Source organism: Delphinapterus leucas, chromosome 5, assembly GCF_059928025.1.
Source record: "Delphinapterus leucas isolate spDelLeu-1000000601 "Yukka" chromosome 5, BTC_Dleu_Yukka2, whole genome shotgun sequence".
NCBI lineage: Eukaryota > Metazoa > Chordata > Mammalia > Artiodactyla > Monodontidae > Delphinapterus > Delphinapterus leucas.
Window position 1 is genome coordinate 43,280,457 of NC_143133.1, and position 144,179 is coordinate 43,424,635.

General features: G+C 44.6%; 1 protein-coding gene and 1 non-coding gene across 2 annotated transcripts; both read right to left on the reverse strand.

The window, feature by feature from the left end:
- Positions 1-6,281: 6,281 nt before the first annotated feature.
- On the reverse strand, positions 6,282-99,627 carry PROM1 (prominin 1). The gene is made up of 24 exons (XM_089911699.1): positions 99,192-99,627; positions 65,784-65,839; positions 60,140-60,375; positions 51,590-51,710; positions 48,062-48,125; positions 47,079-47,168; positions 40,884-41,101; positions 38,442-38,516; positions 36,146-36,209; positions 33,177-33,336; positions 30,670-30,822; positions 24,653-24,776; positions 22,975-23,078; positions 20,614-20,698; positions 18,933-19,079; positions 18,180-18,251; positions 17,071-17,163; positions 15,067-15,120; positions 14,376-14,456; positions 14,204-14,272; positions 11,386-11,478; positions 8,153-8,271; positions 7,208-7,232; positions 6,282-6,785 (listed from the first exon to the last, which is right to left on the reverse strand). The coding sequence occupies exons 1-24, from the start codon at positions 99,412-99,414 to the stop codon at positions 6,771-6,773; spliced, it is 2,541 nt and encodes an 846-aa protein (XP_089767825.1). The 5' UTR covers positions 99,415-99,627; the 3' UTR covers positions 6,282-6,770.
- On the reverse strand, positions 32,910-33,016 carry LOC115801980 (U6 spliceosomal RNA). Its single transcript, XR_004022355.1, has one exon. It is a non-coding gene; the product is annotated as a U6 spliceosomal RNA (small nuclear RNA).
- Positions 99,628-144,179: the final 44,552 nt, after the last annotated feature.

The window sequence follows — 144,179 nt, forward strand, 5'->3', positions numbered from 1 at the left end:
GGCAGATGGTGGCAGCTTCGGAATAGACTGGCTAATGTCGAAGGAGGGTGGAGGGGGCACTTAGCAGTCCTGAGGATATCAGGCATCAGCCACCAAGTCAATTCTTGGGAGTCCCGGGAACTGAGGCTTAAAGATTGATTCCTGAGACAGTGAAGAAAAAGTTACCCTAAAGACCTCACAACCCAAGTAGGGAGCCCTGACTCAGTGGGGCAGTTTGGGAACAGGAGTCAATGTGGGCTTCATCCAGATATTTTGTTGAGCCTTGTGTACAAAGTGACCAGAAAGTCTGCCAACTATTCCTGGGGACCTGGGTAGCAGGTGTGCTCGAGTTCCCACAAGCTACCTACGCTGGGGCCCCGTAAACCCCAAGGATTTGGTGAAAACTGGCTCTCTGATACTGCGAGTTTTGCTGCCGAAGGTAGTCTCTGCCCAGTCTGCCCCTGGGGTACTGGCTTCTTGGAGACACAGTTCCCAGCAATACCCCACTTAAAAAAAACGGCTCCTGCCCTGCTCCTGGGCACCTGTGGAGACCAAGAGCCTTAGAAAGGACAGCCAGATATCATTGTATCCAGGGATCCCCATTCGGCATTGGTCTCCTCAGATGTTAAAGGCAGAGTTGGAAAGGCAAAGAGATTTCTCATAAAAAATGAAAATGGAACATTCCAGAGCATCAAGCCTGGTCCCACAGATGAGTGCTCTTCACACAAAAAGGTTGAGGCCATATCCTTCAGGATCCATTGTATCCCCCTTGGTTACTCTCAGGGCCAAGTTTTGGCTACCTGGAGATGTCTCCCAGGAAGCCCTGACGATGCTTGGGTCTGGTTTATGGAAGGCTCATCCCAACTAAAAACTGATGGAGTCCACTGGGTGGAAGGTTTACATCTGTGTGCCAAGGGGACTGGAATGGCTATCAGGATGTGGTACTGTCAGTAGTTCATCTGTCTTTCTGAAGGTAAACGGGGACCCTTACAGCTCTAAGGGTGAGCCTTGCCCTTTTCTGGCAAATAGACAACATGTGTCCTCTGCTGCCATCTCATGGCTACTTACGGCCTCTTCTTCTTCCTTTTTTTTTTTTTTTTTTTTTAAATAAATTTATTTATTTATTTTTGTCTTCGTTGCTGTGCGCAGGCTTTCTCTAGTTGTGGAGAGCGGGGGCTACTCTTCATTGCGGTAAGCGGGCTTCTCATTGTGGTGGCTTCTCTTGTTGCGGAGCACGGGCTCTAGGCACGCAGGCTTCAGTAGTTGTGGCACACAGGCTCAGTAGTTGTGGCTCGTGGGCTTAGTTGCATCTCAGCATGTGGGATCTTCCTGGACCAGGGCTCAAACCCGTGTCCCCTGCATTGGCAGGCAGATTCTTAACCACTATGCCACCAGGGAAGTCCCTACTTATGGCTTCTAATGGCCTTTGACCCTTAACCCCCTAACTGGAATTGCCATTCTGTGCAAGTGGCAGATTTGGGCCACACCATAGCAGCACTTGAGACAAAGCTCTGCCATATTTTTGGATATCTGGTTCATTTACGGTCATAGATGCCATGCCCCTGGCAGCAAAGGGCCCCTGACAGTAGGCTAACGAACACGACATTCCACAGGCGTTTCCAATTCCTTCTCATGCTCAGCTGGTGGCATCATCCAGAGGTAGAAGGGACGTTGAAAGACGTGGCTGGAAAAGGTTGCTGGACAGACTGTGCTATCAGCACTGCGGACTACCATATAGCCAGACAAGGCGAGCGTTAATGCAGCTGGCCCTCAGCGGGAGTGAAACCAGGGCCGCTCACTTCTGCGTCTGCACCTCTGTGATTAGAAGCAACAACCAGGGGTCAGAACACAGACCTCCAATATCTGAAGGACAGGGTCCTTAATGCCCATTCTTGCCCTCAATGTCTGTGTGCAAGCTACTCCAGGAACTCATGCACCACTGACTGGCTGCCATCGGAGTGGGGTGGGGGAATAGGTAGTGGCTACAGAGCTCAGAGTTGAAATTGACCGAAATTAACCATAATTTACCATCCAAGACTTCCTCTGGAATTCGGCAGCCTTCAATAGACTCCAGGGTTCCATAATAGTTATAGCAGACAGATTCTGCCTGTGCAATTCATTTTCAAGTGGGGAGATAGATCCTGGTACTCCCTACTGTTCCACCTTCCCTTTCCTTTCCTCTTTGAACTGAATGGAGACACCTCTTCATGGCATCTCACAGGTAGGATAGCTTGACCAGCCTTCCTTGAACCCCCAGTGACAAGGAGTTCACTGCCTCAAAAAGAAACATGATCTGCTATATATTGAAAGCCTACCATGTCACTGGCAGGTGACATTAGCTCTCCTTTATTGAGCCTACTCAGTGCTAGCCATCATGAGGACCATCACATCCACCCAATGAGGTGGGCATAATCCCCCCCATTTAACAGAGGGGGGGGGATGAGGCTAAAGGAGCTTGAGTTGCTTCTCAAGGGAGAGCACATTTGAACTGAGGTCTCAGTCCAATCCAGTATCAGTCCATACTGCCTCTTGATGACATATTTAAGATCACTTAAATATCGAAATGGAGTAACTGCGGTTCGGACATCCAAAATGGAGCTGGGTGGACTTTGTGGTTGTGGTTTCAGACACGTTCCTGTGTCCCTGACAACTTGAATTTTCTCTGAATGGTATCAAACTCAAGGACACCACCAGCATTACATTTGAAAACATTATCTGCTAGCAGCTGCTAGTTGCCACCTTGTAGTTTCAGAATCCCCTCTGCCCCTCGCAACACTGTATTCATTCAAACCCCAACCAATCCTTCCGTAACAAGCACCTTTACTTCTTGCCGGCTCCAATTCTAATTCCTGACAAACAACTTTATGTCACCGTGCGGTTTTTTGTCTTTATAAGCTTCCCCCATTTTCTAGTCTGGTGGAACACAATTCAAGTGCTTCTTTCTTATCAAACAAACTTGGGTCTGCTCACCTGTGTGCAGTAAAGCCAAACTACTAACGCCAGCTGTGGTGAAGGAAAGTGCAGCATTTATTGCAAGGTGCCAAACAAGGAGTCCAGGCAGCTAGTGCTTAAAAGACCTGAACTCCCAAATGGCAGGAAATGTTTTCAAAGACAGGGTGAGGGAGAGGGCTGCAGGCTGTGTCATCAGCTCATGGACATTCTTCTGATTAGTTGGTGGTGAGGTCGTCAGGAGTCAACATCATCAACCTTCTGGTTCCAACTGGTCTGGGGTCTATGGGCTTGTGGGCAGCACACAGTTAACTTCTCCCACCTGGTGGGGGTTTCAGTCTCTGCAAAACAGCTCAAAGGACATGACTCAGAATATTATCTAGAGCCCCTGGGGAGGAACTAAAGGTCATACACTTTGTTTAATTGCTAAACAATTATTATTTTGTCTTGCTTGACTATTTTCCTTTGTTTCTGCATTTTCTCACTTATCTGATTGCAGTTATTATTTGCAACTTGGGGAAGGCCAAGGAGACTAAAGTTTTTCTACAAACAAGAGGCAGGCAGAGGACATGGTGGGGTAGGGGTGACTGTCCTGGCAAGGTCCCATAGGGTCCTGCTTGGTTACATCTTTAATCTGTGTCTCCTGGGATGTACTCCTAACAAACCCCAAATAAACACCTCTCTAATCAGGTGTCCGTTTCTGAAATTGTGGTTAACACTCTAAAGGGCTATGGGGACTCAAAGGAACTTAAGACCCGGGCTTTGTATGCAAGGGTTTGAGATCTTGTTGGGGAGAGACAGCAAGAGTAAATGCTCATTTAGAAGAGGGAGGAGAAGTGGTGGGTGTCACTGATCTGACTTGATGGCAGTGGCGTTTCAGGGAGGGAATGAAGGCATGCAGGAGCCCCTTCTTCAGGAAGATGGGAGTGGAAACAGGCATTTCAGATGGATGGATGGTGGGTTTGGGCCTGGTGGTTAGCCATGAACATGCTCTCAGGACTGGCTCCATCTTCTCCCTTTTCCCCTGCAGCCCTTACATAGGCACCAAAAATCTGTAGTTTGCACTGGGGCTTAGCCACATTTCTTGGATGAAAGCTAGTTTCTAAATGATCTTTTCCGTCAGGGTAACTTGAGGTATGCTTGGCCAACTTTATGTACTTTGGACTCATCTGGAAAGCTTGTTAAAATACACATCCCTGGGCCTCACCCTCAGAGACTCTGATTCAGGGTATCTGGGGTGGAGTCAGAATTAGCCTTTTTTGACCTCCCCAGGTGATTCTTCTGGTCCTCGGGCCACACTTTGAGTAGCACTGATTGATACTGCATTTCATCCTTAGAGAACACCAGACAGCTATCTGGTGGTTTTAGTTTGAAACGCTGTCAGTAAGCGGTCTGTGCCAAAACCCACCCTAGCTTGTGACGTTGTTACTGAGTCCAAGCTCGTACTGCTCGCTGTAGGACAGGCCAATAAATCGAGACATGAGGTGTTGAGGCAAGGAAAAGCGACTTTATTCGGAAAGCAGCAGACCCAGAAGATGGTGGACTAGTGTCTCAAAGAACCATTTTACCTGAGTTAGAATTCAGGCTTGTTTTATACTAAAAGGGGAAGAGGTGCACTGATTGTTGCAAACTTTTTGGTGCTGGAATCCTTTCTTCTTACAGGTCTGGTCACAATGTTCCTATAAACCTCACAACAGGACAGATATCATTCTCTGTTTATCTCTATATGAATGGCAAAGTGTTATAACTCTAAAGGTCAGAGCCTTGAGAATGGGCTATCCTGTATATTTCAGGCTGTAGGCAACATTCTTTTACAAAAGATGCAAAGCCAGCATGACTAAGCAGAGGCAACAGAGCACTAAGGTTAGCGCTGACAGAATAGATTCAACAAGAGAGCCAGGAGCTATGGAATCTGGGGGACCTGGATCATCTTCTGACCCAAACACGTATGAGCTGGGTGATATTGGACAACTCACTTCTGTAAGCTTCAGGCCACTTCGTTTATAATTAGAACTAAAACTTCTGACCTCATAGGGATGCAGTGAGGATTACAGGAGGGGACAAGTGAAAGGCACAGAACCTTCATAAGAAACAGATTTGTTAAATGTGTCATAGGTTTCTCATGCACATATTTTTCAGAAGTTCAACTGCAGGAACCCTCCCCTGACTTCCACCACCCCACAGCCTTCTGTGTCTCTCATATACTCATCAAATGGGTCGCCTTGGTTTCCACCACTGACACTGAGCTCCTAGGAGGCTGGATCTAGTCTGTTAGCTCACCTCTCCCCCATCCAGTGTCTTGCACAGTGCCTGGGACATTGTAGATGATCAATGAATATATATATATAAATCAGATGAAATGCATGTAGAAGCTGTATCAGTAATTCTCAACCCAGGTTACACATGAGAATTACCTGGGATACATCTCAGAAATTCTGATTTAATTAACCAGAGGCAGTGTTTCTCAACCCTGGCTGTACATCACAATCATCTGGGAAACATTTTAAATCCACATGCTCAAGCCACATCCCTAACCAGCTACATAAGAATCTCTTGGGATGGGACCCAAACATCAGTAATTTTAAAAAGATCCCCCCTCAGGTGAATCCATTGTGTAGCAGGGGCTGGCATCACTGGGTTAGATGCAGAGACAATTGATTGACACATGCAGTGGGTTATTAATGTGCTCTTAGATACAGACAAATCTTAAAGGTTAAAATTAAGAGGGGAATGAGTCACTATTTTGTGTATGTCTACTAACATTTTTTTTATTTTCTGCCATTTCTGATTTTGGTAATTTACCTTAATTTCTGTGTGTCCAGTGTCACTTTCTTTCGTGTCCACTTCTCTATCTCTTTGGCTATTTGCTATTGTTGTTGGGTGACTGTGTGTGTGGGGGGGGAGTAATCTCCCCCCCGCCGCCCACCCCGCCACCAAATTTATGTTCACCTAGAACCTGTGAATGTTTGAAAATAGGTTGTTTGCAGATACGATGAAATGAAGGTGAGCTCATTCTTGCTTAGGATGGGCCCTGACCCAGTGACTGGTCTCCTTAGGAGATAAGGGGAATTGGGACACACACACAAAGGGAAGCTCCATGTGAAGACAGAGGCAGAGACTGGAGTGATACATCTACAAGCCAAGGAAGGCCAAGGATTGGCAGCAATCATCGGAATCTCGGTGAAAGGCCCGGAACAGACTCTCCCTCAGGCTCTCTGAGAGGAACCAACTCTGCTGACGTGTTGATTTCAGACTTCTGGCCTCCATAAAAGTTCGACAACACATTGCTTTAAGCCGCTCAGTTTGTGTGATGTGTTACAGCCGCTCTAAGAAAATAATACAGAGACTTCATTGATATCTGTAGTTTAGATCTATTTTTCAATAAGAGGATTAGAGTCATAATTCTGAAATCATTCTTTTATTGTTTACACACAGATCTGCTATTTTCTGGACTTTGTCTAACTAGGAGTCGAAGTTCCCATTGGATGAAATGTGCCCAAATTCCTGTCTTGCTCCAAAGGCTAAACTGGGAATTCATGAATGTTTTACATATTTAAATTTTCATAGAAGGCTCAGATGATTAAAGCAAAACTTCTAAAAAATAGGCGTGTGCGCTTTCCACTCTTAGGCTGGTCAGTGCGTACTCCGTGTGACCTCACTGAACTCTGTAAGCTCCTGAACAGAAGGTTTCTTTCCCAATATTTGGAGATGCTGCAGGTCATGAACTCATGCAGTTGGAGCTGTTTAAAAACTTTGTTCAATTTGTCTGGGTGCCTCAATGTCTACGAGAACCAATATTGGCATTTTCCATTCTGGAGGCTTGATGTCTACGAGAACCAATATTAGCACTTTCCATACTGTAACGAAAATAAATGCACCAAAAACACCATGTTATTTCTAAGATGAAGCATTTACATCATGGATTACAAAGACAATGTAATGGTCGTAAAAAGTATATAACAATTTGTTAAATCTATAAAGAAAGTAAAAAAGTATATTTACATTTTCTTCCCTTTAAAAAACCAAAGATCCAAACAAACATTTTATATATTAATAAATTTAACATAGACGATTTTCATTCATTCAACAAGGATGTCTTTGGTATTCTCCATGTGCCAGCTCTCATTTTAAGAGGCGTCAGCATTTATTTTTATCCGGGCATATTTGTTGTTGTTATGTAATTTAATGTTATTATTTTAGTTTTAAAAGTTTGTCATCTAATAATAAAGCCCTCCCCAGTCCCACCTTAGAAATATGGCTTAAAAAAGAAAAGGCTTACTTTTTTCATGGGTATAGTTTCAACACTATAAAACACAAAAAAGGAGATAGAATGATTTTTCAATTACAATTACAGCTCAACAGTTGCATCCCCCACCTTTTTACTCTAATACAGATGCTGAAAAAGCAAATTCAGGAGAAACACATATTAAGAAGGAGGTAAATGAAGTCAGAATGAGCACATTTTGAATACAAGTTCACCAGGCACAGAGTGAAGGGTGGACCACGGAGCCAAAATGAAAACTAGTAAAAACAGTTATAAAGTAAAGTGCCAAGTCCCTGAGACAGAGGAACTGCAAACAAGAAATAAGAAGGCTGGGGCTTCCCTGGTGGCGCAGTGGTTGCGAGTCCGCCTGCCGATGCAGGGGACACGGGTTTGTGCCCCGGTCCGGGAAGATCCCACATGCCACGGAGCGGCTGGGCCTGTGAGCCATGGCCGCTGAGCCTGCGCGTCCGGAGCCTGTGCTCCGCAACTGGAGAGGCCACAACAGTGAGAGGCCCGCGTACCGCAAAAAAAAAAAAAGAAATAAGAAGGCTGATTAAGGAAGCTGAGACGATTAAGCAAGGGGAAAAAAAGTTAAAATAAGCATAAGAAAACCAGTATAAAAATTTCATCTGAATAGGGATGACCTATTACACTAATATGTATAAAATGGATAACTAATAAGAACCTGCTGTATAAAAAAAAAATTTAAAAAAAAGAATGTCATATAGTTGTAATCATAAAAAAAAATTGGGGTTGACATATATACACTAATATGTTTAAAATGGATAACTAATAAGAACCTGTTGTATAAAAAAATAAATTTTTAAAAAAAGAATGTCATATAGTTGTAATCATAAAAAAAAAAAAAATCAAGTTTAATCGCATCAGAGCCGTTCTTTAGCAAGTGCTCGGAAGGTAGCGCCACTTAGAAAATGATTCCCCAGCCTCTTGTCTACTTACTCATCGTCATATACATCTTCAGAATCCATTCGACGGTAGTACTTAGCCAGCTTTACGGCAAAAATGATAGCCGGAAGTAAAAATGCGGTAGCTTTTCCTATACCAAACCAAAACAAATTCTGCGGGGAAAAAGGAAAATCATGAGGATTAGATGCTTGAAGATGGGAAATGGAAAACAACACCGGCTTGGGGAAAATAACTTTATTTTGCAGTTTTTTTAATGGATTCTAATTTTGTGAACTTAAGATGAGCTGGCCACTGTGTGAAGTGCTACCTATTATTATAATTCATTCCATCTTTCTGAAAACCTTGAATAGATCCTATTGTCGTATTTATTTTATAAATGAGGAACAGAGGCAGCAAGTGCTGAAGCAAGGTTTAGCATCTAGGACACCCCCAAACAACAGCTAACCATCCCACTAGATGGCCCCCGGCTTTGAGGCCAGCCATAAGAGCATGGACAGCCTGCAGGCCTGAGCTCAGATCCTTCTCTGAGTTGTTTTGATGTGAGGGTGGTTCATTAAACTTCCTGGCTTTGCTCTGCCTCTGAACAGTGGGATTGGCAGCATCCTCATCCCATAACACTACTGTGTGAAGAAAACAGATGCAATGCTTGGTACATAACGATGCCCCCAACAAACGTTCCATGATGAATTGAACCAATCTTTAAGGATGGTCATGGGCTGAATTCAATCCTGTTCTGCCTAAAAAGCAATGTTAAAGTATTTTTTAAAAGACAGCTGCCTATATTCCTAAGTCAGATGTCACACAGAAACCTGGCTTTATGTCTTTTCTCTAAAAGTCTCAAGTCGGAACTCGTAATGCTGAGCCCTCGTTCCCACAAGGCAACATCAGCTGGAGCTGAGTGATGGTTCTTCCTTCAAGAGGGGTATCTGTCCTCAGTCTGTTGCAGGCCATACCACTAGCTCTTACAGGGGTGATACCCAACATTATTTAACCTGACCCACCAATCAGAACAGAGGTGGCTGTGCACAACCAGTATGGCTCTGTGGGTACCAGACACTAGCCAGCATCTGGTCTTGGCCTGTTTTGTAAATCTACAACCTTCCAGATCCTTGTAGAGGCTCAAGTCTGCGGCCCCTGCCTTAGGATAACCCTGTAACACTAGAGCAGCCCTCCCCAGCCCACTGGGAGGTAAAAGGTAGCTCGGACATAAAAACAACCGCCCAGACCCTCATGTTTCGGCCACTGCGCTTCTGCTCTGTTCCTGGTTGAGTTTAGTGTTGGACAGAGTGGCATCACTTGGCCCAGAATTTTCAGTAAATTTGTTCTCCTTTCCCACATATTCTTTTATTGGTAGATTTCTACACTTTCAACCTTGCTTTGAGAGGCTTAGAGCTTTATGACAACCATTCCTTTCCTTCTGGGTACAATCAAGATATAAAAGAAACATGTTTGCCAGCCAGGAGTCTATTTTCCTGGCTGAGCCAAAGGCCAGAACTCTTCCTTACTCTTTAAACCACCTGCTACAAAGCGCTAGCCTACAGTCTTCCTGAGCATCCTCCAGGCCTCCCCTCCAGTGGTCCCCGATGGTTTTGGAGAGGCACCTGCTGGTTGGGTGATCTGACTGGCTGCGGCAGGCAATGGAGACTGGGCGCAAGGAGAGCAGTTCAGAAGGAACCAGCCTAACTAACCTAGGGGTCCCCTAATGAGGGCTTTGATTAAGCAGGGGCTCCAAGCAGCAGACAAAAGGGTACAAAGTCAGGAGGGGGGGGAAGCAGCCAGGAGACCAAGGCGGGGGATCTGCATGGCTGGGAAAGTATGAGGATCATTTCCATCCAGGTACAAAAGTCCCTCCCAGAGAGACAAGTGATAATGGAACAGAGAGATGGACGGACAGAGCAATCTGAATGTACCGTGACAGGCAGCTATCTGATCATCCTTATGGCCTGTGCCAGACAACACTCCAGATGACAGGGTCACAGCAGTGAACACACAGCTCGCACTCACGGAGTTCAGAGTCTAGTGTGTGTTGCGGGGGACAGGTCTTACCAAAGAGCCACACCAAAGTACAATACAAACAGCAAAAACATCTCTACAGGAAAAGCAGAAAGTTCCATGGGAGTGTACAAAAGGGAGCCAAATGTAGTTGGGAAGATCAGAAAAACCTTCCCGGAAAAAAAGATATGTTTGAGCTAGGACCCGAAAACGGAACAACAGCTAATAACAGCGAACATTTGTGGAGTGTGTTAATGTACCAGGAAAGGTGTTAAGGGCTTTCCATGTAGTCTCTCTTTGAACCATCAAAACAACCCTATTAAGGTGAAGAAGCTCAGAAAAGATAAATAATTTTTCCACGTCACGGAGTTCAGAAAATGTAGAAGTGGAATTTGAATTCAGAGTCTGTGTTCTCAACCATTATATTATAAGACCTAGAGGAGTCAGCTAGGTGGGATATGGGTGTAGAGGGGAAGAATGAGAGAGAAACAGAGGGAGAAGGAGCTTGTGTCTAATTTCTAGGCAGCAGAACTGGCATATGCAAAGGCCCTGGGGTGGGGAAATCTAGATTTTTTTTTAAACATCTTTATTGGAGTATATAAAGAAATGAAAGAAAACACTGAAGCACAGTGAGAAAAGTGATCAAATAGTACAAAATGTGCCAATGGGCAGGTACCCAATCATGCAGGGCCTAGAGCATGACATTAAGGATCCTGATCCTTCCCGTGATATTAACAGTGAGCCACTGAGGTGCTTTAAGTGAAGGGAATGAGAGGATTGACTCATGGAGAGAGTCAGTGTATATCGAGGAGTGAACAGAGCTGAGGAATAAACTTGGTTAACTGGAACTTACCAGCCCAATGGTAACATCTTAAAGGGCTGTTAACTCAAAAATTAAGCTAAGTTTGCTATAGCTTTAGGGTTACATATATAGCTGCACTAAGAGTCCTTTGGAATATTGGCACTCTGCACACCAGTGCTGTTCCTTTCTAATTATTTCAGACACACAGTTTTTTTCATGAGGGTCTCTTGACTTCTGTAAATAAAATTCAAGTAAGGAATGAAGATATGCAGCGAGGACTTTGACTTTTCTAGCTTATTAGTGTCAGAACACATTCATCTACATTTTAGATCTTAGGTCTTGGATTCTACAACTGTAACAGACCCAAGCAGAAACCTATTTTATATTATAGTGTGACCTACCATCTGAAAAAAAAAAAATCAAAGATAATGAGTTTACTGTGTTTTCTTCTTTTGAAAGATGAAATTCTTACCAGGGGGTCAATAATGTAGCTGCACAGAAAGACATCAATAGCCGAATCTAGAGCGGTGGCCACTGGTTTGCAGGCTGCCATTTGCTCAGTGATCTATGGGAGTAAGAAAAACAGGCAAACTTAGATGGAGCCACACCCACAAAATTCCACAAGAATAAAATTAAACACCCTATTCACTTCTGGCCTGTTCACAAAAAGAATCCTTAGGCCCTCTGGATATGGAGCTAATGGCTGATTTCTATGGATGAGTTCTACGACATAAAAAAGTATGTACTTGAAAGGAAGACCCCGATTCTCTCTGAGCCTTGGTTTTTAGTTCCCCGGTTTGTTATTTGGAAAAGTATCTTGCTGGACTCTGCAGAGACTTAAAGAGTATATGTGGTCAGCACAGTGCCTCAGTCTGAGTTTCTTACCCGCCGCCTTTGTAGTCTGACAAAGGATGTGGGGAGAAAGTGGAAAGTTAGGTAATGAATAAGTCTACATTTTAGAACAGGGGTTGGCAGACTTTTTCTATAAAGGGCCAGAGAGTAAATATTTTAGACTTTGCAGGCTCGGCTGAGATGTATCTGTCGCAACTGCTCCACTCTGCCATGGTGGGGCGAAAACAGCCACAGACAATATATGAACAAATGGGTGTGGCTGTGTGCCAATAAAACTTTATTTACAAAAATGGCAGGACCTGCTGACCTCCGTTTTAGAAGACAGAAAGCAAAGTACTCATTACTGAGGTAAGACTAAACAAGTTTAATGAATCACAGACAGATGCTCCAATCCCATTAGCTTAAGAAAACTATATTCATTCATTCAAAAAACTCTGGAGTAAGTACAAGAAGCTAGATGCTAGTTCCTGGGGTGGGGAGTGTGTCTTATTTCTTTTCCTTTATTGGTTGGCTCACCTCCCCCTTTTCTTCCACCTCTACCTTACAAGGCAGCCCATATTAATAACATTATGTTTCTCCAAGCTCAAACAACCGTATACACTCTCTTTACAGGCTTTTTCACTGTTAGTTTTATAAAAAGTGGGGTAAGGGTACACATGGGTCAATGCAACAGGATAGAAAGCCCAGAAATAAACCCATGCACTAATGGTCAATTCATCTATGACAAAGGAGATAAGAATATACAATGGAAAAAAGACAGTCTCTTCAATTAGTGGTGCTGGGAAAACTAGACAGCTACATGTAAAAGAATAAAATTAGAACATTCTCTAAGACCATATACAAAAATAAACTCAAAAGGGATTAAAGACCTAAATGTAAGACTGGATACTATAAAACTCCTAGAGGAAACCATAGGCAGAACACTCTTTGACATAAGTTGCAGCAATAGTTTTTGGATCCCTCTCCTTAGAGTAATGGAAACAAAAGCAATAATAAACCAATGAGACCTAATTAAACTTAAAAGTTTTTGCACAGCAAAGGAAACCATAAATAAAACAAAAAGACAACCTACGGAATGGGAGAAAATATTTGCAAATGATGTGACCAACAAGAGCTTAATTTCCAAAATATACAAACAGCTTATACAGCTCAATAACAACAAAAAAACAAACAACCCAATCCAAAAAGACAGAAGACCTAAATAGACATTTCTCCAAAGAAGACATACAGATGGCCAACAGGCACATGAAAAGATGCTCAATATCGCTCATTATTAGAGAAATGCAAATCAAAACTACAGTGTGGTATTACTTCACACGAGTCAGAATGATTACCATCAAAAAGTCTACATATAGGGCTTCCCTGGTGGTGCAGTGGTTGAGAGTCCACCTGCCGATGCAGGGGACATGGGTTTGTGCCCCGGTCCAGGAAGATCCCACATGCCGCGGAGCGGCTGGGCCCGTGAACCATGCCCGCTGAGCCTGTGTGTCCGGAGCCTGTGCTCCGCAACGGGAGAGGCCACAACAGTGAGAGGCCGGTGTATCACAAAAAAAAAAAAAAAAAAAAAAAAAAAAAAGTCTACATATAATAAATGCTGGGGAGGGTGTGGAGAAAAGGTACTATAATTCTCCATCGGTTGCGTGCGCCACTGGAAACTTCACTCTGCTCCTCCACTTCTCTCTACTGATTTATTCATGGAGACTTAACTTTATGGACCGAATTTTGTCCCCCAAAGGTTCCCATGTCAAAGTCCTAACCTCCCGTACCTCAGAGTGTGACTGTATATGGAGATAGGGTCTTCAAAGAGGGAATTCAGGTAAAATTAGGTCACTAAGATGGCTCTAATCCAATAGGACTGGTGTCTTTATAAAAGAAATCTGGACACAGACACAGAAGGAAGACGACGTGGGGACACAAGGGGAAGACGGCCACCGACAAGTCAAGGAAAGAGACCTCAGAAGAAACCAACCTGCCGACACTTTGATCTTGGACTTCCAGCCTCCAGAACTGTGAGAAAATAAGCTCCTGTTGTTTAAGCCCCCTAGTCGACCAATACACCAATGACATAGCAGGTTCAGTGCTGCCCAGGGCGTGTACAAACCACGGCTGCAAATGGACTCTAACGTAAGGAGCTCACGGTTTGCCAGGGGAGACACAGTCGAGGAGACCAGAATCCCTCCAGCAATGAGCAAAGGGAGCCGGGGGAGAATGCAAGGGGCATGCTGTCCGTGGTGGGCAGGCCCGGGAAGCTGCCCGGCATGGACACACTTGTGCTGAGTCTTATGGTGCCTCCACTTGTGGCTCCTACGTTCAAGGTCCTTTTACTTACCTTCTGTCTAATTTCTGTGAATTTAATTTGATTTCCTCCTGATTTTATCCTAGAAAATGACTCTCCCAAGACACAGCCCCCTTATGTTCATCAACGATAAACCACTTACAGAGATTTTGACCCACTGCAGATAATGTTCGAAGTAGCTGATTATCGTATTCCCATACTTCTTACTTTCCTGGAAAGACATCAAAGAGTAATAAAGCCATTAAAATGACTCTACCATCCTCTGTGATCATGCAGTTATGGTCACACACCCACTTATTGGCATAACCACTTACTTCAGCAATAATTGTGGAGATTCGGTTTGTGATGAAGTCCTGAGCAGAATCCAAAAAGAGAATGATATTGGCCACTTTCACCTGGAAAACAAAGCAACGCTCGACACGGTATCAAGTGATAAAAGAATTTCATCAGACAGTTTGTATATTGATGCGAGTACTGTTAACTCAGCCCCACACCCCCATGACTTGCTAGTTAAGACTCTACTAGCTGTTCATGATTGGTGACACCTTCCCTGGCTTGGCTTCCCAGGAGACGGGTATACGTCCCCACCCCATGATGATGAGCTTGGCTCTGTGACTTGCTTTGGCCAATGGCACACAGATGGTGGGTGGCACTGTACTGGTTTTCTAGTGAGAGTGAAGGTTTGTGTGTGGAAGGCACTGAGATTTGGAGGCTGTTTGTCAAGCAGAATTATCTCTGTAAAAGTGACCGATGTACCACCTACACTTGCATCCTACACATCCAAAAACAGCTTTCTCCTGTGTACATAACATGCCAGGATGCGGTCTTCATTTACAGAAGTCCTTGCAGAAAGGAGAGGGTGGGAAAACCCAATTTGGTGTTTAAAATGGGTGGATAACTGAGACTTGATTTTACTTAAAGTACCTGCAAAACCCAACATCTCTGAAAGTCTGTGTGTGCTTTTGTAACAAGACCCCAAGATAGAGAAAGAAAACAAATCCTTACCCCCAATCCACTGCTTTTCTGTTGAAGCTCCTTCAATTTTTGGTGCACAGCACTCTGGTGAATAAACACAGATCATATTTCCTGAACCGTAACGTGAAGCTGCAAGATCACATGCTTTGTATCCCCCCAACCCATAAGTCAGCCATCAAATCCGACTTTACTCTGTAATAGTATCATTAGTAATAGTAATACTCTGTAATAGTTTCATTCGAGAACACGAGGAACAATATGCACCTCACATATTTGGGTAGAAGAAAACCTCACATATTTGGGTAGAAGAAAAGCTGAAGAAGAAAATTGGGATACACATTCTAGAGCTTCAACGGGCAGCACACCATGTGTAAGGTAGCCACAAAACTCTTTTGAATCAGGTTTGCTCAAAGTGGCAGGCATTGTTTACAGTAAAACCTGTTCAACAAGAGTGGCTTAATTTGCATGGTTTAGATGAAGAATTGGCAAACTTTATCGGTTAAGGACCAGATAGTAAATACTGTAGATTTTGTGGACCATACCCTGTCCTAATCTCTCAACTTTGCCCTTGTAGCCAAAAGCAGCCACAGATCATCTGTCAACTAGGTGGGCCTGGCTGTGTTTCAGTCAAACTTTATTTGTAAAAACAGGCAGCAGAGGAATTCCCTGGTGGTCCAGTGGTTAGGACTCTGAGCTTCCACTACTGGGGACCCAGGTTCGATCCCTGATCAGGGAACTAAGATCCCGCATGCCGCACGGCGTGGCCAAAATAAAAAAATAAAAAAATAAGTAAATAAATAAATAAATACAGGCAGCAGGCCGGAGGGGGCCCACGGGCTGCAGTTTTCAGGGCCACAGTTTGCTAACCTCTGGTTTAGATTGTAGGTCACATCCACAGAACAACTTGCCTAATTGTAGGTTGCCCCAACTCTGAAAAGGCCGAGGAGTCCTGTGTCTACTTGAAGGAAAGCATGTAAGGAACATGTCAACACCAGCTTAAAATGTTAACATATTTGTGCTAGGCATAAAGTATAGCAGAGAGAGAACTGTGGTGAGTGCAGCACACCATGTAAGAAAATTGTAGAGGAGGACTTTGTGAATACTCCACTGAATTAGAAAGGCAGGAGGAAAAATGAAGAGAGAGATGGTAAACACTAGTTCTAGAAGATTCTGAAGGTGGAGTCAAATGGACGAATAAGCGTCTTCAAACCTCAGCAGGCTGACTCTGTAACCTGGTTCCCACGCAGTCTTCCCCTTGACAACTGCAAACATGACCCTCCCATATGCAAGCATAGTAATAATGGCTCCTTTTTGCAGAGTCCCTCTGGGAGGTCAGATCCTTCATGTCCAAGAGCCAGCTAACAGTGAGGCAAGGACCCTTCCCACCATTTTTAGATGAGAAAACCGAAAGCCACAAGACTTCGGAGAGGCAGAAGCAGGATTTGAAATCAGGTCGGCCTGACTCCAGAGCCCATGTTCTTTCTGTTACAAACTGCCTTTCTGGCATTTAGGAAAGAAGCCGGAAGGCAGAGAGGAAAGAAAAGACAGGAAGAGTGAGAAAGCTGGACGGAAGAGAGGGGCAAAGGACATCGGAACAGGGAGTAGAGCTAAATGAACGTGGAAAGAAGGACATCGCCTGGCCTCACATATTTCATGGCAGGGTGTAAAGACAGAGAGTTTGATAAAAATAAACTAAGTAAGAGTGAGTCCAGCACTTCAGCTGCTGCATGGCTTAGGGGAGCCTGTTTAAGGCCATGGAAACGAGAGAAAAACAGAGGAGGCAAGCACAGATTTAAAATAACTGTGCACACTCAAATGGAAAAAGGCAACAAAGAGGCAGAAAATCTGTGGTGAAAATTGAAAATGTGTCCTCTTCAAAGCCCAGCTACTATCATCTATTTTAAAAATAGCTCAATTTCTTAGCCTGGCGTCAACCAAATTTGACCTACGCGCGACATATCGATATATCATTAGGCTAGGTGAAACAGAGTTTGCCCAGGTCACAGCGAAATATCAAAGGTTGTTGATTGTTACCATTAATTTTTGCAAAGGAATGATTTCGTCACGATGAATATTTCTTAAGATTCCTGCATTATTTTTCAGGGTCTGTTTCAAATTTCCTGGGGGCTACAAAGAGAATAAAGTAAATAAATATTAGTACCTGTTTCCAGACTCTGGAGCGCTCTCTCTAATCAGGACAGAAGTATGCAGCCCTTCTTATATGATGACGAAGTTGGAGGGACAGTGCCAAGACACCCTCCTTCAAACCATGAACTCTCAACAATAACCCACCCGCATCGGTTCTTGCTGAGTGCCTGAGGCTGCCTTCTCTCTCTCTCTCTCTCTCTCTCTCTCTCACTTCACCATAATAAAGCCACTGTAAAGCCGCTTTACAGTAGCTATAGCTCCATTTTACAGATGAGAAAACCAAGGCTCAATCAACTGAGAAATTTTATTTAACCCACACTTAAATCGTTTTTAGTATAGTAACGTCTAACAAGCGTTACTACTGCCTCCATTTAACAGATGAGGAAACTGAGGCACATGGGGTGAAATATTGTGCCTAAGTTCCCACAGTTAGGAAGAGGCTGACTCAGGATTTAAATCCTGGTCTTCCCCCAGAGTCCAGGTCTGCTGCTTTGTGAAAGGGACCAGTTACAGCCATTAGTCACCAACCAGCAGAGAAGCTGGTAATGGGGAAGCTTATGGGGCTTGGATGGTGTCTTTGCCCTCCCTTATCCGCTCATTATTGGCGATGCAAAGCACCAAACGGGATCTCCCTCCCATGTCCTCAGTTACCATTCCCTACATTGCAAGAAAATGTGTGCACAGGTGTTTGGCAGTGGAGGGGTGGATGGAGTGAAAGCAGGTCCGGTGCTCAAGCAGTGAGGGCAGCAGCACCACGAGCAGAGGCTGGGAAGAGCCTGCACCCTGAAGCTGCCCTGGGAACCTTCACACGCTCACGGACTGTGGCGCCATGTGGCAATGGCTGCTGATGGGAACTTTTAACATGCACAGAGCGGCGTGTTTAAACAAGGGTTACTTGTGGTACAAGGAACCTCTTCCCATAGCTTCTCTAAGAACGGTACTGACATTTCACATCTACAACAATGACAGCCTTGAACCGGACCGTTTGAACTCACCAAATGGTTGGCTTTTACTTCTAGATCATTTGCAAATGATAAAAGATTCACTTTTGTGGGATTTTTCCCAGTCTACAAAAGAGGTGTAAAAAGCTGTGTTATGGATATGGGATTTTTGAACCTTAACAGCATTTTAATAAGCAACAGAGTGAACATGAGTCCACAACCATAAACTAAGGCTAGAGACACATCTGCATCCTTGTTTATACACACAGTATTATTTGTATTCAACCATAAAGAGAAATAACATACTGATACATGCTGTAATGTACATGAATCTCAAAAAACCTGGGCTACATGAAACAGACCAGTTAAGGTTATCAGACACAAAAGGTCACATACTGTATGATTCCATTCATATGAAATATCCAACATAGGTAAATTCACAGAAACTGAACACAGAGCGATGGTTGCCAGGGGCTGGGAGTGGGAAATGGGGAGCAATTGCTTAATGGGATCGGGGCTTTCTTTTGGGGTGATGAAGGTTCTTTGGAACTAGATAGAGATGATAGTTATTTAACATTGTGATTATACTAAATTCTAGTGAACTGCTCACTTGGTAAAAGAGTTAATTTCATGTTGAGTGAATCTCATCTCAATAAAAAAACAAAAATAAAAACTAACAAACAAAAAAATATTTTATATATATATATATATATATATATATATATATATATATACATACATACACACACACACACACGATGCCCTAACTTTTCCCCAAAAGATCATGTGTGAACATATGGGTCATACCGCAGCCATGAAGGCACCATAGTCTATTTTGTCTATTCCTGAAGAACTGAAATCCATAAGGTTTCTTCTTCCTGCCTCATCCAGCAGAACTATATTGTCAATTCTTATATTCATATTTTCAAAATTATTATTTATGTTTCCGGTATGCTGCATAATAAAAAGGAAAGATATAAATAAATCCACTCTTCTCCAAAAACATCACCTACTTAATGCTTTAAAAGAGCAATAAAATTACACAGGCCAAAACAAATACACACGTACCTGACTGGCGTTTCTTCCCGGTTCTCTTCTCTCCCCTCCCATTCCTTCCCCGCCTCCCTGCCCTATGCCAAGCACTATGTGAGGAGGTGGAATGCAAAACAAAATCATATTGCATCTCCACCCTCAAAGATCTCAAAGGGAAGAGGCAGTGTCGTGATAAAGGCACATGAAATGCATTGGGACACCAGGGGCAGAGCCTTTCAAGGCAGGAGGCTGGGGAGGGCAACAGAGAGGAGGTGACTTCTGAGCAAGTCTTGACAAACAGAGATGCTGAAAGGGGCTGGGCAGGCTGCTTTCCAGGGGAAGGAGGCAGCATGCACTGGACTTGGGTAATAGAGAGACTTGAGATCAATGGGAACGTGGTTCATGACTTGGGGCCTCTCCCACCCTACTCATCATGGTGCACCAAGAAAATGGCACGTGGCATAATGAGTAAATGAGTAGAGGGCATCGATTAGGGCTTGCTTGCAAAATTATATTTTATTTATAAATACATGCAAGCTATATTTAGGGAAGAGAATCCGAAATTTGTATACAGCTTTCAAATAAACCTCTTCACACCTGAAAATCATCAGGCTGCTGTGGCCTCATGGCAACCCTGGAAGCCTTCTGTGATGCCTCAGTGGGTAAGCCATGGGGTTTGGGGAACAACTTCTCCCCTTGATTTTCCTCGGTAATTGCTTCTATATCGGAAGCCCAGAAGAAGCAAGGTTCCTTAGATTCTCTCCTGCACAGCTGAGAAGGCCAGAAGGCCTCCATGTATGAGGGAGTGGGCACAGCCTAGGCTAAGGGTGCCCTAGGCCTGGGCTGCTGAAGCCCCCTTGCCCCTTCCTCCAGCCAGCAGGCTCTACAGGGATCTCTCCTTGGAGTCTGAACACTCAAGGCTTGGGTGCCGGTCTGGGCAAAGGAGGAGGAGAGGTCATTCATTCCCTCTGTCCCTTCCATCCTTGTTGCCACTCTGTCTCTTGTTAAAGGCCTATCTGGGAGCCCTGGGGCCACAGCCATCATTCATAAGGAGTGAGGACTCTGTGGGCCACGGTTCTTGTCCCCACTCAGGGATGTGACAGAAAAGGATGGCTGGTCTGGGAGAGTCAGTATCCCTGGGAAACAAGTGGGGTTTGTGCCTCCAGGAACAGGGACACTCAAAGGATAAACTCTTTCCCTGTGAAGTGTCTGCAGGGACGCCCCTGGAGAGGATCTTCCGTCATCTGCTAGAGAAACTCATGCCTCAAGAAAGTCAACTGGTCGAGGGTGATGCAAATATTTTGGAATTAGGTAGAGGTGAGAGTTGCATAGCCTTGCAAATGTACTAAAGTCACTTTAAAATGGTTAATTTTTATCTTATGTGACTCATAAAAAAAAAAAGACAACTGAATTTAGTAAAGAAATGTTAATTTTCTGATTGGTTCTAATTACTCACCTCTTTAATGCTGAGATGTTCACTGATATTGTAGGTGTTCTCTAGCTTAAGTGTGGTATAAATGCCTTTATTTTCTTTGCAATCACTGAGGGAATAAACAGAGAAATCAGGATCCAGAAAGGCAGCTGTGGCTACCTCTGTCCACTGCTAAGGATGGAGAGAAAGGCGAACTGTTCGTCTTTGTTTAATCTGTGACCACAGACGTGGCATCTGGGTGTGGACACAGAAGGCCACCACCAGTGGCTGCACGAACCCCCGGGTGCCCGCCATTCCTCACTTCGTTCCCTGTTTTACTAAATGTCCCATGTTTGCAACAGACACACTAGGACTGGTAAATACTACATCCTTCCATCTGTGTCCTTTGTGTTCTTTCCAGTGCTGTGAGTAAATAACAAGTTTACAAATTGGGAAGAAATAAACCCTCATCTAAAAAAACAACAAATGTCAGAAAGAGGTAAGTTACAAAGCACTATCATTAAAAGATTTCATAAAAGATTAAAACTCTATCAAGCCCCTGACAGACCATCTCTCTCCATATTTCCAGGGTTGAGCTTCACCTACTAAACCTAAGGTTGGACTAAGGGTAGGATGGAGATAGGGAGGGGGCAACAAACATCCAAACGGTAGGTCCACTTCGGCTATAAACCTAACTTGGCCTCACTTCTCCGTGCTTCTTTAAAATGTGACAAACGCTTCCTCGGCTGAGCTAAGCAGGGTGGCCTCATCTGATGCATATCCTTGCCACCCAGATGGCCACTTCCTGGGGCGCCTCTTCCTTGTGCAGTAGCCAAGGCCCTCCAGTCCCGAGGGATGCCTGGGAGAAGCAGCTTTCCCACATCCCCAAGAGGTGGGATACTCCTCTCCAGGGAGCCCCAAGTAGGTTGGCATTGGAACAGAGAGTCTGATACACTAACCAACAGAGGTAAGACCAGAGAGTTCCACGGGAGCCAGAATCACAAAGAGCCGGCAGACCAGGCCAAGGAGCTCGGCCTCCTCTGAGCCTAGGGATGGATTAACTGTGCACAGAAACTCCAATGAATTGAAAATGTCTACCGAGAACGTGCTGTTGAGAAGGCTCCTGTGACCCTCTGGGCAAAGTAGAAGACCAAAGTTGATGACCATTGCCTGCCATGGAGGCAAGGTGTGAGTGATTGACACCTGTGCCGCTTGTTTGCTGTCTCATTCGCTAGAGGTGATGGGGAGCTGGTGATACTCAGATTACTATTGTCATCATCCCTATTGAAGCGACAGGAAGTGGAACTGCCCAAGATCACAAAGGCCCCGGTGGTAGAGCCAGGACTGGAGCCCAGGCAGCCTGACTGTACAGCCTGGATCTCCAGCTGCATTGCAATTAGCACGTCTGAGATTTGGACCTGACGAAAGAAATGTTCACATATTGAGGTCTCGGGAAGTCATTCTGGCTTCTACGTGATTTAACTCAAACTTTATGCTGACTAAAACAAGCTGTTTGTGGCCTGTCAAACACACACTGTGTATCGGCTTTAATTATGAAAGAAAAGGGTGCACTGACCAGAAGTCAAGAGTGTCCGTGTTCAAAATAAAGATTAAATATCTCGCTCCCTGGGACATCTATGTTGGTACTCCTTTGATGATAAGACTCCCTTCCCAGGTGCCAAGGCCACAGTGATTCACTGTGTATATCCTGATCTGTTTTTTTTTTTTTTTTTTGAAACCTTTAATGAATGTATCCCTGACTTGTTTAATGTTCTTTGTTCTGACAAGATATAAAACTATTCTGAAAGCCATGGTTCTCTGGAACAATTCCTCAGAGCTATATGTGAGGCTGTCTCTGGGGCTATAGTCATCAGTTTGGCTCAAATAAAACTCTTTTCTATTCCTATTACAGACTGCTTATTGATTTTCTTCTTCTTTCCTTTTTTTTTTTTTTTTTGCCACACCATGGCTTTCGGGATATTAGTTCCCTGACCAGGGATTAAACCTGGGCCCTGGCAGTGAAAGCGCTGAGTTGTAACCACTGAACCTCCAGGGAATTCCCATGTTTACTGACTGTTTCCATCAACAGACCCATCCAATGAATTCTTGTTATATGGCATTTACTTGGGGCAGGGTGATTCTTAAACAAGAATGCATTTTAGGGTCACTGTTACCAGCGAATTCCAGTAATTAAGACAGGGCGGCTTGGGACAGCACCATCCTAAGGCCTAGAAGGCTTTCAGGGAAAGGATTATCTTTTTGGTCCTACTGCTAAGACCAGAGAACAGCTTACTTCTAAAACTGGAAAGTTGACCGTTAAAATTAAAGACATGTTGAAAGCAAAATTCTCATTGTAAAAACACAACATTCTAAGTAGCAAAAAATGCATGATGCAATTATTTATACCTGTAAACTTGTTCAAAAGTGAGATGAATATCTGGTTTGTTAAATACCATGCCAGAGAGATAGTATTTCCAATCGGCATTTAGTAAATATGGCGTGTCCAAAACCTAGAACAAATTTAAAAACTTTTTTATAAAGACAGTTTTACACTAACATACATGCATATAATAAAATGAATATTCTGTTCAATATACGGCATCTGGGGGATTTTTATACCATGATTTTCCTCATTGACTTTCAACTTAAAACTAGAAAATAATAGTGTGATTGGAATAAAGATATCGACCACTGGATAGCATTAGTAGGAATTATTGAGACTACTTTTGGGGGGGAACATTTCATTTTAGTAAAATAAACACATTAGAAATGGGAGAAAAATAGATAATTTGATTCAGAATATCTAATAGAAAGCCATGAAGCAGTAGACCCAGATCTTCACTACTTCCCTCTAGACAAAAGGAATTAAATCTGGCACAATCTTTGACTTCACATTATGTATATTTAAGGTGGGCTAATTGGTACATGACTGTATATACACTTACGGAGTGTAAATGGTTTCAAAATATCCTCTATTTTTTAAGAATTCCTTTTTAACAATTTAACACAGTACAAAAGATGATGAAGTCTTGTTTGATATGTTATTATTATTTTTTATCAAGAGGCCAAATGGAGATAATTTGACAAACTGAGGCTCCCAATTTAATTTTCTTCAACCAACTGAGTAATTAAAATACCACCACCACAACTGGTTTATTTTAGCAAGCATTCACCTGATTTTATAACAGATTTGAGGTGAAAAAATATATACAATAAAATAGGAAAACATATTTTTAAAATCAGAATCTAGAGAAAAACACTGGAAAGCCAAAGTTAGAAGACAGACATGTAGATCAAAACTTCCTCATTAACTAATGAAGCTAAACTTGCACCTGGTGCCCTAGAGTGTGAAGTAGTTGGTCTTAGATGGAGAAAGTGAAGCTTGAATTCAATTCCCAACCACCTCGTCAGATTTCCACCAGGGACAACCCTCAGCTATGAGGTGTGTCATTTATCAGTCTCTTTCACTTCAAATTTACGACCCTCAAACCATCTGTGTGGGCAACTGTCATCTGGGAAGTTATGTGAAATGTCAGAAACCTCTTGAGGTATAGAAGGAACCCGGGAACTTATCCTCTGAGGTTCTGCATTTGGGAGCTACTGCTGAGGAGAACTGTATTCTCCCCAAATATTACAATCAACATTGACGAGCAAGCCTTAATTCCCGGTACTGATTTCACTTACATTAAAAAAAAAAAAATACAGTCGACCCTTCAACGACATGGGTTTAAACTGCGAGGGTCCACTTATAAGAGGATTTTTTTCAGTAGTAAATACTACAGTACTGCACGGTCCAAGGTTGGTTGAATCCAAGAAAGGAGATATGGAGGAACCATGCATACGAAAGGCTGAATATAAATTGTATGCAGATTTTGAGTGCGTGGAGGGTCAGCGCCCCTAACTCCCTGTGGTTCAAGGGTCAACTGTACTGCCATATTTTTTTGCTCTGACAAATAGATGGAATCTCAACCTACTGAATACAAACCACCTGCTCATCTTTTTGCTCTCGGAGAAACACACAAGAAAGGGGAAAATAAAAGTTTTGGCTCGAGCTCTTCATAATGGGCACAAAAACCATGTTTACCTGGAATAACATTTTGTTTTGGTAAGGTTCACAGACCAGTTTTTCCACATTTCCACCAACAACAAAAGTCAGAACCACGATGGTCATCAATAGCCAACAAAAGAAGAAACTGAATCCAGCCCCGCTGGAAAAAAATAGAAATAAAGTGAATAATTCTACAAGGAATTATTCTACAAGGAATCAATATTACCTACTAGTACTTACCCATTCTACCTATTCAATGTATAAAATGACCTGGAGTCTTCAGCTTTCTGCAGGTTAAACGGGTCGGCCTACAGAGGGGTGCAGACAGGAAGTACCAGGCGCTTGTTTAGGGAACACTTAGGACCGAGTCCCTCGCTTGCTTGCAAGCCCAGCACGGTGGTTCAGACATGGGCTCTGGAGTCATTTGAGTGAACCAAGGCTTTCCAGCGAGGGAGGAGGTTGTAAGGCAGTGTCAATGAAAAAATGTTGCCTGACATATCAGTAAACAAAGGATGTTGCAGCCATCAATCCATCACATTTTATCTGCTCCATCAGTGAGCACTGAGGGAACTCAGGATAAAAACAGGATGCCCACCATCAAGTCATCAGCTACTGCAGCCCCCTTCCAACGGGGGCACCTTGAGAGACTCAAGATGAAGTGCAGGATGCTGGCCCCAGAGAGCTGAGGTGCAGGGCAAAGGAATGATTTCAGTGAGCCCAGACTCTTGCATCTTCCATACATAGAAAAGTGCTAAATTCCTTAACTTGGGATGTCTGGTTTTCTTTAATGAACAGTCACCTTCTGATGTTCCTACCACCTGGTCCTTGTTGCAGAAACTCTTCTGTATCCGGGCTCCTCCCTTACCTCTATGGAGCAGTCCCTCAGAGAGATCTGAGAGGCTGCATCCTGGGCTTAAGTCCTCAGTTTTGTCTGCCGAATAAAACATAATTCTCAGCTTTCAGGTTGTACATTTTTTTCAGTTGACAGTAGGAAATGTACTCTTGGGAGTCTGAAAGGGACTGACGTAGCTCTGCATCCAGAGAGATGGCAGAGAACGAGCAGTGAACGGCAGCTTGAGAGGCAGGTAGGGGCGAGCTGGGTGGGGCATGGGGGATGCAGGGAGGGAAAGCTATTGAAGACCTTTAAGCACCGGAGGAACACACCCCCATTTCTCTCTGAAGAAAAGCCCTCTTGGCAGAGCGTGAAGGATGGAGGGACAGGTGCCCATGTGGAGGAGGATGCCACAAAGGAGGCTGCTTCTAGCCCCAGATGGTGGCCTGATGCAGCTGGCGGTAGTGGAGGGGAGCCAGCGGGTGAAAGAAGTGTGACCTGGGAGGCAGATGCAGCAGGACGTCCTGAAGACGTGCGCTGGAGGTGAAGGAAAGGGAGGGCAAGGGGCACCAGGGCTTGTCAGCAGCAGGGACAGGGAGGGCAGAGAAGATCGGCTTCTGGTCACGTTGCCTGGGAGACATCTCAGAGGACATGCTGTGGAGGAGTCCGCCAGGTGTTTGGAGCGCAGATGCCTGGGTTACAGACCTACTTTAGTGAGTCAGTGGCTTAGAAATGATGACTGATCCCTGGGGCTGGGGTTGGAGGGAGAAGCAGCCTAGGACTAGGCCTGGGGGACCTCACCATTTGGAGAACAGGTGGTGGAGAGAGAGACAGCAAACGAGACCAAGATGAAGGGTCAGGGAGGTGGGAAGGAGACCGTGAGGGTGTGAGGTCACTGATGGGGTATGAAGGAGTGTTTGCAGAAGGAGTGGCAGCTGTTCCAGTCACTGCTGTGAGGACACGGTCAAGAAGGACTCGAAGAAGTCCACTGTACTGGAGACACAGAAGTCACTGCTGACCTGAAAGTGGCCGGCAACGAAGCCACAGTGGTGTAGGCTGGGCAGGAGGTGGGAAAGCAGGAGACGGGCAGCAGGCACAGATCTTTATTTTGAGACGTCTGTGCAGAGAGTGGAGTTAGATGGAAGAAGGGGTGTTGGTAGGGGTTTTCTGTTTTGGTTTTTAAGGAGGGGAGAGAACAGAACATGTGTAAGTGTTGAGAAGAAAGTCTAGGAGAGGAGAAGAGAATGAAGACGCAGGAGAAAGAAGGGAGGCTTTGTTCCATCCTCGGGATGGTGGGTGGGGATGGGCTGAGAGCACAGCGGGGATGCTGGGGAGCGGGGGAGCCTAGATGGGAGAGACCCTTCTGCCTCTGTCTTCCCGTGCCTGTGAGCACAGGTGCCTTCAGAGGTTTGGGGGTGGCAAGTTTATGATGGCTTCTATTTTCTCCGTGAAGAGAAAGGTAAGCCCATCAGCGAAGAGAAAAGGAAATTAAGGAGGATGGATGCATCAGAGTGGAAAGACAATCGCAGAATAAAGGAAGGGAGGGAGGGAGGAAAGAAGGAACTTGAAGGGCTGTGGAGGGTCCATGTGAGGTGGGGAATCACAATTCTGTAGGGATCCTAATGTGCTCTGCTGTATGACTTTTCTCTAGCAGTGCCCAGCGGCCCCGCTGGAGACACAGAGGGAGCAAACTCTTAAATCAGTCTAGATGGAAGAGCCAAACCCTGTACCATCGCTGGTGCACACCAGGAAGGACCCTAGGAAGTGTGCAGGCTGATGCTCTCAATCACAACGTTCCCAAAGGGCATGGCTCCCCCCAGTGCAAATGCTCAAGGCATAATTAGAAACATCTGCACGGCTCCTCTGAAATAAATAGCAAGGAATGTTTGCTGGTGGAGCCCTAAGTCCCTTCGGACCTTCTCAAACCAACAGGGTTACTGCATTAGGGAAAGAGTGAAGAAGGGGAAGGTGTGTGAAGGCTCTGCCAGGCACCAGGCTTCTAACTGTGGGCATCAGAGGGTGTGTGTATGTGTGTGTGTGTGTGTGTGTGTGTGTGTTAGTTACAAACCTCTGAGAGAACACTTCACTTCAAAACAACCCCACTACTCTAAAGAGCATGCTGTTAACATTTCCAGCCTTTGTTTTCTAAATATGCATGTATTGGGCTTCCCTGGTGGCGCAGTGGTTGAGAGTCTGCCTGCCGATGCAGGAGACACGGGTTCGTGCCCCGGTCTGGGAAGATCCCACGTGCCGCGGAGCGGTTGGGCCCGTGAGCCATGGCCGCTGAGCCTGTGCGTCCGGAGCCTGTGCTCCGCAATGGGAGAGGCCACAACAGTGAGAGGCCTGCGTACCGCCAAAAAAAACAGAAAAAAAACCAAAAAACACGTGCATAATTTTGTGGGCCCTTGTCGAACATCTTAGAAACTTTCGTCAGCCACCCAGGACAGCCAACCTCTCTATCCTTTCAGCGGCCACATAATCTACTCCAGCCTCCGAAGTGGCTGCCTTGTTGCCACTTCGAATGCCTCACTGTCACAACTAACACCTAACTAACACCACAAAAACACGTCTCTGCTCAAAATGCTTGGTCTACTGCCTCAAAATAAATTCCCTAAAATGGGAATGACCTGCTATAGCCTGACAAACTGCTCTCTGAAATATCTATAACCACTGAAACTGCCACCAGCCGTATGTAATATGCCCATGGCAACACGTGATCTTAGTTTCTCTTCAGAGGTCTCGATAATCTGGGCATTGTTTTCAAGAGCTAAAATTGGAAGTTTTATAACGGTCTTTGGTACAAGAGATTGTTTTCTGGTTGCCTTAATTAGGTCTCCTTATCTCTGGGGAAACCATCCATATTCCCCCCGTAGATGTACGTTCACCACTGCATCCCATTCAGCCCCTAAAATGCTCCCTGGACCCTCAGAAGACAAGGGATAGGAGCCAGGACTCTCTGCTTCCCTCCTTCCAGGTCTTTCACTAGGATCCTCTTGGGAGGCAAGGATTCTTGCTTAGTTGTTAAAGAGACCATGCTCTTGATTGGATAACGTCACCGTTTTTAAAGAGCAGGTGGTGTTTTGGCTGAAGCTGAACTAAATATACTCTTTCTCATTTCTACGAGCAAGTAAACAATTATAAAGAAGAAACGGCATTCCTCTAGTTAGTCTGATTAGTCTATCCAGTTGTTTACCAGATGTCTCAAGAGAGAGATGGAGAATTCTGCTAAGCATAGCAAAGCAAGCCATGATGAGTGGTAGGCTTCGACAGTACAGAAATCTCAGTCTGCAGACCTCCCAAAATGCATCTGACAGCAGCTTAGTTACCAGCCTTTTCCCCACTGCTGAGATAAATCCTTCGGCTCCTAAGCCATAGATTTCCATGTGACTTTAACCCTTTAGAGAGATTCCTTAACCTGCAGAAGTGAGTATTACAGCCAAACTGAAGTTGCTCTTAGCCTCCACCAATTTACTCATGACTCTCTTATTTTTTATTCTTTGAAGCTAGATATCACATTTTTTGGTTTCATGCCTAAAAGTGGAATAGAATTTTATGAAACTTGTACCTTTTCAGAGCAAGTTACGCCCTCCTTTCAAATAATTAGATAGATGTAATACATAAATGTATGTAATATATAAATTCACCATCAAAACACTGACAAACAGCCAAGTGTCAGGATTATTAAATTCTGAACATTAAATTAATTTTCTGTCTGTAGCTGTGTACATTTAAACAAAAAGGCTGGGCACATATACTCTTCCTTGCTGGCTTAATTTCTTAAGTTTAAGTATGTAAGCAAATAGGCTTTTCCATGTGTGGAGCTCTGTCCAATTTTGTCCAGTTCTGGCAGACTCCCATGTCATTAGCTTTAAGGTTATTTTTAAAACTCACTTAAAAAAACACACACACAAATGAACTTATCTACGAAACAGAAAGACTCACAGACATAGAGAACAGGCTTGTGGTTGCCAAGGGGGAGTTGGGGAGGGAGAGGGAGGGACTGGGAGGTTTGGGGTTAGTAGATGCAAATTACTACATTTAGAATGGATAAACAACAAGGCCCTACTGTATACACAGGGAACTCTATTCAATATCCTGTGATAAACCATAATGGAAAAGAACATGAAAAAAGAATGTATATATGTGTATAACTGAGTCACGTTGCTGTACAGCAGAAATGAACACAAATTGTAAATTAACTATACTTCAATAAAAAAACGAAACTCATGTGCCTGTATTAATGTTAGTGAAGTGTACTAGAGTGGAGACTGAAGGTTTAAGGAAAAGGCCTTAGGATCACAGCTCATAAGCAGCATGATTATTATAGTGACCCAAAGTTTAAAAAAGCAAGGTAATGCATGTCACTAGTGACATAAGCAAAGAAATGGCTGTGGTTTTGATTCTCTATTGCCCAAAGGACTTCTTCCAAATCTTTACACTCCCCTCGAGCCCCATCACACCCCTCGCTGCTGGTTCTCCATGAAGCTTATCAGAAAAGAGAATATCGAGTTGGAACTCACACGGATTCCCCTCTAGGGAGCATTTGAAGCTTTTACCCCTGGTTACTGGTTTATATTACTGGCTCCAACTCCAGTTCCACCCAGCTCATGCCCCCTCTGCTTCGTTATACCCTATAAAGGTTGTTGTTTTTTTTTTCCAAAAATATGAACTTGGATGTGAATGTAATTGAAATGGGGATAACTGCTCCAGTCCACTGCAGGCTCACCACTTGCTGGTACTTCACACCTGATCGCATCACTAATGTAGGCTACTTGTTTAACTCCAAGGGTGCCAGGTAGGCAACCTCTGTTCTAAATCAAGTTTCAGAGTGAACAGTGTCTGTCTGTCAGGTCAATATTCAGCAAGTATGGTGAATGAATGGATGGATGGATGGATGGATGGATGGATGGATGGATGGATAGATAGGTAGATACATAGATATGGGGAAAAACAATGAGAATTGAGAAAGCAAACTGGAAATAATTTCCCTGATAGCTGCTTTAAAGAGCTATCAGCTTTTAAGCTTGTCAATCAAAGTGCAACCAATCTAGAGTTTCCTTTACTTTTCATGCTTAATGGAATTTCCCAGACCGATGAAAGTAGTCACACCAGCCCTACGTCACTGGAACCCAGACTGCTTACCAGAGGTCACCAGGTCCCTGTCACACCAGAGTTACCTCCCTGCATCCCCCACACACGGCAAGGAAGAGCCAACACTCACACCATGAGGAAGATGCCTCCAGTGTTTGAGACGCAGCCTCGTCTGGTTGGGGTGGCATTCTGGTCGTAGCCGTACGTGCCACACAACAAGCCCAGGAAATAAAAAATCACTATGAGGGTCAGTAAACAGCAGACAACCAAGGAACCCAGCCACCTGGTGGAGCAAACACAGTGTTAGCAAACGTAAGAGGTGACATCATCACAACACAAAAGCTGCTAGACCTGGGCTGGAGTGGTTGAAAAACTCTTGGCAATCAAATATCGGATTCCTCTGTTAATTCCTCAGAGGGTAAGAGTGCTGTGAAAAGACCCCTTTTCACCCCTAGTCCTCCAATCCAACCAAGACAGTGTTTATCTTGGTTTCAAAGAGCTCTCAGTGGTCATGGGATTGTCGTTTCTTTCCTTTGCCTTACCTCCACAGGGCCCAGAAGCAGGGTTGACTCAACCTCTCCAAGGCTACCGATAACCATGTCCCTTAAGGTTTGTTAAGTTCTTTCAAGGTTCCTGAGGCTGTAAGTGCTTATTATAACGATGATGAGATGTAGACAGATCATGATTAGACAACAGATAAGGAAATTGGGGTCTCCTTCCTCTGGTCTTTTATCTAAAATGTTTTGTGGTTGCAGGAATATTTGGGGGCGGTGGGGAGTGAATTGTGTTCCTTACTGAGCCAGGCACTCTCTATGTGATGAGTGCATTGAATATTTTAGAATTCTAGGAGCATCCTAAATCGAACGCCTGCAGAATGCAAGTCTCGATTTTGTAATGGTCCTGTGAGAAGTTTCAGGAGAATGGATCCTCAATCAGGTCTTACTGGCATTCCCGGAATGTACATCAAACTTTTTCAGCAACCCAGGAGCATTCAAGGGTAGAAATGCTTCCCAACCTTTAAAACACTATAAAACAAACTGTCACTACAGTTTTTCATTCAACTAAGAACAAACTCGTGTAAAATAGATAGCTAGTGGGACGCAGCCGCATAGCACAGGGAGATCAGCTAAGTGCTTTGTAATGACCTAGAGGGGTGGGATAGGGAGGGCGGGATCGAGGCTCAAGAAGGAAGGGATATGGGGATATACGCATGCATAAGGTTGATTCACTTTGTTGTCCAACAGAAATTAACACAGTGTTGTGAAGCAATTATACTCCAATAAAGATCTATAAAAAAAACCTCGATAATTATAATAACCACCTGCACACATTCTGTGACTTTTTGTTCCAGATACTGAGGACACAAAATTAAATAAGCCATGGAACCCGGCCCCAGAAATCCTTTACAGTTAATGCAAGCCTCGTCTGCTTCATTAAATTTCTTTTTAAAATAAACTTATAGTCTCAGGGCAGGGGAAGGTGGAAGGAAGGGGGAGCTGGTGTGTAGACAGATCATTGTACCATTCTTTTCGTCTGTGAAAGTCTGACCTCTGAGATTGTAAGTTCATTGGGAAAGGGTCTATCCTATCTTTGTTCCGACACCTGCTGGGGTGGCCAAGCCACACAGTAGGAAATGGCATATTGATAATTAAGGGCATAGTCAGGTGGGAGTTGAAAAATCACTTCACCTCCCTGAGCCTCTAAGAAACAGGATTATAAACGGAACACAACCCAGGAGATTTTTCTGAGTATTAAATGAGATGCCATGTGGACAGCACGTGGCAGGCACATTGTGACTCTTCCCTAAAGGCTAGCAATTATTGTTATTATTTTATTATTTATCTTGTGTTCTTGCATAATAAATAACCTGAACAGGAATGGGAGTGTCCAGAATCTCCGTGGGTTTGAGCAGTAGGAATAGTTCCAGTGGGCGGTCGTGGGGCTGAGCCTTTCAGAGCGGAGAGTACGTCTTACATCTCACATGAGCCTGGAAATGCCTTGAGTCTCTAAGTCCTGCCTTCTCCAGCGCTCTTGTCTGAGATCTATGTCCACCATCACCTCCCAAGGCCAAACCCTACCACTAGCATGTTTCTGAAGGGCAAAGAGCTGGGAACGACAGCAGCTTCACCCAATTCACTGGTTTCAAGGATGCTCTTTCTGTAAGAATCAACCTCTACATATTTCTTTTATAAACCAACAAAAAGAAAAAGATTATCCCAATGCCCTTTTAAATTCCTTTTAAGTTTTAAAATCCTGTTACATGCCTTAGATAATTATAATCAAGATTTCGGAAGCCACGGATGACATCAAGACTGCAAGTAATTGACTATTTGGCTCAAGAACTTTCAGTCCTTAATTTAAAAAATATATATATATATGGGATGCTTCATGAATTTGCATACCATCGTTTCTCAGCGGCCATGCCAGTCTTCTTGGTATAGTTACAATTTTAGTGTACATGCTGCCGAAGTGAACACTTCAATTTTTTTGAACATAAACTAGAGTGAATACATATCACATTATGGCCTCTTTGTACAATTTGCTCTCATAAGATTATCCTGGTTATATTGTCAAATTTTTCTCCCGTTCCATAGCAAGTTTCACTCTTTAGTGTACCAGCTCAAAGGAGGCACTCACCTGTATGAATCATATTCTTCCAAAGTGGGTAAATGGTGGTGGATGTAATTTTCAGTGTCATTAAGGTAACGAATGAAATTTGACAGCTTATCCTGAATAGGAATATTTTTGCTTATATTTTTGATATCAGAACCAATGGAATCCAACGTCATTTTGACATCTGAAAACAAAGATGCCTCAGTTATGCATTTTCAAACCTAGAGGAGACGAGAAACTTTGTCTCGGAACTCAAGTGAAAAGCTTGAACTGCTTTTAGTTTTTCCCATGTTATTTATGTATGTGTTTAAAATATGAAAAGGTTCTACAACAAGCATGAATGTAGCTAAGCCCATCAAAAAGCAATTACTTAACAAAAGAGCAAGCTATGAGAGCTAACTTAAATGACATGGTGCTGAAATCAAGCCAGAGTTTTCTTCTACTTATTTCACTAAAAAAAGAAAAAAATGGATCGGGTGATTAAAATGTACTGTGTGCCACTACAATGGACCAGGCACTTTTATAAATGTTAACCCATTTCTTATTCCCGTTTCACTAACAGTGATGCTGAGGCTCATAGGGGTTAGATCACTTGCCCATATGTCTCTTTTTCAGAAAGCACTAGAAATGGGATGAAAACTCGGGTTTATCTAACTGTAAAGCTTCTGTTAAATGATTTTCCAAAAATAATTTAATAATATAACAATTCCTCCATCTACGAAATGGTACTCAGGAAGACAGTAATTCTCCACGACCAATTTTTTGAACAAGTGACCCCAGGTGACACTTTTGTTAAAATTTTATTTGACTCATACAAATTGAGACTTGTTAAAGCACACCTGTGTCTCTTACATGCAAAAAGCAATAGTATTCCCAGCGGTCAAATAGTTTCTATTAATCTGTCAGAGAGGAGGTAAGTTCCAGTTTTCTGGACAGTGTCTGACCATCATGGCAGGTCCTGGGATCAAAGCCACCAGGGGTGGGAGCTGTCACGTGGTCCAACACTCACACCTGATCTGAAGGTGGCCTTATCCACTGTGATTCTTGACAGGGACATAGCAAAAACATACTAATCGGTTCAAGGTCCACTGATCCTGAAAGGCGGATAAATGTCTCTGCAGCAGCAGAAACAAGATTGGCAGGGCTCACAATTCGATCCCAGGGCTCCCTGCGAACTTAGGGGAGGTGGTAGCCTCGTCCAAAAGGAAATTACATAACAATGGTGGGAATTTTTTTTCAAAGCCTGTGGTTCACATGGAGAGCTCATAGGAGGAGAGCTCACAGTGGCTCGATGTCTCCTCCAAATGGCTCGTGTGCCACAAGACCCCAGGACCCTCCACAAGGTAACTCTGCAGGTCTCTTTTTTAACCTTGGGAATTCTGGGGGTTTGAGAGATGTGGTATGTAGACGTCCCCTCTCCTACGCACAGTTTCCTCAACTCAGAATCGAGCCCCTTCTGGTCCTCAGGCTGTACTGCCCTCCTACACTCCACAGCCTTGGTGGGTCTTTAAGGGGCTGGTGCCTTCTTCAGGCCTCCGTTTGGATGTCGCTTCCTCCAGGAAGCCTTCTGCTACCCTCTCCCCACCTCGGATCCCTTGCACACACCTCACCAGGTTCCCAGAGGGTGATAAAGGGCATCTGTATCCATGCCCAGCCGAAGGGTAGGCAGGGGTCGTGCCTTCTTTATCTACCATCCCCAGAGCCCAGCAGTGCCTGGCACATAGTAGGCACTCAAAATATGTGTGCAGGGTAGGACCTAATGCCCAAAACATGGAAGCTAAGGGTTATTGGTTTTGGAAAGACATAAAAACCAGCGCTTGGTCTTCAGTCTGATGGGGCGGCACTTGCTGAGATTCAGGAAAACTCTGGCTCGTGTTTACGTGATGACAGTGTGCACACCCGGCCTCGCTCACGTGAACTGCAGCCTCACTTGGCCAGACTTACAAGGGAGGGCTGCACGTATTGGCAGAAGAGGTCCAGAAGGGGGAAACAAAAAAGTAAACACAGAGATTAGTAAGCAGGTGGTTACCAGATGTACAGCGTGGGTTAGCCCTCAGATGCTAGCACAGGAAAGCGTGAACTCTGTTTTGAATATCTTAATATTTTAAATCAGAAGGGAACCCACAAAACTTCCAAAGCACTATGTAGTAGGATAAAATCCTTTTTACCCAGGTCTTAATGGGTTGAAAGAATAATATTAGGGAAAAAAAAAAATCAAATACCTCTAACACAACATTTTAAAACTACTTAGTCAACAGATAAAAAGAAGCCCTGAGATGATTTAAAAAAAAGAGACAGAGAGAAGATAGTCTTACATAGCTTCAGAGATGTCTTCCCTTAGCAAACAACCCAGGTTTCTTCCCATTCCTGCATAAAGAACTGTTTATACTGCATTCTTTCTCTGTACATTCACCCCAGATACCATAACCTGAATTCAACGTGATTCGGTCGTTTGAGACCAGTGGAACTCTCTCAACTGACAGACCTCAGTTCTGTCTCTCCAAAATTGTAAGCAAACTTAAGACCCTAAAGTAGCATTACATCAGCCTCCGAGGCATATGAACATTTTCCTAAAGAGACAAAGTAAGTCCCTAGACAGAGTATTCTTTTTAAAAAATCAATTTTAAGTTCATTTAGAAAATAAATTCACAGTGAAAACAATCAAAATGTGAGCTTCCAAGTCATAAACTATGGCTGTTGTCAGCTCTGAGAGCTCCTGATGAAGGCTGCTATCACAGTGTGGCCCTCGGCCCTGAAGCTTCCAGCCACAGAAGGATGGTAGTCAGCGTTTGATAGGATTATTATTTTTTTAAATCGACATCAGTTGGTGAAGGTAGCACAATTGAAATATTCATGTAGTTTTTAAGGTTTTAGTGAGAGAATGTTTTTTTTAAGAGGGAAAAAGAACAATTCTTAGCAATGCATTTCTTTGCACTAACCAGCCAATTCTTAACAAGAAGAGATACACAGTTACTTCCATTTGGGAATCTCACCTGATACGACGTTCACGGTTTCATTCTGCACTATCCCAGGTATAGCATTGAAAGATCTATAGCCCTAAAAAATAATTCAGAATCAACGGATATACAGTGTAAGTAGAAGAGCAGTTCACTAGTATTCATGGTAAGCTTAGAATGGAGCAGAGAAGCAACACTAAAATGTAACCTTCATCTTAAGGCCGAAAGGATCATGATACAGTCATTAAAAGTCTAGAAAAAAACTCCCTTTTAGTGAGGACTTACCTTAAATTGTATCTGTTGAAGATCATATTAAGAGTTTTTAACTTTTAACTCATGTTAAAAGCTTCCATGTATTTATACCAGTGTTTCTCAACTGGGGGCAATTTTGTCCCCCAGGAGATGTCTGGAGACGTTTTGGTTATCACAGTTGTGTGGGTGCTCTTGGCACTGTGTGGGCACGAGCCAGGGTGCTACTAAATATCCAGCAGTGCACAGGCCCCACCACAAGGAACTATCCAGCCCAAATTGTGCTGAGGTTAAGAAACCCTGATCTGTACCATGTACCATGTGCGGCTATAAAGTGAATTTCTAAAAATAGAATCTTACTTTCCAGCCCAATTACACAATAAAATTGGAGATCTAGTCTCATAGAAAATAGTAATGCCCTAAAACACAACTTAGAAAGAATACAAATTGTAGTGAGGCTAAAACGAAAACCCAAACAGCCATGCCAAGCTATATCACTTTGGAGCTAAATCCATGACAGGAAAATGTCATTATTTCCAAGCAACTCAACTAATCAGCACAGCCTTTCCTCTGGAAGGGGCTTAATTTGTGTTTCTCACTGTCTGCTGACATATTCAGACATCTGCTAGGGAACACTGAAGTGATTACAACCTCTTATGAGCCAAATGTCTATCTCCCCAAAATGCATATGTTGAAATCCTAATCCCCAGTGCGAAGTTAATGGGGCCTTTGGAAGGTTGTTAAGTCATGAGCGTGGAGCCCCCATGAACAGGATTAGTGCCCTCTTAAAAGGGACCCCAGAGAGCTCTCTTCACCCTGCGAGGATACAATGAGAAAATGGCTGTCTGCAACCTGGAAAGTGTCCTCATCAAAACCCAACCCTGCTGGCAAACTGATCTTGGACTTTGAGCCTCCAGAAGTGTGAGAGATAAATTTCTGTTGTTTATATACCACTTACTCTATGATATTCTTTTATAGCAGTCCAATCTAAGTTACAAAGTTTATAAGATTTATGGTGCCAACAAGTTTCCACTTTAGCCTAGCAACAGCAATGCCATAAAAAGAACATTCATGACTTCTGTTTCCTCAAAGGCAACTAAACCACCCAGCACACTGGTGCTTGTGTTGGTTTGGTACAACTGACCCCTCTACATTTATCTGTGTTTGGACTTGGAGAGGTGACCCATCATAAGAGGTTTAATGGCTGGAAAAGGATTTACAGATCTCCTCGTTCAATTCCCTCATTTGACAAATGAGGTGACATCAGACAGCAAAGACCAGGAGTTTTCAATGACTTGTTTAAGGGGACACTTCCTTTGTTAGTATATGTAGATGAGTGTTTAATAGATATCTGATGACTTTTTTATACCCATGCTAAAAGACAGAGTCAAGAATAAAGCTATTCTCTTCCTTTTAGGCTACTGGGGAAATCACAGTATTCTAGATCAATGTGACCCCTTCCTGTTTTAGGATTTACAGTCTTGTGGCACAATCAAGACATGAAAGCAATAATCAAAGTTGTGAGGAACTTAACAAAGAATATTTGCAATGCTGTAAGAATGTATTAAAAGAGGTTTTGATCTGGTCAAGATGCCCAGGGAAGGTCTCGTTAAGAAAGTGATATATAAAGCTTAAAGTAACTAGTCCCTAGTAGCCCAAGAAGCTGGGCAAAGGAGAGGGAGAAAGAAGAGAGTGCCAGGCAGAGCACACAGCCTGTACACATGAGCAGAAGCGGGAAGAAACAAAATCAACATGGCTGACTCACCGGCAGAGTGGGAGAGCATCTTGTGTCAGAATCAGCATGGGGTCCAACACTATACCCATCCAGTTCTGAGCCCGAGGAAGATGAGATCATGCTTTTCTTTTTACCTCTTATGGTCCTAGCAAGGTGCTTTGCATACAATAGATGCATAATAAAAAATTCTTGAATGGGAATGAACAAAATTACCTGGAGGATAACATCTATCACCCTTCTTGGCAACTACTGTCCAGAATTTCACTGTTTTTTTGCTGTTACCTATTTCCTTATGTACTATTCTATTCTTTAAAATAATCTAATGTATTTTTTTCCCAAAAAACATACCTTTTGGACTAGGCTGGACAAATTTGTTTGAAGAGTATCATTAAGGTTACCAATTTGTTCATCCAAAGATGGGAGCTGAAATTTTATAAAACGAGACATAAAGCAAGGTGATTACCCCCCCCAAATTATTTGTCATAAAAAAGGGAATCATCTTAAATCCAAGTCCTGAAGTCTCTATATTATAGGGTGTGATCTAAGTTTCCTTTGAACAATAGTGTTTTGTCGGAGGCAGACACATTAGCTCGGAATGGACTCTACAAGCACTAATTTTCGATGTTTGAAGGTCTCTTATTGCAGTCAGCTAAAAATAAGGGCGAGAAATTTAACACAGATTGAATGTGTGTGACCTCACAATTCCAGGTACTGAATATTGTTGAATACAGTTGTAAACAACCTTTTAAAAAAACATGTAATAGTGGTTGTAAAAAAACTTAAAAATAAGTTTTTCATTTATAGTGTTATACATGGATTTAACGTGTTCTACCTCTTACCAATTCTGGGACAAATATCATGGACCTCCCGACACAACGTATCAAGAAGGACACAACATCACTTTTGTGAAATCCCTGATAAATAGGCATAACTCACATCGAATCATGAGGGAACATCAGACAAACCTAAATCGAAGGTCATTCTATAAAATAAATGGCCTACAGTCTTAAAAAATGTCAATGTCGCTAAAGAAAAAAGACTGAGAAACTGTTCCAGATTAAAGGAACTAAAGACACATGACAACTAGAGACAATGTGTACTCTAGACTGGACCTTAAACTGGAGAAAAGAAAAAAAAAATTTTTTTAAAGAGCATTTTTTAGAAAAATCGGCAAAATTTGAATATAAACTGTGGATTAGACGGTGGTATTGGGTCAATGTCATATGTCCTAATTTTGGTAATCATAATGGTTATGTAAAGTTAGGAAATGCACTGAAATATTTAAGGGTAAAAGGGCATAACGTCTGCAACTCACCTCCAGATGATTGAGAAAAGGACAAAATGCATAGTATTGTACGCATACATACGATAATACAAATAGATGATAGATACATAGATAAATGTATAAAATAATACCATTAAGCAAAGGGAGCAAAGTGTTGACAACTGGTGAATCTGGGTAAGAGGTGTAAACAGGGCTTCCTTGTACACTAATCTTGCAGATTTTCTGCATGTTTTAAAATCCCATCAAAATTAAAAGTTACCTCAGACACAAGAGGGAGGAGATATGGGGATATATGTTTATGTATAGCTGATTCACTTTGTTATACAGCAGAAAGTAACACACCATTGTAAAGCAATTATACTCCAATAAAGATGTTAAAAAAAAAGTTACCCCCAAAAGAACTCGATTTCAAACAATTTAAATGCAAGTATAGGTCCTACACTCTGAAAAACTGTTCAATGACAACAAAAGTGATTGTAGTAGATTCAACACAGATGTTGAATGTGAAGTATCTGAATAAAATTGATTCATGAAATGTGAAAGTCAGAAAAATCTAGCTATATTAAAATATTGTTTTATATAAAGTGCTATGTGTACATATCACTATATTGATACATTAAAAATCATGAGTAGACATGATTATTTTATCTATACCCCAGAACTTTATATATTCAAGTTGCTCCAAATTCTTTTTTTTTCCTAATCTTCTCTTTGGGAATGTGAAAAATTACCTAATATTTAGGCACCTGTGGTTAATATACTAGGCCTATCATTTAAAAATATATTTTAGGGCTTCCTTGGTGGCGCAGTGGTTGAGAGTCCGCCTGCCGATGCAGGGGACACGGGTTCGTGCCCCGGTCCGGGAGGATCCCACATGCCGCGGAGCGGCTGGGCCTGTGAGCCATGGCTGCTGAGCCTGCGCGTCTGGAGCCTGTGCTCCGCAACGGGAGAGGCCACAGGAGTGAGAGGCCCGCGTACCGCAAAAAAACAAAAAATATATATATATTTTAATTTTTAAAGGTCTAGAAAAATGGCTTTTGCTTCCTTTTTCCTTTTTAAAGCTGAATTCATCACAGATACAGAGAACAAACTAGTGGTTCCCAGTGGGGAGCGGGGAGGGGCACTATCAGGGCTGGGGATTAAGAGGTACAACTATTATGGATAAAATGAGCTACAAGGATACATTGTACAACACAGGGAATATAGCCAATATCTTATAAAATGCACAAACTGTCAAAATAAAATAAAAATTAAAAAAAGAAGAATCTGAACAAAAAAAAAGCTCAATTCATTCTGATGTATTTCATCAAATCGATGGCAGAGAACTCTCAAGGAGTATTTCCCATTATTCCTTCTCTCCTCCTACAGCCGTTCCAACATGATGGCTAAATAACCAGGAAGGCTGACAGAGACCCTCAGCCACTGGGCACCTGATGGGTGAGCCCATGCTTAGCCCTCCCCAGCTGTCCCAATGACACTGCCCTGAAGCCGGGCTACCTCCTCACCTGATCAAAATCGATGCTGCCATCCAGAAGGCTTAGAGAGTTCATAATGTTGCTGCAAGTGGTCATTACCGGATGCACAGAGCACATGGGATCAGTGAGTGCTTGCTCCAGGTTCCTTTTAACGTTACTCAGGCTGTTGTTAAGATTTGCAGATAACTGTCTCATGTCCATTAAGATACTGTTCACTTCGACCAGGGTTTCTCTGGTCTCTTGGATTTCTATAGGAACACAGCCCGCTTCAGAACAGAGGCACCCACTGGGCTGGCAAATGGAAAAATCCCTTCTCATCTACAAAAGCACCCTAAAGGAACTTGCGATAAACTTGTAAATGACACTGGAAGGCAACCAGAGGAGCCTGCTGTGAGGGGCAGTCTGAAAGGGGAATACAGGGACATTGATGGCCTTCTCTGCCTCTGCCAGCTACTCCAACCAACTCAGCTTTCCTACCTGGGGGCTCTTTCAAATACACAGGGGTGAGTACCAACCTAGGAATGTGACTGGGACTCGTGGGCACAGCATTAACTGGGTAGCACTGGAGCAGAAGCCACAGGAAAAGGTGTCACCGCCCTAGCCTTGCCTAGCTTTGAAGAGGTCAGCCCAGACAGGCCAGCATCTTCAATCCCAAGCAGTTTTAATTCACATAAAAACTGATCACACCCAGAAGGATTTTGGTGATGGATATTCAAAGAGCTGGAAGTAGACACAGCGATGGTTAAGATCACAGATTTGGATTCAGGCGAGTCTAGGTACAGATCCCAACTTTGCTACTTGCCGTGTAACCGGAAGTCGATTCCTGAACATTCTTTGGCAATGTCTTCATCTGAAAAATGGTGAAACCACCACCATGTTCATCACAAAATGTGGGGATTAGAACGGTCAAATTGAAATTCCTCAAGAGCAGTGAGTCCACCTGTTTTATTGTGGAAGTCCCGCAGCCTAGTCCCGCATCCTTATACTAGGTGATCCCTAAAAATTGTTTGCTATCTTGATTTCTCTGGGGTATAGAAATCCATATTCATGACTTGGGAGGTAGAAAAATACAACTCTTTTCTACAGCGACTTAAAATCACAGCAGTAAAAGGCGTGAAACCTAAATTAGAGGGCACTGATTTTCTTCTAAGCAAATAAGTCTTCCGGGCTCACAGAACAGATGTCAGGGCATCAGGCCACAACTGCATGTTGCTAGGAAAGTGTAAATGCCCTTAAAAACTGGTTTCCCAATTTTCCCTGGCAACCACATAAAACTTGGTTCTAAAATCACACACACACACACACACACACACACACTTCAATGCTTTCCTGTCGTAGTCTCTTGCTGAAAGTATTATGAGGGCTCACCCCAGTTCTTCTATTACCTTCCAGGACCCGACCAAAATTCAAGAGAAAAGATTGTTTGAAGCAGACTCCAAGATTTTCTATTCAGATAAGGTGATAGAACTGGGGATGAAGGGTCATACAGTCCAATCCTGGAAGCCTCCCCAGGTCTCAGAGTAAATCATCAAAACTAGGTTGGGGAGCCATCTTGGATGATATGGGCAATGCCATCTCCTAAGAGCAAACCTTCTAAGGCACAGCCTAGAATCACAGATTCCCCTAGTAACCAGGAGATGACCCAACCAGCCTCCTAATTTACAGATGAGTAAACTGAGGTCCTGAGAGGTGAAAGAGTTTGCCAAAGGTGCTATAGCAAGGCAGCAGAAGAACTACTATCTGAACAGTATTTGAGATAATAATAATTATAATAATAATAACAAAGATTTTATCGAAGAGTCACTCTGGACCTCAGTTTCTCATCTTTTCCACCTACCTCCCAGGATTATCAGCAAAGCATGGAGCTAGTACCCAGCTCATATTAGAGGCTCAATAAGTATCTGCCACAGGGAAACAAGAATCAAAGAACACAGCTGCAACTAGAAACACAACAGAACGCAAAAGAGCACTGCAAAATATAACTCACATCACACACCTCACATTTGAATGTTCTGTGGTTTACCTCTCATTGCCTTTTCCACTTTGACTTCAAGATGAGTTATTTTAAGGCAAGAAACAAACAAACAAACAACAGCAACAACAAAGAATGATGGATGATAAAACGAGTTGATGGCCCAGAAAACATGTGTCCATTTAGGCACTGTGTACAGACATTCTAGGTTATGGGTGCTATGCTGTCATGTCCCAAGAAGGACTCAGAAGTAAAAAATTTTTTTGTTTTCCAAAGGCTTCAGAGCATTTTTTTAAAATGTCTACTGGGTTATAACTCTGGGGGTCATTCCAAGCCTACCAAGATCACATATATTATGTATCTGGAGCCAGTGGAAAGATATTTTAGATTCTCAATTTTAGCTAATTAACATTTTACTAGTTCATAGAACATTTCCTTTATAGGTCCTAGCCTGCAGCTCAAATATGATTTGCACAAATCCATTTGCATATTTCTGCTTTCTCCAAAGGCCACCAGACATATAAGGTTGCAAAGGATTTTTAGCAAAAAACTTGCCAAAGCAGTTTATTGAGTACATTTTAAGAAGCTCTGGCAACATCAGAGGCTAAAGTTTAACTTATTCAGGCTGGCTTTAAAAAAAAACCCATATATATATATATAAATAACACTTCAATAATACAGGAAGCTCTGAAAAGAAAAAAAAATGTTTTAATCGACTTTAATCCAGCTAGAATTGTAATGCAAACATTAAAAACTGGGCAAACCATGAGGCAAAAAATAAAGGTACATGACAACCACGCTGCACCATTTTGCACGGCATTTGTCTTCACATAATTTGGGAGCTGGAAGGGATCTTGGCCAACCACTACTCCAATGCACTGACTTGAGAGGGATCTGGGGTGCAGAGATGCCTGGCATCATCCTGTGGTCACACCAGCTCTTGAACTCCAGATTCCCAACTGTTCTTTCAAAGTTACACTGTGCTGTGTTTGCTGTGGATGGCCCAGAAGCACCCTATACCTTAACACTCCCAAATGTACCCAAATACCATCTGGAACGGTCCAGGCAGCACAAGCCTTATAATCAGACCAGGGTCTGGATCCCAACTCCGCCACTTCCCAGCTACCTCATCTGGGACAAGTTACATGAACTCTGAGCCTCACTCTCTTGAGTTGGTAAAATGGAGGTAACCGTACTCACCCCACAGAGCTGCTGTGAGCACTGACTGACATGGCGCAGGAAAAGTACCTGCTATATAGCATTGCCACAGGGCAGTGCCTCAACACTCAATAGCTTTCTAAATTTTACTTCATGGCTGATCAATTCTACAATCACTTGCTTTGTTGGACTTGGTTGGCTGGCATCTCGGAAGCCATGTCACCCCTGCCCTATGGTGCAGCAGAGTTTGGGTAACATGGGTCCCACCCTCAGCTTAAGGAGTGGGCCTTGACTGCCCCCAGGCAACCCATTTCCCCTATGTAGCACCGCAAGGGGAGTTTGCATTAGAACGATACAGACACTGTAGAGAACAGCTAGATGGAAAGAATCTCACCACTAGATCAAGCCTCACCTGAAGCTAGTTTCAGTTGCATGAGACAACAGTCCACTTAGTTGAAAACCGCATAGAGATTTGTCTGTATGAATCAGGTAAATGAAACATGATTACTCGAAAGATGTTTATAAGAGAGTAAGAGAGATGACAGGAGAGATTTGATTGTAAAAGGTCAGAGGGTCAGCCCAAATGATGATTAATCCATCAGTGAAGTGTAAACACTTGAAGTCATAATGAGGGGACCCAGAGGATCATTAGCAAGAGGAATGCCAAGGGCAGTGGAGAGGGAAGGTTTTGCGTGGCTATTAGACATGAGCGATTAAGTCTCAAGGTGAAGCAATGAGGAGCCACCAAGGTGTCCACCTCTCCTCCTAGTTTTGTTCTGGCCAATTAAGTGATATTTCCTGCTAAGACACAGGGCTGGGCGAAGTGGGGGGGGTGAGGGGGAGAGAAGGTGGGCAGCTATGGAAGGAAACTTCTCTGGGGAAAAAGTCTGGGCTTCATCTTCATTCCTGTGGCAGAAATGCTCAAACAGCAAGTGACAAAGTAATCGCTGAAGACTGTTCATTCAACTCTAGGACAACCTGGAGCTCCTTGTTTCTGATATAATCAGTTACCTGGACAAACCTGAACTATCTGAGGTGAGATCGGCGGGTCTTAAACTGGGGTCTGTGCACAGGCTCAAAGGGATTTGTGAACTTGGAAGAAAAAAACCCAAACCAAACCAAACCCACATCTTCATTTCCACTAGCCCCTCCAGTCACACTTTAGCCTTTGATTCTCTTGTGAAAGTAGACAGTGAATCTCTGTCAGTGCCTCTGTCACTGAAGAAATCAGAAATATTTTCATTTAATATCCAGTGTTTGCTGATATCGGCAGTATTGTGTCTGTTCATCACTACTTTGAAACTACGGTAGTTATCAGAACCTCCACTATATACTATTAGTTAACGGGCTTAATAAACAAGCACGTGGTGCTCCATTGCAAATTCACTTTTTTAGTATTTTGATATTTCAACCTGACACCCTACTTATGTAGGGTGTCATTTTATGACTAATGCCATTTAATTTTCAATAAAGGACAATAACACACGGTTTGGGGGCCATCTGTCGGCCATGATGACAAAGAGTTCATTTCGTGTCGTAAATGGGGCTATTGGAGGAAAGAAATGTAACGCTCAGTTGTAAGAAAATGTACTAATTAACAGGAATAAGAGGTTACACTCCTTGGACACTGAGCTCTTTATCTAAAACAATGCCCCTTATTAGTCCATTGTGTTACCATTTTTGTGCATTTTTTCTCTCACTCATTATTTTTTGTTTCCATAGTGGGCCATCTTTCAGTTTTTAAAGATTACCGTATTTCCCTGATTCACTGCCTCCTTCTGCTTTCTTTTTTACATTTTAACTTTAGTGAAATGAGCATGCAATCAATTTTGCATTTAATGTGGTACTTTCCTCTTTTCCCCAAAAAAGACATTAATTAATCCAAAGGTCTATACAATATATACTGCCTTAAAATCAAGGAGTATTATATTCTGATGAGTCACAAATAGCACAGTATATTGACTAGGAAATCAGAAGCTTTTAGTTCTCCTCCATGTGTTGAAGGCTGGATAGAAAATTGATGGTTTAGGAAAATAGCTGTCACTGCGGATTGAGCACCGTATTAGTTATCTATTGCTGCAGGAGATACTATTCCAAAAGTCAGCAGCTTAAAACTACAAAGGTTTATTATCTCACACAGTATGTGAGGGTCAGAAATCTGGGATTGGCTTAGCTGAGTGGCTGAGCTCAGGATCTCTCCCGAGGTTGCAGTGAAGCTGGCAGCAGGGGCTGCGTTCGTCTGAGGACTGACTGGGGCTGGACCATCAGCTTCCTCGGTCAATAACACGGGTGGCAGGAGGCCTCATTTCCTCACCATGAGGGGAAGGAAGGAAGGAAGGACCCCTCCCCAACCCATCTCCTTCCGTCCGAAATACGGCTAATGGATAGAAACAAAATTAACCACTGGCTGAAGATTTATTTCAATTGAGTTTAAGTGTTATTTGTTGTGAACTTTGGACAACTGTTGTACACTAACAGTATCCCAGTAAGGACAAAAGCAAGAAAACTTATGTTTTTGTTTGTTTTCTTTTTTCTTCCATCTATTTTCCTTTATTCAGGTACCACTGAACCTCTGCTGTGATTGACTATGATTCAACCATAGGGGTAAGACTCATTCTAAAGACAAGCCTTGCTGTTTTAAACTTCAGTCTTTGTCAAAGCTAAATACACATTCTAGGAACACAATTTTCTAATAGGTACGTTAGATGAAGAAGGTTCTGTGGCATTTCAGGCAGAGGAAGCCTGTGCAGTACAGGGTCTGGGGAAGAATGACACCTTTGGGGACTTACATCAGAATGAACACTGAGATTCACGGCTAGAATGGAAAGTGAGGTGCTGGTGGAAGAGACTGGAAAGATAGGCAGGGGCCAGGTGTGGAAGGAAGGAAGGAAAGAAAGAAAGGGAGGGAGGGAGGGAGGGAGGAGAGAAGGGAAAAAGGAAGGAGGGAAGGGAGAAAGGGAAGGAGGGAGGAAGGAAGGACGGACTGTGGCTCTGCCCTAGCTGACCCTCAGGGAAAACGAGAAAAGGGCGAGGGAGCCTGGGAGGCTGAGCCTTCCGGGTGGAGGCTGTCTTGGTCCTGCTGCCACAGTGCTTACCTTCTGCCATGGCCTTGATGTCATCCAGCACAGGGACCACTCTAGGTTTGAGCTGTTCGAAAATTCCGCCTCCCAGCAACAACTTAATATCTAAATTCCAAGAAGCATAAGGGACAGTGAGGGTGGGGTCTCTTTCTTTATTCTCCTCTTACCTCTCAGTCTCTTCCCGATGCCGATTTCGTTGCCTGGTTTAGTCTCTCCCGACGCGAAATCCCACTTTTCACTCCAGACCCCGTTTGGCTGTGGACTCTCCTGCGGAGATTTCTTGGCACACTTCCAAGCCCTCACACCAGCTGCACCCCCCGTGAAAACTTAACCACCGCAGACTCGGTGTTTCTTTGTACTAGGAATAGATTCACCTTATCACCTTGATTCACGGCTGCAGGTGTCCCTAACCTCTCCAGCTGGACCAGGGTTTCTGAACCCAGGCTCTATCGACGTCGGGGGCCGGATCGGTCTTTCCTGTGGGACCTGCCCTGTGCGTTGCAGGGTTTTCAGCCACATCCCTGGCCTCTGCCAATGGATGGGACCCAACCGGGACACTGAAAATGCCTCCAGATGTTGCCAGATGTCGTCTTGAGGGCAAAACAGCCCATGGTTGCTAACCACTGAACACGTGGGGACCAGCTCCGCCCACCCCTCTAATTCCTGAAGCCACTGGCTTCTCCGGGGGGCCCATATCTGTCTTTAACAGCAGATCGGACAGAGACCCAATTCTTCTCTCGTGTGGAGAGTGAAGAACAGGTGCCTGTGACTGCAGGAAAGCAGAAGCATTTTTATAAAAAATGCTAGGCTTTAATGGCTGAGTAACAAACTACACGTTTCAGTAATGCTAGGGAATTACTGTTCTGTTTTTCCCCTTTGTTCACACAGAAATTGCAGAAACAGCATACTACATTTCTTAGTCCATGTTTTATGGGAGATGGCCATAGCATCTTCTAGCCAAAACAAACACATTTGAGGCAACGTTAAATTTTACTCACTGTCCAGATCTGAGAATGCCCTTGCCTTCGTGGTGGTATACTGTTCCAGTACATAGTCAATTTGCTAAAAAAAAAAAAAAAAAAAAGATTACTTGAAAGCTCTTCTTCTGGAGGTTTCCCAAGCCACAATAAAAAGAGATTTAACATATGAAAATTATCCTGAATCAGAGTTTTTTTAAAAAAAGAAAGCAGGTTCTTAGAGATATTTCTATTTTGGGGATGCTCAGACTTCTTACTGGCTTAAGAAATATGATTTCTTATTTCTCATGATTCTGTGGATTGGCTATGCCGATCTCCTGGTTGGCGCTGGCTTGGCTGGGGACAAATGGATCCCTCTCTCTATGTGGTCTCTCCTCCCAAGTGGCCAGGCTGGGTGTTTTCACGTAGTGGTCCCGCTAGCAAGAGGACAAGAGTAGACACTGCAAGGCCTTTGGAAGCCTAAGGTCAAAACTAGCACAAGGTCACGTCTACTTCATTCGTTTGGTCAAAGCAGGTCACAGACACATCCAAGATTTGAGGGGATGGAAAACAGATCCACCTCTTGAAAGGAGGAACTGCAGAGAATTTGAGGTCGTGTGAAATCTACCACCCTAGAATCATTTTAAACTTAGCAGCTATTACTGACCTCTGCTGGGGCCACTCACCCTTCTGCCTACCGTGTCTTTGTGGGTCTGCTTCCCCACACCCTCTGCAACCCTGGATGTTACCACTTTTAAATAAAATAACTATTGCCCATCTTCTTAGTGAAAATGTGCATTATTATTTAATTGTTCATTTCTCCAATTACTAGAGTAAGGTTAACTTGCAAATGAAACAACGGACAAAGGATTAATCTCCAAAATATACAAACAGCTCATGGAGCTCAATATCAAAAAAACAAACAACCCTATTAAAAAATGGGCAGAAGACCTAAGTAGACATTTCACCAAAGAAGACATACGGATGGCCAAGAGACACATGAAAAGATGCTCATCACCACTAATCATTAGAGAAATGCAAATCAGAACCACAATGAGGTATCACCTCACACCGCTCACAATGGTCATCATCAAAAAGTCTACAAACAATAAACACTGGAGAGGGTGTGGAGAAAAGGGAACACTCTTGCACTGTTGGTGGGAATGTAAATTGATACAGCCACTATGGTGAACAGTATGGAGGTTCCTTAAAAAACTAAAAATAGAACTACCATACGACCCAGGAATCCCACTACTGGGCATATATCCTGAGAAAACCATAATTCAAAAAGGGTCATGCACCACAATGTTCATTGCCGCTCTATTTACAATCGCCAGGACATGGAAGCAACCTAAGTGTCCACTGACAGATGAATGGATAAAGAAGATGTGGCACATATATACAATGGAATATTACTCAGCCATAAAAAGAAATGAAATTGAGTTATTTGTAGTGAGGTGGATGGACCTAGAGTCTGTCATACAGAGTGAAGTAAGTCAGAAAGAGAAAAACAAATACCGTATGCTAACACGTATATATGGAATCTAAAAAAAAAAAAAAGGTACTGACGAACCTAGTGGCAGAGCCGGAATAAAGACACAGACACAGCGAATGGACTTGAGGACACGGTGGGGAGGGGGAAGCTGGGGCAAAGTGAGAGTAGTATCGACATATATACACTACTGAATGTAAAATAGTTACCTAGTGGGAAGCAGCTGCATAGCACAGGGAGATCAGCTCTGTGCTTTGCGACGACGTAGAGGGGTGGAATAGGGAGGGTGGGAGGGAGGCTCAAGAGGGAGGGGATATGGGGATATATGTATGCATATGGCTGATTCACTTTGTCGTACAACAGAAACTAACACAGCATTGTGAAGCAATTATACTCCAATAAAGATGTATTAAAAATAATTTTATGATGTTTGGGACCAGTTATATTTCCTCGTAAATCAATTATTGACATTCTCTGCCCAATTTTTTATAGATTTGTTAGAGCTCTTTCATATATTTTGAACTACATAAGTTTCCCCCAAAGCCATAACACTTTAGTCTCTTTCCAAGATTATGAAAGCAATCCCAAAGTTCACCAGCCATGATTGCTATGTGTTTAACTTTGCCAACTTTTTAGGAAAACAGATTTTACTTTGGCATCTTTAGAAGGATAGGTAAAAAATATTATGAATTTTACTCACAAACTGGGGAAATGAAGCATTTCCCTCTCTGCACAGGCTATAAAGCTGAATAAAGTTAGCTTCTATAATCTCAATATTAAAAATTCCTGCACTCCTTGCATTTTTAGTTCCAACCACATATTAAAAAACCAGTACCATATTTAATGTGTTGGCATTTTTTTAGAGCATGTTAAACCTGTAAGAACACATCCCTGTGTAAGGAAGCCCATGGATTCTGGCAGGCTCTTATTAGTGAATCTAATAGGATAGCATCCTTCTCTCTGCATGTTGGCTCAGCATCATATGTTTGACGGTTTCTGCTGAGAGGTTTTTATTTATTTATTTATTTAATTTTTGGCTGCGTTGGGTCTTCGTTGCTGTGTGCGGGCTTTCTCTAGCTGCAGCGAGCGAGGGCTACCCTTTGTTGCGGTGCACGGGCTTCTCATTGCAGAGGCTTCTCTTGTTGCAGAGCATGGGCTCTAGGCCTGCGGGCTTCAGTGCTGTGACTCATGGGCTCTAGAGGGCAGGCTCATAAGTTGTGGCGCATGGGCTTAGTCGCTCTGCGGCATGTGGGATCTTCCCAGACCAGGGCTCGAACCCGTGTTCCCTGCATTGGCAGGAAGATTCTTAACCACTGTGCCACCAGGGAAGCCCCATGACTTTTTTTAAAAAGAAAAATCTTTGGTGCCACTGTCCTTTCTTTTTCACAATATCATTAACTCCCCATCGTTTGCTTGAAGTTACTCTGGTAATGAAACCTTTCTGTTTTATAAACACTTATTTGCTAATATCTGTATAGATGTGTAAAATTCCTTGGGAAGGAGAGACACACACACATGCACAGAAGTTGTCTCTGGGGACAGGGTGACCTGAGGGTACCTTTTTTCTGTATCCCAGAAGCACATTGATGCTTTGCCTATTCAGAACATCTTTTTTAAAAAACCTCTCAGCAGAGGGCTTCCCTGGTGGCGCAGTGGTTAAGAATCCGCCTGCCAATTCAGGGGGCACAGGTTCGAGCCCTGGTCCAACTAGAGAAAGCCCGCGTGCAGCAACAAAGACCAACACAGCCAAAAATAAATAAATAAAATTGAAAAAGTCATGAGACCTTTAAAATGGTTAAGCACTTTTATAATAAGTAATATAATTATATGGTTTACCTTAATAAGAGAAATAAAGTAAAATGAAATAAAATAAAAGCACCAATTCTGAAATTATGCTTTGTACTCTTTTGAAAATCACTTGCTAGGCCTTTATTCCTTTATCTTTAAAATTAAGAGACAACACCTGTCTACAATGATTATAGGGTTTCCAGAAGGTCCAAATAAGATTCCAAATATATACAGGAACTCCCAAAGGCCTCAAACACAAAGCATCATGGGATATAGATTGTGGTCCTTACCCCTGGAGTTGCATTCAGGAGGGTTCTCAAGTCGTTGAAATTACTTTCTGACAATTTCCGAGTCTTTTCAATGTGAGTCCTTATGTGTTGGTTCGCCACAAAACCATAGATGATACCAATGCTGCAGGAAAAGGAAAGGAGAGCATTTACTGTGGGAGCCATGGCCGTGGCCAGGTGCAGAGCAGCCCACAGCCGGGAGAAGGCGGAAGGTCTTCCTGTGCAGAGAACCCCTGCTCCCCAAGCCCAGCCCCTCCACTGCTACAGGCTTCCTGCCTCCATCGCAAAATCCACGCACCACCAAATGTGGGCCACAGAACAAGACTCAGTCCTCTCAGGGAAGACATATCCATTCAAGACACGTTGCTCAGTTAAATATGAGTCTTATAAATGGAACAATGTTCAGGAAATAGAAGTTACAAAGGTTATAAGACAGGGTGTGGAATACAGTCCCACTTCTGTACAGATGCGAATGTAGGTATACACTCTCCATGCAGGGCACGCACACACACACACACACACATACATGCATACCTCTGCTCCCCTCAAGAAGACTGTCAGGAAAAATACTAAAATGATAAGAATGGTTTGGGCTTTCTAATGTTTTTGGTTAATCTAATTGTCTTTGTTAGCTACTGCATTGTCCAGGTTGAAAGGAAATGTGAATTACTTTAGCATTAAAATACTATATAAGCTGCAAGCCATAGAGTATACACCGTCTCCTTCCACTTTATGTGAAGTACAAAATCAAACAAAATGATGGTGCTAAAAGTCAGTGGTTATATTCGGGGGAGGGGTGGGTAATGGTGTAGTTAGTGTGTTCACTTCATAGAAATTCGCACATACGTGCTTATGATAGGAACGCTTTTCTCCATATAAAATGCACTTCAATAAAGAGTTTCAAAAACACTACATGAGGGCTTCCCTGGTGGCACAGTGGTTAAGAATCCGCCTGCCAATGCAGGGGACACAGGTTCGAGCCCTGGTCCGGGAAGATCCCACATGCTGTGGAGCAACTAAGCCCGTGGGCCACAGCTACTGAGCCTGCGCTCTAGGGCCCGTGAGCCACAACTACTTAAGTCCACGCTCCTAGAGCCCGTGCTCCACAACAAGAGAAGCCACCGCAATGAGAAGCCTGCACACCTGCAACGAAGAGTAGCCCCCGCTCGCCACAACTAGAGAAAGCCTGTGTGCAGCAACGAAGACCCAAAGCAGCCAAAAATAAATAAATAAATAAATAAAAACACCACATGAGAGGCATCTTACATGAAAAGCTACACTACATGAAAACAACAACCATATTTTTCGAGCCATCTGAAATGTCTACGTTTAATCATTTTAAGAGCTCTTAATGTCTACTAATTACTAACAATCCCCTGACAAATTAATTTGACCAACTGGTTTGTTTTTGTGTCAAGGCCTTTAAACATTAAAATGTTACATTTAAGATTGCTAATCACCAAGGCCCTGTTGGATTTAGCCACTAGATGGCAGTAAGAAACTATATAAACTCATAACACACCCTACAGAAGTTACCTCCAGAAGTTAACAAAATTTTTAGTTTGTAATAAATTGTTAGTTTGTAACCATCCAATGGAAGGTGTAACTATGTTTCTAGAAGAAAATTTTGCAAATAATACGCAAACTTTTGGGGAAAAGTTCTGATGGAGAATATGAATACTTCTGCTTCTTCACCAAAAGCAACATCTTAAGCATGATGCATTCATATATTTACAGGTATGATGGCCAACTGTCCACTTTTGCACAAAAAGTCCCACATTCCCAGGAAACCTCTCAGTCTTGGGTAATTGGGGAGTCATTTGCCCCATTTCTGTCATGAGTCATTCCAAGGAGCATTGCTCGTGTGGTTACCAAAGGGGAAGGGGGAGGGGGATAAATTAAAAGGCTGGGATTTACATATACACACTACTATATATAAAATAGATAACCAACAAGGGGCTACTGTATAGCATAGGGAACTATACTCAATATTTTGTAATAACCTATAAGGGAAAAGAATCTGAAAAATAATATATATATATCTCACTGTGCCATACACCTGAAACTAACATGATAATGTAAATCAATTATACTTCAATAAAAAAATTTAAAAGATAGAGAAATAAACCTATTTTCCCATAGCAATATTACACAGGTGCATTGCCTTTCCAAACTAATCCCCCGAAGTCTGTAACACAATGTTGAACAACATTTCTTATGTTTAACAAGGTGCAGTGGGGACTTCCCTGGTGGTGCAGAGGTTAAGAATCCGCCTGCCAATGCAGGGGACACAGGTTCAAGCCCTGGTCCAGGAAGATCCCACATGCCACGGAGCAACTAAGCCTGTGCGCCACAGCTACTGATACCGTGCTCTAGAGCCCTCGAGCCACAACTACTGAGCCCACGTGAGACAACTACTGAAGCCCGCGCACCTAGAGCCCGTGCTCCACAACAAGAGAAGCCACTGCAGTGAGAAGCCCGCAGACGGCAAGGAAGAGTAGACACCGCTCGCCACAACTAGAGAAAGCCCGTGCACAGCAATGAGGACCCAACACAGCCAAAAATGAATAATAAATAAATTAAAAAAAAAAAAACAAAACCAAGGTGCAGCGGAATATGCAATAAAGGAGGAACGTGAGACTTGGGTTCTGGTCTCACAACTGCCACTAACTCTTACTGTGTGAGCTTGAGAATGTCCCTTCCCTCTGTGAGCTTCAGTTGGCATCAAAAACTAGAAATTAGATTAGATCGGTGCTTCGCAGACTGCAAAGGAGAGGGGTACTGGGTGTCCACAAGGTGTCTTCGATTTTTTTTTAAGTTTGGGTTCACGTTGATGATAATCTTTAAAAGATCTAATTAACAATATCCTCTGACATTTGAAGGGACCACCTTAGAATCCGTTTTTGTCGGTCTCAAGTCTGCATTGGTATTTATGAGGCTGGCATTACACCACAGCAATAATAGTTATTAAATGATTCACTCATGCAAAATAAGGCCAAACGACCCAAAATAATGACTTTGGAGTAGTGTCAACAGAAGGGAAAAAAAGCTGAGTCATAGTAATGTACCTGGGCCTTTATGTACCATGCCAATTTTCAACCATTCTACACCATGACAAGTCAGGATCACCACCTGAATATACCTGCCCACCAGAGGATTTCACACTGGGGGCCCTTGCTCTCTCCCCATCATGTCCAAATTATTTGTCGTTCGTCATGCTCCAGACCCATTTTTGTCATATAAGTCAAAGTGAACTTGGGAAACAAACAGCAAGTCCAAGTCCATGTGGCTTTCCCTGAACCCCCTGGATAGGAGAAGGACGTCTTGCCTTGAACTCCCAGAGGTCTCGCCCTGAAGTTCTGATGGGTTTTCCTTACTTCATACTCTATTTTGCCTTTATTTCCACCTATGTTTAACTTCCCTAAAAAGAGGTGGAAACTGCTTCTTTGTAAACCTTGGGTAATGCAGGGTCTCGTGTCCATGGTGGGTGATCAGTGAAGGCAGATTTAAGGACTGGGCTTGTTTCATCTGATCCATTTAGAAGATTAGCCATATGTTCAGAATGTCCAAGTCAGAAACTATCTTTGTTCCTTTATTGAATAAATGCTGTTACTCCAAAAATCATCAATCAGTAAACACAGCATTGCAATACAATGCTGAATTTCAATACACCGTATTTAAAAGGACACATTTCTGTTACTCAGTTATAGATCTAATTAAAATGAAAGCATTAATCATTTTTAAAAAACTGTACTAAACAGAATTCTGGGATAGAATTTAGCAACTTTCAAAGCTGACTTTCACACTCATAACTCATTGTAAATTTTATATTTAAATTAAAGACAGCAAATTCAAATGCCTACACAGGCAGGCAGAAAGCATGAAGGGCAAAGTGCCTGGTATGGACCTGTGGGAGCTGGAGATAAAGATGGGGGTCGGGCAGATGCCCTGTGGTTCCAGTAAGTGCTACCATGATGGAAGAAGACCAGATCTTCCAATTATTCACAAAAATCTGGGAATCTGGATTCATATGTAAAATCTCCCATTTCAAAATTTTTTTCCCATTTTTAAATATTAGCAACAAATCAAAGAAAAAAATTTTAAATACTACACAAACCAATTGATGGTCTCCATTTGTAATCCCAAATTTAAAACCCTTTGTTAAACACAAATAGAGAATTTAAAAGTTATTCTTTTTGTTGTTGTTGATTTAGACATTCCTTATTATTCAATGTTCCTTTAAGCATGCACACAAAAAAATCACATGAAATTAATGTTTTGTTTTTTTTAACACCAGTCAACTATTAGGATATGACAATGAGGGAAATTCACCTCACACAAAAAGGGAATAAAATTTCAATCAAATGACTATCAATTCTCTGGCATTGACACAAAAGCCTTTAAGCTACCGAAAATTTTATGTAGTACAACAAAATCTCTTGAAATTTTTAGCAGAAGATAGGAATTTATATTTATGACATATTAGCACTATAACTTCTGTATTTTATATGGACAGACCGATTTTCTCTACTTAAAAGTAAATACTTAAAGTTTTTAGAGTATGGCTAAACATTTAGGATTTGTAGCAGTTTTTTCTACCAATTTCTACTGACAATGAAATTAGCCAATAAGAGCCAAATAAATGCTCTGTCTGTAACTGATCTCTTACTTTTTAAAGATAATTTTTCGATTTCAATTTTATATAACTAATTCTCTCATTAAGCAAGTCTCATGATTTCCAAGGCATGCTAGCTCAATTTCTTTTCTGGAAGCTTGTGGCCTCCACACCAGGAATTGACATCACATTGCAACAACAACAACAGCAACAAAAAAAGACTTTGAAAATAGCCACCTTCCTGAAAAGGACTGGGATTCGGTTTCGCCACAGTAATTGGCAAAAGCTGACTTTTGGGAAACGTAGAAATAACCTCTATTCTGGAGAAATAAAGGCACAGCTGTTCCTTTTTGTTGTTGCTTATAACCTTTCTGAAATTCTGAAAAATGCAGTGATGACAAATGCAAAGGAAAGGAGAGAAAAGTTGGCTTTTTCTGGAGTAAGACACATCTGCTTAAACAGTCCACAGTGAGACGTGGAAATGTAATCTTCTGCTGATGGTCAAACAGACTTACGTAAACATATGTCAACGTCTATGGAATTCAAACACTCTGCAGCTGCCTTTGGAAAAGCTCAAACGGAAAAAGAATATGACCACATATACTCCACATATACTAGGGGATCTTTCTCATTAACACCTATGCCTTTCTCAATTAAAAAGAAAAGATTTCAAAAATTTTAATAAAATGGGATGGATGAAAAATCAAGACTAATTTAAAAACCAACTTCTTTTTTAATTGTAACAGTATTCAGCCACAAAAAGGAATTGAGCCTGATAAAAGGCAAGTAGACTGCTCTGGGCTTCTGAAAGAATTTTTTAAAAATCTTATACAAAGATTATTTATCGCTAGTATCCAATCTCTGCTGAGGTCGATGGAAGCAGAGGCTAATAGCTCGTTTTCTTTCTCTTTCCGCCTTCTAATTTTGTGGACATTCTTTCCCCTCTTATTTTATTCTAATCTTCTGATTTTGTGGACATAAGTTTCTTCTCCTTTTTATCTAATCATAATATGGAAATTTCTGTTTTCTCCTGGTCTTTAATCTTCTTGGCTAGTTTTGATTACATGCAGACAATTACTCAACTCATGCTGTTGAAGATACTTGCAAACCAGTAGGTGTTCTAAAATGATGACATCAAAATAGCTATTCAGATTAAAAAAAAAAATTCAAAGCAAAGAAGTTTAAACTTCTAGTCTGAATTCAAAGGAAACAAAATCTCAAATACTACTCTTATTTAGACCTATTTATAATCCTTATATAAATTCAAAGTATTATGTGAAACAAATTAGTTTAAATTTGTCACTTAGCCTCAAATAGTTGATCAACTTTGGTTTAATTGTACTGAAATTTAAAATTGTTATATTAATTAGTAAGTTTTACTCGGGTGGGGAAAATATCTTAGCTGACTGTGTAGGAGGATAGAATCACAGATTTCTTTTTAAAGAATTTTCTAAACTAAAATATACTCGGGAGAAAAAAAGCTTACCTAAATGTGTTTGATGGGTCTGAGTTCTCAAGAATAAAAGATATATTTAGCATTCATTTTATATAAAATGAAAGCCAAGTTTACTTCTGACATTGTAGCTTTAATGCTTATATATCTTTGCATTTAAAACCTCATATAAATAATTCAATCAGTTCAGGGTGAACTATAAAGTGTATATTGCATAATTGTATGTAATGCAAATAAAAGTGCAATTTAAAATAGAAACCCAATACAGGACATATGTTCCATTAAAAAAACTGAAAGCCCATTATTACATACGTGAACATTTCTTTGGGTAAATGAGTACATGCAATAAAGAATTTTCCTGAAGTTACATCATATGTATTTGTATCAAGTGAAAATTCTTAACTTGTTAAATAAATAATCATGCGAACAAGAAGGCCTAAGGGCAAGTATTTTCAAAAGGCACTTTGTCACCTGAGCCTCATCTTTGATCTCTAGGGTATACAAAAAGGAAGACACAGGGCTGTCCAAGTCTTTGGATGAATGAAGGATGTAAGTTTCAGGCTTAAAGGAAATGCACAAGGGTCTGAATGGTCTTTGGGCTATAACCGACATTCTTCTGGTGGCTGGGGGGAGGTCACTACTCCCACAGCTGTAGGGTCTGTACATTCCTGAAAATCCTTCAAACACAAAGCAGAGAGACAGGGGAAATCTGTAATTACCACTGCCCCATCCTAAGCGGCCTTTCAGAATTCAATGTGAAGAAGCAGTTAGATTCAAATTATGGACAGAGAGGACAGGGACACAGAGGGAAACAGGAGAGAGAGAGAGACAGAGAAACCCACATCCCCGTCTTGCAGATGAAACACACCCACAAAAACTACCTGGTGGTTAAACAAGGGTGCATGAAATTAGCTAACACATTCACTTGGATCCTGTTTATAAGTATATCGTTAAGGTCTATTTTTTTTTCTTTTTCAACATCTTTATTGGAGTATAATTGCTTTACAATGATGTGTTCGTTTCTGCTATATAACAAAGTGAATGAGCTATACATATACATATATCCCCATATCCCCTCCCTCTTGCGTCTCCCTCCCTCCCACCCTCCCTATCCCACCCCTCTAGGTGGTCACAAAGCCCCGAGCTGATCTCCCTGTGCTATGCGGCTGCTTCCCACTAGCTATCTACTTTACATTTGGTAGTGTATATATGTCCATGCCACTCTCTCACTCCGTCCCAGCTTACCCTTCCCCCTCCCTGTGTCCTGAAGTCCATTCTCTACGTCTGTGTTAAGGTCTATTGTTTCACTATTTTCAGCAGAAGGATATCTGTTCAAAAAAACTGACTGCTTTGGAATCAGTGGCAGTGCACTGGCTTTTGCTTTTTGTGGGGAATTTTTGGTTTTCTAAATTTAATTTTTGGTGTACTTAATTCAGTAAGTAATACTTGAGTGTGGTAGATAATTCAAAAGAAACAAGAAGTCTGGTTGCAGTAAGAAGCGAGTTCGCTTCCCTCCCATTCACAGCCACCAATTTCCTTCTCAGAGGCAACTCGCCTGGCCAGGGTCTCGGAAATCCTTTCACGTGGTCTCTGTGCAAACATAACCAAGTGTTCACATCCCCCTCCTTTTTTGTTTTTAATCACTGGTGTTGTGTTCTACACGTGGTCTACAAACTGCTTTTCTCACTGCATCTCACCTGGGGACTGTTTCGTATCAGCAACTCTAGAATTGGGAGATTGGGATTGACATGTATACACTAATATGTGTAAAACAGATAACTAATAAGAACCTGCTGTTTAAAAATAAATAAATAAAATAAAGATCGTTTTTTAAGTTCCTAATAAAAATGAGAAAAATAAAAAACAAAAAAAACTGGGCGTATAATTAGAAAGTTAACTCCATCCAACAATATTCTCCAATTCCCCAATTCAGGGACTCTACCCATCTGTATGGCACAGGGAACTATACTCAGTATTTTGTCATAACCTATAAGGGAAAAGAATCTGAAAACAAATACATATATATATATATAACTGAATCACTGTGCTGTACACCTGAAACTAACATAATATTGTAAATCAACGATACTTCAATTAAAAAAAATTTTCCTTGCAAAAGATCCCTTCGGACGTATAAATCAACGAGAAATACTTGCTCTGCCTTCCTGCATGCTGCCTGTTTCGAGAGAGCTATTTAAGAGGAAGGAGGCGCTGTCCTGGGAGGTGAATGCTTTCTTCAGTCCCAGATTTATCAGGATGGTTTCAAAATGAAAAAAACCACGGGGTTGGCTTATCACATAAACTAGAGCAGCCTGGTTACAGCACTAATTTCTGCTTATAGTGATGTGCTGGGCAAGCATTTTTGCTCTCTCTTTTCTGTTTTTTGTATTTTGTTGTTGTTTCCAACTCATGCTCAACAGTTAAAACACAAGACATTTCTCATCAACCTAAAACACAATCAGCTGTTGTCCAAGATGCTACTTGCCTTATAAATATACAAATCACCAAGAGGGAGAGTGTAAAGTAGCTCTTGAGGGCGGCCCCATTTTTCTTCTGTCGCTGGTGCATTTCTCCACCACACTTGTTACAGCAACGACACAAACTAAAGACAAACCCCACCAGAGGCATCAGAATAATAAACAGCAATCCCAGGACAGCACAGATAATAATCCCGATTTCATAGTAGATAATCTGCAAGTCAAACAAAAGAAACAGCACATACTGTAACATAAAATTACACGTAGAATATTCCACAGTGTACACATTTCATGCTTTTTAAGCTATTTGCCATCATGAGTTAAATCTTGAGGGGGCTGTGTGTGTGTGTGTGTGTCCATTTTGAAGATCCTTCTTGAAACAAAGGAAGCAGAGATCTGAGTTATCAGAATATGGGATCAAGCAGTTACTACCTTCTTTCAACTTCCAGGAAAATACCCAAATTCAGGGTCAAGTTGCAAATGGTGTCATTTCAACCCCAAAGGTATTTTGTTTGTTTTTAAATGGCATGACAAATTTTGGCAGAAGTCCTTGCATAATGAATAATCTATACCAAGGCTGTTTTTCACCAGAAAGATAGAACTAGTAATAGTTATTAAGGATTCAAAGTAGTTTGGATTGGATCGATTAATGACAAATTCATATTTTGTTATGAAAGAATCTGGAATATATCTAAATTTAGAAAAAAAGGCTCAGACTTTCCAAATCAGACATGTTACTCACAGGCCACTCAGTTTCCCCACCCATGTACTGGGAGTAAAATACGTACCTTTTAAGGTACGTATAAGGTACATATAATAAAATACGTACCTTATACGTACCTTGTGAACATTGCAGATAATGTACGATTAGTGATGAGGTGCCATGGAAAGTACCTGGCGTGGAGCAGACACTTGCTAAGTGCCCCTTTCAGGCTCACTAGCTAAGTCTCAGATAGATCCTAGGTTCCTAGGTACTAGCACAATAGCTAGACACAATCAAGTGACCTAAACCTATTTTCATAATCAGTGATGGCTTTATTTCAGGCTAAATAAAAATTAATGCAACAGGATGATAAAACTCGTTCTCATTCCAATTCATGTATGCAGTTACATTTCCATAAAGCAAGACACTTTAAAAGAATGGCAGAAAATTACAGGTTGGCGGTTTGCAACCTGTAATGGTTTGTAATGGACCAGCTAGATAACAATACATTCTGAAGCCAAGCTGAGCAAAGGAAAACGAAACCCAAGCCTTGTTCCTTGAAGCAAATGTGATGTCTTAGGAGAGAGCAGTGAACTTGGAGTCAGAGGACCTGCTTTAAATCCCAGCAGGGGCAGCTTTTAATTCTCTAAACTAGGAAATGTTACATTAGCATTAATGTCATCAGCATATTGTGAGGGACAGATAATTAAATGAGTTAATGTGTAAACAACTAGCGAAGTGCCCAGCACACAGCAAATGTTCAATCAGTATTAGCTAACTCGTGGGCAAACGCTTATAAGTATTAAGCAAGGTGCACATGGCACTTGAATATTATCTACTTCCATATTAAGGTTAAAATGCTAAAAAGAAAAAAAGTGATTGCAATTTTGATGCAGTCTTCTTAAGCTAAGTTGGACACCACAGCCATGAAAAGTCGTTATTTGCTGGTGTGTAACCCACCCTTGAAGACTCACATCATTGGCCAACTGAGAAACCAGCTCCAGACACTCTAAATTCTTACTTACTTTGCTATATATCTCAGCAAATATTCTAAATTGTTACTATTTTTAGAAATTGTTTCTGGGAATTTCCTGGTGGTCCAGTGGTTAAGACTCCACGCTTCCACTGCAGGGGGCATGGGTTTGATCCCTGGTCGGGAAACTAAGATCCTGCAAGTTGCATGGCGCAGCCAAAAAAAAAGTTGTAACACTGAACCCAAAAATCTGGCCAAGATCTGGCAAGAACCTAAATTATTTCCTGATATACCAAGATCTCCGGAGTGCTTTGTGGACTGTGTTGAAGAGAAGCTCAAGGTTTAAATTTGCAGATGGGTTGCTATTCTTTCGTGGACTACAAAAGCTGAAAGAGAAGATGGAAGATGATGGCAGACACAAAAAGGAAACAATTTAAAAGTCATCACAGTGGAGATGACAGTGAACAGAAAGTTCTGGCAAAAGCGTCACACCACTCGCGGGCTTTAGACAGAGCAACATGAAACAACAAGTGAGGACTTTACCTTCAGAATCAAGACTACATTTTCTGGCTGAGGAAGTCAAAGCCGTCGCAGAGTTTGTGCAAGCAGAGGCAGCATGCATCAAGAAAACAGAAAACATTACTGGAGTCATTAACCACAACTGAGACCATTAATATCCCACACAGAGGAAATCAAGGGAGGGGAGGATGACACAAGACCAGAACATAAAAGGAGCATTTATTAGACAAACAGTGTTTTGGGTACAGTCAAGCTCTAGGGCTCACATTTGGATTTACATTGGATTTCTTGAAAGGCTCTTTATCAGTATGCTAATTAGTTATGGACAAGGGGAAGCAGAGGGAAAGTTACAAATGCTTAACACTCTAACCACAACCACATGGTCTCCATGAAACAGAGAATCAGTGGCTGCCTAGAACCCCAGAGCCCAAGGCACCAACTTCCAAGTGTCCTTTTTAAAATGACAATCTTATGGTATCATTCCCTTGTTTAACAGCATTCCATGGAGTCCCACCATGTTTAATTCAAACTCCTCCACGTGGTCCTATGTTATTTAATTCTGTCTTCACGTCCCCATTCTTCTTGAGCACTCGAGTCCCCAGAAAGCATCATGATCTCTCTCCCTTTCCTCACTTTGGGCTCCCTCTTGCTTGAACCTTATTCCCACCACTATTCCGCCGATGAAACTCAAGTCTGAGTTTGGATGTTGCTTTCTCCAGGAAGTCTGTCTTGATAACAACGTCTGGGTTTGCTGTACATCCCTCCTTCATGATGCCATGGAGTCCTACACTTGTCCTTTCACAGTGCTTACCTCATTTGCTCAATTTATAAGACTATCCTTCTTTTTGGAAGAGGGAGGTGACATACGTATGAAGAGGGACAGAGTCATTATTGTTGTTATAGTTGACTTAAAATGTCCTCATGTGGTTAAATAAAATTATGTGGCTCCATGGTGTTCCCCAGATGACGTTTTTCAAATTGTCTGGTCCAGGAAATCCAAGTTTGGAAGCCATTGCCTTAGCTGGTAGATTTTCACAGGTGCGGAAGAACAATGTTTGTGATGGTAATAACCTTTAAAGACGGCATCATCTGAAATGTTGGGATGGGCGGTTCATGTAACGTGCCCCTGGGGACCCACAGGGCATCTTGAGTGACCCCAGCCTCCCTTCCTGGGTCCGGGCCCCACGGGCTTGTTACTCCCAACCTCACCAATCATAAACCCCTCACAGTGTGTGTTAAAAACACTCACTTCAGGCCCCTCCCCTGGAGAAGTGTCAGGGGATTTGGGTAAGACCAGGAATCTGTCTTTGAAACAAGCCCCGTGTCGTGATTATGATTAAGTGCCTCTTCAGTCTTGGTGTATAGATACCTCAGCTCTCTCACCTTCCCACGGGCTAATTCCCACACCGGTGTCTTCGGCGTCTATCACAGCTCCTCTACAGGATGGAGCTCTGTTGCCCCCTGTGGCGGGTGGCGGAATGATACACCCTCTACAGGCGGCCCTCCCTCCGCTGTGTCACCTCCCACTTCACAGCCAGGGTTCCCTGCACCTCCCAAATAAGTGACTTGCCCTGGAGTCCTTGACTCAGGGTCTGCTTCAGGGACTCTGACGAAACACACCCAGCATTTATCTCCCTAAAGCCAATCAGAAAGCTCCCTTCCCAAGGAGCCCTGGCTTCTTTGGTGTCTTTGCTTAACCAAATCCCTCTTCCTTGGATAACTGGAAAACATGACCCAATTCCACACCTAGGGTAGGATTCCATTCATTCATGTGGGCCCAGTTCTGGCTCCTTTCTCTACACCAGCTCCACCCAAACGGTTTTTATCCATTTGTAAAGACACCTGAGGTGGAGAGGAGATCAGGAAGTAGGGGGTCCCCAAGCTTACAGGAACTCCAAGTCTAATACCGAGCCAACCATAAAGGACTCGTCCAACTGAGAGTCCTGCCGTGGACGGTGGCAGCCAACTCTGGCTCATACTTGTCAGCCTGCTGAGAGTGACCTCAGAGTCTGAGGACCTGGTCCTCTAGGGCTTGGGCCCAGATGAGAGAGTTCAGCCTCTCACGCCCAACCCATTCCTTGCCAGAGCTAACTGGCATTCAGGCTGGGCTGCTAACGGCATGCAAAATTTCAATATAAATATAAAAGCAAAGGTCGTTTTATTCTGCCCAGGGAAGCAGGCACACATGGGCAATCATGTTTGGAAGATATAAATGAAGCCAGTGGCATTGAAGAATGAAAATGCTTTCTGTGGTAGGAGGGAAGGTGTAGGCACTAGTGTGTATCTGGCTCATCCTCTTTAATACACATAAATGGCCTTGAGATGAGGACTTCCTCTTTGGCTTCTGCATTCACTTTTCCCTTAAGTATCATTTTATTGCAAATTGAGAATATGCAGCCACTGTTCCCACCACTGGGCAAGAGTTCACTGCCGTCACACCCGCTGGAGACACTGTCATTCACCTTTGTTGTGCTGGCCATTAAATAAATAAAAGTCCACTGGTACCTTTATTGTTGTCTTGATAACCACCTTTGTACCAGGGAAGGATGGAACGAATCGTCTGACCCTGCAGGACTAATAGCTTGACAAACAGATTCAACTAATTTTTATTATCCTAACATTCAATGCAAAAACATTCGGCTGTTTATTTCATTGGCAACCGACATTCATCATAGGGTAAATCGAAATAACACACCCTTCCGTTTAGGTAAGTTAATCTCATGGATGCAAACAGAGTGAATGAACAGCACCTTAACCCTCACCCTAACCCTAACCTTGGTATTAAGTAGAGACATGAAAGGTGCCTGGATACTTTCTGACAATACTGTCCACTCATCTGAGTGAGGCCTCCAAGGCCCTCCCCTGAAATGGCCCCAGCTCACCTGTCCTTCCCCTTCCTCTCACCCACCGTCTCCATCCCTGTGCTTCTTCCCCTCACACCTCATCCTCTGCTCACGTGGTCCCCGCAGCTTGGAACGCCAGCAAAGCCGCCTCCCCACCTGTTCCAGCCCTGCTTATCTTTTTAACAACAAGCCCCCAAATCACTTCCTTGTGGAAGAGCTCTGGTAAGAATTCATTCTTTTTCTTCTACAAGTATGCATGTGTATGTGAAAAGTACGCATACCTGCTTCTAGGGATGTTCAAACCATTCCATTTAGTTAAGGGGTTCTCATCCCTTGTCTAAAAAAAGTAGCATAAGACTTCCTTTAAGGAAATTTTAGTTTTTCAATAACATACAGCTTGAAAGGCGAATGTTTCTTCAAATGCTACTTTTGAAATTTCTGCTTTAGTTCAAATGGGATTTATAAGGCATTTCAGTACTCAATAAAGCTTCTTAGTCAAGAAAGGTTAGTAAATTCACAGGTAAAACAACTGGTTGTTTAAAGATTTACTTTCAAATCAGCCAAAGTTTTGCTCATATTTATTTTTTGCTAACAAATTCATCAATCAAAATTACCTTCTCATAATCCGTTGACAGGTCAAACTGCTTCTGTACAACTTTTCTTAAAATATCTGGGGGAAAAAAAGCCACAAAACAATGGCACGATTACCTTTTCAGTAAAAATATAAAATGCATATTTAGAAAATAAAGGTCAATGTGTGCTCACAAATGATTGAACCTCAATAGAGTATTCTTATACTTTCATTCCTCTTTCTTAGCGCAAGTAAATAATTGACCTAATGAGGCTCTAACCAGAAGCAAAGAATGGAGAACAAATATTTTCGACCTACGATTTTGCCAGTGGCAAAATTAGAGGGTTGCCATCTTTAAGAGTTTTCAATTTCTCACAGAACACCTTAATATTTACCAGCAAACTACATATACCTCATTAACAGTCACTAATAAAATGTTACATTGATATTGCTGATTCTTTTTTTGTCAATAAATCGAGTTTAATTAATTATTATTTATTAAATTTCCAACACCGCCCCACCCATATGTTGATTCTGCCTGCTCAGCCATACAAACTACAAGAGCAGAGCGACAGAAACCATATGGTCTCCAAAGCCTCAAATCTTTATTATCTGGCCCTTCACAGAAAAAAGCTGCCCTCCTGGTCTATATGAACATGTTGACAGGACACTGAATCACAAGGTTTAAAGTTTTAATGTGACCAGGGTGCATGAGTTTTGCTGGTTAATATATGTAAGCCAAGTTGGACTGACAGCACCACTAGCCACAGGAGATAATGAATCTCTAAACTCTAAATGTGATGTTTCTTTTAAGTTGGAAAATGCATTAACATTTGCATACAGATTAGGAACATCAGATTTCCTTAGGGAATTGACTCCATTTATCCCTACTGTTTTTTGCCCCATAGCCCATGAAATTGCTTTCTTAATTATTTGGAACCACAAATGCAATTTATTCTTTAATACTTCTACTACATAATATTTTACAAATGAAAGGAATCTTACAATTAACCTAATCCAAGAGCTTTTAACATGAGATGTCCCTCTCCGTTCTCCAAGCAGTGCAAGAAAAACCCAAAATGCTAAGCAAAATTGAATTTTTCTGTGCATGCTCATTTGGGGCATTTTAAAATTCTCACATAGCTCAGGAGCCACCTCGTATCCTGATTCCCCCGTCTAGTAATGATATAGCATAGCTGATGGCCAGATAGGGAGGGTGACTTGTCTAAAATCAGTGATTTGTGAGGCCAGACCCAGGCCCAGGTCTTCCTTCCCCTGGTGCGAGGTCCTTCCCACACTGCACATTGTCTTCTGCCCCAGGAATGAGCTTCTGGAATGCTAGGACTGTATCCCGTATAAGCACTTCCATAGTATACTACGGTGGGGCGGGGGGGGGGGGGGGGGGGGGGTCGCAAATGAAAACCCACGGTGAACCCTTTTTTAAAGCAAAGACATTCACATGTACAGGCCAGGAAACAAAGCAAGCCACTTCCCCACAGGGCCTTCTGGAAAACAACTTCCCACCTGCACAAAGCAGACAGATACATGGAGCAGACCTGTAAAGGATGTGCTGCAGGAACAGAGATTTTCAAACTGGTAGGGAACGCTGGGAACCCTAAAGTTTCTCCAAGGTACCTTGGGGGCAACCCAGGATCACAGGTGTTCTCCGGCCTTGAACCAGTCTCTTTGCTTTAGTCTGCTGCACACACGTAACAGGCGCTGCTCTAGTAGAGCTCTGTGGAGGTAAGCCAATGCCAGAGAACATGGTTTGTGTACCCATGGCAACCTCTGGGAAACAGTGACATTCCTCTCTGTCAAACAGATGCCCCCATCACTCTGCTTGAAGACCCAGCCCCTCCTGAGTCCTTCTGTGATGCTGGTGGTCCTGGGTGTCCCAGGCATGGTCCCAACTACATCCAGCGACAACACTCCCTGGCAGGTGATCCCTGTCCTTTGGCTGCCAGCTGGCCCTGACCCTCTGGCGAAGCTGATCCTTGCTGTACTGGCTAAAAACCCATCCCAAGACTTTGGAGCAGAGACGTTCTCCCTTCCCGTGGTTTACAGTAGCACTGTCTTACAGAAATCTATCTCAAGCCACATAAGTAATTTCAAATTTTCTAGTAGTACCATTTAAAAACATGATTAATTTAAAATTAATTTTAATATGTTTTACTTACTCCGAATATATGCAAAGTAGTATCATTTCAAGATATCATCAGTGTAAATATTAGTGAGTTATTTACAGTCTTATCTTCATACTAAGAGTTCAGAAGCCGGTGTCAATGCCCTTTAGTTCAGACAAGCTACAGTTCAAGTGCTCCATGGACACACGTGGTTAGTGGCTCCCGCACTGGACAGCACAGGCTCAGAGGCGGCAGGTCACCCTGCCCACTCTCACCCCGGAGCAACTCCATTTCCCCCAAAGCCCCAAGGCCTCTATCAGTTTCCTTAATGCCCCCTCCTTCCCAGCATCCCCTGTCACAAAAACACAGAATGGGCGTCCTTCACGCTCAGGACCACAATATCCATTTTTCCCTTGGCTTCCCTGTGTATCTCTAATTAAGCGGCTCTTAATCAGGGTGAGTGAACATCACAAATGCCTGTACAGCACAACCCAAGCATCTTTACTTGACAAGCCCCGACATTAACCTTCTGCTGCTCACACCTCATCCGGGAGCCCATGGGACCCCACACCAGGAAATTCTATCTCAGATCTAATAGGTTCACTGCTGGTGAGAACTTTGAATCCATTACGGTCCATCTCAGAAAGCACGTGGAAGAACCGGGGTCTCACTTCTGCCGCACACTTTTCATGGTTCCCAAATGTCACACTCATTCTACTGCATCGCAGTCCCTTGCCTTTGTCTTCCCTGGCCGGCTCGCAGAAGGCTTCTGGTGGAAACCGTCTCAGCCTCTGGATCGCCTGCATCCTCATGTGGGAGGGGGCCGTGGACAGGATGTGACCACTGGTTGGCCTGCGAGCTGGACCCAGGCACTCAGAAGCTGCCTACCCCTCCCCTGCCCTTGCAACGTCCGTTCTGCCCACCCATCCCACACTAGGAGCTGGGTTCAAGGATGCAATCTTGAGAGAGTGATGTGTAGTTGGGACCATCTGAATGGCCTACATAACTGAATCCAGTTGAGACCACTACATAAACTTTTAAGATTCAGGCAGGTGGGTGCGGAGATCTACTCATCTTGCAGCTGCCCAAGACAAGCCTCGTAAGTAAGTTCCCTTCCTTCTTAAACCTGCCACCGTCCCATCTGGAGGGGTCTGCCCCTTTCTCAGTCCCTCCTTGCCCCCAAGTTTCAGATTTCACTTGGGTCCCTCCTAAGGCTGCGAAGCAACCCCTCAGCAAGTTCCAGGGCTCCAGAACTGTCTGTAGTATGGATGCTACACAAACACAATACTTCTTTACCAAAAAAAAAAAAAAAGAAAAAATGCTGCTTCCACTCCATAGATCAGACAGGACCCCTGAATACTGTGACTAGTTCCTTGCATTGCCTGGTGGGTATTAGCCATTAGCACGCAGGTGGCACAGAGCCCCAAACAGAGAACACGCAAACTGGAAACCTCGGCTTAGCCTTGGTGCTCACCAAAGATGACCGTACCGTGACCAACACCAGCTCTGAGAGCTTCCAAATGAACAGATTCTACCCTAATATCCTCCATTGTGTCTATCTGCTTCTTCTCAGCCCTGAGAAGGCGTGCACAGCTCAAAGCAGGTTGTAAAATGATGTCATGATGGCAGTGGGTTCTGTTTGTTGCACGAACCCTGGTGACTTAAACCTGACCCAGTCTTCGGGTCATTCAACAATATTCAACCACCATATTAAGCGCCTACAGGGTGCCAGGTGCTGTGATCATGATAGAAAGGAGTAAGACCTCTTGCTTGAGAAACCACGGTCTTCTCCTGCCCTCCATGAGACTACAGTGTGGACAAAAGTGACCCCTTTGTCCTTCCAGAGCTGAGGGAGGATCTGCTGAGATGGGGCCTGAAAGGCACCGAGCACCGGATTGGACAGCTCCAGGAGGCCGATGAGTTCTCCTTGCCCTGAGCTCGGAGGGTGGTCTGGCCACCTTTTTCATGCCCTGCTTCATTTCTCACTGTATCTTTCCATGCTCTTTTCCATAACATAATAGTTGCCTCTTAAGGTACAGCAGTGGGAGGGAAATATGTAAGCAGGCAGATGAGAAAGTTATTTTCATGGCAGAAGACTCTTTCTCAGCATCTGACTCTGTGGGTCTTCCTGGAATGACAGGGACTGTTTGTCAGCCTCTCTGTGCTCAGCCCCTAGACCTTACAGTGTCTTCTTATCTGGGACTTACTTTAAATTTCATGTGATGATGGAAATTAAGAAATGTTGCAGCAAGAGCGAATTCTGACCCCTTGGTTATACCACCAGGTTACAAAGTAGTTTGGTTTTGTTTTTGGCTCTTCGTGTGTGTGTGTGTGTGTGTGTGTGTGTGTAACTTCTCTATGAGTTTTTTGATGTCTGAAGCCACACAACCAACATAAAATAAGAAAAGTGCCTTGTGCAGGATCCATTTATAACAGACCCATCTTCCTCATCTTTGACAAGATATTTGTTCCTAACTGGTTTCTTTTAATACATATGTAGGTTCTGAACCAAGCCAGGCAAAGTGCAAGTTCACTTTTGGAATGTTCTCTCATAAAATGGATAGAGAACTTAAAAACCCCAGTTGTTGGCAGGTGATTTATCAGATTTGTGACACATTTAAGTGCTCCTGGAAAGATTTTGCTGATAATATCTATTTGACAACTCAATTAAGTTAGGTCTCTTAATTTAAAAATGTACCACGGGCTTCTCTGGTGGCGCAGTGGTTAAGAATCTGCCTGCCGGTGCAGGGGACACGGCTTTGATCCCTAGTCCGGGAAGATCCACATGATGCAGAGCAACTAAGCCTGTGTGCCGCAACTACCGAGCCTGCGCTCTAGAGCCCATGCTCCACAACTACTGAAGCCCACGCACCTAGAGCCCGTGCTCTGCAACAAGAGAAGCCACCGCAATGAGAAGCCCACGCACTGCAACGAAGAGTAGCCCCCGTTCACTGCAACTAGAGAGGGTCCACGCGCAGTGAAGAAGACCCAACACAGCCAAAAAAAAAAGTATCACACCTTTCATCTTCTAAATTGTGTTCCTGCCATTTACTGGGGACAGAATCTCCCAAAAGTGCGAAACTATATTAAAAAGTATTTTTGATAAAGATATTTTTATCAAAATAGGCATTTAGTATGTTGTAAATCACTCTACTATGTGTAAAACAATATTATTATAATGCAGTTCTTGCTAAAATATTATGTAATGTTAATTTTGTTCATAGTTGTTAATTTTTCTGCCAAGAGTATTCTAATTTTAGATTGTTTTGTTTTAAAAGGCTTTAGAAAAGCCTTTTAGTCAAGTCTTATATTCAGGTTATTTTAATTTCTACCTGATGTTTTCTAGTTTCTTTGACCAGATGCAACACAAACCTAAAATTAAGTTATAGACTTAGAAGTATTATGATGTAAGCATTGAAATTAGAGAGTAAAATGTTCACAACAGGTTTTTCTATATGAACAAATGTTAGAGGGTGAATCATTTTTTTTTCCTAAATGTCAGGTTAAATTTGTTATTGTACTTAGAACTCTTCTTAATAAAAAATTACCCACACACAGAGTTAGCCCTCTTGGGCACTTAAAGTGTTTACCTGGAAATGTGATTAACTAAGAGCATAAATAGTGTTAAGTGTCCCCCTGTGGAGATGCCCACAGTGTCCCCCATTGACCCCCAGTGGCACTCTTTTATACTCACAAGGTCTGGGGGTCTCTGTACTAAGAATGACTTAATCTGTTAATTTGTGCATTAAATCAACACTGGTCAAAGTGAAAGAGATTATTCACATTTTCACTAAAGCTATTAGTTTTATAAGTAGAATAAAACAATATTCAAGTTCAATTTAAAGTCCTACCAACACTGGGCTTCTAAATACATAACTTTAGTAAATTAAACATTACTTAAAACATAACAACTTTAATTGTTTCTTTCCAGGCACAAAAGACTTCCATCTACACCAAATTCCTGAGAGGATGAGGGGCAGGTAGGCAAACCAAGTGGAATGCCTGACAGGTCCTGATAAAACACAAACTTAGACAGTTTGAAAAGTATGAACTTCTTGGATGTGCTGGCATGACACCGGGTGTGGAAGACCTAGTGGCATTTTGCCCTGAGAAGGGCGTTTAGGGCAGTGCTCAGTATGTTACACTAACCTGAAAATGTTGGCGTCTGTCCTTCACCTCCACCCTTGTACCGCACACGCTTCACTGCTCTGCCCTCTCCAGTTCTTCAGCCTGTGGCACCAAATGAGTGCTCAGAAGAACCATGCGTGGCCTCAGTTTCCTTGGCCCACGGCTTGATTCCCCAGCCCCCCTGCAGTCAGGTGGGGCCCCGTGACTTGAGTTCTGGCCAGTGGAATGTGGGTAGACAGGCATGCACATCACTTCCACTCCTGGCCTCTACAACCTCCTGTAAGACCCTTGATGGTCGCTCACTTGACCCATCTACCCATCACCCACTGGAGGAGCCAGTGGCGAAATCCAAAGCCCAATAGGATGACGGAACCATTACAGAGTGCCCAGCCCTCACCACTCCATCACTTCTACATTGGACTGAGCTGTTAGAGAGAAGTGTTTTTCACCGAAATTTGGCCTTGTTTGTTATAGCAAATGGTGTCACTTACCCTAACTAAAAAAGCCTTAGCCAATTAAGACCCCCAACATTTTCCATTGCAAGCCTCCTCTACAAATAGCCTAACCTGCTAGCTTTGACCAAACAAAGGCAACCTCACTTTTCTCAGGAGCAAGTATACACATAAATAACATAGCAGACTAAGACTTACTGAAGCCAACAGGATGGCACTAACATAAACCAGGATTTTAAAAGACATCTTCATTCAAAGATCAGAATTTCTGTATTCATGATCCAGCAATCCCACTCCTGGGCATATATCCGGAGAAAACTATAATTTAAAAAGATACAGGCACCCCAGTGTTCATTGCAGCTCTATTTACAATTGCCAGGACATGGAAACAACCTAAATGTCCATCGACAGATGAACGGATAAAGAAGATGTGGTAGATATCCACAACAGAATATCACTCAGCCACAAAAAAGAATGAAATAATGCCATTTACAGCAACACAGGTGGACCTGGAGATGATCATACTAAGTGAGGTAAGTCAAAGACAATAATCATATGGTACCGCTTATATGTGGAATCTGAGAAAAAAAGATACAGATGAACTTATTGACAAAACAGAAATAGATCCACAGATATAGAAAACAAATTTATGGTTACTGAAAAGGAAGAGGGGGGAGGGATAAATTAGGAGGATGGGATTAACATATATACACAACTTTATACAAAATAGATAACCACAAGGACCTACTGTATAGCACAGGGAACTGTACTTAATATTTTGTAATAACCTATAAGGGAAAAGAATCTGAAAAACAATATATATGTTCAGATATATATATATATATATTTAAAACATGATATTGTAAATCAATTATACTTCAATTTAAAAAATTATTTTTTAAAAGAATTTCTGTATTCATAAAAGAATGCATGAAATGGCATTTGAACCCAGAAAAATCACTACAAAATGCAATGCAATATAGCTCAGATAGACACCCTTGCTGCCTGCTCTTCATCCATGGGTCTATAAAGCCTTGGTAGTCATTAATAGGCTTAGCTGATAGGTCCATAAGCCTTTCAAAAGCTTCAACACCCACTGAATTTTCCTCATCTACAAAACATGTGTTCATAATCAGTTTAAACCACGAATTCAAGCATGTCTCTAGTGCTAAACTATTTACGTAAAATACTCTCAGGTAACAGTATTATCCTGGGAAACGTGCATCAGATAAGGAGTTAAGACTAAGTGGATGTAAGATCTTGGTACCCTCTCCAAGAGTTATGTGCACAGGGTGGCTGGTAAAATGGGTTGTGAGCACCAGCTAACAGGTCCAGGCTGTTCTTTCTGGAGGAGACTGCAGATTTCAATCAACATGCAGGGCCTTCCTGGTGGCGCAGTGGTTAAGAATCCGCCTGCCAATGCGGGGGACACGGGTTTGAGCCCTGGTCCGGGAAGATCCCACATGCCGCAGAGCAACTAAGCCCATGTGCCACAACTACTGAGCCTGCGCTCTAGAGCCTGCGAGCCACAACTACTGAGCTCGCATGCTACAAGTACTGAAAACCACCCGCCTAGAGCCCGTGCTCCGCAACAAGAGGAGCCACCGCAATGAGAAGTGCACGCACCGCAACAAAGAGTAGCCCCCGCTCGCCGCAACTAGAGAAAGCCCACGCACAGCAACAAAGACCCAACATGGCCAAAATAAATAAATTTTAAAAATAAATCAAGATGCAAAGGTTGGTGAAAATGTACATTTACATAATTTGTATGTGGTCCCTAGAACTTTCACCAGAGCCCCATGTGGAAGAGATCTTATGTTGGATTACAGACAGAGGTATTCCACTGCAGTTGGTTGAAGCTTGTCTTCTCTCTTTGGTCTAGGTTTTCTGTGGATTGTTTTTATGCTTTAGAGCTTCCTGATTCGATTTCTAAAATGAAATTTGATTCTTCTCTTGACAGGAAAATCTCACTAATTCAAACAAATTAGGAAACTTCTGGTTATTTGGATAATTTGACTCAGTTTACCTTTTAATCAAGAAAAATGTTTAAGGAGCCAACTCATTGCATGGAAAATGTTTAAATATACATTACATTAGCATAGTAGGTGTGATCTGTTCTGATAGCTGACAGGTTAGTGGAAAAATAAAAAGAAGAGACTCATGCTTTAGACATTTTATTTTAACTTAAAGTATATAAATACAAATATGTTTGACCATCATTTGATGCAAAGCCGAGGTCCTTTATTGGATATCAGTCCACTGGCTCGAATGGAGGTGAGTTAAGATAGCGTACAAGGTAAAAAAAAAAAAAACCCACAAAAAAGCTCCTCACTTATTTAGAGGCAGACTTGTGTCAACCATCCCATCACCAAGCCACAAGATTAGGGTAGATGAAAATGGCCACATGGGCTCACAGAGGGACACTGTCTACACAGAACGCGGTTACTTCGGAGAAAGAACTTGGTGATCATAAACTCTGCCTCAGGAAAAATGGAAGGACCTTGCTTATTTGATTCTTCAGTGGTTGGAATGGGGAGAGGGCTAGAATTTTCTCCAGCTACACACTACTCACCACCCTCATCCCCAAACTTTGGGAATAACTGCCTCTGTCAGTCAGGTTCTCTGAAGAAACAGAACCAGTAAGTGGTGAGATAGAGACAGAGATAGAGATAGAGACAGAGACAGAGACAGAGACAGAGATAGAGACAGAGAGAGAAGAGATGGAGATAGAGATAGAGACAGAGACAGAGCTAGAGTTACAGCTAGAGATAGAGATGGAGAGGGAAAGAGAGAAGGAGAGAGACTGATTTTAAGGAACTGTGGGCACTAGCAAGTTGGAAATCTCAGGCCAGGCTGGAAGCTCAGGCAGGAGTTGACGTCACAGTCTTGAAGCTGAATTTCTTCTTCCTGTGGAAATCTGGTTTTGCTCTGAAGACCTTTCAGCTGATTGGATGAGGGCCACCCACATTATTGAGGGTAATCCCCTACACTGAAAGGGTTCACATGTAGGTGTGAACCACATCTACAAAGCACCTTCACAGCAACACCTAGATGAGCATTTCATCAAATCACTGGCTACCACAGCCTGGCCAAGTGGGCACAGAAGACTAACCATGACTCAGCCACGCCAGCTATGTTCCCCCATAGAATGGGTATGTCCTGTAGTTGTGCTGGAGCAGAGCACATCTGAGCAGCCCTGTCACCGCCATTAATGGCATGGCAACTCCTGACAGCCTGAGCCCCCAGCCAAGTCATCGGGGTCCAGTTAATTCGAGGACAGGAGATCACATGTCGTCTCTGAGGACAACCGACCTTGAATGATGGCCCTGAACAACCCCCCAAATCAACTTATGTTTGGTGTGTGCAAAACTAAAAGGCAAATAAATAAATGCCTTTTGCAAAAATTTCCATCAAAAACGACAGAACTAAATTGGCTTGTCACTCGCAAGGTTAAGTGTTGCTTCTCTGAAGAATGTACTTTAGCAAGCCCATCTTCGAGCTGCCTGGTTTGGTTAAATGTGTTCGCTGTCCTTTGACATTGGAATGAACGTTACCCACCCGCTCCTTGGCTCACATCTTCCTTTGGCTGGTGTGGGTGAGGATGTGGGGACCCAAACGATGCAACTGCCTCAGGTCCTGGAGTTCACCATATCATTCTGGAGCGGCTGCAATGAGTCTGTCCAAATTTAGTACTTGAAAGAATGCTTTTTTTTTTTTTTTTTTTTTTTGCGGTACGCGGGCCTCTCACGGTTGTGGCCTCTCACTTTGGGGAGCACAGGCTCCGGACACGCAGGCTCAGCGGCCATGGCCCACGGGCCCAGCCACTCCGCGACATGTGGGATCTTCCCGGACCGGGGCACGAACCTGTGTCCCCTGCATCAGCAGGCGGACTCTCAACCACTGCGCCACCAGGGAAGCCCGAGAGAATGCATTTTAACAACCCCTTCAGGCAGCCACAGTCCTGTACCTTTCAGTTTCACGGAGCTCTACCTTCTGCTGTTCAACTCCTCCATCAACATGACTAAACCCTTTGGTTTGGTTTTTAATAAAGGGATTGATGCTTCAGACATTTGGAAGCCAAGCTGGGTTTATTAGAACTTATCAAAAGTATGCTCCCTGCCTCCAAGTATATAGTCAAGTATTCCAGAGGGCGAGCCCCCTTTCCTTTATTTAAAATACAATTCGATCACCCTTGGTGCGGTTTTTCCCTTCATTTCAGCTGTCAGCACGTGACTGTGTAGTCCTCCTTTAATTGATTGGAGCAGCTTCCCTGCAGGACTGACACACATCGGCTTGCATGAGAATTCACGATGGCACTCACTCGCTCTTCCAGAAAAGAGCTCAGAAAAATGCTGCACAGGAAGCAATTCTTGGAAAAGCATCTGGGACCAGTCTGGCCCTTGCAGCCTTCCGCCGGCCACATGTTCACACAGATCCGTGCCAGGGGATTCTATTTCACTGTTAGGCCACATGCAGCCAAGCCCGTGACTGGGCAGGCTGGCCCTTAAATCATGTCAAGTGCTTTTAGAGGAAGCAGGCTCTCATATTGCACAGGAGCAGGGAGACCTCTGGGGGCTCCTGAAGCTCGGAATCCTTGACCAAGATGCAAGTCGGATAAGGGCTCAGGGCCCTGTGGCCTCCCTGACGGTGGGACAGGGCTGGGAGGGAGCCGCTGGGCCTGAGACTAAGATGGTCCAGCAGCTGTGTTGCCACCACTGTTAAATCCAGGCAGGCAACATGGCCAAGGTACCTGTGGAGTCCCAGAGTTCGTTTCCTCCCCTAAGACGTTCCTGGAAAGCGTCATTTGTCTCTGCTGTTCATTTAAGGAACGTTGGCCTTGAGGATGTTTGAATCGCATTTTTTGGTCTGCACCAAGGTGCACATGATCGCACAGACACTCCCATGAGAATGTGAATCAACACCACCCCATTTTGTTCTGTCATGTGACAAAAGAAGGTTCAGCTATTGACCATGGCCTCCCCCAAACGAGGGACAGAGAATGCAACTAGGAGCAGAGTGAAGGGGGATTTTTTTTCCTATATATACTTTGATCTCACTTGAATTTTTAAGAGAATATTAAAAAAATTTTAAACAAAGTTCTTTCATTGACATACTCTTCCACCCCTTTCCCAACACTCTCCTCACCAAAAAAAACGCAAAAAGACAGAATCTGTAATACTATCAAGTTAAAAATTCTAGTTCCTGGGCTTCCCTGGTGGCGCAGTGGTTGAGAGTCTACCTGCCGATGCAGGGGACACGGGTTCGTGCCCCAGTCCAGTAAGATCCCACATGCCGCGGAGCGGCTAGGCCCGTGAGCCATGGCCGCTGAGCCTGCACGTCCAGAGCCTGTGCTCCGCAACGGGAGAGGCCACAACAGTGAGAGGCCTGCGTACCGCAAAAAAAAAAAAAAAAGAAGAAAACAAATAACAAAGGTTGGCCAGGATGTGGAGAAAAGAGAACCGTTGTACACTGTTGGTGGAAATGTAAACTGGTACAGCCACTATGGAAAACACTATGGAGGTTCCTCAAAAAACTAAAATTACAACTGCCATATGATCCAGCAATCCCACTCCTGGGTGTATATCTGAAGAAAACAAAATCACTAATTCTAAAAGATACATGCACTCCAATGTTCATAGCAGCAATATTTACAATAGCCAAGATATGGAAGCAACTAAGTGTCCATCAACAGATGAATGAAAGAAGATGTGGTATATATACAGTGGAATGCTACTCAGCCATAAAAAAAAAAAAAAAAAAAAAGAATGAAATGTTGCCATTTGCAACAACATGGATGGACCTGGTGGGTATTATGCTTACTGAAACGTCAGACAGAGAAAAACAAATACAGTATATTATCACCTATATGCATTCCATCTAAAAAAATAAAACAAACTAATAAATAGAGCAAAGTAGAAAATACTCACAGATATAGAGAACAAACTAGTGGTTACCAGTGGGGAGAAGGAAGGAGGAAGAGCAAGATTGGAGTATGGGATCAAGAGGTACAAACTACTATGTATAAAATAAATAAGCTACAAGGGGGCTTCCCTGGTGGCGCAGTGGTTGAGAGTCCGCCTGCCAATGCAGGGAACACGGGTTCGTGCCCCTGTCTGGGAAGATCCCACATGCCGCAGAGTGGCTGGGCCCGTGAGCCATGGCTGCTGAGCCTGCGCGTCCGGAGCCTGTGCTCCGCAATGGGAGAGGCCACAACAGTGAGAGGCCCACATACCGCAAAAAAAAAAAAAAAAAACCCTCCTATCCTTGTCACTAATTACCTACAACTCATCACCCACTTGTGACCTTGAATGATCCACTGGCTTACATGTCCCCTGGACTATTTATTCTCTATAAATGCATTTTGTCTCCTCTACTGGAGATTGTTAATATAAATGCATTTTGTCTCCTCTACTGGAGATTGTTAAAGTAGGAAATGTTCTCTCTCCCACGTAAATCTCATAATCCCTAACCCAGTGTTACGCATCTGCGACAGGTGTTCAGTGAAACTTGCATGCCCTAAACAAGACACCTAAATCAGTTCTAATAAACTAACTTCTTCTAGGCAAGAACATTTTCCTTGAAAAAAATCTAGAAATATAATCATGGCACTATTCTTAAGAAGTTTTGTTACATTTTGTTTTAAGAAAATTCTCCTCCTATACTGTTGGTGGGAATGTAAACAGGTACAACCACTACGGAGGTGCCTTAAAAAACTAAAAATAGAACTACCATATGATCCAGCTATTGGGATGTATCTGGAGAAAACCATAATTTGAAAAGATACATGCACCCCAATGTTCACTGCAGCACTATTTACAATAGCCAAGACATGGAAGCAATCTAAATGTCCATTGACAGAGGAATGGATAAAGAAGATGTGGTACATATATACGATGGAATATTATGCAATCATAAAAAGAATGAAATAATGCCATTTGCAGCAACATGGATGGATCTAGAGATTATCATACTAAGTGAAGTAAGTCAGAAAGAGAAAGACAAATGTCATATGAGATCACTTATATGTGGAATCTAAAAAAAAATGATACAAATGAACTTCTTCACAAAACAGAAACACACTCACAGACTTCAAAAACAAACATGGTTACCGAAGGGGAACGGTGAGGGGAGGGATAAGTTAGGAATTTGCGATTAACATATGCACACTACTATATATAAAATATGTAATCAACAAGGAACTACTGTATAGCACAGGGAAATCTTCTCAATATTCTGTTACAGAACCTATATGAGAAAAGAATCTGAAAAAGAATGGATATATGTATATGTATAACTGAATCACTTTGCTGTACACCTGAAACTAAGACAACATTGTAACTTAACTATACTACAATATAAAATAAAAATTAAATTAAAAAAAAGTAAATCATTAGAAAAATAGAAAATCCTGCGTGTCTTTCACCTCACCTCCTTCTTTTTTTTTTTTTTTTTTTGCAGTAGGTGGGCCTGTCACTGTTGTGGCCTCTCCCGTTGCAGAGCACAGGCTCCGGACGCGCAGGCTCAGCGGCCATGGCTCACGGGTCCAGCCGCTCCGCGGCATGTGGGATCTTCCCGGACTGGGGCACGGACCCGTGTCCCCTGCATCGGCAGGCGGACTCTCAACCACTGCGCCACCAGGGAAGCCCTCACCTCACCTTCTTTATTAAGCTCTAAAGGGGGTGGGGTTGAGAAATCAAAGACTTCTTACAAACTATCACAGGATCCCAAATGATCATTATTGTTGAACCTTAAAAGCCCAGCCATTCCAGCGTACACTAAGTATCAGACAAAATCTGATTTCTCTCCAGCTCTAAGTTCTTAATGGAGCCTGGTCTTCAAATGTACAACTATTGTTTTAAGTCTCATTTATCATAATAAAAAAATGACTAGACCTTCAAGCACAGCCAGTTCTAGATCACCTGCATACACAGGAGGCCAGTGGGTTTGAAACCAGGTTATCTAAATATCTTTTTGTTTTTCTTCTAGGTCATAACTTTATGCTTACATTCTATATGGGGATATAGGGTGACTTTAGCTATATAAAAACAATAACAAAAAAATCTTTGCCCAGGGAAAAAAATCTGAAAACCAGCCTTTGTTCTTTGGGTGGAGAATGGACCCTTTTTAAAATTTCTGTTTATGACCCTTTGTAAAATTTTTGTTCCTATGTATTTCATATGAACATATTCTACCTGTAAAATGGATACAAATAAAAGTATGTCTGTTGTGCTTGCAATGCATGACAGGACCAAACATGATAAACTACTCACTTACATTGTCAACCATAGCATGTTCAGTCAACAAAGCTCCTGCTGTTCTCCAAGTACCAGGAACCCAACTGGCAACAACAAAGCAGACACTACCTCCCTCCCAGCCAACCATTTCCCTTGCCCTCCTTCTTGCTTTCCTGTCCTGCCAGCTCCCATTTGGCTGTACGGTCTGAAATGAGCAAGCTTCCTGTCTCTGGGTCTTAGGTTTTTCATCTATAAAATGGAAGTATGAAATTGGATGATTATTTCTCACCAGACGATCGTCCCCAAATGACCAATGGCTTAATGCCAATTCGCAGTAAAGAGATTAGGCAAAGGTTTCCGTATAGAGAGCTGCTGACACGAAATCAATATTAAAAAGAGTGACTCTGCTACCTAATTAGGCAGAAGGCATTTGACAGACTTTTGACAAACTCCTCAAAAAGGAAACAGATGGGAAAACAATCAACTTCACTAGTGATCAGAAATATATATGAAAGTAATGAGACACAATTAATTCAACCTTAAAAATTCCCGACACATTACTGGTGGTAGCATAAACCATTTCAGGACCTTCTGGTAAATTGATAATTCTTTCCAAAACTTTGAGAATGATATTTTTGACTATTGACTCCATTTGGGGAAAAGAATTCTAAATGTCTGAATAAGCCTAGTGAAAAATTGGAAATAAAAATACGGAGGGATGAGTTAGTTTCCACGTGATTCCACCCATTTTCTCCATGAAGTATGAGGTCACTGGCTGACGGAGGAGGGTTCAGGGTAGAAATCTGAGAAAGAGAAGAGAAAGTATGTAAATAGGAAGGGCATTTACTCTGTCAGGAGTGTGGTGTGTTTGTAGATCTGTGGATATACATTTAAAGCAAGTCCTGTCGGCACAGTTGCAACGTTTTCTAGAAGCAGTTAGTTACTCTGATATGGTCATGAGAAGATGGAGTAACCAGAAAACGGTGCAAACAGATTTGGGATTTTGCGAGAAAAGAATCAAGACGGGAGAGGAGAGAAAGGGGAGGTTGATGACACAGCACTGTGGGTGCTCACAGAGTGAAGATGACGGTTCTGAGAGCATGATCGGGGGCTGCTGAGCTGGGGAAGGAAAAGCAAGGAGGCGGCTTGCTGTAGTTTGTCAGGAAGGCCCCATCGGAGGAGGAAACACAGGCAGAGATTTGGAAGATATGAAGGAACTAGCCACCCACTAAGAGGATGCAGAACATCCGGCTGAAAGGCAAGGCACGTGCAAAGACGCCACTGCCAGGAAGGAGCATATGGAGAGTTTCTAGGAACTAACAGGCCAGCAGGGGCAGGGTAGGGAGGTGTGAAAGAGTTTATCCATTTATGCACACACCAAATATTTAATGAGCACCTGCTACGTACGTTCTAGGCACTGTCCCAGGCTCTGGGGATACGGTATGGAAGAGGTGAGCAGAATAGAGGCCCAGCCCTTAAGATATTTAGCCTGATAAACAGGATAACAAATGTTTACTAGAATACCAATAAACGTGTCACACAGAAAAATGAAACAAGGTAAGGACTAGGGAGAGGGATCCTAAATTAGAGAGTGTGGCCAGAGATGGAGATGACATTTGAGCAAAGACCGAGTTACATGAGGAATAAGCCACGCAGAAGAATGGTCCAAGCAAAGAGAACAGTCAGATGCCAAGGGTGTGCAGCAGGACATCGTGTGGTGTGTTCCAGGAAGAGCGGAGAGGCAGCTGGTGTAACTATTACAGTCCTTAGGAGGCTACGGTGTGCCCCCTTCCCCATTCTCTTTCTGTAAGTTGAGGCATCTGCATTGGTCCAGGTGACAGCCAGCCTCCGCCAGGGGGAGGACAGTCCTGACAGAGAGAAGTGGACAGATTTGATACACATGTTCACAGTAGAACACGTGGATTTACCTGTAAGCAAATAGGTTCTTTAGGGAGACTTGTCTGTCCCTGTTATTGCAGGGAAGCACTCATTTCTGAAGTCAGCTGTTAATTTCAGAGTAGATGTTCATTTCTACTCTGCTTTATTTCTATTGCACAAGTTATATTTGGAATGGCTCTTTAAAGAAATGCAGTTCCTTGCAAGCTTCCCAAGTATTCAGTCACTTTACACCACAGTAGCCTTGTTGCATTCAGTGAGCATGTCACAATCAATCGCCCTCCCAGAAGCCTGCTGTCCAAATCTCATTAGGCTGAGCTTCTGGGTCAGCCAACCTCCAATAGGATTTTCGAACACAGACAACCTCCTCTTCCCAGGATATATCAATTAAATTATTAAAATATTAAATATTTTAAAACAACAATACAGGACTGATGGATTCCTGAAATAAATGCTAAAGAAATGTCAAACACAAAAAAACAATTATGTCACCACCTTTTGGCTGCCCTTGTTGACTCTGAAGTTTCCTCCCACAGAATTACAAAACAGAAGCTCCTCTCTCAAGCTGCTTCCTATAAACGAGTCATCACTCTACTTGAAAGGATGAAGAGACTTCTTTCACCTAAGCTACTGCCCTGGGAGTCTTTTCCATCCTCTCTCTTCTAGTTTTAAATGATTCAATATTTAGGTTTTTTTTTTTTTTTTTTTAATCCCACTCAAGAAGAACTTGGCTTTTAGGATTTTATTGTTTAATTTTTTTAATTTTTTATTTATGTTTTATACAGTTTTAAAGGTTACTTTCCACTTACAGTTATTACAAAATATTGGCTCTATTTCCCGTGTTGTACAATACATCCTTGTAGCCCCTTACACCCAACAGTTTGGACCTCCCACTCCTCTACCCCTCTATTACCCCTCTCCCACCCTCCCCACTGGTAACCACTATGTAGTTTGTTCTCTTTAGCTGTGAGTTTGCTTCTGTTTTGTTATATTCACTAGTTTGTTGTTTTTTTTTTTTTTTTTTAGATTCTACATGTAAGTGAGATCACACAGTATTTGTCTTTCTCTGTTTGTCTTATTTCATTTAGCATAATGCCCTCCAAGTCCACCCATGTTTTAGCAAATGGCAAAGTTTCATTTTTTATGGCTAATATTCCATTGTGTGTATATATACATATATGCATACACACACACACACATATATATGTATATATATATGTATATATACACACACACACACCACATCTTCTTTATCCATTCATCTGTTGATGGACACAGGTTGCTGCCGTATCTTAGCCACTGTAAACAATGCTCCTAGGAACATTGGGGTCTATGTGCCTTTTCCAATTAGTGTTTTATTTTTTAGGATTTTAAATTTTTATTCCTATTCTACCTAGGCTTACTGGGATATGTATAACATAAATAAGATGGAAGAAAAAAGAAAAGGAAGCCCAGGGACACAAGGTGAAACTCCTTAGCTCCACGCAGGTGGAGACCATCTGACTCGTGGTTCCATCCCCCAAAGCAGGCACTCCACATGCACTTGGCATTTGTGGAAAAGGAACATAGGAAGCAAGAGGCACACCTGTGTCCTACACCTGTGCCTGAAGGGGGAGCCACTGTTCTAAAATCTCCCAGGAGCCACCCAGAAGCGTTCAGTCCAATTGCTCAGGAAAAACTTCAACTAGAAGGAATATTTTATTCCACGTGCTCTCACCGAAAGGAAACTCTGAGATGTGATTAACCACCTCTACAATACCCTAATGGTAGCTGAAGGGATATGTTTCGTTGCACAATCACAGAAAGCAAGGAGGGGAGAGGCATGGGAAGGCTCACCAGGAATCACTCCAGGTGTGCAGCCCACATAGCTCGGGACAAAGCCCAGGCGGATGGCAGAGTAGTGCACAGGGGAAGATGGGTAATTTTTAAATAAGTAGACTCGAACAACTCATACTGACTCTTTGTCATTCATGCCTTTTCAAAAAAGTAAAATTTTCTCAATTCCTCAATTGGTTTCAGCCAAAGGAGGTAAAGGGGGAAATCAAAACTGAAATTATAAACTACCAGAAATTAAAAATGAGAACCCCGCATTTCAGGATAAATGCATTCATTAAAAAATAAGAATAAGGGGCTTGCCCGGTGGTCCAGTGGTAAAGAATCTGCCTTCTAATGCAGGGGACGCGAGTAATATCCCTGGTCTGGGAACTAAGATCCCACATGCCGCGGGGCAACTAAGCCCGCACACCACAACTACTGAGCTCACGCGCCTCAACTAGAGAGAGAAACCCCGCACACCACAACTAGAGAAAGCCCTCATGCAGCAACGAAGACCCAACGCGGTCAAAAATAAATAAGTAAATAAATAAAATAAATTTTAAAAATAATAAATTCTTTTTAATTTAAAAAAAGTGAGAGGGACTTCCCTGGTGGTGCAGTGGTTAAGAACCTGCCTGCCAATGTCGGGGACACGGGTTCAAGTCCTGGTCCGGGAAGATCCCACATGCTGCGAGCAACTAAGCCCGTGCACCACAACTACTGAGCCTGCGCTCTAGAGCCCATGAGTCACAACTACTGAAGCCCGCACGCCTAGAGCCCGTGCTCTGCAACAAGAGAAGCCACCACAATGAGAAGCCCGCTCACCGCAACGAAGAGTAGCCCCTGGTGGCCGCAACAAGAGAAAGCCTGCGTGCAGCAACGAAGACCCAATGCAGCCCAAATAAATAAATTTTTTTAAAAAAGCGAGAAAAAATGTTATTTGCTTTGTATGTATGTATATTGCTTTTATATTAAAAATAAATGTAGTTTTATTTTAATAAATAATGAGCAAGAAACCGATGTATACAATTGGACTCATTTGCTGATTCAGATTTTTTTTTAATATTTATTTATCTTATTTATTTATTTAGGCTGCGCTGGGTCTTAGCTACAGCACATGGGATCCTTTAGTTGAGGCATGTGGACTTCTTAGTTGTGGCATGTGGACACAGTTCCGGCATGTGGGATCTAGTTCCCCAACCAGGGATCGAACCGGGGCCTCTGCATTGGGAGCATGGAGTCTTACCCACTGGACCACCAGGGAAGTCCCTTGATGATTCAGATTTAATCCAATACTTATTCCTTCTCTGTTCAGGTATCCCCAGAAGCCCTCATCACCTTTAGTCTGAATCACACAAGATGTTCCTCACATCACAGCTATTTCTCGCCCTTGAGCTTTTCATAGATATTTAATTACTGTTAAATTTGGTAATCTTGTTGGCTAAAGAATTATACACTTGAGTTTTCCCATGAAAGTAAAAAAAGCAGCAATCTTGGTAATAAAGTTTAAGTTTCTGAAATATAAATAGCTGTCGCAAAGTTAATACACTTTGAATTCTACAGGAAAAAGTGAAGCCACCCACTGCAACTCACCGAGATAGCTGTATAAGGTGAAGTGTATAAAGTGAAGTATTAGGATTTGAAGAAAGCGGAGATAAATTAACAGCTGACAATAAAGAAAAAAAAATTCAAAAATCTGACAGTAAGGGAAATTCTAGAAAAAAAAAATTAAAAGCAGAGCAACATGCTCTTTCAGAAGGGCTCACTGCCCTGCAGGTTTTACTGTATGATAGTTCGGTGATATCATCGTGACACTAGTATTTCAAGAAAGTACACATGGCAAATGTTCAACCTTTGTTAAGTAAATGGAGAAAGAAATTTGTAGTGGTTAGGGGAGAAAGTACAATAGTTTTAAAAGTTCAAAAATACCAAAACAAAAGCAAGAGATTATGAAGGATCTCCAATGTGCCAGGCACTACTGGCATCAATAAGTGTACAGTCTGAGACAGCAAACTATTAAAAGGCAGTGTTAAACACGCAATAGTAAAAGTGTATAAATGACACAGATGTACAGACACAGATAGTACAGACAAAATGATGCGATGAGAGCCACCAAATCTCCAGAATAGGTATCACATGAAGAAACTTTTAAAGAAACAAAAGGAGTTTGCCGAAAGGCAAGTGGAAGGAAGAAGGCAACAGAACGAGGTGTTTGATCTCCAGGGGGTTAGGTCCTCAGGTCAAGCAGGAAATGCAGTGAACGGAAAGCAGGCAAAAAAGAATTATTCATGAAAGTCCCTTAAATCTCTTGTCTCAAGCAAGCAGTGACAACTTTTAAGCGCTGACAGAGGAGGTGGCTTCACACTACATAATGCAGTTGTACAACAGTAGGAAGAAATATTTGTACTATTCAAGTTATTTCTCTCTTTTTTACTCTTCAGCACATAGAGTTGAATCTTCATGAATTAAAGGCTTGGACGATGTGACTATTCAAACGTACAGTGGAGGCTCTGGGAGCTAAACCCCACTTTGCAGCTGATCAGATGACCCAGCCATCAATTCCTTCCCTCAGAGAACACGGCTGTATACCAGCCCTCACCATGAAGTCACCATCACCACCTCTGTTGGGTACCCTTGGCCCTCTGCAAACACCAGTTCACTTGTTCACTTCCGGGGTGGATTAGTGTGCTAGAGCTGTTGCAACAAAGTACCCCAAATGGCTTAAACAACAGAAATTTATTGTCTCACAGTTCTGGGGGCTGGAAGTTCAAAATCGAGGTGTGAAAGGTGCTCCCCTGAAGACTCTAGGAGAGGATCTGTCCTAGATCTCTCCTGGCCTCCGGTACTTTTTTCACTTGTGGCAGCATGACTCCAGTCTTCACGTGGCATCCTCCCTGTGTCCAGATCTGTCTCCAAATTTCCCCTTTTATAAGGACACTAGTCCAAGTGGATTAGGAGCCCACTCTACCCCAGTATAACCTCAACTTAACTAACTGCATCTACAACAAGCCTACGCCCAAAGAAGTTCACATTCTGCAGTACTGGGTGTTAGAACTTCAACATATGAATTTTAGGGGGAAACAATTCAACCCATAATACCGGGTTTGCTCCCAAGCTTCTTTCTGCCTCTTTATCTATAATAAGTAATTAAATATTATACAAATGTGTAATTAAATATTACACAAACTGAGGAAATATGAACATAAAAAGAATGAGCCTTGAAAACTAAGTCTAATGTTCTATAAAGACGTAGAAAAGGCCAGTCCATTGGATGAAGTACATGTGAGAAAGCTGTAAAAGTCTGGGGAGAAAAAAATCAAAGTAAAAATCCAGAGCTCTGGGCTTCCCTGGTGGCGCAGTGGTTGAGAGTCCGCCTGCCGATGCAGGGGACACGGGTTCGTGCCCCGGTCCGGGAAGATCCCACATGCCACGGAGCGGCTGGGCCCGTGAGCCATGGCCGCTGAGCCTGCGCGTCCGGAGCCTGTGCTCCGCAATGGGAGAGGCCACAACAGTGAGAGGCCCGCGTACCGCAAAAAAAAAAAAAAAAATCCAGAGCTCTGAACTCTGTTTTGCTTCACTTCAAAGAAATCAAAACAAAGAACCAAAAATTATAGAGAATGCATCATGGGTGCTATTTATATCAATTATCTATCTAATTGATGTTAAACTTCAAACAACTCATAGTAAAAAAATGTAAGCCTTGGCCGTACATCAAAAGATTGGTGAACGAATGTTTTAGGTTCCTTGTTTTTAAATTTTATTTTAGGCAACACACTTATAGGTACAGAAATGAAGAGATGTCCACAATAAAATGTTAAGTGAACAAATCAAGTTACAAAATATGCAAAGAATTCCATTTTTTTCTTAAGAGTTCCAATATATTTGAGAGTATGTTTGCAAATAATTTTGAAAGGATCAGACCTGCTATGAATGAATGAATCTATATAGTGATCATCAGTGCTGCTAACATCAGAAAAAAAGAGATAACCAGATGTTATCCATCTCCTCATGCAAATGTTCAATACAATCTATAAACTGTTATTTCTCCCAAAACAAACCTGCAGCTGATCTTTATAGGTCCTAGTTTATATGAAATGCAGAGGACAGAGAAACATGTAAAGAACACCGTGAAGATGGAAACAGCAAAATTCAGCCCATGGGAAATACTACAGGAACAGGAACAAGGCTCTTCAACAAATAAATTGCAAGGGGGAAAAAAGACATGGCAAGGCATCCTATAAGTTAAAAACAGACATAAAGAGACATATTAACCAACTGCAATATATTGGTATCATTTGGATCCTGATTCAAACAAACTGTTTTAAAAACTGCATTTATGGGCTTCCCTGGTGGCGCAGTGGTTGACAGTCCGCCTGCCGATGCAGGGGACGCGGGTTCGTGCCCCGGTCTGGGAAGATCCCACTTTCCGCGGAGCGGCTGGGCCCGTGAGCCATGGCCGCTAAGCCTGCGTGTCCGGAGCCTGTGCTCCACAACCGGGAGAGGCCACGACAGTGAGAGGCCCGCGTACCGCAAAAACAAACAAACAAACAAACAAAACTGTATTTATGAGACAACCGAGAAATCTGAATCTTTCCTGAATATTTTATTATATTGAAGAGCTACTGTTAACTTTCTACAGTGTAACAGAATGATGTCTTTATTTTTAAGGAAATACACTGAAATATTTACAGAGGAAATGATAGAAAAACTGCGATTTGCTTCCAAATGAAGGGGGTGAGTAAGAGGAGTGGGTAGAGGTAGAAATAAATAAGATTGGTCATGAGTTGAGTTGTTGAATCCAGGGTGGTGGGTAAGTGAGGGCTCTTCAGACTCTTCTACTTCTGCACATACCTGAAATTCTCCATAATAAAAAAAAAAGTTTAAGGATTTGGTTGGTATACTCACTTTGGAGAGCTGTTTGGTATTGTTACTGAAGGTGAAAAAATGTTTACCCTATGGCCCAGCAATTCACTCCTAGGTATATACCCAACAGCAATGTGTATATATAGTCACCAAAAAACACGTACGAAAATCTTCATTGCAGCACTATGTATAAAGGCCCTGCTATGGACTGAATGTTTATGTCCCCACAAATTCATATATTGAACCCCTAACCTCCTGTATGATGGTGTTTGGAGGTGGGGCCTTTGGGACGTTATGAGTTTAGGTGAAGTCATGAGGGTGGGCTTGTGGAGGGATTAGTGCCCTTGTAAGAAGAGGAAGAGACAAGAACCCTCTCTCCCTCCACCAGGTGAGGACACAGCAAGGAGGCAGCCATCTGCAAACCAGGAAAAGGACTGTCACCAGACGTCAAACCTGCTGGCACCTTAATCTAGGACCTCTAGCCTCCAGAACTGTGAGAAATAAATGTATGCCGTTTAAGCCACCCAGTCTATGGTATTTTGTTATAGCAGCCCAAGCTGACTAAAACAGGCCCCAAATGGAAACCTCTCAAACGCCAATCCAGTAGGATGGATACATAAATTATGGTATATTCACGTGATAGAATAGTACACAACAACAACAGTGAATATTTACAACTACATGCAACAATATGGATGAATCTCACAAATAAAATGGTGAGTAAAAGAAGCCAGAAACCAAAGAGAACATACTACTGTGTTCTACCAGGCATAACAAATCTACACTATTAACAATCAGGAGAGGGTTATCCTTGGGATGAGTTGGGGACAGTAACCAGGAAACAAGAGAGGGCTCTTCTGGGGGCTTGTTTTTTTTCTTGATCTGGGGCCTAGTTGCACAGATGTGTGCAGTTTATGAAAAGCCATCAGGCTGTAGGTTTAGGTGCACTTTTCTGTATGCATACAATTTTTAAAAATATTTTTAAATTAAAAAAATAGGAAATTCTGATTTAGTAAGTAGGGCCCAAGAATCTGCATTTGTAACAAACTCCCATGTGATGCCTGATGCTTTTGGTCCAAAGGCCACACCTGGAGTAACACTGAGCTAGGTCACTAGTGCCCAAGTGTACATGAGAATTTCCAGAAACAGCAGACAATGCATACCCCACTCCCCACCCCTCCACCGCCTCCTTCCTGTAGCTTTGGTTGGGGTTACAGGTTTACTGAGTGATGCCCACTTTCCACTGTCTGCTGAACCCCATGCACACGTTGGTCTGACATTCCAGAGCCTGTCTGCCATCTGCCCACAAGCTACTCCCCAAGTTCATGGCCTGACAACCTCCCGGACATGCAGGTCTCTGGCCTCACTGCTCACCAGGCCACATCCTACAAGCTCTTGTCTCAACTTGCATCACTCAGGCCTCTGCTTGTGCACCTGGAATGCTCTCCTCTGCTTCCTGAACTCTTCCACACCCGTAAAGTTCAGTTCAAATGTTCCTTCCTCCAGGAAGTCTTCTGCAATTGCCCCATCATGACTAATCCCTCCTCTCGACAGCCATGAGCACACTATTCATGCCGGACAGTTAGCATGGACCAGCCCTCCTGCATCAGAGCTGACTGTGGAGGTGGAGGTCTCTGTGCTCAAGGTTAGCCTTTTGAGAGCAGGGGAACCCAGTCGACGCCACCTCTGCCAAACAGCAACAGGTCTAGCTCACTACATACTTACAGGATGGAAATTCAAGAACTTGGAATCAGACAAGTCAGCTCTGAATCTGGTTCCATCATTTTTCAGAAACATGACCTTGGACACATCATTTAATATCTCTGAGCTACTCTCTGGAAGAACTAAAGAAGTATGTAATAGGTGTCATGGGCTGAATGGTTGCCCCCCAAAAGATATGTCCAAGTCCTGACCCCGGGAATCTGTGAATGTGACCTTATTTGGAAAAAGGGTCTTTGAAGATATAATTAAGTTAAGGATCTCGAGATAAGATCATACTGGATATAGGATGGGCTCTAAATCCAGTGACAGATGCCTTTATAAAAGAAAACAAAGGGAGATCTGAGCCAGAGACACATAAGGCAGATGTGAAGATGGGCAGAGATTGGAATGATGCAGCCACAAGCCAAGGATCACCTGGAGACACCAGAAGCTGGAGGAAGCAAGGAAGGATTCTCCTCTAGAGGCTTCAGCCTCCCTGAGTGCCAATATCTTGATTTCCTGGTTCTCAGAACTATGACAGGATAAATTTCTGATGTTTTCAGCCACTCAGTTTGTGATGATTTGTTACAGCATCCCTAAGAAACCAGTGCAGTGGGAGTCACATAAATACTTGCTCTTCTGTCCATGTGATCATCAAGACGTAAGATTAATTTAAAAGCTTATAATGAATATGGGTTTTATACATTCATATTTTACTTAACAAACACTTATATAGCACTTAGTTTATCAGACAAGGTCCTCGTTGCTTTATAAATATTATTTAAATATTATGATGATCCCCAAAGTACTATTATAATTATCTTCATTTTACAGAGGGAAAACTCAGGAACAGAGAGTTTAAGTCACTTGCCCAAGGTCACAAAGCTCGTCAACATAAAAGCCAGGAATCAAACCCAGGCAGAGGCTCCAGGGTGCAGGCTCATCGCTACCACTCAAGTGTTGGGCTCATTTCCGAATCTAGATCCCAGCCAAGCAGAGGGTACGTGGCAAGCCTGCCTCAGGCCACCCCTCCTGTAATGTCCCTCCCGCTGTATGCTTCTGCCCCAGCATTGCCCCATCCAGACCACACTGGACAGCTGCTTCTCCAAGTGTACGTTTTGGAACTTCCATCCAGTAGACGGCAATGTCTAATACCACATGGGCTTCATCCAGCAGCTGCTGGCGTGGCCTCTCTTTATTTACATTCATACTTAATCTCTCATTTCCTGCATGTATTTGAAGACCTCAAAAAGGACATCACCGCTGGAGACCAGGAAGCTTTCCTTCTTGTGTCTTTCACGGCACTGGCACACATTTATTTTCCGGAAGGGCACAGCCTACCTCTACTGCTCACTTACGGGAAGGCAGGGGCACGTTTCAGGACTTTGTGGACAAGTTTATGAAAATACGGTCAACAGGACTCATTTTTCAGTTTAGCACTGGAAGCTATACTATGAAGCAGAAGACACATCGGATGGATTAAAGGAGTGCCTGTTACAGTCTCCAGACACGCCCCCTTCCAGGGAGCACAAGGCGAGACAAGCCCAGGCGTGGGCATCACACGCTCTGGGTCAAACCTTGGCTTGGTCCCTTAGCCATCAGTGTGTGTGACCTTGGAACACTCCCTTAACTTCCTTGAGTCTCACTTCCCTTATCAGCAAAATACAAGTGGCAACTATGAGCCTGGACAATCAACACAGCCTGCCTGAATTCAAACCCTGGCTCTGCCACTGGCTAGTTCTGTGACCCTGGTCAAGTCAGTTAGCTCTCTGAACCCCAGCTTCCTCTTCTGTAAAATGAGATTAATAGCCCCTAGCTCACGGAGTTGTTGAGTTGTTCAAATCCCTGAAAGCCGGCACATACCAGCTGTTTGCTGTTGTAATTGTTCGGATGCAAAGAGATGACAGCCGTAGACTGCCCAGCACAGTGAGTGACTCTGGGGAGACAGGATCAACTAATGTTAGTCCTTTCCCTCCATGACCTTATTTATGGCCAGGCCCATTGCCAACCTGGGTCACGTGATGTAAAGAAGACAAGTGCTGGCTCCATCTGATTAAGTAAGAACACACAGGTGCTGGATATAATAAAACATCCTAATTCTAGGTGGACATTGGCACGGACACACCTACTGGGCTGTCCGTCCAACAACCCCTTTTCTGGAAACCACCTCCCTGCCTGTGATGCCACAGGGCCAGCAGTGCCTCACAGTGCCAGGCTCACAGCACCCGGCCGAGGCACGAGGTGTGACTGTAGCCACAGTTACCCGAAGGGCCCGTGGTTGGCGACTGGCCCCGGGCAGGACTGGAACTGAGACTTGGGACTAAAAGAGAGAGAATGCCCAGCCACTCGCTCTCCAGGAAGCTGGCCTGAAACCTATGACGTTGGCAGCCTAGCTCTCCACCAGGAGGATTACAGGATGGGAGAACCCAGAAAGGGGGATGGGAAGGAGGAGGAATGAAGAGGCCACGGGGCAGAGAGGGGCCAAGATGGGAGCCAGGTCGAGTCCCTGCTGGCTTGATTCCCCTCCCCAACCCCCTTGAGCGTCATGAAGTAACCCGAAGTCCTCATGATAAACCCCTTTTTAAAAAATTTTTTTTTATTGAAGTATTGTTGATTTACAATGTTGTGTTAGTTTCTGGTGTGATCACCAGAATCAAAGTGATTCAGTTAAACATACACACACACAGACACACATACACACACATATATATAAAAGGATATATACATATATTCTTTTCTATTATGGTTTATTACAAGATATTGAATATAGTTCCCTGTGCTATACCGTAGGACCTTGTAGATAAACCCCTTTTCTGATTGCCTTTGCTGATAGGTTTCTGTTACCTGCAACAGAAGGACTCTCAGTTAATATCACATCCTGGTGGCATCTCAAAGTCTGAGGAAACCAAGCTTAACTCTTCCCTCTTCCCCACTTCTACCACTTCCCCAGCTCCGCCCTCAGACCCACCAACTCCCGGGATCAAATCAGATTAGCAGAAAATGTTGTTACAAATAGGTCAACCATCCTAAAATCTAATTTAAAAATATGCCAAAACAGAGTGGAAAATTATTTTAGAAATTTTCTATAGCAATAAAAGCAGGGCTTCCCTGGTGGCACAGTGGTTAAGAATCCACCTGCCAATGCAGTGGACACGGGTTCGAGCCCTGGTCCGGGAATATTCCACATGTCGCGGAGCAACTAAGCCCGTGCGCCACAACCACTGAGCCTGCACTCTAGAGCCCGCAAGCTACAACTACTGAGCCTGCGTACCACAGCCACTGAAGCCTGCGTGCCTAGAGCCCACGTGCCACAACTACTGAAGCCTGCGTGCCTAGAGCCCGTGCTCTGCAACAAGAGAAGTCACCGCAGTGAGAAGCCCGCGCACCGCAACGAAGAGTAGCCCCCACTCGCCGCAACTAGAGAAAGCCCGCACACAGCAACAAAGACCCAACGCAGCCAAAAATAAATAAAATAAATAAATTTATAAAAAAATAAAAGCTGAGGAGACCTTTTTTTCACTTGTTCCATTAAAAAGGCTCGGACCTGGGTCATGATTTATGCCAAATTCATCACAGACACCCAAAATTGGAAAAGGCCCTGCTCACCATTCACACCAGATAATCTTCTGCAATGTATGCTTTCAATGTGCAAAAATTACTATTTTTCATGGTAACTCACGATCATTTTAAAAGCTGTATGATAAAATCAAAAGGAAATCAATTACCCACAAAGTAAGCTATAGAATATAGGAAAAATAGTCCTGGAGACAGGGGGTTCTCAATCTGCCAGTGGCTAGTTGTGTGCTTTGAACATGTAATCTTGTCCTGACTTAGTTTTCCAATCTGTAAAGGGGGATGTAATAAATAGAAATAAGACCACCATCTACCTCCATCATCTACCTCTCAAAGTTGCTGGGAGATTCAAATGAGCTAACACTTTGCACAGTGTGCCTTACAGCAAGATGCTGGGGAGAGGAGGAGGGAACAGAGCAAAAACAAGAACCCACGAGACGCAGATATTTTTGTGGGAGTAAAGACTACTTGGTAAACTAGCGCTACATCCAAATCTTGGCTTCTAGAGCCAGTTCTGCTGCTGTGGGGCTTGCTGGGGAGACACAACCCACTTAACTTCAAAAGCAACACAATCGCTTCTTACAAGGCAACTCCATGTAGTGTTGCTGAGGCAGGAGCAACAAGGACATTGTAAAGATCCCTCCTGGAGACACCTTTTCTTTCCTATATCCCTCGAGACACCAATTTTGGCGTCAAATTTGGTCAATTCTTCCTCTTGAGTAATAATACTAAGAGCAGCCACGTTTATTGAGGATTTTTCTCTGTGCCTTTCAGGCATGGTTTTAAACATCGGCTTTACATGCATCATTTTATTTAAGCCTCACAGATAAAAGCTATAGAGTGGGTTATGATTAGAGTCACATTACATCTATGAGAGCAGAGGCTCTGAAAATTAAGTTGGCCTAGATCACCTTGCGGGTAATAGGCAAGAGCTAGGACTTAAAGCAAGTCTTTTGGACACAGAATGGACCCTGCCTCTGTTTCCCCCATTACTTTTGCCTCATCCCACATTAGTTCATTATTACCACCCTCTGGACCACTGCAGGAACCTCCCCCTCCCTGTGACCTATCCTATCAGCTGCCGTCAGATTCTTTTCCCAAAACCCAAGTCCACTGGCTCATGGCACCCAGCAAGGTGCACCGCAGAAGGCAGTGCTTTCAATAATGCTTGTCAAGTGAATGAAACCTGCGCTCATGCTGCCTTAGCTTCCTTCCCGCTACAGAACTCTCTGGCCTGCCAGTCAGGGTCCTCCAGCTCTGGCTGCCCAACCCTGGCAGACTTACTCCATGAATACACACTTCACGGGTCCACCATGAACCACGGTCTCCTCCACTCCATGGACATGCCGTTTCCTCTGCCTGGAATGCTCTTTCCCCAGCTCCCCCCATGGCCCCCCACCCCCGCCACATACACACGCACATCCTGCCCTCAACACCCTTTCTCGGTTAATGAATGGACAGACGATTCCCCGCTAATGTAAGCCATCACTGTCTTCTTAGTGAGCCAAGCCCAGGACACCACATCTCCCTTGCAGCTTCAGATCAGGGCAGGATTTATGAAATACCCACCAGGTACTAGAGCACACTCTGCCGAGCTGTAGAGTTACCTGTCTGCCTGGTCTAATCTAAGCTAATCTTTTCTTCTATCCAGGAATAGGCCTTTGTCTCAAGCCCCAGCTAAACAAAACCTTTCCATCTTGTATTTACCAGGATGGGCTTCTCTTTAGAGAGTTCCAAATGCAAAACTGGGTATCCCATTTTGGTTGGAAACAGGATGTAAATGTGGAAAACTCCCCAATGATAGCATGAAAAGAAGGATCCGAGGCTCCAGGGCCGTCCCTTCTTCTTCTGCTCCTGCGCTGGGACTGTGCACTCAAAACTTCTCTCTCACATGAAAGAACAGACCTGTGGGATATTGTCTTCTGTGAAGATGTTACTCCACAGAGGACTCATCCTGAAGTCATCTGCTTTGGTTGATGTATTTAGTTAAGCTAATACATATAAATCTATCTCTTTCTCTCTCTCTCTTGCATCTTCAATTATCAAGACATCTGCCTCTGTTTTGGTGCTCATGAAATGCAGTGGTCCCAAAGTTCACAGCAACACTACTTACAAAAGCCAAGACCTGGAAGCAACCTAAATGTCCATCGACAGATGAATGGATAAAGAAGATGCGGTACATATATACAATGGAATATTACTTAGCCATTAAAAAGAACGAAACAATGCCACTTGCAGCAACATGGATGGACCTAGAGATTATACTAAGTGACATAAGCCAGACAGAGAATGACAAATATCATATGATATCACTTATACGTGGGCTCTAAGAAAGAAAAAAGATACAAATGAACTTATTTACAAAACAGCAATAGACCCACAGACATAGAAAACAAACGTATGGTTACCTAAGGGGAAGGGGGAGGGGAGGGAGAAATTAGGAGGATGGGATTAACAGACACACACTACTATACATGAAATAGTTAAGCAGCATGGACCTACTGTATAGCATAGGGAACTATACTCCATATTTTGTAATAACCTATATGGGAAAAGAATATATTTATATATGTATAACTGAATCACTGTGATGTACACCTGAAACCAACAGGACATTGTAAATCAACTATACTTTAATTTTTAAAAAAAAGTCACGTGCCAAGGGGAAAAAAAAAAACACGAAAAACATGATTGCCTCATAGTGTCCTTTATGTTGCAAAGCACCTCTTGAGCACTTTGAGGCTATTACGAAACCTAGTAACTGGGTGAAAGAATATGAATAATGGGATGGTGGAAGAAAGCCAACACACCAAGACATCACCTGCTAAATTCAGTATTATATTCTCTAAGCAACCTGACAATTTTTTCTGAAAGGGGTAGTGCTGGTCTGTTTCTGGGAATTTCTTTCTCCGAAGTAGTAAGTATTGATGAAGGTCAAGGGACAAGCAAGGCTAACACCCTCAGATTACATTAGGATTTAAATTCTAGACTAATCATGATGTTGGAGGTGAAAACCCTAGAATGCATCAGAAGCAGGATGTCTTTTAACCTGATCATTTGAATGAAGACCTTTAAAGATACTGTTTTCCCTTGTGAAACAAGTGTGAGGAAGCCTTCATATGAAATCTAGAGGGAGAAAAATAAAACGACATATGGAAAGAGATTACAGGATTAATTATATGATCTGCCTTAGAATGACACAGGAGACTTCACAATCTTTTTAAAGAAGTCACTGTAAATTCGTATTAAACAACCGAATTCTATGCTTTTTACATAAAAAAACAAAGAAGCCAAGACTAAAAACACTAGTAGGTGTTTCTTTATTCAATTATATTTACATCAAGTCCAAAAGTAAACAAAAAGATATTTATTAGAATAGTGAATTTGTATTCAACATGAATAAATAAACTCAGTTTGTTTTCTACTTTTGTCCTTTGGATTTCCAAATTTAGTCTTTTAAGCAGTGACATAAACAGTAAGCAGTACTTGTTCAGGACTCTCTTCTGTGACAGTAGGGCCCAGGGTGATTTACTTCATTGAAATGAAATTTAAACTAACAAAAAATTGAAAACTACACTTCAGACTGTTTCAATTGCTTAATCTGAGACAAATAAATGTAAAAAATTCTATGTAAATATATATTAAGAAAATCTGTAAACTGCCTGTAATATAAACAGGTGCTGAAGTTCACTAAATACATTCTCTCTCTCTCTCTCTCTCTCTCTCTCTCTCTCTCTCTCTGTCTCTGTGTGTGTGTGTGTGTGTGTGTGTCTCTCTCTCTCACACACACACACACAGATAATCTGCTTATGAACGACGGCTGGCCAGCTAAGGAAGATGATAAAGATTACTACAAATTTTATAATGTTTAGTAGTCAATGATAATATTCAAATCTTTGTAGTTTCAAGAACAAGCTTAAGCTAGATCTAACATTAAATCAATAAAAATTTAGACTGCCAAACCCTAATAGCAGACAATTCCCACAGACCATTTGAACTTTCATAATCCCACTCCTGAAAACACATACCCCGAAGACTTCCGAGTACAGATGAGCCGCAGTGGTGAGGCCAGAGAGTACGCACACAAAACAACAGCACGATGCCATGAATGTTCCCTCCTGGTTTCACACTCAAACTCTTAGACCTGAAGCAAACAAGTTACCCAGGTAACAGGTATGGTCTGCCCTGGCCTTGCCCTAAGCAGTGTCAAAACTGCATTTTGCGGTGGGTGGAGGAGAGTTAAATTTGTAACTCTCAATGGCCATGAGAGGTCATTATTAACTTCTCGTTTGATAACAGAGAATTTGCATTTTTACCCTAACTTCTACCTTTGGTATGAACTTGAGAACAATTCAATATTCTAACCAAAAAACAAAACAAACAAAAAAGGAGGGGAAGAAGGATAAAGAATTGGAAAAACAACACGGCAACACAGTTTGATTTCATTTTCTTATCATCACATTCCTAACAACCTATTTAACTTATTTTTCTTAACTTCTGGCTAAATACTTTCTGCTCCTGTGCAATTCAATCACTTTGAATCTCATACTTTAATATACGGAATATATTCTGCACTGATCGTGTTGTCATTAACAAACAATATTGTGTGTGTGCCCGTGAGTATGTTTGGAGACATATTGTACCTTGTCCCGCCATTGGCACTTACCTTCAGGGAAAGCATTCGGCTGCACCATGTGGAGAAAGATGTGCACAATTTGAAAGAGGATGCCAGTAGGTCCAGCTTCATAAGAATCTCTGGTCTCATAGCTCGTTGGAGGAAATTCAAATTCCAAACCATCAGGAATGTATGTGGATGATGGCGGTGGCCCCTCTGACATGGTGTCCCCATAAAGCCCCAGCAGCAGCAGGAAGCCGAGGAGAAGGGCCATAGCTAGCAAGATGCCCCAAACATGAGGTAGAACTGGGGGCCTCCCTCTTCAGAAGCCTTGGGGAAGACAGGAGTGTGTTTCTGTGCAGAAGAGGCGTGGCGAGGACTGAGTCTGCGGAATCCTTGGCTTTCTGGCTGGGTTGGCACGCGGTGAAGGGTGGCAGAGAATCTTCTCGGCTGTGGGGTGGGGGACGGTCAGTCGATCAAAGCACCATCCCTGGCAGGGAGAGAAGGGGCGGGGTCACTAATGCCTGCAGCCTGCCTGCACTGGCAGCTCCCCTGGAGGAGAGGCTGCAAGGCTTTAGAGCAAGCCCTCAGCCTAATCCGCTGCGGAGGAAGCAAACACAGAGCCTGCTTCAGAGCACAGGGGCAGGAAAGCTGGAAGGTTCCACGCTAGGGGCCAGACCCAGAAATACCAGCTAGTGTAACGAGTGTGTGGTCTTGGAAACCGACATTCATTAAGCACTTACCACATTCCAGACACGTTCCACATGCTTTACAGGTAGAACCTCGGTTAAGGCATTATCCCATTTTACAGAAGAGGAAACTGACTCCGAATTTCAGCAACTTGCCCGAGGCCATGGTTGATTCATGGTGGGGTAGAATTCAAACCCAGTAGTTTGCTTTCAAAGCCCAAGTTTGGACTCTCCCAACTCCAAGACACTCTCCCTACAGAACCCTCCCTTTCAGTCAGAGAAGCAGAGGCCCCCAGCAATAGATGAGATGCTTAATTTTCCTCCAATTTTGGGTTATTCTCCCCATCTCTGGAGATATGTCTTACTCCACCTTTTATTTTATTAATGTGCTCACTGATCTCATTTCATCCCATCTTCACTCACCCCCAGCCCAAACTAGACAAGCGTGGCCTCAAGGGCAGGGAACAAACTCTTTAAGGCCGGGTGACACTGGTTTCTGTCTAACACGCTCATCGGGTAGCCCTGATGGAAATCTCTGTCCCAAGTCACCACCTGGATGACTCGGGGTCCAGGTGATGAGAAGCAGATCAGAGGGAGACTCCCGCCCTCCCCTGGGGAAAGGGAGAACGATCAGGAACTAAAATCGGCTACCAGCCCAGTGTCTAGTGAGGGCAGCATGGACCTGTCCTCCTCGAGTTTCTCTCCCCAGAACTGAACACAAGGCAGGCATACAGTTGGCTATCAGTAAGAGCTGCTGAATATAAAACCAAATAAGCCAAAACAGCTGCTTTGCGTGTACCACTGCAACAGGCTAGATGAATCAAAAACAACTGGGATACCCTGCTTGCCCATTCTTTTCTGGGGTCAGGAACGCCCTGATTTTCTTTCCTACATCAGATTCACACTCAGGAACTTTCAAAATAAAGACAGGGTGCTCCTGAAACACACAATGCAAGATGGAGGAGAGGGACTACCAAGAAAGTGACACACTGCACAAAAGGCTAGAGGACCCGCTACCTATATTCCACCAAGTTGAAGAAAGCTCCACACAGAGGTAGGATTTAATGAGCTATTTGAATGAAGACGTTCATTCATATCAGGTCCCCTTAGATACTGCCTCATCTTCTAAGCCTCATAACCACTCCTATTACTTCTGCACAGGTCTGCCAATGGAATGACCCTTGACTCTCCCATTATCAAATCATGGGCTACTCAGATCCCCAGTGACACCTAGTGCCGACCTCATGGAACCCCTAGCTTCCAGGTCCATCTCACCCACAGACACAGACACACCAGGACCCTGGTGACTGTTTCCAAAGGGCAATCCCTGCCAGGCATGGCTGCTGCCAACAACCTGTCCTCAGTCTCTGAAGTGCTCTAGCCTTTCACTGGTTCTACCAGGAATCAGCACCCTGCTCAGACTTCAAATCTTTTCCAGAGAGAACAGATAAGAAGGAAACAAAGCAAGTCGGCCTTTGCAAGATCTCTCTCTGAAGCCTGCAGGGCTGCACAGGGCAGGAGGAAGATGTGAAAGGAGAGGGGGCGTGTGGTTATTCAGGTAGGATAGGACGTGCTGCTTCAGGCAGGCAGGTGGGCATGCAGGCAGGTGGGCATGCACACACACGTCACACACACCATGCATGCACTCACAATGACACACAACTCACAGAGACGAAACACACACCAGGAACGTACACTCCACACACTGACACACACAGGCACACACCACATTCACATCTTATCTTATCTGTTAAAGGTCAGGCAGGAGCACAGCAGCTGACAGATTAGAGGCTCAGCTGCTAAGAAAGGCTGACTTCCTGGTAATGCCACCAAGCCTCAGCTGAGGACAGAGAGAAACACAGCGGGAGGGAAATGGCAGAAGGCCCCCGGGAGAGCTATGAATAAACAGACTTCCAGACATCCTCAGTGAAGAAGCAGGGGAAAAGAAATCCCAACAGAAATGCACAGATGGGGTGTTCCACTGAGTTAGGGCAGCACCTGAGCGGCACGTGCATCTTGCTCCAGAGGGTAGGTCCCTCTTAAAGTTTAGTCCGCTTTTAGGAACATCTCACTACTTATGAAACATTAGACAATGGATAAAAGTCAAGGCAAAAAGGAAGAGGTTTTCATCTCAGTTTGAATCGTTGTTCCAAAAAAGAAGGTCTGGGTACTTCCCTGGGAAAGCACACTAGGTAGCAAGAGCCACTGAGAGCAGCTCAGGGAACTTCCAGCAGAAAACCCAAGACGGCTCCCGACCCAACAGCCGCATCAGCGTAAAACGGGGTCTGTGTTTCAAATGAAATTATAGGACCTCATTTCTGGAGATGTGGCCCATTAATCTGCATTTTTAACATGCTCCCCTGGTGACAGATTCTTAGACAACTAAGGTTTGAGAGCCAGCACTGTTCCTGAGTTCCCTCCCGGCTAATCTATGCCGCTTTCCAAAGACACCTCCATCTTCCCAAGCACAACTGCAGAACAACAGACGTGAGGCAAAAGCACCCCAAACGCCCTTCTTGTATCACATTGAACTGATCTAGCCCAACAGCTTGGTGGGGTCCCCGACTTCCTCATCTTCTGCGTACCCTTGGAGTCTGGCGCACAGCAGGCACTCAGTAAGGATGGCTGACATCAAATGGTCGCAGGTAGAGAGAAGACTGACACAAAATGGTCATGTTGACCTATTTCAGAATTGGTCAAGCACCTGTTTATGAGCAGTCTTCAGCCCACGGGAGGGAGGTGTTGGATTGCTTGTAGCTGTTTCCTCCAACACAGGGAGCAGACTGTCTCCTCACTGGATTCATCCATGGCGGAACAACTGGTCTACCACTCTGGCGGGGTGGCGGGGGGGGGGGGGGGGGGGGGGCGGGGCATACTTTCAGCTGCAATCCTCGACTTAGCAGGCTTTGGAAATCGCTCCTTTGGGGCCTCTCTCCTCAAACAGGCACTAGACTAATCACTAAGGTAGATTCACCATTTTCTGGTTTATGGGATGAAGATTCCTGGATTCCATCCAAATACACTGAGTTCTAACTGGGAAAGGGACCCAAGAACACGAATTTTAAGCAAATACCTCACATGATTCTGAGCCTGGGGTCCAGAGATCGGCACTTCCATGAACACTGGTTTAAAAGCAAATACGATGACCATCCAGCTCCATTTCTTCTCTACTTTTTCTTTTTGATGGAATTTTTGAAGGAATTTCTTTTAAAAGGATCTGTGTAGGTGTTATCTAGGGTTTTTGGTGGGTGGGAGGGCGGATGGGAGCTGCCCAACTTCTGAGCCCACCTTTGTGAGTTCAGGGGGTGGCAGCCCTGCCTCCCATGGTGAGGCCAGCTGAGGTGCCCAAACTGAGCCCAGGCTCAGCCAATCAGATGCTTACTCCTGGGCTTGTGCATGAGACACACTGAGGCAGAGGCAGTTTCCACTTCATCCTAGCAATGATGGAAACATGCCAGCAGCCACAGCCGGAGTCTAATGGTGGCAGCCATGGCCGTACGCCCATCAGGGGTCCTGTTGCATGTCCTGAGTCCCGCTCCTCCGGGCTCCCAAGCCTGGCTAGCCAGCCTTTCTGTCACTTCGCTAAGCCACCCAGTATCCAGTCCCTTTTTTGCTAAAATTACCCAGAATTGGCTTCTGTCATTTTTAACAATGCATCCTGACCTTGATCAAATCTCAGAGCGAACTCTCGCCCCTGCAAAACCGCTTTCCTTCATATTTTAAACAGTCCCGACGAAACAATATTTGGTTTAAAGTTTTATTATTTTCGACCTATCCTTTGATGCACTTTGCTTCACCTTACTAGATACACAGAAATAGTCCAGGGTGGAACTCATAAGGAAGTTCATTAAAAGATTATGGGATACATTAAGAAAACAAAACTAAACTAAAGGGCACGGCTGCAGCGACCAGAGCCCTGGCTTTCGAGACTGGGAGTCTCTAGCCCCGCTGATGAGCTCTGTGACAGCAGTCGCTTACAGTCTCCACGCTTTCCTTTTTGCTAGTCTGTAAAATGGTGTTTTAAATAGTGTGGGAGGGTTGGAAATAGAATAGGTACGACGCCTGGCACACACACAACTGGCCGTCGATTGAGGGTCTGGACTGCCCCTGCGAACGGCAATATTCTCAACTCCACCGTGGTCGCCAGGCTCACCCTGACAGGCAGAACAGCTTCCAGAACATTGAAGGAGGAAACTCACAAAAGAGTGGGAAAAGCCTAAGTAGTAACTCCACACACATTGAATAATAGGAAGTTGCTGATATTCAAGTCTTTCGAAAACGGCAATTGCATACGGTCCAAGCAACCAAAGAACAGAGCTGTTTGGGTCTCCAGTGGGTCTCTGTTGGGATGGGGGGAGGGGACGTTCAAGGACCTCAATCACACCTGCTTGTGTTAACAAAGATCAGCCGCCTCTCTCAGAAACCCGGGAAAACCTTCCTCCAGCCCGGGCAGGAGCAAGGTCAGCAGCCGCCGCGGGCTACGGGCGCAACCTGTTGCTACAGAAAGCTGGTGGCGCCGCTCCCCCAGCCTTCCCCTGCAACCCACCGCCAGGCCGGGGCCGCTCTTGCCCTCGCTCCCTCCGCGCAGGAACCTCTCTCCGGCTGCGGGACAAAGGATAGGCGGCAAGGCGGGCGCGGGAAACCAGGAGACTCCAGGAATCCGCCGTCGCCCTGGGGGAGGGGGCTGCCGGAGTAACTTGGCTGCCGCGAGAGAGTCGGCGCCGGTTCCCCGCCGAGGCGCGGGTTGGCGTGGACTGGGGTCGCCGTCCTAAGCTGTGTGCCCCAGGGCCCCCTGGTCGCATCCCCCGCCGCTCTCGGCGAGGGCTTTCGAGGAAACTGACCTCGGGCCCCCGACTCTCCCGCACCGCGAAGCTCCTCCTCTGTCCACGCTTCCCTTTGTTGTCCTGGCCGGCGCCTTACCCAGCGGGGTGCGCCTCCATCACCCAGTTCTCCATCAGGCAATCGCCAAAGGTCCCCGTGCTGTGCACCCAAAGCAGACCGGGGGGATGCATCAAGCCAGGGGTGCGTGCGCTGCCAGATGGGCAAGGCGATAAGGCCTCCCATGGCACCCTCAGAGCCCCCCTCCTGTGATGGTCGATTGCACCGCGTACTTCTTTTAGCAAACCAGAGGAAGGTGACCCCTTTCCATACCCAGCTGGGGAGGGTCAGTGTCCCGCACCCCTCGTTCCACTCCCCAGGACTCCCCTCACCCCCGAACAGTTCCCAAGCCCCGGACCACCCTCGCCTCGTCCGCCGCCCTCTCAGAGAACGAGCCGGTAGCCTCAGGGTCTGGGGTCCCACTCGCGTTACCACCGCCTGCTCGCGCCCCGGATCCTGGCCACAGCCGCCAGCTCCCCTCCAGTGGGCGGAAAGAAGACCCACCACGCAGCCCGCAAAGTTTGCGTGCGTCTGCGCCCTGCCCGGAACTCTCGCAGGGTCCACCTCGCCGGCCCTGCAGCCCCTCTGGTTCCCCCGACGCTCCCGGGCTCGCACCACCTGCCGCGGCCCGGGGAGGGGGTGCCGAGGGTTGGGAGGAGAAGGGAGCAGAGCAAGCCCCTCCATTCCCCATTCCCCGCCCCCAGCTTTCTGGAAAGGGGTGCACTCAGCCGCCGGGTCGGGGCCGCAGACACCTTCCGAGCTCCGGCGTGAGGACGCGGCTACTCACCGTGCGCCCGGTCCAGCTACCGGTCAGCCTTCGCCGCCGCTGCCGCCCCCCTCTTTCCTCCCAGCCCTGCTCGCCCGGCCCCCACTCATGAATGATTTATGACTTGGCTTCGGGGACCACCGGGATGGCTTCCGGAGAGGCCGCTCCGCTGTCCCGCTGCCCCGCGCGCCGGCCAGACCCCGGGATGGGGCGGGTCCGGAAAGGCGCCTGCCTTCGAGGCGCGCCGGAGAGGCCCAGGGTACCCTTGGGGACCTGTTGCGGCCTCCGCAGCTCCTGGGCGGGACTCGCGGATGAGGCTGCCGCAATGCACTGCTTCCAGAAATGTACTCACCCGCGCGCGGCGGGAGAGCTGAGCGCGCAGCCAGGTGGCGGGTGGGGACTGGCTCGGTACTTCAGAGATAGCTAATCCTGGAGTTCGGCCCGCGCGCTCCCGGTTGGACCAGCTGAGCAGCTTCGCCACGATACCCCGGGGCACACACTGGGACACAGCTGCATCCATTTCCTGAGGCTAGAGCCCCGCTCAACCGAGCACGTCCCTCCCACAGGACCCACGCCTCCTTGAGGCAGGCTGAGCGGTTTAGTTGGAACGCCGCTCCTCTTCTAAAAATTTCGCATCTCTCTGGTTCCACCTCAGACCTGCCTTGGTTGACTCCCTCTACCGCTTTAGACGCTTCTATTGCCAGTTTCCAAGACTTAAAAAAAAAAAAAAAATTACTCAAATAAAACAAAACCCCAATCATTTGGCTCCTTAGCGTGTACCAATCGTAATGCTAGTGGCTGGAGCTATAAAACCGGCAAAAAGCAGCCCTTGCTCCCATGTACGTACACAGGCATCTGCTATAGCTCCAAGCACACGGAGCTTTCTCATTACTCGTTTCATATCGGTCTCCTTGCTGTGCGTTGCTTGCCATCCCCTCAAGCTGAGGGGTGGGGACCTTCTGCCAGAAGCAACCACTCCGTCTTCTAACTATGCTCACCTCACTCCTCACTCACTACTTCCTATCTTGAGTGGAGAGTACTCTCTGGTAGGAAAAATAAGACTAATGGAAGAAAAGCACCTTCCGGACAGTGTTTAGCATACAGTAGGTGTTTAATGTTTGTGATATGGATGGATTGATGGATGCATGGAAGGATGGACAGACTGACAATTGAATGATGGACAGGAAGGTTAACTCAACAGCTCTTTCACTTACCCCAGAATCTAGCATAAAACAGGTGCTCGAAAGAGCATTATTTTTGTTCGATTTAAATTTAAACTGATCTTGAATGTGCATATTTCCTGGACAAATGCTAGTTCAGGAAACTTCTGAAAACTGCCCTATAGGCATGCAAAGTTAGATGGTGCCCTGAGACATCTGATCAGGCCTGCTGTCTCTCCGTCTGAAAGTGGTCAGGGCCTCTGCTTGAACACCTCCAGAGGCCCCAGCACCTCTGCTCGAGGGCAGCCCTCTCTGGGTGGGGCCCAGAGGTGAGTTCTTCCCTCCTGAGGGCAGCCAGCTCTGCCCTGCCTCAAATTTTGGCCCTGTCCCTTTTCATCACTGTGACTTCGTCTGCTTAATCTCACTGAGCCTGTTTCCTTGTCTGCAAAGTAAAAATAATTATGCCTCAGGAAGCTCATTTTTACTCCTAATAATGATGATGGTGATGATGATAATAATAATGACGACAGTAATAGTGGTGATAGCTAAAGCTTAATGAATGCTTACTACAAATGAGGCAGTATGCCAAGTGCTTTATGTGCATTATTTCATGTAATCTTAGCAACAACAACAGCATAGTATTATCTCCATCTTAGAGATAAGGCTAGGGGCTTCCCTGGTGGCGCAGTGGTTGAGAGTCCGCCTGCCGGTGCAGGGGACGCGGGTTCGTGCCCCGGTCCGGGAGGATCCCACATGCCGCGGAGCGGCTGGGCCCATGAGCCATGGCCGCTGAGCCTGCGCGTCCAGAGCCTGTGCTCCGCAATGGGAGAGGCCACAACAGTGAGAGGCCCGCGTACCGCAAAAACAAAAAAAAGATAAGACTGAAAGAGTTTCAGTAATTTGCCCAAGGTCACAGAGCTAGTAAGTGACGCACTGAATCTGAACCCAGATGTGGCCTCCAGAGCCCATGATTATCCTAACATACCAGTGCCCCAAAGATAACATAAAACCCTCTGGGGCCTGTAATCTCCTGACAGATAATGTAGTGTGGATTGAAATGGTTGGCCATCAGTCTTCCTGCAGGCACTGAATGCTTCAGCTGTTTTTATCCATTTCATACCCCCAACACCTACTCTACCTGGGCCATCGTAGGTGTTTAATAAATGAATGAATAGATAGTAAACATAGAACACAATATTAAGATGTGTTCTGAGCAGCCTTAGGCAGACTATAACAGGAACTAATGATTTATTCTGTTCAGCTTGGCTTGGAGTTCTAATCCTACAGTCCCACTATTCAGCACAACTGAATTTCTTTTCTCTCTTTTGTTAAAATTGAGGTATAGTTGATTTACAATATTGTGTTAGTTATAGGTGTACAACACAGTAATTCAATTTTTTTTTGCAGATTATATTCCATTATAGGTTGTTACAAGATATTCAATATAATTCCCTGTGCTATCCTTGCTGCTTATCTCTTTTATGTATCATAGTTTGTAACTGTTAATCCCATACTCCTAATTTGTCACTCCCCACCCTCTCCTCTTCGGTAACCATAAGTTTGTTTTCTATGTCTGTGAGTCTCTTTCTGTTTTGTATATGATTCATTGGTATTATTTTTTAGATTCCACATGTAAGTGATATCATGTAGTATTTGTCTTTCTCTGAGTTACTTCTCTAAGCATAATACTCTCTAGGTCCATCCGTGTTGCGGCAAATGGCAATATTCCATTGTTTTTTATGGCTGAGTAATATTCCATTGTGTGTGTGTGTGTGTGTGTGTGTGTGTGTGTGTGTGTGTATATAAAACATCTTCTTAAGCCGGTCATCTGTTGATGGGCACTTGGGTTGTTTCCATGTCTTGGATATTGTAAATAGTGCTGCTATGAACATTGGGGTGCAGATATCTTTTTGAATTAGAGTTTTCGTTTTTTTTCCAGACATGTACCCAGGAGTGGATCATATGGCAGCTTTATTTTTAGTTTTTTAAGGAACTCCTATACTGTTCTCCATAGTGTCTGCACCAATTTACATTCCCGCCAACAGTGTAGGAAGGCTCCCTTTTCTCCACACCCTCTCCAGCATTTATTATTTGTAGACATTTTGCGGATGGCCATTCTGACCAGTGTGAGGTGATACCTCATTGTGGTTTTGATTTAGTGCAACTGAATTTCTATGCCATATGTTCTATGCAAGGCCAGAGGGGGTGATGTTATTCCCATACACACACTGAGTCATTAGATGCAAAAATTGTCCCCCTTTCTGAAATCGCTCCTCACTTTGCCTGCCCAAATGAAATCTAAACAGGAGGCAGCAGGGCATCCTAGAAGGATCCAGAAGATTCATTCAGTTTCAGTCACGAACAGCCAGTGTGTTCCCTGGTAAGTCATGTAACCCCTCTGGGCTTCACATTCCTCACTGGTCAATAGCCATGCTCAATGACCACATAGGGCTAAAGGCTACCATCTTGGACAGTGCAGACAGCACATTTCCATCATCACAGACAGGTCTATTGGACAGTGCTGGGTTAAATAGTGAACCATAATAAAGGGAAAATTACAACAGGACTACAATAACAAACTTAAGTTTCAAGAAAAGTGATTGGGGTTATGTAACATTAGAAATGAAGTGTTGATTGAAATCAGTTATTCTCAGAGTACACAACACTTGGTCTTTCAACAATCCTCGATCTTTGACAAGATGTTCCTTATGAAGAACACTGAATATTTTTCTCTGAGTCACTAAGACTAAAACAAAATAGGTTAGTGAGTATATTATTCTAATTAACCTGAAAATTTCTATAAATATGTTCCCCCCAAAATAATGTATTTGTATGACCAACAAACATTTAGCATGTGATGCTTTAGAAAAATGGGTTTATGCAATCTCAACATCCACTGCCTTGTCTCCTTAAGACTGAAATTTGTGTAAGAGACAGCTAGGGAGAGAGGGAAAAGGAGAGAGAGACAGAGAGCCAGTGAGAGGGAAAGAGAAATTGTTCTAAATAGAAATTCCACTAGTTTTGAAGGGAATGACTTCATGCAAGCCAAGGTTCTCCTATAAATGTTTTACCTCATGATTTCCTGTTAATTTTGCTTTTTTCCACTTGCCTCTGGACTTAGATGCCAAAAAATAGCATTGCTGGTGTTTAATAACCAAAAGCCAAGAATACATTCTTCTTGTACATTGAGTACATTCAGCTAAGATTTTTAACTCATCCATCAAGCCCACTGCTTACTAATTCAGAGGAAAAAAACTTCAATCTAGTTTGGCCCAAGAGGAGGAAAGAGAGAGAAGGGGCCAGGCTAAGGACAGTACCTCAGAGCCTGGATTCCAAACATGGGGAGAACTTGGAAAACTCAGTCACAATTTAATGAGGCAGGTATTGGGTAGTTTTATATTTTATGTGTTGTATCTGTCTTTCGGTAACTGTTTCAAATAAATGCCTCCTCTCTAGGGCTGGCTTTCATCTGTGGCTTTCCCCCTGACATCATTTTTAACATGCACTAACTCAGATGGGGCTTCATAATCTGTCTTCAGTAACAGTATGGAAAAAATGAGAGCAGCAGAACGTCAGAGAATTATAAAGTGTTAGGATACTTGCTTTTATTTTCTTGAGGAAAGCAAGGTTCTTTCCAGCTAAATGTTATTGCGAGATTGCAGAAGGAGGTAGACAGGAAAATTCTACAATTTCTGATTCTATAGTTTTCAGTTTTTTTTATATCTCAAAAGAGATTCACCCAGGAACTTTTATTTATACAACACAAAGCTTACATCTATGCATGCAGTGTTTTACCCCTCTGGGAATACTTACTATTATTACTTTCCTCTAAAGAACTATTAATTTGCATTTATCTTCTGCATCATCTGAAAGCACTTATTAAGCATCTGTTAATTATTCATACATTCATTCATTCAGTAACATTTACTCAGCACCTGAAACCGAGCAGGACCCTGAGGAGTCCTCCCAGCTAACCAGAGATTTATGGCTCAGATAATGTTCCAGCCACAAGAGAGACCTGATGGCTATTTGGAACCATGTAATCAAGACAATCATCTCTGAAAATAGAAGATTACCTCCTCCCTAGCATGTAGCCCCTTCCTCTTTTCCCTATATAATCTCCAAGCAAAACCTGGGGAGTTGGGAGTTGGTTCTTTGGGACATGAGTCCACCTTCTCCCCAGGATTGCCAGCTTCCTCAATAAAGCTATCTTTCTTTCACCTAACACTTGTCTCTCAGTATTGGATTCTCGAGCAACAAGCAGCTGAATCTGAGTTCAGTAACACTGCTACTCGTCAGGAGCTAGAGATTCTAGTTACCCTGACCCAGAACATACTTATGAAAAGTCAGTCACACTGTAACAGGGGCAGGTGTGGGGAAGTTTCATATTTTGTGTGCTGAATCTGTCTTCTGGCAACTGTTTCAAGTGAAACTTATGAAAAAAAATCTTTTATCAAACACTATCTTTTCCTCTTATTTACCCTCATTGTGAGACTTTCTAAAAAAGCATTCTCTGCAAAATTCTCTTTTGCTTCATATTTGATGTGCCACCTAAGCTATCATCAGATATTTATTTTAAATAAATATTTAAAATATTTATTTTAAATCCACAAAAATTTCTGCTAATTAAAACACTATTCACTTTTGCCAGAGCAATCAAGGTGTTAAATTATAGTCCCAAACACCTACTCACGTCAGAGAGTGAAAGGTGAAACTATGTTTTGTGGAATAGTGTGGAAAACCTGGGAGGTGGAGCTTGAACAGTACTGGGAATGAGCCCTAGCTCTGTTACTCCATTCACTCATTCATTCATTCATTTTTCTCCTTCATTCATTCACTTACACATGCATTTGACAAATGGTGATTGACCACCTTCTGTGGGCCAGACTGAGCAAAGAGATAGGGCAGAGAATAACAAAGGACACCCTTGGCCTCCCAGAGCCAACCCCCTCATAAAGGAGACACACAAGCCAACAAATCAATAAGCATGTTCACTGTACACCCTTCAGTAAGTACTTGATGTCTCTGAGCTTCAGTTTCCTCACCTACAAACCACAGGTTTTGCAAAGATTAAATGAGATGATATATGTAACATACCTGTAGGTATGTTGAATAGCAGCTATTATTTCTGCTCTTACTATTTCTCTGTAAAACTCCCTTTCACCCCTACCCCCCATCTTTATTTCCAATTCCATAAATTAGGGTGTAGGGCTATTGGGTCCACTAGCTAAATATTCATCCCATAAATACTTACATAATATGTCCTAAGGATTTGTAAGGCTCCAAGCCAGAGAGGCTGAAGAAGCTGGATATATTCTGACTTCTGCTCTGCAAAAGAAATTGTCCAAAACTTGGAAATGGCAAAGGAGATGACTGGGCATCTTTTCAGTGGAGTGAGGGGCATGATCTAAAGGACCTTCTGGGAATTATTGGATCTTACAGAGGTGTGTATTTGATTGTATTTATATTGACTAGGCTATATCACAACTCTGTAAAGGTAGAAGTTAAAATTGTAGAACACCTGGGGACTTCCCTGGTGGCTCAGTGGTTAAGAATCTGCCTGGTAGTGCAAGGGACATGGGTTCGATCCCTGGTCCAGGAAGATCCCACATTCTGCGGAGCAACTAAGCCCATGTGCCACAACTGAGCCTGCGTGTCTCAACTACGGAAGCCCATGCTTCATTATGGAGGGAAGAAAAATTACAAATGAAGTGAGAATATTGTTCTAGATCAGGGTTTTTTAACCTCAGTGCTTTCGACATTTGGGGCTGGATAACCCTTTGTTGTGGGTCTGTCCTGTGCATTGTAGGATGTTCAAGCATCCCTGACTTATACCCACCAGACAGAAGTAGCGCCCTGCCCCCTTCCCCCGAAATGTGACAAACAAGTATTTTCAAAATCTAGAGTTGATTTTTTTTAAGTCACAGGAGAGATGACTGAGTTTGGGCAGAATTTATCAGCTATATTAAAGAGGGAGTCTCTGGTATCAGTTTTGGCAAGTGCTAAGCGTGATGGTCATGAACTGAAGCATACTGTGCGCCCAAGCCGCTTAATCCATTCACATCACCTACCCGGCCCTGGGGAGTCTGCCCTCGGTGACTTCCCATTGCCCCAGTCACAGCCTACCCTGGAAGAATTGCAAAGTGAGTTGTTTTGAGAATGCAGCTACCTGCTTGGATTCCTCCACTGTGACCTTCACAAACCTCTCCTGCTTGGTGCTTGCTCTGAGATTAGCCTACCACTTGGAGAAACTCGACATTTTACTTATAACTGTGAGCACAGAAGCATTCAGAAAGAAGAATAGGACAATTCATGAAATTTCCCATGGGCTAACGAGAAAGCGCCCCGTATGTAATAGGGCTTCAATAAATCTCAGAGGAAAACAAGGGGAATGGGGGGAGCTATGAGCTCATAAGAAGACAAATGAAAGTAGTGATGAGATAAAAATTCACATTTTAAGGCAAGATAAGAAAAATTTAAACATAAAACTTTTTCTCTGCCCTTTGGCCTCCTCCGTCCCCACTGGTATGCATTGTGCATCCGCATTGGATGTTAACCAGACCTCCCCAGAGGTAAAGATCAGTTTTTCTCCTACTGGCGCCAGCCATGTAACTCCTTAGAAGATAACGTTCCTTTCTCAATCCTGTAAAAGGTCATGATGACCCACCGTCACCTTGTACATGCAGAGATCTTCGGTGAACTTTATGTACAATGCCAATATAGAATTTCCCTTAAAGATTGATGCTGAACAGACTGGTCAGTTGACCTGGGGAGATACTGGACTGCACCTAATAATGGAAGTTCATAGCTTAAATACTTACTTATGCCCTTACTAATATTACCAGCTATACTACTTGTACTCTGTTCATTTTACAAGATTATTGTTTCTTGCATTACCAAATGTGTGACTGAGCCTCAGATAAAATTAATGATGATTAATTAATTAATTACTGATGACTTGAAATGATCGACCAAACGTATAGCTCTGTAAGATCAGTGATTGTGGGACTTCCCTGGCTGTCCAGTGGTTAAGATTCCACACTTTCCCATGACAGTGGGGGACCAGAAAGTCTGCAGAGCATGGAGGGTAGAACCCCAGGCCTGGATGATAGAAAAATAACAACAGCTAACATTTTACTGAATGTTCACCATGCATTGGGCAGAATGCTAGTTTCCATGTGCCAACTCATCGGCCCTTGTAATAACTGTATGAGGTTGGTTCTGATATTATTTCTACTTTACAAATGGGGAACCTAGTACCAAAAGGTTAAGCAATGTTCCCAGGGTCCAGGCTCCCCGTTAACATGGGGCTCAGGGCAAGAGTACATGGAGGTCCATAGACCACATGTCAAATATTTCAAAGTGAAGAATCCAGCCAACAAATTGTTAACTAAAATATGTTCTCTCATCCTAAAAAAAAAAAAAAAAAAAAGAATAAAGAAAAAGATTCATGCTTCCAACGCAGGGAGTGCAGGTTCAATGTCTGGTCTGGGAACTCAGATACCACGTGCCATGTGGCGCAGGCCAAAAAAAAAATTAAAAAAAAAAAGATCAGTGATTGTAATAGTTAGTGTAACTCTAGCTATGGGAAGAAGCAACAGGAGGGAACCGCTTCCTGGACCATAACAGACCAGTGAGACAGGCGGTCCAGAGGCTTTTGCTTACAGGTAACAGGGCCGAGTCCAGTAATGGCACGTTGAGTGGCCTATCAACGCAATCCTTGCCCGACCTGGGAATGAGCATTCCTAGCGCCGTGGGACAAACTGATCACGAAATGCCTCCCAAACCTTGGTCGAAATTAAGACTGAAAAGGAAGGGATTGTAAAATAAAGAATGTTGCCCACCATCCAGTCCATAAGAATCAAGTCATTAGCCACGGCAGTGGCTGACCTACAGTACACCCTGGAAGGAATTCAGGGCAAAGACCAGGATGACATGCTCTGTGCTCTGGGAGAAATGGCGGAACAGGCCTTCGGGTAGTTAGATATTTTCAGGAGAAATTTTTGAGGAATCTGCATTCCTGCATCTCCCCATACTTAGAAAAGCACTAAAACCACTAATTAAAATTTTTCTCCCTCGAGGCTAGCAGCAACCTACTGAGATGTGCGCTTGATTGCATGTACACCCTTCACCAAAATCACATATATACTGGCTGGCCTCCCCCTTTACCTCTTTGGAGTACTTCTCAGAGCTCTCTGACAGACTGACTGTCTCCCGGGTTATAATCCTCAGTGTGGCTTGAATAAAATTTTCCATTTCTTTCTTAGATTGACTACTTATTATTTCCTTGACAATAGTAACAGCAAGAGTATGAGAAGAGAGATGACGAATATCCCCAGGGCAGTTTGCTGGCTGCTGACGTTTGGTGACCATCTACTCTCTGTCAAGCACCGAGCAAAGCGCTTTCCCTACATTCCCTTATTTAATTAAATCCTCCTAAGGGGGCATTGTCATCCCCATTTTTCAGAGAAGGAAACTGAGGCTTACAGACTTGGACTATACTATATCTTAGTCCACAATAAAAACAACACTTACCATTTATCAAGGTAACCATTACGCTCAATATTTCATTTAATGTTTAAGATGATCCTAGGAAGAAGGTATTATCCAAGCAAATTAAACAAAAATCTATTTTGTTACATGCCAAGAGCTGCTGGGGGTGCGGGGGACACAGCCGCAGACAGTCCTTGCCCTCATGGAGCGTTTAGTCTAGGTGGGAAAGCAGACCCTAACAAATATGAACAGATGGGATGATTTGTTTCAAAATCCCACCTTCTTCCTCCTGACTGGAAGTTCTTACCGCGAGAATACACAGCAGCCTTCAGACTGGAAGCAAAGACGCTTTCTCAGTGAGTTTTCCTCCGCCAGGCGGACCCTGTCCTGGCACTCAGGGACACAGAGATGACTTGAACCTCATGCCAGTGAGAAACTCTTTGCTTGGACCTGGCTGCCCATGTACTGTGGCTGCTCAATTAAACCCTATTAGGGGGCAAATAATGATGGTGGTAAAAAAAAAATTTCTTAAGAGAATGTAAGAAGAACAAAATGAACAAGAACAGTCCAGGATCCTTTGCAACAAAGCAGAACCATAAACCTGGGTAAGCACGGCCTGGAAAAGCTGAGTGAAGTTAGAGGAGTCCAGAGATTCACGAGGACAAAGAGCAGAAGGAAACATTCGCATGCATGTCTTTCTGCAAAACACTTCAGAAGCCATTTAACGCTGTCTGAAGGTGCTAAAATGCAAGAGGATTTTAGAGGTACCTAAGTTGTAGTGGTAGAGGGGTAAGGGGCGGGAGGGGGCAAGAAATGTAAAATTAAGGGAAATTTCCCTTAAACCTAAGGGAAAATCTCCCGGTAAGGAGACCTAGAGATGCAAGGAATACGAATGAACATCTTAAGAGTATACTGAAATCAAATTTAAATCAGTAAAATGATTGAAGCAGGGTAATAGGTATCAGGGGTTCTATTTTGTGCTGGTTTGAAATTTTCCATTATAAGAAGGTAAAAAAGAAAAAGAACAGAACGTCAAAGGCTGGAATACTGGGAGATGGGAGGTGCAGTGGGCTTGCAGTGAGGGTGTGATGGCTGTGGGGTTGAGCGCCAGGGCTGAGTTGAGTGTGGGGTGGAAGACCAGAGTAAGCAAGTCAGGGGTGAACTCTGCCCCCTGTCTCCTCTTGGCTACTTTTCTCACATTGGTTCTTAAGGAAGGAAAATGTCAAACACCTCAAAAATTTAATAGATAAGGGCCAGCAATGGGTGTAAAGTTACTCTCTCTTGGTGATGGGCCAGACAGCAACACAGATTCTGGAAAAGACCAACCTGGGCTTGAATCTGACTCTGGCACACCTAACTCCATGGGTCACCTTGGAGGTGTTACCCAACTCTCGCGTGCCTCAGTTTCCTCACCTGTAAAATGGAATTAACCCTGGTAGTACTGCTGGGCTTTGAGAACATGAATGAGGTAAGGCATGTATGGCACCTGCACATCACAGGGTTCCAGTGAGCGCTTGCTCTGTTCTCCTGACCACACCAGCCCTGACTGTACTTAGGGCAGGACAAAGGTCCTTCTTTAGACTCCAGCTTTGCCTCTCCATCCAGCAGGTCTGGGGCTGGCTGGCTGAACTGGATAAAGTGATATCACAAAGACAGTGGAGCCACAGGTTAGAGAATGGCTCTGACACACCCCATCTCCACCCCCCACTTCAAGAAGGCAGCTCTTTGGTACAACTGTACTAGATGGTACACGAGGACCATATCATCTCCGCAGCTTGTTGCCTCCACGGGAAAACCATCTGAATGTGTCCTACTGGCCTTCACAGGCACCGAGGAAACAGAGCACGTGTCTGAAAGTGAGGCCAACTTACTATTTTTCCTTTTGTCATTTTCAAAACTACTGGTTTGTTCCTTCTCCAGAGTTTTCCATCTTAATTCATGGCTCTAAGCAGTCTCCCAAGAGAGAAATTCAACCTTGCCTGTATTAAGTGTTTGTCATTAGTTGAGTTGTCCAACATGCAGCCCTTTTCCATCTGTGACAATGGACAACTCACCCCTTTGTGGTGAGTGGTAGTGGGTTACAGTCCAGCATCTTCCATCACAAATGCCAGAGGGCTATCCTCCCATTCACCTGTCATGCACCCAAGGCATGGCCTTACCTAGGCCCGACCAGTTGGCCACTCCTGCCCGTGACTTTGACTCTGGAGCGTGTGCTGCTGCAAAGACTGTGATGCCAGGTGCCAGAAACCGTGTCCTAACCAGGCTGTGTACACTGCCTTTGCATCTGATTCTGTTCTCCAGCCTCCTGACAAGGCCAGGAGCCATCCAACACCCTTCCGGTATGCTCCTTTCCTAAGGTTAGCCAGAGTTGCTTTCTGCTGATGCCTGATTAATCAATGCACCACCTTTGGGACTTCCCTGGTGGCGCAGTGGTTAAGAATCCGCCTGCCAATGCAGGGGACATGGGTTTGATCCCTGGTCTGGGAAGATCCCACATGCCGTGGAGCAACTAAGCCCGTGTGCCACACAACTACTGAAGCCCGCGTGCCTAGACCCCGTGCTCCACAACAAGAGAAGCCACCACAATGAGAAGCCCGCGCACTGCAACAAAGAGTGGCCCCGCTCTCCACAACTAGAGAAAGCCCGCGTGCAGCAACGAAGACCCAACGCAGCCAAAAATAAAAATTAATTAATTAAAAATATATACCACCTGAACCCCCCTCCCTCAACTTCACATCACTTTCTAATCCATGGTCTCGTCTCCAATCTCTCAGTGGCAGGGCTAACTCATCCTCTCAGCAGGTACTACTGGGAGTCACCTTCCTGAGCAAATTACTTGGGGATGGGACTTAGGAAGATGAGTGACAGGAGTTGGGCAAGGGCAAGATGGGATCCTGTCTTTATTTAGCATTTTGAGATTTGTTCATCATGGAGTTTGGGGCATCAATATGGATTTTTTAAATTGCATTAAAATATTATGTATCTTTAAATGCCATCTGCAGCAACATGGGTGAACCTAGAGATTATCATACTAAGTGAAGTAAGTCAGACAGAGAAAGACACATACCATGTGCTATCACTTATATGTGGAATCTAAAACAAACATGACACAAATGAACTTATTTACAAAACAGAAATAGACTCACAGACATAGAAGACAAACTTATGGTTACCAAAGGGGTAGGGGGAGGGATAAATTGGAAATTTGGGATTAACAGATACATACTACTATATATAAAATAGATAACCAACAAGGACCTACTGTATAGCACGGGGAACTATATTCAACATATTGTGACAAACCACAGTGGAAAAGAATTTGAAAAAGAATTTTTTTTTTTTTTTTTTTTTTTTGCGGTACGCGGGCGTCTCACTGTTGTGGCCTCTCCCGTTGCGGAGCACAGGCTCCGGACGCGCAGACTCAGCAGCCATGGCTCACGGGCCCAGCCGCTCCGCGGCATGTGGGATCTTCCCGGACCGGGGCACGAACCCGTGTCCCCTGCATCGGCAGGCAGACTCTCAACCACTGCGCCACCAGGGAAGCCCGAAAAAGAATTTTTATATACGTGTGTGTGTGTGTGTGTGTGTGTATAAACTGAATCACTTTGCTGTACACCTGAATCATTATAAATCAACTATACTTCAACTTAAAGAAATTATGTATCTTCATTAATGAGCTTTTAGGCGCCCCTTACATTTTGTGCTGGCCCTGTGTGGCTCCATGCAACACTGGCCAAGACCAGAGCTTATCCACGCATTTCCCTTTGTTCACTAAACAAGTTCTTTGGGGCGTGGCTCTGCATTCGACTATACTAAGCTGTAAGACTGCAGAGATGATGAACACCAAGCCCAGCCCTCAAGATTGTCACCATCTAGTGGGGGAAACAAAGAAAGGACACTCAGAATTCTAGGTGCACCAACAGAGAGCGAGGACAAGGTAAGTGTGGGCATAAAGAGAGGAAGCAAAGCTCAGCTCAGCCCCAGCTGGATCAGGGAAGGCTTCCCACGGGCCCTGGTGCTCAAGCTACTTCTTTGGAGTGAGAAGTTCAGCAGGTGGAAAAGGAGGAGGACCTTCTGAGCAAAGCAGTCAGCATTCCTAGGTGTCTTTCTGAAACCGAGCAGGATCCTATGGGGCCCTCCTGGGGAAAAAAGCCTTTCCATGTCCCCCCATTTCTTGTTTGTAGGAAAAAGGCTTCAGCCTCCTAGGCCTTCCCTGAACTCCAGAGGGCAGATTCAAACAGTTACTAATTACTGGAGTGAGGGAAAGCAGAAACAAAGGAGGAGCAGTCAAGAAACAATGGTGCAGGACTTCCCTGGTGGTGCAGTGGTTGAGAATCCGCCTGCCAATGCAGGGGATGTGGATTTGAGCCCTGGTCCGGAAGATCCCACATGCTGCGGAGCAACTAAGCCCATGCACCACAGCTACTGAGCCTGTGCTCTAGAGCACATGAGCCACAACTACTGAGCCCGCGTGCTGCAACTACTGAAACCCACGCGCCTAGAGCCCGTGCTCCGCAACAAGAGAAGCCACCGCAATGAGAAGCCCACGCACTGCAACGGAGACCCAACACAGCCAAAAATAAATTAAATAAATAAATTATAAAAAAAAAAAGAAAGAAACAATGGTGCAGTGATGGGGCAGGGTCCTGGTTCCTCCTCAAGGGATATACAGAACAATCTGATACACATCTCTGAGTTCTGCTACAGGAACTAAGGCCCCCCACCCAGGTGGAGGTTGATACCTTCAAGCTGAGCACAAGCACGTGGACCCCTTCTGGTTGGAATCAGAAGGCTGATGCTTGATATTCCTGGAACACCACCCCGTAACCTCAACATCAACCAATCAGAGGAAGGTCACATACCCTGCAACCCTCCCTTCAAATTCTGCTTATAAAAACTCTTCCCCCAAACCCATCAGGGAGTTCAGGCTTTTTGAGCATGAGCCACCCATTCTTCTAACTTGGCGCTTGCAATAAACCTTATTTCTGCTCCAAACTCTGACGTTTCAGTTTGTTTGGCCTCACTGCGCTTCCAGGACTGAACTTGGGTTTGACAACATTCAGATTCAGTCAGTGATATTGTAGGGTTGGATTGCAAAGTGTGTGGAACACAATTTGGAAAAATGAATAACGAAAAGTGAACCTAGAGCGGGAGGTTGGAAAGGGTGAGGCTGTGAAGGGGCTCATACAACAACCAGGCTAAGGGATTTCGACCATCTGAAGGCAATGGAGGAACCATCAATGGTTATAAAGTAGAGGAGTAATGGTATGACATTAGTTTTAGGTAGATTATTCCAGAAGGAGGGCTGGGGAGGAGGAAGCTGTGTGGTGTGGGAGAGAGGAGCCTGACAAGACACTATCCAGTGTGGGTGCTTAGGGGCTGGTTCACAAGGGCCTTGGTGCCCTATTCAGGAGTCTGGCTTTTTCCTCTACGTTGAAGAGCTCTGGCCTTTGGAATATGCATTAGATTAACCTCTCCTTGTGTTGCCTCTCTCTACCCAATTGCTGGCAACAAGTCTAATTATTATATGCCACAAATGTCTGCTGGCCTCAACACCCTAGATCAACAATATAAAGTCTCGGGGACTCCCCTGGTGGTGCAGTGGATAAGACTCCGTGCTCCCAATGCAGGGGGCCCAGGTTCGATCCCTGGTCGGGGAACTAGATCCCACATGCATGTCACAACTAAGAGTTCACATGCCACAACTAAGGAGCCCACGTGCCACAACTAAGGAGCCGGCGAGCCGCAACTAAGGAGCCCACCTGCCGCAACTAAGACCTGGCCCAACCAAATAACTAACATAAATAAATAAAGTCTCATTTACATTTCTGTCCCAATTAGAAGTCTCCATGCCCTGCCCCCCCTTACCTAAGCAGAAAAGTAGATGCCTTTTAAAGTACCAATGAGGTATTTTGGGGAGTCCCCAAAGGTGTCTGTTCTCTGCTTTCATCCACCGCTCAGAGCCCAACATGGCCTTCAGCTGCTGCTCTGACACCCATGGCCACAAAACCACCTGAGGAAGCCTGTCTCCTGCCCCTGCAGACACAGCCCATCACAGGACCCAACATCCTTATCACCACCATCTCCAAACTGCTACAGGGCCCTTAAGACATGGAGTTCCACAGGTGCTGCACAGATCTGGGGTGTATGGCCTCATCCCCAAATCTGGACCATAATTTGGAAGGCTAAAAGAACCCCCAGAGGGCGCCTGGCCCAATGGTTCTCAAACTCTAGCCCACCCATCACTGAGAGCCGGTCTGAGGGATTCCCCCACTAAAACCCAGTAAGACCCAAATAAACCTGGATTTTCTTGCCCCTTAAGGCCTGCCTTCACACGCCGTGGCTTTCCAGGTACACCCTTCCGCTATATCTGCCTCCAAACTGCCCTGCGTGGTGACTGCAGCCAGTCTCCCGAGGGACGAGAGACGTAGAGGAGAACATCACCGATTATGAGGGCTGCAGAGCTTCCTTACCATCCCCCATTTCTCACACCGCCACTCAGATCTCCCCCCCTCCCTTCTTTCCAGAAACTCCCTGCTCACGTAGTCCTTGATGCTGGTAGCAGAAGGCGCAGGATTCAGTAGACTGTAGTTAGAGGATCACTGGAAGATGGGTACCAAAGCTTCCGGATCCTCAGCTCAGGGATCATTCCTTCAATCGCACGGTAGGGGAAAAGAGAATACTGGAGAAAGCCCAGACCAGGCCCCTGCATCACGGAAAGAGAGGCACCATGGGGGATGGAAAGGTGTGGGCGTTAAGCTCTGCAGAACAAAAGGCACAACAGCGATGTGTACCTTACAAAGATAATACTTGATAAAAGCCCATTGACTCCTCCACTACCGGAAGCCTTTTCTCAAAGGGCTTCCATTCTGAGTGTGGTTTTCTAACTCTGGGGCAGGGAGCCCTAGAGTTTGCTCAGGATAGGAGTCTTAAGTCCCAGCCCCATTTCAAGGGGAACGAACACCCAGGTGTCAGTTACATATGTTAGGTTACTAAATAAGATCTTCATTTAAGAAAAAAGCATCGATGCTCTACCCCAACTCAACATTTAAAATTGGCCTAGGAAAAGCCCTGAGCTTCACTAGTAGTCAAGCAGCACACAAACAATAAGGATGTGGCCAGGACCGTTCCTTGCCCACCAATGTCCACTCTCCCCTTCTTCTTTCACTCACTGAGATCATGAATAAGCAGTACCCGTAGCCTCCTCCAGTAAAGATTACATTTCCCAGCCTTCCTCGGAGTTATCACTAAATTCTGGTTAAGCAGAATAAAGCCAGAGGGGTGTATGCAGTTCTCGGAAATGTCCTTAGAGGGCGTATTAATGAGGGTTCTCCAGAGAAACAGAACAGGAGATCTATATGGAGATTTATTACTAAGAAGTGGCTCACGTGATTTTGGAGGCTGAGGAGTTCCTCAATCTCCCAACAGCAAGCTGGAGCCCCAGGGAAGTCGGTGGTATACTTCAGTCTGAGTCTGAAGGCCTTAAAACCAGGGAAGCTGATAAAGTAAATCCCAGTCCGCAGGCAAGAGAAGATGAAATGAAATGTCCCAGATCAAGCAGGGGAAAAAAAGGGGGAAATCTCTTCTTACTCAAGCTTTTGTTCTGTTCAAACCCTCAACAGATTGGACAATGCCCAAACCACACTGGGGAGGATAATCTACTAAGTTCACTCATTAAAATGCTAATTTTATCAGGAAACACCCCTCACAAACACACCCAGAAACAATGTTTAAACTGGGCACCTGGGGCCAGTCAAGGTGACACATAAAATGAACCATCACAGAGGGAGAGGGTGCCTCCTTCTTTAGCTCTTCCTCCTACCTGCTGCGCAGAATTTGGACTGATGGTTGGAGCTCCGGCAGCCATCTTGGGCCATGAGTGGACCTTGAGAATAGAAGCCATGCACAGCAGAGCCACATAAAAGGAAAAGTGAAGCATCACTTCAGCTCACACTGCCTTCCTTCCACCAGTGTTATAATGAGTGACAAACAAATTTCTATGAGGTTTAAGCTACAGTTTTGTTTTGTTTTGTTTTCTGCTCTGTTACTTGTAGCCAAACTTCCTCAAAACTAATAAAATGCCAATATATCACATTCAATGAAAGATGGTGGGCCCTCTGGGGGCTTTTTTGTCATTCATTTCTGCCTTTATTAGTATAATGTATTTGGACTCACTTTCTCTCTCTAACCACAGACTCTTCATTCAGGGAAGGTCTGGCTATAGTTGCTGCACATTTGATAGATAGAGCAAGAGGCTGGGAGGAGGGAGGACAAATTCTAAATTTAAGACAGAACAAACCACTTCCTTCCTGTCATTCATTCGTTCTTTTTAATTTAACCAATGCTGACTGACTCTGTGCCAGGTACTATGCAGTATCTCATCTAATCCTCACTGACGACACAATGAGGGAGGCATCATTCCCATTTTTCAGATCAGGAAACTGAGGTTCTGAGAGGTAAGGAAATGGCAGAGTGAGAATCAGTCTGCCTCCCTTGATTCTGCATTGATTATTTTTTAAAATCATCAAACATATTTTCATTTGGCTAGTGGGAACTTGATTCAACAAACTTACTTCAACAAGGCAGAGAATGAAATAGTATGAAGCACCCAGTTCTCAGGTGATAAGGAGGCTGGGGTTGGTCAATCAGTTAACCACTATCTACTGAGCACCTACTGTGCTCCATGTACTATTCTTCAAGTGGGTCGTCACCAATGTGATGTTTACAGAGGACCTTTCCTCTGAAGTGCCAACATCACCGTTTCTGTGCAGAACCCACATTGCCCTGGCACACTCTCATGGTTCAGAAGAAAAAATAACAGCCAGGGGTACAGGGATCTAGGTCTGGTTCCATCTCTACCACCTGTCCACTGTGCGCCTTCAGATAGGTTGGGTAACCTCTCTGGTCTTCTGTCTCCCCTTCAGGGCCTTTGAGAGTTTCCCCTGCCCTTGCTTGTGCTTCTTTTGGGTGTTCCTGAATTCAGACTTGGTCAAAGCTTGTCGGGCAGTGCTATTTAGAGTTGTCCAGGAAATTACACTCTCAATGGAAATTCAGGAACCTTCCATTAGGCCCCCAAAATAATTCACATAAACAAACATCGGGCTTCAGTTGCAGTTTCCTTTTATAAAAGAGAGAAGACATTTGAGAAGGAACTGTTGTTACAGTTGAAATAGTCCCTGGAATCATGTTCTCACCTCCTCCTTGACTTTTTTCTTTTAGGAACCTTCTCTGGGAAAGAGTCCCATTGGAATGTGTTTCCAAAATATATTTGGTGATAAGAACATGGGGTTCTTGATTAAACTAACAAACAAACAGAAGCAGTATCCCAAGTCAGTCTTGGAGCTGTGATTCTGCAGATCAGAATGAGGCCAGGAATAAATATTCTTAAGAAGTCCCCAGGGCCTGGGCTAAACCAAGACTTGAGTCCACATCCTGAGGTTACATGGAAGTTGGAATCAGAAGTTTGAACCCTGATCGGCCTATTTATTAGCTGTGTGATCTTGGGCAAGGGTTCTACTCAACTGACAAAGTATTCATGAGCAAGGGTCCGTATTACGTGCCAGATCACGTGCCTGGCTGAAGTGCTGATGGTGGAAGGTGAGAAGCCAGCCTGCCTATGGGTGTTGCAGAGCCTGGAGGGGAGATGACCAAAGAGCAGGGACCACTAGAGGTGAAGAATGCCACCAAAGCGGAGGGGGACCCCATAGAGGTACCCAGCACACCTGGCCCGGTCTGCAGGGGACGGGAGTGGCTTCCCTGAGAAAAGGTGGTTCAGGCTGCAAAGGCTGACTAGGACTCGGCCAGGTGAGCAGGTTGGACGAGAGCACTGCAGGTATCAGGACAAATGCGCAGAGACCAGGTAAGTACCTGAATGCGGGCCTCCTGAGTCCAGAAAGAAATCCAGGAGGCGACCGGGGTAGCCGGGGAAACTGGGGTGGGAGAGGGAGGCAGATCACAAGTGGTCTCGTCCGCGCACGCGCGCTATTCTAAAGGCGAAAGGAAGTCCCTCAAAGATGAGGGGTGGTCATGGCGCCGTCGGATGTTGAAGGCACGTTCCTGAGCCTCCGAATCTTCATCTGTAAACGAGGGGTTTTGAGGGGCCTCTGCTTTCCTCTTTCCCACCTGTGGTCTAATTCTCCACCGAGGGAGCGGTGTTTTCACGCCAGAAGCCACATCCTGTCCCTCCTTTGCTTAAAAGCCCCTGATGGCCCCCATCTCAGAACAGCGTCCAAAGTGCCCACCGTGGCCTGTAACAATATGCCGCGCCCTTCCCGGGCCTCCCTGTGGCCCCCAGGCCCCCAGCACGCTTCCCCGGCAAGTTGTGCCGCGGCTGCGTCCTCCGCCTGGGGTCTCAGACACAGACGCCACTCAGCCCCTCCCGACGGCACCCCTCGCTGTCCCTTGAGGTAGCTCAGTTTTTCTTTGGAGCTCATTCACCTGTCATCTCATATATTTATTTGTCTAGTTCTTTCTTGTCTGCTCCCCCCAGCAGAAGGTGAGCTCTCGGGGAGCAGGGATTTGGTGTCTGCTTGCTGCTGTCTCCCCAGGGTCTGGTGTGGAGCGCCAGCCCATAATATCAGAACAATACTTATCTCACATGTTTGAGAAGCTCAAATAATAGAATTATTGTATAAGTAGCATTGGGTTCAGTAAGTACTTAGGAAGTACTTCCCTGTTTCTTTCTACCCCAATCCCCCATCTTCCAGGCTCCCGTTAGAAGTTCTTCCCAGGGTACCATTTACCCCTGAGCCCCCAATTGCCCCACTGGGCCCTCTGCCCCGCCTGCCAGCCCCTGGCTCTGTCCCTGACTGACCTGCAGGTTTCGTACTGCCCCGCTGCTGGCTTGGCTGTGTCCCGGGAGGAGATGGCGTGTGTCACAGTTACCACACACTGTGGCCCAGGCTGTTTGGAGGTTGACAACTCTAGTTAAGAGTCCTGCTGCCCCTGGACCCTGTGTGGTCAGGGCCTGGGTGTGGCCATCACCCCGGGCGGCATCAAATGCATGCCAGGGCATGTAATGAATCTGGACCATTTTGCAGGGACAGAAAAAACAAAACCCTTCCTTAAGCTTTGACTGATGGCTTCTTTTCTCCTGACCCCAACACAAATAGATGGTTTTCATCTGATTTTCTCCAGCAGTGACCTGGGATCACGTGCAGAAAGTCTGCTGATTGCCCCTGCCTCTTCCTACAATCTACCTGCAAGGGTGGTGGAGATGGCAAGAAGTCTGCAACAGGGAGGCCCAGGCAATGTTCTGGAAAGGCTCTCTCCTCCTGCCTCTTACTCAGAACTCACAGGGATTTAAACAAAAAGCAGGGTCTTGCAGCACACGGGATCTTCACTGTGGCACATGGACTTAGTTGTGGCACACATGCGGGATCTAGTTCTCTGACCAGGGATCGAACCCAGGACCCCTGCATTGGAAGTGCTGAGTCTTACCCACTGGACCACCAGGGAAGTCCCCCAAGGTGGGGGGGGTCTTTAAAATCACCTAGATCAGGGGTGTTGAACCTGAGGCTTCTGATTGGCTGAGGGGTTTGGACTTGGACTCTGAGCCTGTGTGCAAGATGGTGTCGGTCTGTGGACAGAGGGTGCTTGATTTTTTGATTCTCAGAACCGACCTGTGCAAACATCCGGCCTGGGCAAGAGGAATAACTCACCGTGATCACACCGTGGATGGCAGCTCAGTCTCCTGGGGCTCCGAGACCTCCACCTGCCAGGTCACCAGCACTACTCAGGACAAAACCATGGGCAGATAAATAACAACAAACACGGAAATAATAAAAACCAAGCTTAGAAGAAACAAAGCAAAAGGAGATCAACATGTTAGCCACAATCGTTTCAGGGAGCAATGGGACAAAAGCCTTTCTCTTTTCTATTCTTTTACATTTTTTTCTGTATTTTGCAGATTTTCTATTTTAAAAGCCTTTTCTTGAAAGCGTCATTAAAAGAAGAAAACTTTCTTTGAAGGAAAAAGAAAATCACTAGCATTGTATAAAAGTATCTCCATCCAACCCCTCTTTTTATATTTTTTTAGGTTTGAAGGTTTTTTCTATTGTTCAAGTTTGTAAGGAATACATTTTGGTAAACAACTTTTCTAGAAAAAAAGCATGAGAATTTAAGAATGCATTTGTTTTCACTCTGGAAGTATTTTCAATCTGAAAAAAAGCATGAGAGTTTAAGAATGCATTAGTTTTCACTCTGGAAGTGTTTAAGGATTTCGCAGAAATGCTTTAAAGGACAATTTTCATGTTCTGATAAGTTCTATAAATGGCAGAGTGCATTATTTGGAAAGATGCTTTTTTATGAATAGTTTTTTATTTCACTTACACTGTTGTAAAGTTTTATTTCTTCAGGGACTGAACAAAATTCAGGGAGCTGAGTTTGCCCTGAGATACCACTTCAGGGCAACCCTCTTATTTTTCTATTCTTAGCTTCAATGGAGGTTTTAAAAATAAAATTTTAAACTGTGGCTTCAGCTGTTGAGTCCTATGTGATAGCTACTGAACCTGATAATTATAAGATTTCCTAGAATAAATTTAATTGGCACACAAACACTTGCAATCAGCCATTATTGTTGCTATAAATATCTCTAAAGTCCTGGGTAAAACTATGCTAGTTGTTCTGGCCTCCGGAAAAATGTTAGGCATCACCCATTTATGGGCCCTCATTGTAGCCAGTTGTTTTGATTCATCTGGGGCAGATGTCTATGTAGTTCAGAGAAACTCCTCACACACACAGAAGACAGCAGAAAGTTATTCTCATTCTTGTGGAAAAAGGACACTTTTTTTTTTTTTACCCCATGTGGTGTGTTAGAATCAGGTTTACAAATCCATCCCTGTTTATATCTAGCTATGTCATCTTCTAGAATTTCATTCTGAATTTACAGGGATAAAAATAATTTGAATATAAGCCATTAAGCTAAATATAAGCCATTTTGTCTTTAAATATGTAAGTCTGACTTTAAACCCTTGTTCTGCTTCTTAGTAGCTGTGTGACCCTGGGCAGCTCACACAACTTCTCTGATCCTTATTTATAAAACAGGGATGGTAATATACATGCCATAAGATGTATGTGCTGTTAAGACTGCAGTTTTTTGGAAATAGGGTTTTGGGAATTAAAGTATAATATGGCATTATTAGCACAGTGTGGAACACACAGAGCACATTTAAATTCATTTCATTTTCCCCAGGTGATTCTCAGAGAAGAATATCAATTTTATTCAATTAAGCAAACATTAATTGAGCACTTATTATATGCAAAGTCCTGGGGATACCAACCCTCCATTCAATATTTTTAAGAAGCTCATCATCTTTTTTTAATTTATTTATTTAATTAATTTATTTTTGGCTGCATTGGGTCTATGTTGCTGCGTGCAGGCTTTCTCTAGTTGTGACGAGTGAGGGCTACTCTTCGTTGTGATTCGCAGGCTTCTCACTGCGGTGGCTCCTCTTGCTGCGGAGCACAGACTCTAGGAGTGCGGGCTTCAGTAGTTGTGACTCACGGGCTCTAGAGCGCAGGCTCAGTAGCTGTGGTGCACGGGCTTAGTTGCTCCGCGGCATGTGGGATCTTCCCAGACCAGGGCTCGAACCCATGTCCCCTGCATTGGCAGGCGGATTCTTAACCACTGCACCACCAGGGAAGCTCTGCTCATCATCTTCTAAGGAGGACAGACCCCCTCTTATGTCCTAATCACACCAGATGGGGAAAACTGCTTTAACTGAATTCGAAAGAACGTGCTCAGGGTTCCAAGGGAAAGGAATATTAGTTTTGACTGGTACAAAAAGGTTTTTATGAAAAGGCTTAAGAGCCTCAACCTAGCTCTCAAAGGATGAATAGTTCTGACCTGAAAGAGAAGAAAGATTTGGAAAGCAGAGAATGGAGAAAGAACACTGTAAGAGGCAAAAGCATAAAGGATGGCAAGACAGAGTAAATGTGTGTGGTGTGGTCGAGGAATGCTGCGGAGGACTGTGTCTCCTCAGGGGAGATGACCAAGTGCCAGAGAGAGAAAGATGGGAAACAGAGTCGCCAGAGGCCTAGGTAGAAGTACCTGTGGCTCGTCCACATTGCCTCTGTCAGTGCCTGCCCCTTTAAGGCAGGCTGATCTCCAGAAAGGCAAGTCTTGGAACTCTAGTGGAAGGTCAGTAGACATCTATCACCTTTAATTATTTACTCAGCAAATACTCATCGAGTATCTACTATGTGCCAGGCCCTGTCTGAGACCCTTGGGAGGCAACAGTGAGCAAAACATGGTTCCTGCCTTCATGGGGTTCCATTCTACCAGGGCAAACAGATGATAATCAGATAAACAAATAAATGTCCTATAGAATAAAAATTTAGGGCATAGTGCTGTGAAGTACAAGAAAGTGTAGGGGATAGACATGAGCTATTTTCCACAGGGTCGTCAGAGATGTCTCTCGGAGGTGATACTTGAGCAGAGATCCAAGTTAAGTGAATAACTGTGGGAAGAGGGTTCCAGGGAGAAGCGCGGCAGGTGCAAAGGCCCTGATATGGATAGGGTCGCTTCATGTGCTCAGGGAAGAGCAAGAAGCCTAGGTGGCTCCAGTGCAGGGTTTGGAAATGAGGTCAGAGATTTGAAGAGGCAGATGAAGGTTTCTAAACCCATAACTCTGTAATGCACCCCCCAATCATGCTCTGACCTTCTGAGCTTGGTTCTCCTGGATTTTGAACTTGGCTTTTCCAGGGCAGATTCTCTTGACTCACTATTGGCTCCCTCTGCCCTTACAGGAAGCCCTGGCTCCCATGCCACCCAGGGCACATAATTCTGGGCACTAGTCTTTGGAAAGGAAACGCGTAGAAAAGGGAATTGGTCACTTGGGTGGCTGTGCCTCCCCCACCAGCGTTCTCATCAAATTCTCACCTTGATTCTCCAGACTGGCGGCAGGGAGGGGGACTCTCCAGTGCGGAGGGCCATGGCAGGCTTGACTCTGGGACTCCCCTGGTGTCATCACACCCCTGCTGGCCCTTTACTCTCTCTGACCTAACCCTGAACACAGACCCTTCCGTCGATTTGCTCCAGCCCAGCTGAGACCAGGCTGGATAGTTTAGCAAGATTTTACAGGGGACTTAGGGAACACCAAAGGGATGTAACTAGAATAACTGACAACTACCACCGCCACGGTTGCTCTCAGAACCCTCAAGGCCACCCACAGCTGTCCCCTGCCTGGCTCAGCCCCTTCCCAGGCAGCAGTCACTGCTCCCTACTCCTGGGGTCCTGGTCCCCACGGAGGGGCCCACAGAGAAGCAGGCGGCCAACACCTCACCAGTTTAAGGTCAGCCTTCCACATTACTTCCCGTCCCAGAATCCTCCTCTTCCCACCTGATTGACAGCAGGGTCACTGTAGGAGACCCTGCCCAGCACCCCAAGGGCTTGTAGCCCAGCTTAATCCTATCAGAGTGAAACCGAGTCCCCCTAAAACCAAGTTCCCTTACTGAGTTTATTAACCTCTCTATTCAGAACTTCATTGCCTTTCTTGTCCTGCCGTAGTTCCCCTCAGGATTGAGGAGTGTCAAAGAAAAGTGGGGATTGAAACCAAGCAGGACCCTGTGAGGCCCTCCTGGGTAGAAAGGCCCTCCATGCTCCCGTCTCTCTTTTGTTTTTTTAAACATCTTTATCGGAGTATAATTGCTTTACAATGGTGTGTTACTTTCTGCTTTATAACAAAGTGAATCAGTTATACATATACATATATCCCATATCTCCTCCCTCTTGAGTCTCCCTCCCTCCCACCCTCCCTATCCCACCCCTCTAGGTGGTCACAAAGCACCAAGCTGATCTCCCTGTCTCTTCTCTGTAGAAAAAAGGCTTCAATCCCCTGGGTCTTCCCGAAGTTCCAGAGAGCGGACTCAAGCAGGTAGCGATTAGAACAATAGAGTTGATTTCAGATGCAGGCAGCAGTGAGCAGTAGTTGGAAGAAAGATCTTAGTTCCCAGACGGGGAGTCCTAACTGCTGGACCACAGAGGCCAGCGGCTAGGGCCTAAACCCCCCGTTCTTGCCTGCCTTGTCAGGAAAGAATTCAGGCTAGGAGGCAGAAGGTGAAGAAAAAAGTAAAAAATTTATTGGGAAAGCAGAGTACATGCGGAAAGATGGACGGGCGAACTCAGAGAGAGAGTCTCGCCTTTGGGAAGTTTAAATCCTTTATAAGGGGGAAGTTTTCCGGGTCTTTGTCTTCCTTCTGGCCAAACATCTTGCTTTGTGCTCCCTGGCTAATTTGTCTCAGGACCCTCCCCTTAGGTGCGTACACATCTCTCAGCCAAGACGGATCTCTACGCAAAGGATTCTGGGGGAAGCAAGACTCATTATGGCCTGGAGTTGTCCCCTGATTTTGATCCCCAAGGAGCCTTTCTGCACATGAGTAGTGTCTCCCTTGCCCCAAGGAGGGGGGAAGAAGAGATCCCTTGATCCTTTACTCAAACAAGGTTTTGCCCCTCTTTGTTCCTGCCATGACTGTTGTCTTAAGGCCTCCACGAGAGGCAAAGCTTGGCTAATTATCCAGTCCCTGTCATAGCTTCCATTTCAGAGAGTAAACAGGAGGTTGATTTTAAATGTCTAACCTGGAGCCCATCTAACTCTTGTCTCAGGAAATGCAAACAGGAGACTAGTTGTAAGTGTCAGGTCTGAAGCCCACTTTTTCCTGGCCTACGAAATGTAAACAGAAGGCCGGTTGTAAATGCTTAAACTGGAGCCCATCTATCTCCCGCCTCAGAGTCACCAGACTCCTAGCTCCTCCTGAAGATACAGAGAACAATCTGGTGCATATCTTTCAGTTGTTCTATAAAAACTAAGACCCCCACCCAGGTGGAGGATGGTGACTACATGCTGACCATAAGCACGTAGACCCCAGGCTGGTGGGAACCAGAAGGTTGACGATTGGGATTCCTGAAACATCACTCCGTTACCTCACCACCAAGCAGTCAGAAGAAGGTCCACCAGCTGGTCAGGCACCCTAGGACATCCTATCCCCTAACACTGTCTTTAAAACCTTGCCTGGAAGCCATCAGGAAGTTGGGGTCTTTTGAGCACAAGTTGCCTGTCCTCCTTGCTTGGCACCCTGCAAATAAACCCTGACTTTGCTGCAAACATCCGCTGGCAGAGTTTGGCTCTTGGTGCCTTGTGCACACGAGCCCTTCCTCGGTAACAAGAGCACTGTGCTCTCAGTGTCATTCAGAGGTCACAGATTCTCCTATGGGAGGATTCCTCACAGCTCGACCGGTGCCCCTGGACTCAGTTCGCCCCCGCCCTGAGCTGCTTGGGGCAGGAATTCCCACCTGGCCTGGCTTCTTGAAGCTCATCTCTGCTCAGCAGCCCCAGCATGGTGGGGAGGGAGCGGGGGGCAGCCTGGAGGGGGCTGGCCTCCTGTCCTGCACTCTGCCTGTGCTGCTGAGTCTCTGGCTCAAGGGGCCGGTGGGCTCACCGGGGGTGTCCTGAAGTCCGGCTAGTCTCAGGGTAAGGTACGTGGCTCCTTCTACCCACCATGCCTTGAGCTGAAGAACTGTCACCCTGTTTACAAGTTAGACACCGAAGCAAATGGAGCAGAGTAGTTCTCCAGGTTCAAATGGGACACAAAAGGAGCGGAGTCTGGATGAGTTTGGAGGACAGAGACCAAGAGGGACACGCCATGTAACGTAGCGGTTCACACTGAGAGAGAACACATGTAAACTTAACAGATTTGACTCAGTATCATATTATATCCCAGACACAATGCACGTGATCCTTTTTTTTTTTCAACATCTTTATTGGAGTATAATTTCTTTACAATGGTGTGTTAGTTTTTGCTTTATAACAAACTGAGGGGGCTTCCCTGGTGGCGCAGTGGTTAAGAATCCGCCTGCCAATGCAGGGGACACGGGTTTGAGCCCTGGTCCGGGAAGATCCCACATGCCGCGGAGCAACAAAGCCCGTGTGCCGCAACTGCTGAGCCTGCGCTCTACCGCCTGCGAGCCACAACTACTGAGCCCACATGCCACAACTACTGAAGCCCATGCACCTAGAGCCCGTGCTCCGCAACAAGAGAAACCACTGCAATGAGAAGCCCGCGCACGGCAACGAAGAGTAGAGCCCCCGTCCGCCACAGCTAGAGGAAGCCCACGCACAGCAACGAAGACCCAACGCAGCCAAAAATAAATAAATAAAATAAATAAATGTATTTAAAAAAACAAAATAAAGTGAATCAGCTATACATATACATATATCCCCATATCCCCTCCCTCTTGCGTCTCCTTCCCACCCTCCCTATCCCACCCATTTAGGTGTGATGCATTTTCTTGATTCCCAAGGTGAAGAGACTTGGTAAAGTTCCATTGCTGAGGAATGGAGGTGGGGGACTGGGTGCAGATTGGCCTGACTCCGGGCCTGGGATTTTAGCTACCACACCACACTGCTTCTTAAGCAAAGATGCCTGAAGTCTGGGGAGGAGAAAACAAAGTCGGGAAGAATTCACTGAAGCAGGTTTCTGGGCCATCATGACATGTTGTGCTGAGCTCATGGCCCTTGTCCATCATAGAGTGTACAGTGGAATCATCTAGAATACAGTAGGGAACCACCCAGCTGCCAAGGCAAGAAGAGGACCATAGTAGTGTCCCCAAGACAAAGGCTCCCAAGCCTCTAGGAGAGAAAATCGAACACATTTATGAATCACCCCTGATTTCCTATCATCATGGCAGCCACCCTGTTATGGATTGAACTGCATCCCCCAAAGTCCTTACCCCTAGTACCTCACAATGTTACCTTCCTTGGAGACAGGGTCTTTACAGAGGTAATTAGTTAAGCTAAGGTCATTAGGGTGGGCCCTAATTCAAAATGGCTGGTGTCCTTATAAAAAGGGGACATTTGGACAAAGGCAGACATAGAGGGAAGATGCTGTGCAGAGAAACAGAGAGAAGACGGACGTCTACAAGCCAAGGAGGGAGGCCAGGGACACATCCTTCACTCTCTGTGAGACAGTGCCTGTCTGTCGTCTAGGCCACCAGTTTGTGGAACTTGGTTACAGCAGCCCTAGCGAATGAATCGACACTCCATGTGGGAAGAGTTATTGTCTCTACTTTACAAATGAGGAAACAGAAGCTCAGACAGATTTCATGTGCCCCCTCAAGGGTCCTTGCATCCAGTAGGAGGCTGAGATTTGGGCTGTCAAGCCTTTTCCCACTGCCTGGAGCTGCTCCTGTGGGGGGCAGGGGGCAGGGGGTTGGGGAGCCCTGAGGTTTCCCACACACGGGCCAGGCTGCACCCTTGTGCTGCAGCAGACGAGGCCCTGACTCTAATTATGATCACTTGCTCCCTTCTGTGGTTAGGTAGCAACCGTTCCAATGATCTCCCGGGTACTCACACGGGGCAGGGCACCTCCTTCCTGGAGGCAGGAGGGGATCCAATTCCTGGCAGCCAGGAGGAAGAAAGTTTCCTTATTTACACAGTAAAGCTAATGAAAACCTTGTTGGAAGTCCAAGCTCTTTACACCCCCCCGGGGAGGGGGTAGGGGAACTGAACCCTGGGAAAGTAAGTAAGGTGTTTGCAGGAAATGTTTGAAAGTGAAAGTATGTGGCCCTCGGTGGCGGTCCCCTCTCCCATGCTGGTGTCATCCCATCACAGCTCAGGGTTTACTGACTCCCTCCCAGGGTCTTCTGGCCTTCACCCCTTCGCCCATCCCAGCCTCTCCACACCTTGCGGGGCAGGGGCTGCTCTTATTTCTCCCTTGGACAGAGGAGGAAACCCAAGATCAAGGAAGCAGGAAAACGAGCCCAAATCCACGTGGCCAGTGAGTGGCAGAGCTGGGAGTCAAACACAGTCTTTTATTGTCTCACCATAGAACTCATCTGGAGACCGTTGCTGAGCCCTTGCTGTTTGTCGGAGGGAAGGAGGGGAAGAATGAAAACAGGGGCCTGCCTCTCTAGACTGTCTGGAGGCCTCTGAGCTCCCTCCTGCTAAGAGCTGCCTCACCCACTCGATCTCCTAAAAGCGCTGTTGAAACTGGCAGCCAGGCTGGTCCTGCGACCGAGGCCACAAAGCAGGAGGAACTGCCACCTCACTTCCATCCCGTTCATCCTGTGACACCGGCTTTCCAGTCTGGGGCTCGGGGAGAGCCAGGGGGTCAGGCTCGAAGGATGGAGGGGTCTTAAGGGGGAAGTGACTCACCTTGAACGAGCACATCAGAGGTAAAGAACAACGATTAAGTCCAGCAAAGGGCACAACGTCCAATGACCCTCCACACGACACTCCCCACCCCTTCGCCGGGCCCTGAGGGCTGCACTGGGCTGAGTCTGCACAGGAAATGGGGGGACAGGGGGTTGGGGAGCCCTTTCCTCATCCAGAAAAGGGCCTCAAGGCTCCAAGGGGCCTAAGTGGCCCCTCGCCCTCAGAGGGTGGTAGGGCGCACAGGGAGGCACAGGGCGCTGTGTGAGAGGTGCTGGTCTCTCCTGGAGCATCATGCAAAACCCCCGGAGCGGGGAGGGTCAGTCCAGCAGATCCAGCCCCTGGACAGGCATAAGCTACAGGCACAGCCCTATTCTCCTTTTTAAAAAATTGAGGTAGATTCACGTAACATAAAATTCGCCATTTTAAAGTGTACAGTTCATTGGTATTTAGTACATTCACAGGGTTGGACAAATGCTGTCTCTGTCTGGTACCAACACACCTTCATCAACCCCAAGAAATCCCCGATCCCATTAAGCAGGTGCTGGCTCTCCTCGCCTCCCAGCCCCTGGCAAGCCCCCATCTGCATCTGTCTTGATGGAGTCACCTCTTCTGGGTATTTCCCACAAATGGAACTGTACGACCCTGTCTCCCTATCAACAGCCTGCAGAGCATCAGGTGGAGAAGGGCTGAACTGTAGACTTCCTTCTGATATATTTTAACCTTTGTTGAGACTTTTTTTGTGTGTGATAAAGAAAGTCACACATTTCATGGTAGAAAACCTAGAAACTGAGAAAATCCCAAAGAAGAAACTTAAAATTGCTCCTTGTCCCATCCCTCAGAATAGCTATACTAATATTTCAGAGACAAATATTCCACTTTCCCCCCCCAAGCAAATATCAGTGAGCATCTAGGCTGCTCTACCCGGCTATGTGCCTTGGGTTGGTTTCTTAACCTCTCTGTATCTCCTTTCCTCACCTGTACAATGGAGATGATAATAGTACCTACTTCATGGGTCCATTGAGAGGATAAATAAGTGAATAATACATGTGAAGCACTGAAAACGGGGCGAGCCACAGAATAAATGCTCAGCAAATGCATCCACGTCAGCTATTATCATATTCTTTCCCACAACTCAATGTCATGAGGATTATTATATCTGCAGAAGAAGAAACCGAGGGTCTGAGAGGTCAAGTAATTTGCCAAAAGGCAAAAGGAAGCAAAGATTCTTTTTTGAGTACCTCTATGTGCTAGGTCATTATCACTGCCTCATTTTACAGAGAAGGAAACTGAGGTGCTGAGAGGTTAGTGTGTCCAAGGTCACACGGCAAGTTAGGGGCAGAGCTGGTTATTAGCAGTCCTGGTGTCTTCCTCCATCCTGCCCCATTGCCTCCTTCCATGTAACGAAGGCCCCTAATCTGGGATTTACAATCACGTGGCCAGGGCGCCTCACCTCTGTGTGATTCCAAGCATCTGGTTCTGCCTTCCTGGTTTCCCAGGGCTGCTGTCAGCTCCCTCTGGCTGCTTGCTCTGGTCATCTCTGGGCTGTAACTGGAGACACTCCTGCAGTGTCTCCAGTGTCTCTCTGAGCGGAGTCAAACACCCTGTGGAAGCAGGCTTGTCAGTGCCCCGGTTTCTACTGCCGGAGGCCCTTGGGTACTGCTCAGAGACAGTCCAGGGCCTTTGAGCAAGGCGTCTCCAGGTTACACTACCTGCTGTGAGCTCAGAGCCAGGCACCAGGCCTCCCTTCACAGATGCCATCCACTGAAGCCTCCCACCTCTGCCCTGGAGCAGGGTAAGCCCTGCGAAACACCGAGAAACGCCTCAAGCCTGGTGAAGCAAGGAAGACGTCTCAGGCTGGAGCCCATAGCTCTGCCAGCTCACCATGGTCAGCACTGGATGTTGTTACCGAAACAATTCATTGGGCCGTAGAGCTTTCCCTGAGATTCCACAGGAGGGCTTCGAGGCTGCAGCCTTTTCCCAGGATGCTAATTAGAAGCACAACCCGACCAATACAGCATCATAAATTATTCAACTTGGGGACCACAGGGACGCAGGGTTCATGCTGCTGCCCGAATCCCTCCAGAGCATGCTTGTTCCTGCCGTCCTCTGTCTGTCTGGAGATCTCCCGAGACGGGAGTACTTCTCAGCAGGAGCAGCTCCCTAGTCACTGGGACTAGAGGCCCGCATGGCTGCCTTGGTCTTGGCAGCCCCACTGAACCCCGTCTGGGCTGCTCCCTGGCTGGGCTGTAGATGAGGCTGCCTGGCTTGTCAAACGGGAATTGAGTCTGGAAACTGGACACGCCTCCCTTCAGTGAAGTTCCCCAAAGTCCTCCAGCTTGGGGCTTGGTGGGAGCCGGGTAGACCTTCTGTTCCTGAGTTCCCAGAGCATCCACAGGTGAAGGCTTATTTGTGAATTTAGAAATTGCAAATGCCTTGGACTCTGTCCCTTGAGGATGTCAGGCACCTGCTAGGTGATGAGATGCCCGAGCACGTGTAGCACCATTGTGCTGTGCTGTACGGATGGAGATGCTGTCAGTGTTTGGGTGTGGCTTTGACACCGGGGAAGACTTAGAACGTCCACACGGAATAGACCTGTGGGGCAGGTGATGCCTCCGGGGGCCTCTGCCTACCCAAGCTCTCTCCTTGGCCTTTCTGAACTAATGAAAACTCACTTAATACACCTGGAAAAATCCTATCGTCCATGACCCATGGAGAAGGCTCCCAATAAATAGAGAAGGTTCCCACACTTGGACTTCAGTGGAAGGATCAGAGGACAAAGCAACACAATCTGTGTGGCAGACCCTCCGGGGGCGTTCCTCAGCTGGCTCGACTCTCTTCCCCTGCTGCCAAAGCCCAGGGCAGATCTGGGCACCCCCTCTCCCACCTGATCAAGGGAGCTAGTGTCTCTGTGGCCACAGGCAATGAATGTGGCTCAGTTTGAGCCATTTGTGGTCCCTCATTCCCCACATCCATGATTGCTTAGGTGTGGGCTTGGGATGTAACCCTAGCTCCTGAAACAAAAGGAGACGGTCCTTTGGGGATTTGGGGAAGGATTTCCTCCCTGATGGAAAGGATATGTGAGGAGAAATTGCCCCTCTTGTTCCTGGACATGATTCTGTGAAGACAGGCGATCAGAGGCTGAGGCCGCCATCTTGCAACCATGAGGCAAACCTGAGGACAAAAGCCGGGAAACCAGGAAGCAGTGTAGAAAGCACCCAGGCCCTTGATAAAATTCAACAACCTGCTCCCAGCTGCCTTTGTACTACTTGATTTCCAACCTTTAGCGTGTGTATGAGGATCACTCAGGGAGCTTGTCAAAACAGGGATGCGCATTGGGGCTGGAGTGAGGCTCCCGAATTTGCATTTTCAGCAAACTCCCAGATGATGCTGATGCTGACCCAGGGACCGCACTTTGAGTAGCCATGGCTGAAAGCCATTTTAGTTGCCTGCTCTATGTCTCACAACCCAAAGCATCCTAGCTGATAAGTGCTTTGGGCTGGTACATGACAACGAAGTTTACTTCATATTCACAAAGCTCTGATGCAACACTAGTTCGTTTGATCCTCACCACCGGCTCAGGAGGTGGCTTGCTTTGTGGAAGAGGAAACTGAGACTTAGAAAATTTCATTGGCCAGAAGCCTTTTGTTTGCAAAGACAGAAACATGGCTCCAAAGGAGTTTAAGCACAAAGGGAAAGTTGTTGACTTAGGTGTCCAGAAAGAATAGGGGAAAATCCAGGCACAGGTGGATCCAGTGATTCATAAGATGTTGCCAGGGCTTCATTTTGTTTTATTCTTTCTGACCTTTGACCACCTTTCTTCCAGTAGCAGAGAACCTGATCAGTAGCAACCCAAGGCTCCCATCCCATCACACTGGATTAAGACTCTAGAGTGGAGTGTTTCTCTTGCCCATTGTCCACATACGAAACCCCTGGACCAGTCCCCGGGGGGAAAGGATGGAAACAGTGAGAATGGTTAGGAAGTGACCCAAATTGCCAGGCATGAGATGACGTGGCTCATTTCAGGCTGGGGTCATGAAGGTTGTGAAAAGCAGTCGGTGTGCTTAAATTCAAATACCTTTGTAAGATTTTCATTTCAATATATTTAAAAATCAGACAAAAATACTTTACCCGAATTCCTGTTCCAGGGCTTGGTCCTGAAAATGTGACTCCCTCTGTTTGTAGTTTTTATCTGACCCTCCAGCTTGGAGATGTTAATTATTACCTCCTCCATGAGTTATGGAGCCCTGAGAGCAGAAAACATGTCATTCATTCATTTCCTCAACAAATATTTGTGGGCCCTGCTGTGTGCCCAGCTCGAGGAATGGCGCTGATAATGCTGTGTCCGTCCCAGTGAGGACATGGCCTCTGGACAGTCGGGCTCCCTGTGGGCCAGGCGTCCAGGAGGTGCATCTTTTTGCCCCTCCTGGAGCACAAAGACCCACTTCATCACACTCTCCTCAAATTTCATTCTATGATTGGAATATTCAGCTTTGTCTTGGCTTTGAATAAAGACTGATTTTACCATCTGTCAATTTAGAATTTGGTCATAGGCACATTTAGTGACCCCCAGAACGTGTGCATGCACGTACGTGCATGCACACACACACACACACACACACACACACACACACACGCCTCGTTATCCCAATGTCTCCAAGCCTCGCCAAACTGGAGTTATGATCACGTTAGCCATAATCCCTATGGTTGGCAAGTAGTTCTTTTGTTTATATTCTCAGCCTTTTCCATCCCAAACAGCATATTAGCTGGGTCAGAATGGATCTTAACTATGAGCTTGCAGATGACCTTCAGATCCCCCGTACTGCCCTCTGGACCTCAAGTCCTGAATCTGAATTGTTTTGCCAAAATTCCACTTCTCTCTTCAATTCCCTTGCAAAGATGCCCCAGTACTTTTGGTGGCTGTGTAATTTCATCCATCTCTGGTTCACAGAAAGACAAGGAAATCACAGTTGGGGTGGTTTGGGCTGATATTAGATCTGGACCTAATTAGATGTGGGCTTCCACGCGGTGATGCCCATCCACGTGGTGATGCCCATTCATGCAGTGATCCATCTTCATGGTGATGCCCATCTATGTGGTGTTGACCATCAGCCGGGCAGAGCAGCCATCTTGGAAGCCTCTGCGGAGAAGTTCTGCTTGAAGACTTGGGATAAAACTGGGGCATCTAGAGAGGAGAACAGACACAAAAGGGAACTCACCCTGGGTTACAACCGGGGTTGAACGGCAGGGAGAAAGCAGAGCAAATGCAAATGGAAGAGACAAAGAAGCAGTATCCGGAGAAAGGACAGCACAAGATGGCTGAGTCCAGGCGGGAGCATTGCTGGAGGGAAGGAGAAATGCAGTGAAAGTACCAAGACCGCAAAGTCAGGTGGGACTGACCACAGCAAAGCAGGCGAGTGGCATAGGCGAGCGCCTGCCTGGACCTTCTCCCTGCCTCTGGAGGTGGGCACAGCAGACACTGTGATCCTGTGATCTCTAGCTCTCAAACGAGTCTGCTGAGGACCAGAGAACTGTAGGAACGTCTTCGAAGTCACACAGGTTATTCTAATGCTCATGTGTCCTGGGACCTTGGCCAGTGTCCTTTGGGCTCCATCCAGCTGCCAAGGGCAGTGATCACTCCAATGGGCGGCAGCTGCGCAGGAAGAATCGGTCATTGGAAAGGTCAGCTGAATTACAGCTCAAACACGTTGAGGTCTGAATTTTTTGAAAAACCCATACAAGCCTGCTGAAATTAACCATCCAACTTTGCCATCCAGCTGTCCTCTCAGGAGGCAGAGTTTGTGGATAAATTTCTGTATATCATTACAAGTTTCCAAAATAGTTTTCCTTCTCTGTGTTGGGGAAACCAGCCAGACTTCCCAGGAGACATGACGATACCAGAGGCTTCCCTGCATCCACTAAATGGAAAACAAGCCTTTAGCACTGATGTGAATTCCCTAAATCACTGGTTCTCCACCCTGACCAAGAGGTTAAGTCCTTTGTGATGTTGTCTCCCAGCCAGGGGACGGTCCGCCCCCAGCCCTACCGCCAGCTGGTCCCATCTACTGCGGGGAGCCTGGGAGAGAGATGATCACTAAGGTAACCCAAGGCCCCGGGGGTGGGCAGACACAGACACACAACAGCTCCCACTGCTGGGCACGCAGCCTATGTCCTGCTCTGGGGGGACTCCCGGGGGCCTTCGGCCAGCTGAGGCCTCAGACCCGACGCCTGCGGGCCTGCCTGGAGAGAGCTGCTTGGAGAGAGTCTTCTTGGTCTCTGCACACTCCTGTTGGATCACGGAGACCCCGGGGACCATCTCCAACTGGGGAGGCTGAGGCCAGGAGTGGAACTGACACTTAGCAGCAGAGCTGGGGCTTACCCTCAGTGGTCCTGATACCTGCTCCTTCTTTGGGGTGATGTCTCGATACAGTGGGCTCCCCAGGATCCCATAGAGAGGGGCTGAACAGTGCTGCCATGGATGGCATTCATTCATTCATTCATTCATTCATTCACTCAGTAGGCATACCAGATGTCTACTATATTAGTTTCCCAGGGCTACCATAACAAATTACCACACATTTGGTGACCTGAAATAACAGGAAGTTATTCTTGTATAGTTCTGGAAGCAAGAAGTCCAAAGTCAAGGTGTTGGCAGGGCGGTGTTCCCTCCGAAGGATCTAGGGGTGAATCCTTCCTTACCTCTTCCAGCTTCTGGTGGCTCCGGGCATTCCTTGGCTGGAAACTCTGCCTCCTGAGCGCGTCCTGCGCTGCTGAAGTGCAGGCCCGGGCACCTTGAGACCAGAGCAGAGTGTGGTGACATCATGGCACGAACACTTGGCTTTGGAATTTCAGGGGCCACACGCAAGCGGCACGCCTTTCCTGGAGCTGGCCTGGATGCACAGCGAGGCGTAACAGCAAGGGGGGCAACCTGCATCCCCAGGGGCTGGACAGGCCAAGGGAATCCAAGGAAGGAACCAGACTAGAGACTTCCTGGAAAAAATTCTGCCCAAGAGGCTGCTTGCTGGGCAAGGGGGTCTCCAGCGTGAACCCTAGGGCCGGAGATGTGATGGGCAGAAGCTGTGAGAGGTCAGACAGAGAGTGCACCTCCCACGCCAAGAGCCCCAGGTGGCGACAAGGGTGGGTATCAGGGGAAGGGGATATCCCTGAAGAGCCCACAAAACACCCCATGAAAGAGAGAGGAGAAAGAGTGCCATTATGGGTGAGTTGTTCACCCCCACCCACCAAATATGTTGAAGTCCTAACGCCCAATACCTGTGAATGTGATCTTATTTGCGAATGGGGCTGTGACTAATGTCATTGGTGAAGATGAGGTCACACCGCAGTAGGAGGGGCTCTTAATCCACTGTGACTGGGGTCCTTACAAGAAGAGGGAAAACTGGGCACAGGCACAGAGAGGAGAAGGCCGTGTGAAGAGGCAGAGACTGGAGTGATGCTGCCACAGCCAAGGAACACTTAGCGCCAATAGAAGCTGGAAGAAGCAAGCGAGGGTCCTCCCCTGGAGACTTCAGAGGGAGCGTGGCTCTGCCAAAACCATGATTTTGGACTTCTGGCCTCCAGATTGTGAGAGAACAGATCTCTGTTGATTGAAGTGCCCCATATTGTGGCTCTTTGTTATGGCAGCCCTGGGAAATTAACAAGGGGACCAACCTTTGAGCATCCACCACATAGCAGGTACCGGTAGCCAGCCATTCCAACAGGAGTTCAACAGAGCTGCCTTGCCTTCACATCTCCTCTCCCTTTGCTCACCCTTCTCCTCCAGCTCTGGAGGAGCCAGACACGGCAAAGCCTATGGGGGAGAGGGGAGGAGAAATACGAGCCGAAGGACACACAATGCCCTCATTCCTGCTGTTGCTCTGCCTGAACTGGGGGAAGGGTACCTCTTCAAATGGGATGTGAGACAAAAAAAAGAAAAAGGAAAAAAAGGTCTGCCTTACATTAGACTGGAATCTTTTTTTTTTAATCAATTTATTTATTTTTGGCATCATTGGGTCTTCACTGCCGTGCCCAGGCTTTCTCTAGTTGCGGTGAGCGGGGGCTACTCTTCGTTGTGGTGCACAGGCTTCTCATTGCGGTAGCTTCTCTTGTTGCAGAGCACGGGCTCTAGGTGCGCGAGCTCAGTAGTTGTGGTTCATGGGCTCTAGAGCACTGACTCGGTAGTTGTGGTGCATGGGCTTAGTTGCTCCGTGGCATGTGGGATCTTCCCGGACCAGGGATCACACCCATGTCCCCTGCATCGGCAGGTGGATTCTTAACCACTGCACCACCAGGGAAGCCCTAGACTGGAATCTTTATACTATCTGAAAATGACCAGAACGGGGTACGGGATCCACCTATATAATGTGGGAAATTGCCTCCAAGAGGTAAGACTGGGCAAGAATTCAAAGGAAACATGCAGGTAGAAACATCTGATGGGCTCTGATACGAAACTTCCCCCTAAGCCGCAGCAGGAGCCAGAGTGCCTCTCTAAAGACGAGGGTGGCGGCAGGAGGTTATCTCAGAATCCTTGCCTTCCTTTGTGCTTTTCCAGAATGGAAAGAACCCTCAATTCAGCTTCACAGAAGTCTTCTCCAGGGACTGAAACCTAACCTGGAGCCCAGGTCACTTGCAGGGAAATGATCCAGACTTCAAGGAATTGTAAAACATGTACTCAGGCAACAGCTTTACCTGGAGGCTGGCCAATGAAAGTCACCTAGTGACCACCTTTGAGACTGGAGATGGTGATACAAATGCCAGAGTAAATAGAGCAGGGTTTCCTGGTTGAGGGCGTGGGTGCTCGAGGCAGACAGCGCGGGTCTTTGTTCTGGCCATCTGTGCAGTTGGCTAAGTGGCTTTATCATCAGGGGCAACTGCAGGAAACAAAAGCCTCTAGTAGTTTCTAGGCAAAA

Bases quoted from the DNA above. Each gene is read 5' to 3' on its own strand.
- PROM1 (XM_089911699.1), bottom strand. From the start codon at position 99,414: ATGGCCCTTCTCCTCGGCTTCCTGCTGCTGCTGGGGCTTTATGGGGAC. The intron at 65,840-99,191 runs GTAAGTGCCAAT...TTTTTCCCCCAG, and splicing joins GCCGAATGCTTTCCCTGAAG to ATATTTTAAGAAAAGTTGTA. The intron at 17,164-18,179 runs GTGAGTTCAAAC...TTCTCTTTGTAG, and splicing joins AAGTAAAAGCCAACCATTTG to CCCCCAGGAAATTTGAAACA.